This window comes from Rattus rattus, chromosome 1, assembly GCF_011064425.1.
Source record: "Rattus rattus isolate New Zealand chromosome 1, Rrattus_CSIRO_v1, whole genome shotgun sequence".
In the NCBI taxonomy this organism is placed as follows: Eukaryota; Metazoa; Chordata; class Mammalia; order Rodentia; family Muridae; genus Rattus; species Rattus rattus.
Genome location: NC_046154.1, coordinates 264,189,746 through 264,333,924, shown reverse-complemented (window position 1 = coordinate 264,333,924; position 144,179 = coordinate 264,189,746). Strand labels below are relative to the sequence as shown.

The 144,179-nt window shown below is 42.8% G+C and overlaps 2 protein-coding genes across 2 annotated transcripts in view; one reads left to right on the top strand and one right to left on the bottom strand.

The window, feature by feature from the left end:
- LOC116884172 (proton myo-inositol cotransporter) overlaps positions 1–66,502 on the top strand; it is a 143,198-nt gene extending 76,696 nt beyond the window's left edge. Inside the window, exons 4-7 of the mRNA XM_032885323.1 lie at positions 10,937–11,062; positions 61,188–61,309; positions 61,423–61,575; positions 64,801–66,502. Coding sequence (XP_032741214.1) covers positions 10,937–11,062; positions 61,188–61,309; positions 61,423–61,575; positions 64,801–65,027 — 628 coding nt within the window. The 3' untranslated portion in view covers positions 65,028–66,502. The remainder of the gene's footprint in view (positions 1–10,936; positions 11,063–61,187; positions 61,310–61,422; positions 61,576–64,800) is intronic.
- A 16,921-nt stretch (positions 66,503–83,423) lies between these two features.
- C1H12orf40 (chromosome 1 C12orf40 homolog) lies at positions 83,424–141,702 on the bottom strand. The gene is made up of 10 exons (XM_032891003.1): positions 141,550–141,702; positions 120,901–120,971; positions 115,648–115,681; positions 112,934–113,072; positions 109,838–109,970; positions 109,453–109,501; positions 107,889–108,062; positions 98,600–99,092; positions 87,101–87,183; positions 83,424–83,903 (listed from the first exon to the last, which is right to left on the bottom strand). The coding sequence occupies exons 1-10, from the start codon at positions 141,700–141,702 to the stop codon at positions 83,424–83,426; spliced, it is 1,809 nt and encodes a 602-aa protein (XP_032746894.1).
- Positions 141,703–144,179: the final 2,477 nt, after the last annotated feature.

Here is a 144,179-nt window from a genome sequence, read left to right as displayed (position 1 = left end):
CATTCATTGGACTATTTTTCTTCATATTATATTAATATGTTTGCCTTCCTATGTTTTATTATAATCAATCAGGAATCTAAGCATTATGAATTAGTATTCCTCTCCATTATATTTGAAATTCTAGCGGGAACCAAAATGGGCTTTCTTTCATGTAAACATACAGTGTCATGGCTCAGTTCAATGTCAGATGGAGGCCAAGAGGACTTTGCATTGTACTTTTCAAAAGTCAATTTTACTAAATTTATTTTGCTGAATAGCTAGATTACTGGATAAAATAAAGCAATGCAGTATAAATCCCTATTTTTAAAAGCCTGCTCTAATTAAATACTGAAATAGCAACTCTTTTGTTATTCTATTAATTATTTACTGAGTTATCTGTTGAGTCTTAGGACATTCTTAGGACACTTATATATATAAGTGTCTTCTTCTTCCTCCTTCAGTTTGCACTGCCTTTGAAATGTAGTCTTTCTCACTGAGGAAGATTTGTAAGTCTGTTTTGGAAGAACGAGAGCCAGGCAGGTCTTGGATGATATATCTTCCTTAATATAGGTTTGCAGTGATGAATCATGGTTCAACAGACAAGAACAGTTTTAGCAAAGCAACAGATGATACAAGCCCAAAGGCAGCAGTGAGGTTAATGGCTGGAGATCGCTGGTTGTTGTTGTTATTGTTGTTATTGTTGTTGTTGTTGTTGCTGCTGCTGCTGCTGCTGCTGCTGCTGCTGCTGCTGCTGTTACTGTTGTTGTTGAGACAGAGACTCACTCTATAGCCCAGGCTCCCCTAGGATGGTCATCCCCTGTCTCAGGCTTCAGGGCACAGAAGCTAAAAGCATGTGTTACAGCTCTTGCTTTGCATCGTTATGCAAGGAAAATGTGGAAAGATGCAGGAACTCAGAGTTCTTATGGCAGAATTGGAGTAATGTATGCAAATAGCCATCACTAATAAAGCAATACACACCGGTAACAGAAATAGGCCTGGTGGGGGCACTTCCAAAGCATTTGTTAGGTCTTGGGGGTGAGGGGGAATCCAATGGTAAAAAAAAAGCACAAGACAAAGCTTCCAACATGTTAGAAAACATTTTGAGAGGCTGTTACAAAAACAAAAGCTTCAGTGCTTTGAAGTCCCTCAGAGAGGAAGTCAGGGTAGATTTCTGACAGTACCCTACGACCCACAGCTTAGGGAAGGATAGTGTGTTGAGAGCCCAGACTAGAACAGATTCCAGAAAAGGCTAAGACATTGACAGGGGAATGGAAATGAAGTGAACATAAACCCCGAGTTTCTGAGAGGTGCCTCCTGCCTGAGGTGGGCTGGAGTCAGAGGAATGAAGGAAGAGGGACAGATTAGCTGCCCATCTGCCCCGTAAGGAAGTCTCTGAGAAACCGTTTACTCACGAGGCACAGGCACTGAGCAGAGGTGGGTGCAGCCAGGAGCACTGGGAAGGCAGAGTTCAAAGCCAGGATGAGGCACCACCAGTGAGCTTCCTCTGCAGTTAAGAGCAGCGTCTGGTGCTGAGGCTCCATTAGTCTGCGGTGGGGAGCAGACAGATCCTTGGGCAGCTTTGCCACAACAGTGGGACTCAGGAACCCCTGATTTTTATAGGACATTTATGATTGGTTGTGCTTAAAACAAGAATGGCAAGTAAGATATCCCAACAGAGCTTAATATGCATTCACAGTTTAGTTTATTTAATAGTCATTAGTGTTCAAAAGAAATGGGGGTAACCAGAAACGGATCTCTGAAATACTTAACCTTCTGCTTTGCAAAAGTCATGAAGATCTCTTCAGTTGTCACCGCCTCTGCCTTTACAACTGGCCAAACAGCTGCCTCATCCTTTGACTTCAAGACAGGAGGTGAGAAATAAACAGTTGGTTCGTGCATGTGTTCAGAAACGTCTGGGTCCCGTTCATAATATAGTTAGCATTGAGCTAGCTACTCCTCCAGGAGGTTTCATGGAGTCTCCTTTTACCAAGGCATTTATTTTTACTTCTCCTTTTTTATAACCAAGGGCTTCAACCAAGACCCAAAGAGGTTTGGTGGGTTTAGAAGGCCCCTTACCTTACCCCTGCATAGAGCTAAGTCCTAAGTGACAAGGCTGTACGTGTCTCTGCCCAGACGCAGCCCTATCAGTCATTGCCCATTGCAGAAATTCAGTCTGATGTGCCTCTGCCAGCACAGGTGCCAGACAGCCTTTGAGAAAGAGAAAATAATTTAGTCAGATACGTTAAAAGCCTAGTAGCGTACGTCTTCACCTGTCCAGCGAACCCGAGCTTCTCTTTCTGAAACGCATTGTCTGAAGCAGTAGTCTGTTTAGGACTTAAGTTTGTTTGCGAGTTGGTTGGTTTTGTTTGTTTACATTTGGTTGAGAGAATCATTTTCCCTGTGTATGAATGGGCATTTTTAACCTACTTAGTAAAAGAGGGTGGGTGAAATTAACCTGATGAGAGAGAGGCCCCCATTTAGTGATGTCGAGTGTGAAGGAACGGGTGTTTGCTAAATGTCTCATCTGCTGGAATTGGGGAGAATTAGCAATACCCACTCACCCACGGTCAGTGTACTCAGAGACTTGATTAAGAAGTCTCCCCATACACGATACTGACAGAAACTGTGTACAAGTGTTATGCCAGCTGTGGGGGAAAAAACAAGACACAATGAGAGTCACTTGTCAACAGGTTTATTTTTAAATTTTTACTTGCATATTGATTGAATTCATAGGAAATTCTCGTAGTTTTCAAAAGAGTCTGGTAGTCGCTAGTGTTTTGGAATGTAATTAGAAGTGGGCAAAACTATTTTTTAAGCATTAGTAAAATTACTAGTATCAGTTCTGAATGGGAGCCTTTCCGGTCCCGTTCACGATATCATGAACACTGTAGCAGTCACTCTGCCCAGAGCTCTTGTACAGAGTAGGTCCTAATGCTCACCAATACAGTGGGGAAATGATTGATTTATATTTTATATGTAAGCAGAGGAGTCGTATCTCTTATAAAACAGATATTCCTAGTTGCGTCAGAACTCTTTATGTAACTTTGCTTGTAGATTTGTAAATGTAGAAAAGGAAAGGGTAAGTCTGTGTCTACAGTGTTGGCGGGTGCCTGTGCAGTTCCCGAGGGGGAATGACCGTTGTAATCTTGCATCTACAAATTAAATGTTCGATGGTGATAGTGTGTGCAGTAGATGAGGGCAGAGACGGACATGGAAAAATCAGTTCAGAGACCAGGCCCAGCTCAAGGATAACGTTTCAACCTACAGCATTAACTACTAATATGGAAATTATAGCCATTTCTTTTTTTAATTTTTTGGGGGGTGGTAATTATTGGGTTTTCTTTTTACAATTTTCTAAATGTATTTATTGTGCAAAGGGGTAGGGGGCCCGCTGTGTTTCAACATGGCTTCCAGACACAGACAGCCTGAGATGCTCGGCTGTCTCCTTGCTCCTGGCATGAACTGAAGCTGTACACGCTAATTCACAGTGACTGCCACTCTGACTGACACCCAGGCTCAGTAAATACCTGATGGGGAAGAACAGATTTCCTTCCCTGAGAGCAGGCGTACAGTGTGTATCCCTCTACTACAGCCCGCAGACAGACGCTGTCAGGCTCCTGCTATGGCTGGGCAGTGGCCCTAGGGATGAGAGTGGGGCTTGCGTTTTTAACATATAGCATTAGTGCTTAGGCCCAGTTTCTAGGAACTGATTTCTAATGTTTCTTTCTAGTACGTTTTTATTTTACAACAATGCAGTGCCCCACCCTAACAGGGAAGGAAGAAGAAAGGTCTCTCTAAAAACAGAACGAGTGAGTGACTGACATAAATAAACATAAAACCTCAGGTGGCATTGTGAGGAGGCAGTTAGAGCTCATGTGTGCCTGCAGGTAAATGAATATGTAGATATTTATAAGAATTACAGTCATGATAAATTTAGAAGTAGTGTCATATTTGGACATCATGTAGTAATCATCATCTGTAGATACAATTTAATCAATGTACAGTATTGTTATCTTCAATGCAAAAATCAGGACCTGGTCTTTGCTGCTGATGGTACAGTTCATCCTTTATGGAAAGGGCAGAGGAAAAAAATGCAGAAAGATTACTTAAGGGACTAAAGTATCAGACAAAACCAAGCAAGTCAGTTACTCTTTGTGGAATGGGAAAGAATGTGGAGGGTGAGTTTTACCGTGAGTTTTACTGTGAGTCTGTTTGTGGATACTCCACAGAGAGCTTATTACATAAAGAGACTTCCCTAAGAACATCCCCTCACTCAGCCCTCCCACTGGCTTTGTGAGAGAGGCTGTGCAGAGGAGAACTCCAGAATGCCGAGGCGATACTCAGCAAACCCAGACAGCTCAAACACAGCAAGACTAGGATTCGAATGTTTATGAGATGTCTGGGTAAGGCTAAGCAAGGTGAAGGAAACGAACTAAAGGTAAACCTGGACCAAAAACAAGAAATATGTTCTCCCAACGCCTGTAAGACCAGACTCACTTTAAGATGCCATTTGTGGCCTCCCCTGTCCAGCAGAACTGCATTAGCTTCTTCTTACTGGTAGGAAGCTTTTCTAAGTCTGACTTTATTTTTTTCTAGTGAATTTCTTTTTACACAGTTGGGATAGAAGAAGTCTCCTGGCAGCCATACTATAGGAGGGAAATAAGACTGGTGTTCTAGAATTTAAACTTGGCCCTGCAGAGGGCCTGCAGAAGATAAGGGCCCTGTCTGGTTCTTCTAAATTATTTTCTAAGTTATCTGCAGCAGGCCATTGGGATTTAAGGAAAGAGGCCATAAGGTAGGGAAAAGCTGGAAGAATGTCGAAGGGAGAGTAACTACTGTACCATGCAGAACCTAAGGTCCTGGTCAGGGTTGAGCAACATATTTTAGCCACTCATCCAAGGGATCTGAATGCCTGCATCCCCCCAGCCAGTTTTCTGGGCTGAGATCTTGTTCGGGAGGCAAATTTAAGACTGGGAGCTACTGATGCTGCCTCGCAATGGTTTAATGAGACACGATTAAGAAACTGGACCATTTTCTACAGAGTCAAGTTCATTGACTTCTGAGTAGAAATTGAGAACGTTCTAAATTAGCTTGTATCGATGTTTGAAAGATTTTTTTTCTGGGGGGTGCATTGAGCTACACTCTGCCATCACTGGGTTACAGAATGACAACAGGCCACCTTTTCTTTCCCCTGGACTCTTGACATGAAACCGGGGCCTTCATTTCTCTCCTCTATAGCTGGAAACATTTGGGTTTTTTAGAACCAGATCTGTTCTAAATATATGAGTCCCTGCTTGCCCCCCATCTCTAAAAAGCAACCTTAGAGATTTTTAAGGTAAATCTCCTCCCTCCAGCTCACAAGAGGAGTGTGTCTGCTTCTCAGAATTAGCACATGGCTGCCTGGTTTTTAATCTTACTTCTTTCCCTGAGTTCTGACCCCAGCTCCCCAGCACTTCCCACAGTTGTGCACGGTCTCTGTCTGCATGCATTAACCAGAGGTTAGCATGGTCTCATGGGTTAAACAATCTCCCCTAGAGCAAGACTGCCAGCCTCCATCACACTTACACCCACCTGCACGGCTAATAGGACCGTTGCCCTTTCCTAGGATATTTTAAAGATATAATTTAAAGCAAGGCTCTCTCTGTCTCTTCTGTGTGTGTGTGTGTGTGTGTGTGTGTGTGTGTGTGTGTGTGTGTGTGTGTTCTGCTGTGTAGACTTGAAGGAAATCAGCTGTGTAGTTTTTCTTTCTGAAAGTGAATTATAAAGATTATTAACCCACTCCTCCGTGTCTCAATGTTAATCATTTATTTATAACAGCTTTTGCCTCTGACAAACTAAAAAGAAGCTGCAACTTGGTTTTTTTTTATTTTTTTTTATTTTCTTTAATTGCATGACCCAGCCATTCACCTTCAGCCACCCACATCCCAAGATTATTTTCCAGGGTAGGCTAAAAGTCTGCCACAGTGCCTGAGTTATTGAGCTGCCGTGCGCACTGACTGCCTGCACTGAGCTAGGTGCTATTGTAGGAGCCACAGAAGCCATGAGCAGGGCCTTACCCCTTGAGGCTTCACAGTTGTAAACAGACTGGTGAAAGTAACATACACAGAGGCATGTGAGAGCAAAGCAAAGGACTGGTTTCCAAAGATCTCATGCCAGCAGGATGGAACTGTTATTCCTTTCATTCAGCAGCTCCTTTACAGAGCACAGCCCTTTTATAAATTCCCGGTTAATTAATTTTCTCTTAAACATGTACAATTTCTCGGGCTGGTGAGATGGCACAGTGCGTTAAAAGTGCTCGTTACGCAAGCTTGACAGCCTGTGTTCAATCTGCAGATCCCGTGCAGAAGGTGAAAACTAATTCCCAAGAGTTGTAATTTAATCCCCTTTATAAGTGCACATGCACATATTAAATAAAGAAAAGGGGAACTAAAAGCTTAAGTCCAAGTGGATCAAGGCCCTCCCACATCAAACCAGATACACTCAAACTAATAGAAGAAAAACTGGGGAAGAGCCTCGAACACATGGGCACTGGGGAAGATTTACTGAAATGGCTTATACTCTAAGATCAAGAATCGACAAATGGGACCTCATAAAGTTGCAGAGCTTCTGTAAGGCAAAGGACACTGTCATTAGGACAAAACAGAAGCCAACAGATTGGGAAAAGATCTTTACCAACCTACATCCTATAGAGGACTAATATCCAATATACACAAAGAACTCAAGAAGTTAGATTCCACAGAATCAAATAACCCTATTAAAAGAAATGGGGACAGAGCTAAACAAAGAATTCTCAACTGAGGAATACTAATGGCTGAGAAGTACCTAAAGAAATGTTCAACATCCTTGGTCATCAGGGAAATGCAAACCAAAACAACCCTGAGATTTCACCTCACACCAGTGAGAATGGCTAAGATCAAAAACTCAGGTGACAGCAGATGCTGGTGAGGATGTGGAGAAAGAGAAACACTCTTCCATTGTTGGTGGGATTGCAAGCTGGTACAACCACTCTGGAAATCAGTCTGGAGGTTCCTCAGAAAACTGAACATAGTACTACCTGAGGACCCAGCTATACCACTCCTGGGCATATACCCAAAAGATGCCCCAACATACAACAAGGACACATGCTCCACTATGTTCATAGCAACCTTATTTATAGTAGCCAGAAGCTGGAAAGAACCCAGATGCCCTTCAACAGAGGAAAGGATACAGAAAAAGTGGTACATCTACACAATGGAATATTACTCAACTATTAAAAACAGTGACTTCATGAAATTTATAAGCAAATGGGTGGAACCAGAAAATATCATCTTGAGTGAGGTAACCCAATCACAAACACACGAACATTGTATGCACTCACTGATAAGTGCATATTAGCCCAAAAGTTCAAATTACCCAAGATACAATCCAAGACCACACGAAGCTCAAGAAGAAGCACAACTAAAGCATGGATGCTTCACTCCTTCTTAAAAGGAGGAACTAAAACAGTCATAGGAGGAGATATGGAGACAAAGTTTGGAATGGCCATTCAAAGCCTGCCCCACCTGGGGATCTAGCTCATATACATACAGCCACCAAACCCAGACAATATATTTCTGATGCCAAGAAGTGCATGCTGACAGGAACCTGATATAGCTGTCTCCAGAGGCTCTGCCAGAGCATGACAAATACAGAGGTAAATGCTCGCAGCCAACCATTGAACTGAGAATGGGGTTCCCTTTGGAGGAGTTAGAGAAAGGATTGAAGGAGCTAAAGGGGCTTACAACCCCATAAGAACAACAATACCAACCAACCAGAGCTCCCTGGGACTTAAACCACTACCCAAAGACTACACATGGACAGACCCATGGCTCCAGCTGCATATGTAGCAGAGAATGGCCTTGTTGGGCACAAGTGGGAGGAGAAGCCCTTGGTCCTACCAAAACTGGACCCCCCCCAGTGTGGGGGAATGTCTGGGCAGGGAGGCAGAAAGGGGTAGGGGAGTAGGGGGAAAAGCCTTCATAGAAGAAGGGGAAGAGGGATGGGATAGGAGGTTTATGGATGGGAAACGAGGGAAGGGGATAACACTTGAAATGTAAATGAAAAATATCTAATAATTTTTTTAATGTTAGGCCACAACTATAGATTTTGCCCTTGAGATCAACACTGGAGCAGATACTTATGTGACACGGTAAGAACCAGTGAGGACACAGTGAAAGCACCAAACTGACCTCTCCTTGGGTAGAAAGGTTAACTTGGGAAATTCAGACTGCCAAGGCAGTCTTGGGGTATGTGATGGCCTGAGGGAGCCTATGAGCTGGAACAGTTGGAGTCGTGGGAGGAGTTTGCTGTCCAGAGCAGCCTGGGAACTAGCCCGGAGACTGTGATCTGTTCTTACAGGTTTGTTTGCATTCATAGGGAACTAGATGCCTTTTGCCTGAGGTGTCTGACCATAGAAAGGGACAGGCAAGGGAAGTAATGACTATTCCTGACAAACGGAAACCCACTTCTCGGGGTTTCTTGGGAACACAAAGTATAAGCTCTTGCCTATCTGTTAGCACTCCTCCTGCCTGTGCAGTCCAGCCTGAACTAAGCACAGATCGTCATCTATGACGTTGTCCTCAGCACTGCCATCTTGGGGACTGTTTTGGGCCTGACAGTTCCCTGTTCCCACATTGCAAGGAGTAGGGAATTTAGAGTTAAACTGTGCACTTGTATTAGGTAGATAATGCAAGGGTCCTTTGAGGCCATGTGCTGTTGGTATACAACATGTAACGTTTAGAAACTAGAGCTTCCTCCTGCTCGCAATTTCTGAGGGGCGAGCAGGTTCAATATCTGCCTTTCACACACGACAAGCAACCGGTGCTCGGCCAGTTCCTACAAGTGTCGACCGGATGTTTCGATGATAGGTTTTATGTGAAGGCTACCTTCAGTGAAGAAGGGGTCTCTCTAGCTGTGCTTCCCGTTAATGACACTTGTTAAAGCCACAGTTGTGAGATATGTTCTCTGTAAAGGTTCATTTAAGCTGAGCTCCAAGGCGAGGTGAGGACTGGCCATATCAGTTCTACACAGCAGCCTGCTCTTGAGGAGAGAGGAAAGCATGCTTTGGCTTTGGTCTCTGCCTTCCTTTCATTGAGAAACCCCTGGGGATCCACAGAAGTGTCAGGAAGGAAGCTTCCACATATTTTCCTTTTAAATACAGGAAACAAGTGAGCCTGTATGTCGACTGTAGGCTGTGTTCTGAGAGAAGAGTACAGCCGCTGAGACAGTTTAAGTCTAGGTGATGGCCAGCAGGGAGCAAATGCAAAGCTCTCCTCCTCAGACACAGGGAGGGAGCTTCTTGTTTTCAGAGCCTGGGGGGACAAGAAGTAAGGACAGGCCTGGCTTTGCTCCTGTCAGAGCTTAAAACCCATGAAGTTCACACGTAATGATACCCTCAGTGTTCCCTGTGAAGTGAGAAAAGGCAGTATCCTCCCTTTACCAGTCTCAAAGGTAAACAACTCTAGCAAAATCCAGACCTTGAGTGAGTTCTTGCGGATCTCCCCTGTGCCCTGTGTCTCTAGGACATTCAAAGTCTCATTCAGAAAGAGGGAAAACCTGACGTCAGGGCGCTAACATGAAAATGAATCTAAGTTTTAAACCTCACGGGTGTGTTGACGTTTAGTTGAATGAGCCACGGGGCCATTTCAGCCTGGAGGGTTGGGAAATGCCATTGTTCACGTCCTTAGAGTCTGCGCGACTCCCAGACATCCTTCTCTGATGGCCTGTTTCTCCTCTGATCCTCCATAGGACAATTAGTGGGACAGGGTGAGAATTACTGATTTTGTGCTGATTGGTCTTTTAACAACCAAATAACCTATTCTCGTAAGGTCCTTTTTCTGTGTCTGGTAAGTTTCTATGCTGACTTAGCTTAAACATCACCTCTGAACTTATTTCCAGCTCTCGAATCCCCTCTGCCTTTTAGGTGGGAAGTCAGTCCCTTCCTATGTTATGACTATTGTCACGCACATCTGTTCTCATCCTCACCTCCTACCTGCCACGAATCAAGAATGTTTACTTTCCAATCTGAATTAGGACCAGTGCTGCATGTACCAGAAGTATACACAAAGGGCTGCAGAACTGCGTATTACGTGACGGCGTGACCGCCGGAAACTCGTTCCACACCAACGCAGTTGGGCTTAGGTGGGGAGACTCTATCCATTTCAAATGTGTCCGCTGTTTAATAATACCGTTAAATGAGTAGTAGTGATTAATCGAATGTTTCTCTGTGAACCGGCCATAGGCGTAATTAGCACAGATCAGCATTTCTCCCTACACCGTTAGTTTGCAGGTAAGACTAGTGCACAGTTGGAACTTAATATGTTAATGTTAAAGGTCCACCAAGAATTTAGCAGTGGCTGGATTTGAGGTATTTATATTTTTGTCAACGTTTTACTTCAAACATTCTCTTTCATTGTTTGATATAGATAGATAGATAGATAGATAGATAGATAGATAGATAGATAGATAGATAGATAGAGATAGATAGATATTACATAATATAATATACAATACATATGCATGTATGTAGGAGAGGACATTTCCAGTTTTTAGCATAGATGAAGGAGAAGAGGAGAAGGACACATAAAAAATTAAATGTTTTATTATAACCCAAAAGTAGTCCAGGCTGGATCCAGATAGGCCAGTCTATAATAAATATCTGTGATTTAGGAAGGCAATTTTTTTTATTGCATGTCTATTGGGCACGCGCACACACACACACACACACACACGCACACACACACACGCACCACAGTAGCTTGCAAAGTTGCTATCATCTACGTGGAGAGATGAACGTGAACACCCAGCTACCACCTGGATCTGCTCCTGTCACTCAAAAGCTAATAAAACAGCATGAGCTGTGGGGGCAGCTGCTGAGGCCGGTAGGTAGCAAGCACCAGGCACCCAGGCCGACCTGACTTTAACTCTTTCCCTGTTTCAGTTACTGTAATGAGTGTATGCTGGATCCAGACTGCGGTTTCTGCTACAAGATCAACAGTTCGGCTGTCATTGATTCCTCCTGTGTTCCGGTGAACAAAGCGTCCACCAACGAAGCAGCCTGGGGCAGGTATGTCACTCACGGCTCTCGCAAGGGGAACTGTCATCCAGTTTCAAAACAAGGCCGTTTTATTAGCCTAATACTCATTGTATAAGACACGGAGTTTGTGACGTTTCCTTGAATATGTATGACACCGTTAGATTGTATTAACTCTTACTTCTTTCTCTTACCCTCCTTTCCCTTCCTGCTGGTTACCACCCCACCCCCTTCCCTAATGGTCTCTTCTACTTTCATGTCTTGATTTTTAAAATCATAATCAGAATTTCAGTCCTGAAAGATACTAAGCTTCCCATCCTGCCCGAGGCAAACCCTTAGGACTCCCAAGATAGAAGATAACCATGTAAGGGATCCCGTGACGTCCATACAGAAGTGAATACACACACACATAAGCAGAGAGAGACAGACAGACAGACACAGACACACAGACACACGTGCACTCACACACGCGCACACAAACTGTTAAATAATTTAAAATCTGTAGTCTGTGTGAGAGAACACATGTTAATGGGGTTGTTTTCCATGTGCTTCTGGGAAGGGGCCTTGTGGCATGTACTAGGGATACAAAAACACTGCATGTTTCAAAGCACAGAAGAACGCTCTCAGGTCCTGTGTGCATGGCAAATCCTCAGCTACTCTGGACCCAGCCACTGGGCTTTGGATCTTTGGTTGAAGCAGGTATTTTCCGGTATTACCTGGGCAGTTCCTCCCACTCCATATTGTAATTTCCAAAACCATAATTTTCGGAGCCCAAGTAAAAGACAGTTGTAAGGTCAAAATAAGTTAGCATCGCTTTAAATTATGTCATAGAACTATTTTACCCTGGAGTCTTTGTGGCTCAGAGAAATGATCCACAAGCTGAGAAAAGGTTGCCAACCGTCGGTGGGTGGCCTGTCTGAAAGCTATCAGTGTTCAGACAAAACACATTGCTTTATCATGAACATATAAATAAGATACTTATATACAATAATTATTTCTCACACTTAGGAACTAATATTTCCAAAGTACAACAGTGTCACAAAAACATTGGGGAGCTGTTTATCGCCCTTTCTAATCTAGTGGAGAAACTAAAAGCAAAGTTCAAATTAAGAATGGACCATAGAAGCTGGAGAGAAAGCTCAGTGATTAAAAGCGCTTGCTGCATTTGTAGGAGTTCAACATAGTGTCCAAACCTGGAAGCTCACAAATGCCTTTATCTCCAGCCCCAGGGAAACTCAGAGGCTGACTACAGGAGAGTGTAGGCTCCCATTTCACCTTGCTTCTGTGAACCTACTTGAGAGACGAGAATATTAAAATAAACGATGCCCGGAATCCGACTCTGAAGGCCAAGGCAAAAGGTTTGCAAGTTTAGGGCCACCCTGGGCTGCAAAGCAATTTCCTATCTCAAAAGTTAAAAACCAAACAAATACAGCCATGGATACAGGCATAATGGAATGTGTGCAAGCCCCGGCTACTTTGGAGGCTGGAGAAGGAAGATCTCCTGGGTCTAGAAGTTCAAGATCAACCTGGGCCACTCTGCAGTACCCCCCATGTGTCTCCAAAGATCATGACAGTGGTGACAATGATGGGTCCTAAGTTGGAGACATCTGCAGAACCACGTAGAAAGTAAACTAAGAGGCCCAGTAAAGGCGCTGGCCTCACAAGCTCAATGTCGACTTTGAGTCATGGTGCCCATGTAAGGGAAGATGGAGAAGCAGACTCCACAGGCTTGAGCTCTGACTTCTGGAGGCACGCATCTTCACCCTACCCTGCAACGCAGACACAATATTAATGATAGTGATAACAGAGATATGACTCGAAAATTGAGTTCGGACTGGAGAGACAGTTCAGCTGTTAAGGACATGTGCGGTCCAGGCAGAGGACCGGAACTCAGTTCCCAGCACCTGTGTCCAGGCACTCGCTGCCTCTAACTCCAGCTCCAGGGAACCTCGGAACCTTCTTCTGGCCTCCATGTGCACTACATTCATATGCACAACCCCGCACTCTAATACACTCACATATAAATAAATAATAAAATCCTACCTAAAGAGTAAAAAAACCAGGGGCTGGAGAGATGGCTCAGTGGTTAAGAGCACCCGACTACTCTTCCAGAGGTCCTGAGTTCAAATCCCAGCAACCACATGGTGGCTCACAACCATCTGTAATGGGATCTGATGCCCTCTTCTGGAATGTCTGAAGAGAACTATGGTGTACTTATATATAATAAATAATAAATAAATGTATGGGTTTTTTTATAAAAGAGAGTAAAAAACCAAATTGTCAGAACCCAGAATCCATGACATCTCCAAGGGGAGCTCCTCTCTGGTTTGTGGCAGTGTCAATCTGAGTACTTTTGCTGGCTGATCTCCAGACTTGGAGGTGTTGGGGTCGTAAGGATGAGTCACTCCATTCAGAGGATAGCAACTCCTGATAGATCTGGGAGCATAGGCCACACAGATGAACTATGACAACTGATAAAATGCCAACCCAAGCAGGTATGAATGATGGGTAAATAAAACCTAAATAACCAGTGTAGCAAAACCAAAGAGACTTGAACACAATAAGCTTACGAAAAATGAAGGATATATTTTATACTATACTCAGAGTTGTACACTGAAGGTATGTATGTCATGTATGTGAATGTCTGTATGTTGCCTTGTCACAATTCAGCAAATTTTGCATAAACAAATGAACTTAAAATCCTAGGTAAGTAAATGTATAAAACATAGTATAGAACTTGGGTGTGCAATCCCTTTGAAAGATAAGCTACCTACAGTAACGATGAAATCAAGATCAGAAAGACAGGGGAAGGGAAACTTACAAAACTGTGGTTTTCAGAAATCACAGAAATCTGAGGAAAATTAAACGTTTATTGAAATCGATTCATAATGAATCAATTAGATAGTGTCTAAAGACAAATGTATTTAGATTGAAAAATTTTAAAAAACCATATTGTCCGCATCATTTGCAAACAACAACCACAAACATGTTGGAAACTTGAGTGGAAAAATGTAAGTGCTAAGTCAAGATGATAAAGCTAACAGAAATCAGAGAACGTGGGCAGCTTGCCGAGTTTAATGCAAGAGTTAGTTAGCTCAGCCGAGAAGTCCATTCATTTTGAGCCAACACAGAACACCTGCAAAAGATGTGTTATGTTTAATAAAAAGATAAATTAAACAAGTATATTAACATATACTCAAATAAGCTCTAAGTAAATCAGGATACTAGCAGGAAGACGTGCCTTCTGACCAAAAAGTACAACAAATTCACAAAACACCAGGGAGCTATTTATCACTGTTTCTAAATTTAGTTGTGAAACTAAAAATGAAAGTTCAAATGAAGAACAGATCATAGACGCTGGAGACATGGCTCAGTGGTTAAGAGCACTTGCTGCTTCTGCAGGGAGTCAAAGTTCAGGTCCAATCTCAGCAGCTCACAGATGCCTCTAACTCCAATCCCAGAGATCTGACAACCTCTTCTGGCCTCTCTAGATACCTGTATACATGATACACATGCACACACACACACACACACACACACACACACACACACACACACACACACACACACACACACACCCAGGAGTACAATCATGTCCAAGACAAGAGAAAAGGCATAAGCGATATCTAGAATGGGTAGACAAGCGATAGACAACAAACGTTTTGATGCTCAAAGGATTTCAGTGAATAATGCACTTGAAGTTCCATAAATATGTTTTCTAGGAGAAGGAGTCTAGGACCGGCCCAGAACATCTGTGAGGGGCCATTTCTATTAGGCAGGCAGGATCTCGGATTCAAAAGTAAGTCCACTTCTTTCAAAACAGCTGCTGCTAAGCACTGGGCAGACACCTAGTTAGGAACTGATGGACGACTTTAAGTGGTTGTAGGACATCTGCTCCTCTGTGAGTCCCACTGCTATCTGTAAACTGAGAGTAGCCACTGTATTGAGCAATGTGGTTCTGCAGAGGGTATCTGAGGAATGCAAGGGTCATAGTTGAAGACAGGTATAACAATGAAGAAGTGTCCTGTACAGGTGTGTATGTGTGCCTGTGTCTCTGGTGCGTGGGGGGAGGGGAGCGGTGTGGTGTGTGTGTGTGTGTGTGTCTGGTGTGTGTAGTATACATCTGTATCTTTGGTGTATGTGTGTCAGTGTGTATGTGTGTGTCTATGTCTGGTGTGTGTGTGTATGTATATGTCTGTGTCTTTGGTGTGTGTGTGTCAGTGTGTATGTATGTGTATATGTCTGGTGTGTGTGTATGTATATGTCTGTGTCTTTGGTGTGTGTGTGTCAGTATGTGTGTATGTCTGGTGTGTGTGTATGTATATGTCTGTGTCTTTGGTGTGTGTGTGTCAGTATGTGTGTTTATGTCTGGTGTGTGTGTATGTATATGTCTGTGTCTTTGGGGTGTGTGTGCCAGTGTGTGTGTGTGTGTATATGTGTATGTGTATGTGTGTCTATTGTGTGTGTGTGTGTATGTGTATGTGTCTCTGGTGTGTGTGTGTCTGGTGTGTGTGTGTGTATGTGTCTCTGTCTGGTGTGTGTGTGTGTGTGTGTCTCTGGTGTGTGTGTCTGGTGGGTATGTGGGTGTGTGTGGGTGTCTGAGTATGTGTGTATGTGTGTGTGTGTGTCTGTCTGTCTCTGGTGTGTGTGTGTGTGTGGTGTGGTGTGTTTGTGTGTTTATGTCTGTGTCTCTGGTGTGTGTATGTGTGTGTCTGTGTCTGTGTCTCTGGTGTGTGTCTGTCTGTCTGTCTGTCTCTGGTGTGTGTGTGTGTCTGTCTGTCTGTCTGTCTCTGGTGTGTGTGTCTGTCTGTCTGCCTGTCTCTGGTGTGTGTGTGTGTGTCTATGTGTGTGTGTCTGTTTCTGTGTCTGTGTGTGTCTGTGTGTGTGTCTGTGTGTGTGCGTGTCTGTGTGTCTGTATGTATCTGTGTGTGTGTCTCTGTGTGTGCGCGTGTCTGTCTGTCTCTGGTGTGTGTGTGTGTCTGTCTGCCTATCTCTGGTGTGTGTGTGTGTGTGTCTGTGTGTGTGTGTCTGTTTCTGTGTCTGTTTCTGTGTGTGTCTGTGTGTGTGTGTCTATCTGTCTGTGTGTGTATCTGTGTGTGTGTCTGTGTGTGTGTGTGTGTGTCTGTGTCTGTGTCTATGTCTCTGGTGTGTGTGTGTGTGTGTCTGTGTGTGTGTGTCTGTTTCTGTGTCTGTGTCTATGTCTCTGGTGTGTATTGTGTCTGTGTGTCTCTGTGTGTGTGTGTGTGTGTGTGTGTGTGTGCGCGTGCGTGCACACAGGAGCACATGTGCGATTTGTCAGGAACACTGTGTAGCTTAGAAGCATCATTATCTAACTGATAAATGCATTAGCACAGGTCTCATTTATTCCTCTGTGTCTCTACATCCTCCTCCATACCTCCCAGTTCTCTATCTACACAAAACCATAAATAATCCATTCTGGAATTTCAATGCTAACTAAAAATACTATTAATGAGGGACCCTTTCCTAGCATGCTGGGTCAGTGTTTGTTTCCTATAACACAGCACTTCAGCTCTGTAATTAGCAACACCAGAATAGCTGGGTAGAGTCCCCCCTCTTTGGCAGTCCATTGTTTTGCAGCGTTCGTTCAGCTGAGATACTTTTCTCGAAGCCAAGCTTTGATACAGCACACAGCCTGTTGGCTCTGCGTTCCAACACTCGCCTGAACAAAATGTACTCAGCCTGCACCTCAGATCAGTGCACTGATGTCCTTAGTGACTTTCTCCTTCCTTGGCCTACTGCCTGGGGTTGATGATTTCTTGTTTCATCGCTGCCTAACTTTTAGTAATCATTCTTGTCCAAGTAAGAGGTCCATCAGGTTTTGCTTGCATTCTGTCAGAATAGCCTATTAAACAAAGCACAAAGCTACCACTAACCTTGTGGTAGCAATAACTACATGAGAACTCTTATGGCCACAACCATTCAATGACAGTTATAAGGCATGACTTGACATGACTTAATACTTGACAATCTGATGCATCCTGGTCAGGGGCTTCCTGGACAAAGCAACAACAATGAAAGAAGAAGAAGAAGAAGAAGAAGAAGAAGAAGAAGAAGAAGAAGAAGAAGAAGAAGAAGAAGAAGAAGAAGAAGAAGAAGAAGAAGAAGAAGAAGAAGAAGAAGAAGAAGAAGAAGAAGAAAAGAAGACTATTTCCATAGATGCAGCCGTCATAGCCTTTAGAGCAAAGTTCACCTCACAATAATATTGCAGTGTGTCTATAAATAAAAGCATAGCCTCTCTCTGACAGTTGATTCAAAGTAAATGCAAGCCTAGTTAGAAGAGAGCATCCTCCAAATTCAGACGTCAATGTCCAGATAAAAATGCCCCGGCAGGTATCACATGAACTCTGGGATAACATGGCTGATGACTGCATGGTCACATGGGTGTTGTCTGTGTTTGGATTCCACATTCCATGGCTGTGACCTATCCTATTCAAAATGCTCAATGCATTGGACAATTGTGAAAAACCTCAGAGGATTTGCAATGAATCAGGGCCTCAAAGGAGAGGATGCAGGGTTCTAATGACTTCATTCTAGTTACCTTACTGTAAATATTTCCTAAAGAGGAAAAATGTAAAAGAAAACACGACAGTCATACAGTCTTGATTAACACATGATGTTTACCTAGGAATTTAAAGCGCAAAAGGATGTTCTAATTAAATTTAATCATGTAGTCTGAATTGCATAAAACTAAACTACAAGAAAAACACTTAGGAAGCTGATAAAAGACAGTCAGCATTTCCTCAGAACATCCCCTGGTATGCCAAAGAGTCCATGAGTCTGCCACTGTGATGTAAAACCACACACAGTACAGAACCTGCTACACAGAAAAGCATGTTTCCTACCACGACCCTTTTACAGAATATTTGCAAAAGATCATCTGTTATGAATTTAGAAAAAGAAACATCATTAATGAAACATAGTGTCTAAAGATATGTCAATTAAATTAATACACTTTATTATTCATATACAGGATAAAAGTCCTCCAGCTAATAACAGCATAATATATAATTAAATATTGCTAGCTAATCCTTTACAGAAAAGTAAAGTGTCTGATATAGAATATCTTGATCCACCTAACATTATACTGCTTGGACACGCGTCATATGCCAGATTACATTTTTAGATCATTAGTATTTAGTTGTCATCTATGTATAATTTCAGAAATCACATATCTTGGCTTATTATTTTTCCAGACCAAGAGCATAAGAGCCTTTGGTTGTAACGATGGTGTATATTACATCCTCTACTCCTTGTATTGCAAAGTTCTAAAAAATAGAAAAACAAAACATCTCAGAACAACGTCTATGTTCATTTACCTAATTTCCTAGTTCATATTGTTGTTCTACTGAGCACATTATAGTTTTTATTCAAGCAGCAATGTTCATACTTCAAAAAAAAAAAAAACCTACATGACTTTTGCCAAAAATTCACATTTTCAGACAGCCCATCTGCTTTTTTTTTTCTTTACTTTTTCAAGTGTCTTCTTCAGTTTGCACAGCCTTTGAAATGTAGTCTATGAGTTCTTTCTCACTGAGGAAGATTTGGAGTCTGTAGATCTGTTTTGGGAGAACGAGAGCCAGGCGGGGCTTGGATGCTATATCTTCCTTAGCACAGTGACGAATCGTGGTTCAGCAAGAACTGGTTCAGCGAAGCGACCGATGATACAAGCCCAAAGGCAGCCATGACGTTAATGGCTGAAGGTGCCAGTGGGGTCGGGCTTGGAGCACATTGCCCATGCCCTTCTGGAAAATTGGATTTATATTGGTTCATTTTCATATGTGTGGGCTCCAAGCTAGCAGTGGCTGTAGGTGAGTGCCCACGTGGTGCCCAGCCAGGAAGTGCTGGGAGAACACACAGTGAGGCACAGTAGAATCACACTCTGTAGGAAGAAAGTCGCCAGCGCCACCGTGGTATTAACACCTGGGCCGGAAGAGTCAGCTAGAAATGAACCACATGGTTGTTTTCATTCCGTCTATTACAGCTCTCTCCAGTTCCTGGCAAGTATGATGATTTTATTATTGCTAAAAACAGCTGCTGCTGCTCCCTGGGAACCATTTTTTTTTAATTCAGCCTTATCCACATGATTTACTCTGGCCAAGTAAAGGAAAGTGGAAGCAATCTGTGTCGTTTCTGAGCCAAAGTTTTAAGACCAGGTTTTTCGCCAGAATTTTCCATACCCTTCCCTATGCTGCTGCAAAGTTGGCCGTGTCCCCACAGAGCAGGTGCTGTGGTGTTGTAGAGTGGAGGGAGGAGGGGGGTCTTCGCTAACCTCAGACAGACCTGTGCCATGAGCTGGTTTGTGCAAACCGCAGTGGAATCTGAGATGTTGTTACTTGGGCACAACCTGCCCTTGCTTGGCTGATAAAGACGCACTGAATTCCACTGCTGTTTAAAGCAAGGTATATTAGATTCTGCGGTGGAGACAGCAATCCTGGGTTACAAAAGCAAGCTAATTTAAAAGAAAACCAAGGACAGGAAAGAAAGTATTAACGGCGATAGAGAGACAGGCTGAATTATTTTGAAGATGTCCCCAAAGGTCTTAAATATGGGGGTGCATGCTACAGCTGGCAGGAAATGGGAACAATTTGTAGGTAGAGAGTAACAGGGATGGCTTGGGATTAGAAGGCAAGTTCTGATGGACAGAGAGTTCTCTGGAGAGCGTGTACCATCCAAGACAAGGCATCTGGAAGTTCATTAATACAAGAGCTATGGCTGGGTAGTGCCTACATTTTACTTGGTAGATTGTCTATTACAACCCAATTTAAACTGATCACAATTACATAGTATTGATACTTTGTAATATAGTGCTTCCTAAAACCATTTTTGACATGATATACATGCCATCAGAGTATGCTACTGGTTTGAACACACTAATAACAGCCACCCACTAGTAACAGCAGTGTGTCAATGCCAAGTTCAAGAAGAAACAAAAGCACTCGCCCTTGGTGCCCTTTAACCCACAAACACTGAGCCCAGACGTGAGTTCTCTCCTTTTCTCTCTGATATCTTCCATGACCCTCTCTGTCTGTTGTATGAGTCCGAATTTGTGCCTGCCTCAAGGCTATCTTGTGAATCTGCCTGTGTTTATGTGTGTTCTTCTGTGTCTGTCTGTCTGTCTCTAGCAAAGGGCTTTACTCGTCGTTGCACAGCACAGGAAGTGTCACTGGGGAAAGAAATGAAGGATGGGTTACAGAAATGTCAATAGAGTTTTAGAAGGGATTGAGTCAATGTCTCCAACTGATCCCAGCTGACCAAGGCAACAGCAAAACAGCACTACAGGCGCCATTGTTTTCTCAGGTGACAATCAAATGTCACATTCAATACTCATGGTGGTAGGACTTACTTCAACCTGTTTGCTTTTTGCAGCGAGTGATAAGCATGTAAACACCCATGTATTGTTCTACATCAAGGTTATGGTGATACATTAACTTAGGTCGTATACATTGATTACATTGGAAATCCAAGACAAGTAAGGTTCTCTATTACACTGTGCTCTGAAGGGTTAAACAAAACAGGCTGCATACACAGAAGGATACTAGTCTTAAATAAACTCAATATGTATTAACTCTGCCTGTGAGTCCAGGAAAAGTCTCAGTCTCTTAGAACGGGCTATTTTTATCATGGTGCATTGCTAGAAAAGTGTATTTAAAAGGTGATCATTTTAGAGAGGGACCACAGCATTACAGCGCATGGTTAAAGATATTGACCTACGGTAAATGCCTCAAGATATTATTTCCCATGCATGCTACATGGAGACAAAAACAGCTGGAAAAGAAAATTCATGAAAGTGTGTGAGTTTTAGAAATCAGCACTGTCTTTTATGAGGTATAAATGTTAGATGGCTTGAGATATAAACGTTTATGGTTAGCTGTAGGGCAGAATGTTTCATATACTGGACACTGACTAAATTTTATGAAATTATATATTTCTACCTTTAGAAACATTTTTAATATTGTTGAATTCCTTCATCACATTGATATAAGTGAGTAAAGTCTGTCAAAAACTTTAAAAATCATATGAAAACCTTTTAAGGTTCATGGGGACAATAACAGATACTAATCTTGATTGAAATTCTACTGAAAGCCTAAAAGTGAGCCATTGTATATGAGGCATGAGGGCATAAGGTGCTATATTAATACATCCATTTCTCAAAGCTTGTAGATCATTTCGGACGAGACCCTGCTTTTATAAGGTTCTACTTGTTTTCCTTTGTGTACAACTGAAAACTGTGGCTGACGTCAGAGAATTACCTTATTGCCTTCATGTGAACTTTTGAGAAGAACTTGGCTGTGCTGGCCTCTGCTAATTCCTGATCATCTGGCTAAGACAATATATAAGTTATGCTCTGTAGAATCAAAGACTGAAGTCAGCCTATTATTACACAGTTAAGCCTGGCCAAGTTTTCTACAGCTGTCCTAGATGTCATTAAGGTGAAATCTACCGAAATTTGATTATTCAAAGGGTGCTTAAGAACTTTGCTATATGCTGAGCTGAGACAGAAGAGCTTCATATTAAGACTTGGAGGAAGTCAGTCTAGACATACCTATGTGCTAAAGAATGAAAACCAGTTGGCAATGCTGGAAGAACAGAGTCAGTGCATCACAGCGGGTCTTAGTAACGCTGAGCAATGTACGTGTTCCCAGGCCAGAGTTACACTGTGTTATTATCATTCATTAACTACCCATAATAATGGCTCTCACTATGACATTTTCATTTACATGTGTGATGCATTTATGTATATTCATATCCCGCCTTCTTTGTCCCCTCCACTCCAACTAACCGCTTCCCTCTTCCCAATTTGCTCCATTTCTACTCCAATCTTTTGTTGTTGTTTCGTTGTATTAACTTTTGTGATGCAGTGGGCCTCAGTAGGGTCTGTCCAGGAGCGTAAGTGAGGCCTCATTGCAGGAGGAAGCCCCTTTACTGGTGGTTTATGCCACTGAAGAAAGAGTCTTTTCCTCTGCAGCTGCATTAGTTACTTTACTGTTGCTATGATAATAGCACGACCCAAAACACATCAATAAAGAGTTTATTTTGGCTTAGCATTTCAGAGGAGTAGAGTCCATGGGAGAAAAGGCATAGAATGAGGGCAGGAACAAGAACCTGGCTGACCACATTTCCATCCCCACACAGCAAACACAACAAGGAGACAGGAAGAGGGGTTGAGGCCACATCCAATGTTCACCTCCTTCCTCTCTCACTGTTGCTCTTGTTGTTTGCTTTTCTTCTGAGGACCTGACTGAGGCCTCTAAAGTTAGACACGCTAGACTAAGAGTGCAGCAACAAATGCATGAAGAGGTTTTACAGATCAAGTGTGCAGTACAGAAAAACATAGTAGTAGGCAGTTAGGTTGTAACTGGAAAAGCCGGACTCTGATACCTGTCACTCCTGGGACCCATGGACAGGGCCAAGCATCTAATTTATTCAGCAAGTTCTGTGTGTGCTTGGTGGGTGTAGGTTGTGTGACCATGTAGACTACCTCTCAGTTTCACATTTACCTCAGAGCAAATGTAACACACACATGCTGGGCACCTCCCTTGCTACAATCTGAAATACTACTTTCTAACACAGAATAAAGTCATCCCTGTCTTTTATTCTCATCGCAGACAAGGTGACTTAGGAACTCGCTGCATATTTAAGCTCTTTTCTCAAACACAAACCAGAAACCATTTAGTTTGCTGCTCAATTAAGTCTGAGGAATTCTCCTACTTTGTTTTGCCTGGAGCTAAGAGAAAGGCAACCTGGTTCACCACATGGTGTTGGGATGAGGAGTTTATTATTAAGTCGTCCACCTTGAGAGGACAAAGCAGCAGAGGAGGAACTGACGAAATCAAGATTCGACACGCTTTCCCCCACTCCCACAGAAGCATGGATTCCTCCCGTGGGTTCACATAGAACAGAACCGAACAGAACAGAGCGATCATTCAAACAGGACAAACTGACCAAAAGATGAGAGCATTTATGTACAATGGAGAGGCTATCCCCGGAAACAGACCACCTCATAAGAACCAGATACATCTTTGAGCAAAAACAGTGACCATAACATGTAACAACTTAAGAGACAGCCTTGCTAGAGCTTGAGCCAAAGCTATGATGGGCAGAATGACATCTTGACCGGTACTTATAATTATGCCCCTCCTTGTCTCCAATTCTTTCTACTCAAAAGTATCTATGAGTACATCAAAAACAAACCAGACATCACTAGTTGCCTTTATCTGTTCATCTTCTCCATGTGTGTTGAGTTAGGGACACATCTCTACTTCCCACCAAGCCTTGGTTTTCTTCATTGGAGTATTGGGCCAAGGGTTAAGACTAGGGCTCTGAGAACAGAGTCTTTGCCATACAACTCAGACAGGAAAAAACATAAGGCCATTCCTACACAGGTTCCAGATTTGTTTGTCTTAGAGGTTTAGGAAATAGTGCAGCTCTCAGAGACAGGCTTTTCTGTAGTGTAGAGGGTTTTTAAGAGTCCTTTGTCATAGACAGCGATGGAAACTGTAACCTGTGAGATAAGTAAAACCTTTGCTCTCCTATTTGTTTGTGGTCCATGTTTTATCATAGCAATATAAAACATAACTATAACAGTCCTCTATCAGCTATATGGCTGGCAAGATTCTCTCCCAGTCTTGGAGCTCCCTCTTTGCCCTTGATTATTTCCTTTGATGTATTGACTTTTTTTTAGCTTTAGAGAGTCCCATTTGTCAGACTGGGAGACTGATTCCTGAGCAAATGGATTACTAGTCAGAAAGTCTTTTCAAGCATCCTTTCTATAGACACCTCAATCAGCAAATGGGAACTAGAAGGTAGCTCATGCTGCAGACTGACTCTAGCTTGGAGTGGTGAGGTAATCTTTACTTCTGTTCAGCCTTCCATCCCACAGATGTGCAGATGTGCTAGCCCAAAGATTGCCAGGCAATCGAGACTCATAAACGTTCTGCCTCAGATTCGCTAATTCAGGAATTAGTAAAGTAAGATAGATGTATTTGGTTTGGGTAAATCAGGGGAAGAAATATCACTCATTTCTCTCTGCTTTGTCTATAACAAAAGCCAAGGGATATGCGTATTTAACTCACCTGAGAGCTCGGGAGTTTGTGGAATCTCCACCCATAAGTCCCTCCATTGACACAGGTTTCTATGACCTCTTCCTCTGCCAGAATGGGATTCCTGGGAGGCTTTACTTCTTTGTGGTCTGTTGTTTTAGATTTCCTGTTTGAATCTCCAGACTTGTTCATTCTTCAGTCTTAATTGCATTTGGATATTGTGCTCTCTAGCATTGACAGAAGCTAAAATCTCCTGTAATACACTTTTGGCTAAAAGAAATATCATAAATGCAACACGTAGTAGGAGCCAGACTGAAAAGATATCCTTTTGGCACGAACTAACCACACCGAAGAACTAGCCCTTTAAGAAAATTGCATTATTTTATGTCATGTGTACGGTGCTTTGCCTGCATGTATGTCTATAAACCAGTGTATGGGAGCAGAGGGAGTAGGATTCCATGGAGCTGAAGTTATGGAGGGCTGTGAGCCACCATATTGTTGCCAGGACTATGAACTCGGGACCTCTGGAAAAGTAGCCAGTGCTCTTAACCGCTGAGCCATCTCTCCAGCCCAAGGAACTTTGCTCTGTATAAGGCCCATGTCAGCTCACAGTGAATCCATTTTAGCAATGACAGCTCCTTCTTCTTGCCTCTCAGCAGTGTTCTCTGCAGACATCACCAACACCACTTCATCTCTGTGGTTGGCTTGATTTTCTCGTCCTTTGTAGCCAAGATGAGACTTTTCCTGGTTAGTTCAATTCCATATCAGGGGATGGGGTACCAGGCCAGGGAAACACTGTCAATGAGCACTTTTCTTGACCAAACCCAGAAGGGGTTATGACTGATTTTACTTGAATTTTGTACAGAAGAGTTTAAGAATATTGAGTTCGGTTTTGAAACATCCCTCATTCTTTGTGCTCTTGGAAAATACTTTATCTACAGGGCATTCACACCCTTTCTTTGACAGGCCATGAGGTGGACACTTGCTCTTCCCTTCTCTTTAGAGGTCAGCTTTAAGGTTAGTCTCATCGGATACCTGTTAAATATATTAACTTCCCAAGTCAAGGAGGAAGCCTTTTATTTATTTTAGTAGAATGTCAATGGACTACAGGTATAACTCAAAACTTCCTAAGAGACATACAGAAGAAAGAAGATAGAAATTTATGAGTTGTCTGGGTATTGTTTCTGTTTGTAAACCGTAGACTCTGGGAGACTGGAGTTCAGTCCTCTTAGTTGTCACAGTGAGGTCGCTTGAAATGAGGCATGGAATGATTGATCCACGTAAGCTCAACATTGGGGAGGACTGGGCCAGAAGGTCGGAATTTCTGGGTCCTCCTTGGCTACACGCCCAGTTCTTGTAGCATGGGCTACACGAAATCCTGTTTCACAAAGCAAACAACAAAACAAAAATGGAGTTGCTTGGAATGTCAAGTGGTTGGGTGCCTCTAATCACTCTCCCTAGTGTAATCACAGATGTGTGCATAAGAGACGGTAAGAAACATTCCTCATCATGAACAAATTGGGGTTGTGACACCAGCCTCAGCAGGCGGATCTAGCATTCACATTCTACAAGGATCGGTAGACACATCTCTTTATTTTTAATCCAGCTCCATAGTTAAATGCACCAGCACCGCACTTCAGAGCTTTCACTCTTGAAGGGGAGTTCAGGATCTTTAATGTTTTTAAACCACTTACAATATTTTTGAAAAAAAACTTATAAGGGCCATAAATAGACCTCGGGCACGAGCACACCTCATAACTATGGTAGTTCTGGTTTATTAGAGCTAGAGGGATCTCATCAGAAAGGGTTTCTCCACAAACAGAAAATTTTAACAGAACCCTGATTCTGTTGAGAGCCTGACAAAATGAACAGCAGACATAAACCATTCATTGTTTTCTAGTCTTTTGAGACAAGGTCTAGCTATATCCCTGTCTGGCCTTGAACTTGGAGAGACGTCCCTGCCTCTACCTCCTGGGTGCTGGGACCCAGCTTAAATGTTTATCTTGTTCTTACCCATTTTGCAGACTTCTTTAAAAGTAGGTCAACCTTTAATTTGGTTTCTAGCTATTCTCGTCAAGCACTAATTTCTTATAATGCTTATTCCTTATACACCTCTGGCAAGGTATCAGACTCACTGTGACTCATCTAGATGGTTTACATAACCTTCCATTGCTGTAAGGTGATGCTGTCCCTGAAATGAGATATCATATATGTGATTAAAGGGTAATTTTAAAGACATCAGAAAATCTTTTCAAGACTTTTTTAAGTCGCCTGTTTTCCCCCTTTATGTTTGACTCGTGATAAGGAAAAGGGAAATGGAGTAAAATTACACTGTAACTGCAAATTCTGATATAATGATTTAGTAACATTTTGCTGTAGCCCTTTAGAATTTTACTTTATAGCTAATTTATCTGTACTACACACAAAATAGCAGCTGTAGTGTACAGATGCCTGCCTTGTGTGCTCCTTTAAGCTATAACATGTTTGGAGTGGAAAAGCTAAGAGTTGACATTGCTTTTTCCACATCCTTTTACAGAATGCTGTCTGCCGCCATGGATATTTTTCACAGACCATCGGTGATGTGTATGGGTGTGTACATGTATCAGAAAAGCATGTGACACGAATCTCAGGGCTCTTTTCATATGGCGTGTTTCTGAGACTTACTGATCCAGCCTCATACACAGTGACATACGGCATTACTTTGCAGCCATGAGAATATTTTCTCTTGCAAATACTATGTGAAGATTATAGTTCCCACAATTATCTGAAGAGTTAAGGCACATAACAATGCTCGTTTCATAGTTTTATGATGTACACACACATAAATAGACATACATACACACACATATATACATATCACACATATACATACATACACAACACATATGTATACATACTCACACATATACATAACACATACACACATTATATAAACATATATATATATATGTATATATCAAACTTGATGTTAAAATATGAAGACGGATGCTATTGTCTTTCTTCTTTGACCTTGACATAGATGCTGTAGCACATGCATGTATGTAGACACACACAAACACATAAACAATAATAATTTTAATCTAATTTTATAATTTTATTTATAGCACAAAATTTTATCCATTAACAATAAAGGAATGTTGAATAACAGCTCTATTGCCCTAAGTGGAAAAAATAGCCCATCACATTGCCAAAAAAGTATACATATTTAATGTGGAGAAATAATACAAAAAGCATCTCTTCATGTAAGTCCTGTCCTTTAACAAAATGTACATTTTTATCTCTTAAATTTACATTTGAAGTTTAGCTAGTGTATGAATCAGAGTTCTCAAAAGAAACAAACTGATCAGGGTAAATACATGTGAAAAGAAGATCTACTATACTGGCTTACATTACACAGTCTAGGTGGTCCAACACTGGCTACCTTCACTGGAGGCTGAGGACCGGCAGTGTCTGGTCCCCTCAGCTGTGCTCCAAGCAGTGCTCAAAGCCAAGAGGATTCCAAGGAAATCACTGGTCTTCAGTCCATGTTGAAAGGCCAAAAAAAAAAAATCTGGACTCTTACATTAATAAACAATGTCAATGGCCCCACCGATGGCAACCACAGCTAATGGACTCACGGGGTAGATCAGTGGTTATCAACCTTCCTAATGCTGCGACCCTTTAATACAGTTCCTCATGGGGTGGTGAGTCCCAACCATAAAATTACATTCAGTGCTACTTCATACTGCCATTCTGCTGCTGTTAGGAATCGATGAGAACCGCTGGGGTAGATGAAATCACAAAAATCCTTTCCCCTCAGACCTCCTTGGATCTCTGTTGCCGCCAGAAATCACCACCATGGTCACGAGCAGTCTTTCCACTTCACTTTATGTAATCAAGAGAATTCCTCACAGGTGTGCCCAGGGTCTGCCTCCAGCTCAGTTCCGTTCCCAGTCAAGTTGTCCACAAGATCTTCAAGCATCAGAGCCAGCAAAAGTCAATTCAGAGCCGTTCTGTGCATCTAGCAAAATACTTCGACAATTTTAACAGCATTCAAACGTAAGACAGTTGTCACCTCTTATCTTGGCAAGGCCTAGTGACATAGTTCTTTGTCCTGTCACCTACAGAGGAATGCAAATGCTTACCTAGATCCTGGGTGCTCATCTTTGACAAAAATATACATCTGAGGCTTTGCATAGATTGAACATGTAAGACTGTCCCTGGAGATGTAACAGTAGCAACGATCTAATAAGAAACATTTTAGCATGCATTATTTAGAAGTATTAGTCAGTAGATCTCAGTTCAATCAAATCTGTCCCCAAATAACACTGTAATCCCTTCGAAATAGCTCATGGTTTGGGAAGAAATTTCAAAATTCTCTATGCATCTCTCAGTACCGTCAGAGAAACCACCTAGATCTTGTCTGGTGTGCCTAAGTTGCTGTATAGAGAACGGTTGCTAGGCTCTACTGTGTCCAAATCCCCAGGTTCTAGAAGGAGATACACCCAAGGAGGCAGCCACATCATTACTGAGGTGCCAGACTTTTTCCCAGCAAGTGGCACTGTTGTCAAAGACTTTTTTTCTGTAAGAAGGGACCATTTTCTGGTTGAAGATACCCCACCCATGAAGAAAGCTGTTAATCCTGGGTCCCATTTACATGGCTTGCATGAATCTGAGTCTTCTCTTAGAGCATAGAGAATTGCACATAAGGCAGACCAAGCATTTGTCTTGTCGTCTGCAAAGGCATCTACTTATACAATGCTACTATAATTGCTATTTCCAGTTTGGGGCCACGCCTTCCCTCTACTTCTGCACTGAGCATGTGGTTTTGCAAGAAAAACACATCCTGTTTCTTTTTAGAGTTTGGGGGTCCAGTTTCCACAAGTTCTGAAGGATACATACAAGAAGTCAGTCCTTGGGAATTGAAGAGGAGTTACCATACCAGGAAAGAAAGAACATAAAGAGACCCTGGAGAAGGTTTCCTGCGCCTTTCAAATCCTTCTAAATGGTGAATTACACATCACCTTGGCCCCAGACATCAGGGAGAGTGCACCTTGGCCAATTCCAGAGTTGCCTCCATTTGCAAGGTCAACCTTTGTCATGTATTCGTTCCAAGTTTTCTCTGCTCGAGGGGTGACTGTCCCTCTCAGAATGAATTTTCTTCCTGCAAGGGACTCAAGAGACTGAATGGAACTCAGGAGGAACCCCAAAAGAAAGAGCTGTGGCCCTGGGTATAGCATAACACAGGCGAATGATGGCCCTGGGGGAATCTCTCACTTGCGATTTCTACATCACACAAAATATGTCTCTCCCCAAATAGGTGTGACAGCCTCAATCTGACACAGAACATGAAGTGACCTCATTTCTCGGATGCTTTTGTCTTTTTGTTCCTGTGATTCTTCAGGTGGAGGAAGATGAATAAAGCTATTTTGTCTTAGACTGTCGAAGAAAGCCCTTAGAAAAACCTGTGTAGCCATACAAAAGCTTGTAGATTAACAGAACTTTTTACAAACCCAATGAATGTTGTTTTGAATGAACCAAAAGACCTTTAGTAAAGAGTTTCATGCTTATCATCCCTCGAAAGCATTTGCCTGATGAGATAATGGTGTATTTACAGCATCTTAATGTTTCATGATCTGGCTCCTAGAGATGAATATATCATTTCAGCGAGTATTAAGAAGTTAAGAGTATCTAAGTTTATAACATCAGGCAGTACAGATTTAGCAAATCAAATCTATGAAGGGAGAGTTAAAATGAAATTGTATTTATGACCCAGCAAACCAAATGAAGCCCATCTGGCTGTACTTAAACCTTTGTAATAGATTCTTTAATGAACTCACTGTTTCCACATTAACATGTGAATCCTAACCAACCGGCATGCTCAGATCGAGCATCTCACTGTATGGATTTCCCTCAGGATGGACAGCGATAAAGTCCTTGACGAGAATTGAAGATGCCAGACCACAGCGACCTTTGAGTCCAAAATCTGAGTAAAAATGCCTACACACGGTGGGCATCCTGATCCTACGATCAGAACTCACCCAAACTGGGTCAGAGGAGGTGTTTCCTCTGTACTTTGTGTTCGATATGGATCGATGGAGGTACACTGGAAATAGAAGAAAGCAGTCAGGCATCTCCAGAAGCAGAATTATTCTTTAATCAGAGCAACGGAGGGGGTGCCATGCTTCCACGGAAGTGAGACTGTGCGCATGCCCAGGGAAAGTGTGAGACTGTGAGCATGCGGCGTGAAGGCTTTGGAGTCTTACAGGATGGGAAAGGGAAACATTGGGGACGGAAGAGTCCATCTGCAGGTCCCTTCCTCTGTGTCTGGGAGTGGTGGGTCCCTGCAGTTTTGCCATATGGATCTCACCAGAAGCTTCCACAGGCGTTATCAGTCAAGTACACCCAAAGCTTGTAAGTCGTTAACTTTCAGACAGGGTCAAACCTCAGTCCACCCTTGAGCCTTGTGGGTCATTAACCCTTTACCCTGCAGTCTGTCAAATCCTTATAGAGATCAGCCTTTAATGGGTCTGCTGCTGCTATCACTTAGTTTTCGGCTTCCATTAAGTTAATTATCAAATTCTTCAAGTAAAAAGCAAAATAGCACCTAAGTATAAGTACATTAGGAACAGAGGGTTTGCTCAGCAGGTAAAAATCGAGACCTGCGTTAACTCTGGAGCCAGTTACAGTGAAGACATTTGTAATTCTAGCTCTCCTAAAACAAGATGGGAGACAGAGACAGGAGAGAGACTGGATGCCTGAGCTGGCACAGAGTATGTTGCACAGCACAAACAAGAGAGGTCTTGCCCCAATAGCTTGAAAGGGAGAACTCACTCACTTGGTCCTCTCTGACTTCCACGCATGCGCCATCTTACCCACACTCCCACACACGTACTCCCGATAACCATAAATAAAATAGAAATAACATTAATAAAATTATAGGCTGAGGATGTAAGAGGACGTGGTCAGCAAGGCTTCTCCCAAGTACTAAGATTGAATTATGACTAGATTTAATTTAATTAGGACGCACGTCGTCCAAGTGTGAGAAGTCTCTCCTGCAGAACCCGTGTCTCCTCCAGGGCCAGGGCTTTATTTCTTTACAGAATTTCCTGGAAACATTCTAATTCTTTGCGGTCCGTTATTTTCAATATCTAATTCTTCTAGGGTCCCTATGTCACAACTGAGTGTGGGGGGTAATTTGGTTCTTGGAAAGGAGAATTTCTAACAGATAGTCAAAGAACTTAATACACTTTCCTTTCTCTTAAGATCCAGCTCATAAGAGTGTACAGCATATTCTGTTTGTACCACAGTTCTAAAAAGAGAAGGATGGAGTCATTTATATTTGACAGATTTCTTTTTTTAATATTCCCCCTCAATGCATTCATAGCTATTAGGATTGTGAGATTTGGAATTACCCAACCCACACTGGATTATCTTCCTAAAGCGAAACGAAAATTCGTGTCTAATGTTTTAGATATTTAAAAATAAGTTTGGAGGCTGGAGAGATTGCTCAGCTGTTAAGAGCAACGGCTGTTATTTTTTTTTAAAGAGGACCCAAATTCATTCCCACACTGCTGCGCATAACTTTAACTCCGGTTTCAGGGGCTCTAGTGCCATCTTCTGGCCTGCAGGGACATTGCATTATGTGCTGCACAGCTGTTCATACTGGCAAAACACCCGTACATCGAAAGTAAAGCCATTTCTTCACCTCCCTGTATCTATTCAGTTCTTACTCCCAAATACCCAGCTCTTTTTTTTCATACACCTAAGTCAGTCTCACGTCGTCTATACCCAAATTATTTTTTCTTACATTGCATAGTGGTTATCTGTGCATTTCTTTGCCCTCTATGCTCCAAACTGGAATGTCTCAAGACAAATGGAGGATAACGCTATGGCCTCTGCCAGGGGTTATGCATAACACATGGAAATCCCTCTGTCATAAGAGCTGTAATAGGTGTACAGAATGCCCCAGCTCACCAGTCCTATGTTTTGTTTCGTTTTCAACAAAGAACCTGTCAGATTTTTCTTCCGTATGAACTTGTCTCACGTGGTGAAGGTCAAACGTGTTTGAAGAACGGGAAATGTAAATAGCATGAGTTGACAACGTACAGCAGGCCATAGCTGCATCTGGCAAGGCTCTCCACAGAGCTCTTCTGTTGGTTTCTTTCCCGTATTAAATATGTAAGAATCATTCCGTTTCTCTCAAAAAAAAAAAAAAAAAAAAAAGCCTAGCACCAATGAGAGCCGAAGGCGCTGCCTGGATCTTACGATTGCTTTGTGTGTGAACTCCTCCGCTAACCAGACTTTGCCTCTGGGCATTCATTCATTTCTCTTCCTTGTGGTGATTCCGGATGTTGTTTGTGTACTGAGGAACCTCTAAGGGCTCTTGTGTGTCTTTGTTGTTAGTTTGATTGTCCTCCTTCTTTTCTTTTCTTTCTTTCTCTCTTTCCTTGGCCTTGTTTTTTATTTAGAACATTATTATTATTATTATTATTATTATTATTATTATTATTATTATTATTATTATTATTTTAGACAGAGTGTCCAACTGCCTTGCATTTGCAATAATCCTGTGCTGGCCTCTTGAGTGCTGGGGTTACTTTATGAGCCACCACACCCATAATTTCTCAAGGAAATTAGGTTTCCCTGAAGGGGAGAGCACTGATGGAAGCGGAGGATACAGTCCGCCACCTCACATGGGTTCCTGTTATGAAGTCTTGACTAGAGATATTGCATTATTAGTTAACTCTTCTTGTTAGGACTTAAGTTTTGATCCCATGGCTGTGTGTGTGCATACGAACATTAGTACAGTTCCCGAGATGTCCTCAGCCATTGCATCCCCTGGGACTGGGGTTAAGAGGTGGTTGAGGGCCATTCGTTGTATTCACTGACAGCCAGACTCGGGCCGTCGAGGAGAGCAGCAAGCATCCTTAAAAGATGAGCATCCACCTAATTTAATTATCACAGAAACCAGTACAGAAGAAGGCTCTTGAACAATTTCCATTTTCTAAAATGTGACTGTGGATGCATAAGATTTGGTGTTGTGATCTAGATTCAGAAAGCTCAATCGTCCATCTATGTTGAATCTAAATACAAGAAGCAACCTGGGCAGAGGGTACCGGGAGGTGTGGTGTGGTTTCCAGGCATGCTCTTCAGTATGAAATGGAAAATGGAAATATAGAAGAATAGAAAATTGTAATCAGTGCTGCAAATTACACCTTTCAAGTCACTGTTTTAAAATGCAAGTCAAAGGGAAGTCTTATTGGGATCTGTAGAGCATAGAGGTAGAATTTAAAAACCTCCCTGATGTGCCTTCAATTTCTCCCGCCACAATAAAAACAGACAGTTGTGAAGAAATGGAACTTAATTGAATCCTGATGAAAACAAAATGAAAACTCTTTAAAAGCAACCAGAAAATATCTGAGCGCTGAGCACAGACGTTATCTGATGTTCTTCCAAAGCCGTGCCCTGCTTTGACTGCTAGATGCAAGGGCCATGTTCTTACTCCTACAATTCCTGGCAAAGGCAGATCCTCAAATTGTCACAGAAAAAGGGCTGCCTTGACTTTCCCAAGGAATCTTGCAGGAGAGAGAAGTGAGTGGGGCTGGAGAGGAAGCAAAATGGGTCGTTTATCACGGTCATTACATGTTTTGTGACCGCATTTAAGATTACCGACTTCTCTCTGCTTTTAAATATATCGGAAGATACTTGCAATAGAATGTTGACAGTATGTCAGAATATCCGCAGACCTGTGTCAGTGACAGAAAAAAAAATGTTTAAGAAGCCGTCTAGGGGCTGGAGAGATGGCTCAGCGGTTAAGAGCACTGACTGCTCTTCCAGAGGTCCTGAGTTCAATTCCCAGCAACCACGTGGTGGCTCACAACCATCTGTAATGGAATCTGATGCCCTCTTCTGGTGTGTCTGAAGACAGCCACAGTGCACTCACATAAATAAAATAAATCTAAAAAAAAAAAAAAAAGAAGAAGCCATCTGACATGTCAAAGAAATGGAACGAGTACAAAGAAATGCAATTAATCTCGAAGAAATGTTTTTAAGGCAAGCAAGGGAGGGCAGTTTTGTGATTGAAGGTTTGAGCTGTCTCCCGAGATCCTACATGGAAGCTGGCCCTCAGTGTGGGGTATTTGAGGAAGGACTATTTATGATCAGCTAGGGAAAATGCTGGGAAGTAGGGAAGTGTGGAGAGACAAGGGTTCTCCAGGAGTGTGTGGAAGGAGACGGACTTGGTGCATTCAAAGGAAGAGGCTGCGTGAGAGCTGAGAGCAGGCAGAGGCCAGAAGAAGCCTTATTCAGGAATTTCCTGTGTCAATTGAGGTCCTGGGCCTTTCAGAGAAAGTGGAAAGGGACTGGAACAGGAAGAGAAGAATGAAAGTCACAATGGCTAGAAGTGACACCACTGGGTGATTTTTCTCCCTTTTTTAATTTTTATTTTTTTATGTATTGACATTGCAGCCGTTGTCCCTCCTTCACTGTCCCCCACTCCCACAGTTCCTTATCCCATTCCTCCTCCTGCTTACCTCCCAGAGGGTGCCCCACCCACCAGTCCTCCCCTTTCCCTGGGGCCTCGGATCTCTTGAGGATTAAGCCATCTTCTCCCACTGAGGCCAGCCCTCTGTTATAATACGTGTCCGGGGGGTAGGGAGGTGGCAGGCTGACTGTCGAGGACCAGCCCGTGTATGCGTTTGGTTGGTGGCTCAGCCTCTGGGAGCTCCCTGGGGTGTGTAAGGTTAGTGAAAACTGCTGGCCTTCCTGTGAGGTTGCCCTCCCCTTCAACTTCTTCAATCCTTCTCCTAATTCAGCCACAGATACCTACATCCAATCACTGGACGGAAGTCGGAGACCCTCTGGGCGACTTTTCTTTAGGGAGACAGATAAGGAGTGTGATCGTGTGGTTGTGACAATGGAAGAGAAGCCTAGCACAGGATCCCAGCCATGCTGGGGGAAAGACGAATAGAGAGGGCACACTAGAGTAAGTGGCCAGCTCAGTCTGGGCATTGCCGAGCCTTGGAGGAAGAGTTGCACAATGGAGTCCCTAGAATGGATCAGGTCTTGTAGCCTCCTGAGGGAGGAAGAGATGAGAGTTTGTGGAGTTGTAGGAGGAGCCGGGGGCTGAAGCTCCTTCTGGTTTGGCCTCACAGGGTGTGTGTGAGAAATGGTAGATCTAGAGTTTAGAAGAGCAGGGTCTGATACTCTGCTGTCATGAGACCCCCATGGCCAGCCCTTCAGACCCCAGGACTTTGTGGATGGTGCCTCTGGCAGAAAAGTGGAGGGCTGCCAACCAAGAGTGTCACAGTTATAGTGCCCCAGAGGCACGGGGGCAGTTCTGTGCCACCAAGCCTAATGACCTATATAGGCAGCTGGGCCCTTAGGAGTGCCCCCCCCCCAGAATGCCTTCATTCTTGGACATAGAGAGAACAAGGTCCCTGTAAGGTCAGGGAGAGCTGATGGTACCCAGGAAAGTGCCTGTGTTAGGAGGCCCGATACAGTTTTGTCAAAGGTCAAATGCCACAACTGGTCCTCCTCAAGGACTCAGAGAAGGGTTTGGCTATGACCAACTGTTAAGTTCCGATTCTGAGAAGCCCAGCCGTGCTCAAGAAGACCCTCTGGGCCAGGTTCTCCACAGTTAAAGTGAGGTCCCTGCAGTGATGAGCACAGCCCCGGGAAATTGCAGTTAGCGTTGAGTCCCAGGAACTGATCCTGTTATAGGGAAATTTCAACTTTGAGAAACTTGAAATGCATGTGGTGCCAGATTTTGAAATATTAAAACCCACATGATCTGAAGTGGGTTTCTCTGAGCTACTGATAAATAAATTATCTGTATACTAAAGGAGGGTACTCTGGTATGTGGGGGTGAGGAGAGCAAGTCTTTGTCTAGGCCCTATTTAGAAAGATGAGTCTTATAATGGCCTACTGTTCTCTGGACTTACTGTTTAATCCCTCACTGTCTGTGCTGCCTTCTAGGGACCTTTGCTCCTCTTGGACATACTGTATTTTTAATATTTCCCCTGCTTGGAAGTTCTTGTTCAGTGTTCACTGAAGCATCACACTAATGTATTTCCCTGAGGTAGAAATCCTGAGGATGACGTTGGAGCTAGGAGGAAATAAAATATCACATCTAGACATAGAATCATGTCTATGCCTGCCGTGTCTTATCCTAACTCCCTACCACAGCAAGCACTTTCTCTTGTGCCCCTCTGACAGGGAGTGGGCATTTCTTATTGCAAACCCTTTCCATTGAGAACATGCAGCCTATCATAAGGCCGTCCAAAAGCTTGCCTCTGTTGGCCTCAATAGCCCAATCTGCAACCATCTTGTTTCCCTCGTCTGTCAGGCGACCACAAGAGGAGTGAGGCTGTCTGTGTGACCTGTGAGAAACTGACTGAAGTGCTTAGCTACCTCAGAAGAGACTGGCTATCAGTTCTCTCCTCCTGTTGTCAAGTCACCACCTCCACAGTATTTCCTTATTACTGGGATGTGTGAGGGAAAAAAAACTCCATTCTTCAGGAGAATTAATACAATTTAAATAAAAATAATATTGAGCTAAAACTGAAAAATAACACTATGGTTATGACTGTAGCTCAGGAAATGCAAACCAGGAATCTAAAATGGATTCGGCGTGTGCTGGAAGTGTTAGTATTTTACAATGTGTTCAAAGATAACTGCACCATCGTTGCTCATCGGTTAAAGATGGAGGGGAATCTGGATGCTGGCTTCGCTTGGCTTGATGAGACGTGATATGTTCATTGTAGCAGCAGTGTTTATGCAAATAGGAAAGTGAATTATTTCTACTATCCGGCGTTTACTATTTTACCCTAGGCAAGGTCATCTGTTTCCAGTTCTTAAACATGATCACGAAGCATTCCTTTTTACATTCAAAATATTTACTAGTCATTCGTATTTCTGAATTCTCTACTCACTTACAAAACACATTTTAAGGAGTGAGTTGTTTGTTTTATAATTGAAAAGAGTGTGTATATATGTAGTTGTGTGTGTGTGTGCAAGCACATATGTGTATGTGTACATATATGTTCTGATCGTGCCTTTACCTTTCCCTGATTATTTCCAGATCTACCTCCTTACTCACCTGATTCAAGGTATTTTCTTTTGCTCTGTCTTTAGAAAACAAACAGAACCGAAAAACACACACATATGCAAAAACTAGAACCAAAATAAACAAGCAAAAGATCAGGGAGACACAAAATACCCAAACAAAGCAATATGAGACCAAAAAAATCCACAAAAAATACCATTGCATTCTTGTGGTGTCGGCCATCTACTCCTGGGCACGGGGCTTGCCCCGAGGTGTTGTTGAAGGACCCAGTGAGACTCCATTGGAGGAAACTTAGTTTTGCTTTGCAAGCAGGTATTAATTGCAGGTAGCATCTTGATTAGGGGAGAATCTAGGTCCACTTCTCCCTGCCAGTTCTGGAACCCTCTCAGTGGTCAGGAACCTGAGTCAGCTAAGAGAAAACCAAATACTATCATTCTGCTAAGGGAACCGAGCAAGAAAATGACTCCAATGAGTCTTGCTTGAATGCATTTGTCTTAGGGTTTTACTGCTGTGAACAGACACCATGACCAAGGCAACTCTTATAAGGACAACACTTAATTAGGGCTGGCTTACAGGTTCAGAGATTCAGTCCAGTATCATCAAATCAGGAGCATGGCAGCATCCACGAAGGCATGGTACAGGTGAACCTGATGGTTCTACATCTTCCTCTGAAGGCTGCTAGGAGGAGACTGACTTCCAGGGAGCTACTAGTAGTGTCTTTTTTTTTTTTTTTAACTTGAGTATTTTTTTTATACATTTTGAGTGTTATTCCCTTTCCCTGTTTCCGGACAATCATGCCCCTCCCCCCTCCCCTTCCTTATGGGTGTTCCCCTCCCAACCCTCCCCACCTTGCTGCCCTCTCCCCAACAAGTCACGTTCACTGGGGGTTCAGTCTTAGCAGGACCCAGGGCTTCCCCTTCCACTGGTGCTCTTACTAGGATATTCATTGCTACCTATGAGGTCGGAGTCCAGGGTCAGTCCATGTATAGTCTTTAGGTAGTGGCTTAGTCCTGGAGCTCTGGTTTTGGCATTGTTGTACATATGGGGTCTCAAGCCCTTCAAGCTCTTCAGTTCATTCTCTGATTCCTTCAGCAGGGGTCCCGTTCTCAGTTCAGTGGTTTTGCTGCTGGCATTAGCCTCTGTATTTGCTGTATTCTGGCTGTGTCTCTCAGGATCGATCTACATCCGGCTCCTGTCGGTCTGCACTTCTTTGCTTCATCCATCTTGCCTAATTGGGTGGCTCTATATGTATGGGCCACATGTGGGGCAGGCTCTGAATGGGTGTTCCTTCAGTCTCTGTTTTAATCTTTGCCTCTCTCTTCCCTGCCAAGGGTATTCTTGTTCCCCTTTTAAAGAAGGAGTGAAGCCTTCACATTTTGATCATCCGTCTTGAGTTTCATTTGTTCTAGGCAACTAGGGTAATTCAAGCATTTGGGCTAATAGCCACTTATCAGTGAGTGCATACCATGTATGTCTTTCTGTGATTGGGTTAGCTCACTCAGGATGATATTTTCCAGTTCCAACCATTTGCCTCTAATTTCATAAAGTCATTGTTTTTGATAGCTGAGTAATATTCCATTGTGTAGATGTACCACATTTTCTGTATCCATTCCTCTGTTGAAGGGCATCTGGGTTCTTTCCAGCTTCTGGCTATTATAAATAAGGCTGCGATGAACATAGTGGAGCACGTGTCTTTTTTTATATGTTGGGGCATCTTTTGGGTATATGCCCAAGAGGTATAGCTGGATCCTCAGGCAGTTCAATGTCCAATTTTCTGAGAAACCTCCAGACTGATTTCCAGAATGGTTGTACCAGTCTGCAACCCCACCAACAATGGAGGTGTTCCTCTTTCTCCGCATCCTCGCCAGCATTTGCTGTCACCTGAGTTTTTGATCTTAGCCATTCTCACTGGTGTGAGGTGAAATCTCAGGGTTGTTTTGATTTGCATTTCCCTGATGACTAAAGATGTTGAACATTTCTTTAGGTGTTTCTCAGCCATTCGGCATTCCTCAGCTGTGAATTCTTTGTTTAGCTCTGAACCCCATTTTTTAATAGGGTTATTTGTCTCCCTCTTGGTCTAACTTTTTGAGTTCTTTGTATATTTTGGATATAAGGCCTCTATCTGTTGTAGGATTGGTAAAGATCTTTTCCCAATCTGTTGGTTGCCGTTTGTCCTGACCACAGTGTCCTTTGCCTTACAGAAGCTTTGTAGTTTATGAGATCCCATTTGTCGATTCTTGATCTTAGAGCATAAGCCATTGGTGTTTTGTTCAGGAAATTTTTCCAGTGCCCATGTGTTCCAGATGCTTCCTAGTTTTTCTTCTATTAGTTTGAGTGTGTCTGGTTTGATGTGGAGGTCCTTGATCCACTTGGACTTAAGCTTTGTACAGGGTGATAAGCATGGATCGATCTGCATTCTTCTACATGTTGACCTCCAGTTGAACCAGCACCATTTGCTGAAAATGCTATCTTTTTTCCATTGGATGGTTTGGGCTCCTTTGTCAAAAATCAAGTGACCATAGGTGTGTGGGTTCATTTCTGGGTCTTCAATTCTATTCCATTGGTCTATCTGTCTGTCTCTGTACCAATACCATGCAGTTTTTATCACTATTGCTCTGTAATACTGCTTGAGTTCAGGGATAGTGATTCCCCCTGAAGTCCTTTTATTGTTGAGGATAGTTTTAGCTATCCTGGGTTTTTTGTTATTCCAGATGAATTTGCAAATTGTTCTGTCTAACTCTTTGAAGAATTGGATTGGTATTTTGATGGGGATTGCATTGAATCTGTAGATCGCTTTTGGTAAAATGGCCATTTTTACTATATTAATCCTGCCAATCCATGAGCATGGGAGATCTTTCCATCTTCTGAGGTCTTCTTCAATTTCTTTCTTCAGAGTCTTGAAGTTCTTGTTGTACAAATCTTTTACTTGCTTGGTTAAAGTCACACCGAGGTACTTTATATTATTTGGGTCTATTATGAAGGGTGTCGTTTCCCTAATTTCTTTCTCGGCTTGTTTCTCTTTTGTGTAGAGGAAGGCTACTGATTTATTTGAGTTAATTTTATACCCAGCCACTTTGCTGAAGTTGTTTATCAGCTTTAGTAGTTCTCTGGTGGAACTTTTGGGATCACTTAAATATACTATCATATCATCTGCAAATAGTGATATTTTGACTTCTTCTTTTCCGATCTGTATCCCTTGACCTCCTTTTGTTGTCTGATTGCTCTGGCTAGAACTTCAAGAACTATATTGAATAAGTAGGGAGAGAGTGGGCAGCCTTGTCTAGTCCCTGATTTTAGTGGGATTGCTTCAAGTTTCTCTCCATTTAGTTTAATGTTAGCCACTGGTTTTGCTGTATATGGCTTTTACTATGTTTAGGTATGGGCCTTGGATTCCTATTCTTTCCAGGACTTTTATCATGAAGGGGTGTTGAATTTTGTCAAATGCTTTCTCAGCATCTAATGAAATGATCATGTGGTTTTGTTCTTTCAGTTTGTTTATATAATGGATCACGTTGATGGTTTTCCGTATATTAAACCATCCCTGCATGCCTGGGATGAAGCCTACTTGATCATGGTGGATGATTGTTTTGATGTGCTCTTGGATTCGGTTTGCCAGAATTTTGTTGAGTATTTTTGCGTCGATGTTCATAAGGGAAATTGGTCTGAAGTTCTCTTTCTTTGTTGGGTCTTTGTGTGGTTTAGGTATAAAAATTGTGGCTTCATAGAAGGAGTTGGTAGTGCTCCATCTGTTTCAATTTTATTGGAATAGTTTGGATAATATTGGTATGAGGTCTTCTATGAAGGTCTGATAAATTCTGCACTAAACCCGTCTGGACCTGGGCTCTTTTTGGTTGGGAGACCTTTAATGACTGCTTCTATTTCCTTAGGAGTTATGGGGTTGTTTAACTGGTTTATCTGTTCCTGATTTAACTTCGGTACCTGGTATCTGTCTAGGAAATTGTCCATTTCCTGCAGATTTTCAAGTTTTGTTGAGTATAGGCTTTTATAGTAAGATCTGATGATTTTTTGAATTTCCTCTGAATCTGTAGTTATGTCTCCTTTTCATTTCTGATTTTGTTAATTTGGACACACTCTCTGTGTCCTCTCGTTAATCTGGCTAAGGGTTTATCTATCTTGTTGATTTTCTCAAAGAACCAACTTTTGGTTCTGTTGATTCTTTCTATGGTCCTTTTTTGTTTCTACTTGGTTGATTTCAGCTCTGAGTTTGATTATTTCCTGCCTTCTACTCCTCCTGGGTGTATTTGCTTCTTTTTGTTCTAGAACTTTTAGGTGTGCTGTCAAGCTGCTGACATATGCTCTTTCCTGTTTCTTTCTGCAGGCACTCAGCGCTATGAGTTTTCCTCTTAGCACAGCTTTCATCGTGTCCCATAAGTTTGGGTATGTTGTACCTTCATTTTCATTAAATTCTAAAAAGTTTTTTAATTTCTTTCTTTATTTCTTCCTTGACCAGGTTATCATTGAGTAGAGCATTGTTCAATTTCCACGTATATGTGGGCATTCTTCCCTTATTGTTATTGAAGACCAGCTTTGAGCGTGGTGGTCCGATACTTACGCATGGGATTATTTCTATCTTTCTGTACCTGTTGAGGCCCGTTTTTTGACCAATTATATGGTCAATTTTGGAGAAAGTACCATGAGGAGCTGAGAAGAAGGTATATCCTTTTGCATTAGGGTAGAACGTTCTATAAATATCCGTTAAGTCCATTTGGCTCATGACTTCTCTTAGTCTGTCTACGTCTCTGTTTAATTTCTGTTTCCATGATCTGTCCATTGATGAGAGTGGGGTGTTGAAGTCTCCTACTATTATTGTGTGAGGTGCAATATGTGTTTTGAGCTTTAGTAAGGTTTCTTTTACGTATGTAGGTGCCCTTGTATTTGGGGCATAGATATTTAGGATTGAGAGTTCATCTTGGTGGATTTTTCCTTTGATAAATATAAAGTGTCCTTCCTTATCTTTTTTGATGACTTTTAGTTGAAAATTGACTTTATTTGATATTAGAATGGCTACTCCATCTTGCTTCTTCCGACCATTTGCCTGGAAAGTTGTTTTCCAGCCTTTCACTCTGAGGTAGTGTCTGTCTTTGTCTCTGAGGTGTGTTTCCTGTAGGCAGCAGAATGCAGGGTCCTCGTTGCGTATCCAGTTTGTTAATCTATGTCTTTTTATTGGGGAGTTGAGGCCATTGATGTTGAGAGATATTAAGGAATAGTGATTATTGCTTCCTGTTATATTCATACTTGGATGTGTTATGTTTGTGTGCTTTTCTTCTCTTTGTTTTGTTGCCAAGACGATTAGTTTCTTGCCTCTTCTTGGGTATAGCTTGCCTCCTTATGTTGGGCTTTACCATTTATTATCCTTTGTAGCGCTGGATTTGTAGAAAGATATTGTGTAAATTTGGTTTTGTCATGGAATATCTTGGTTTCTCCATCTATGTTAATTGAGAGTTTTGCAGGATACAGTAGCCTGGGCTGGCATTTGTGTTCTCTTAGGGTCTGAATGACATCAGTCCAGGATCTTCTGGCCTTCATAGTTTCTGGCGAAAAGTCTGGTGTGATTCTGATAGGTCTGCCTTTATATGTTACTTGACCTTTTTCCTTACTGCTTTTAATATTCTTTCTTTATTTTGTCGTTTGGTGTTTTGACTATTATGTGACGGGAGGTGTTTCTTTTCTGGTCAATCTATTTGGAGTTCTGTGGGCTTCTTGTATGCCTATGGGTATCTCTTTTTTTTAAGGTTAGGAAAGTTTTTTTCTTCTATGATTTTGTTGAAGATATGTACTGGTCCTTTGGCTGGGAGTCTTCACTCTCTTCTATACCTATTATCCTTAGGTTTGATCTTCTCATTGAGTCCTGGATTTCCTGTATGTTTTGGACCAGTAGCTTTTTCCGCTTTACATTATCTTTGACAGTTGAGTCAATGATTTCTATGGAATCTTCTGCTCCTGATATTCTCTCTTCCATCTCTTGTATTCTGTTGGTAAATCTTGTATCTACAGCTCCTTGTCTCTTCTTTTGGTTTTCTATATCCAGGGTTGTTTCCTGTGTTCTTTCTTGATTGCTTCTATTTCCATTTTTAATTCCTTCCACTGTTTGATTGTGTTTTCCTGGAATTCTTTCAGGGATTTTTTGTCTCCTCTCTATGGGCTTCTACTTGTTTATTTATGTTTTCCTGGAATTCTTTCAGGCATTTTTTGTTTCTCTCTGTAGGCTTCTACTTGTTCTCTAAGGTAGTTCATCATGTCTTTCTTGAAGTTCTCCAGCATCATGGTCAAATATGATTTTGAATCTAGATCTTGCTTTTCTGGTGTGTTTGGATATTCCATGTTTGTTTTTGATGGGAGAATGGGCTCCGATGGTGCCATGTAGTCTTGGTTTCTGTTGCTTGGGTTCCTAAACTTGCCTCTTGCCATCAAATTATCTCTAGTGTTACTTTGTTCTGCTATTTCTGACAGTGGCTAAACTGTCCTATAGGCCTGTGTGTCAGGAGTGCTGTAGACCTGTTTTTCTCTCTTTTCAGTCAGTTATGGGGACAGAGTGTTCTGCTTTCGGGCCTGTTTTTTCCTTTCTACAGGTTTTTCAGCTGTTCTTGTGGACCTGTGCCTTGGGTTCACCAGGCAGGTCACTTGCAGCAGATACGTTAGTCTTACCTGTGGTCCCGAGGCTCAAGTTCGCTCGCGGGGTTCTGCCCACGGGCTCTCCGTGGTGGCAGCAACCAGGAAGATCTGCGCCGCCTCTTCCGGGGGCCTCCGTGCACCAGGGTTCCAGATGGCCTCCGGTGTTTTCCTCTGGAATCAGTAATGTGTGCAGAGAGCAGTCTCTTCTGGTTTCGCAGGCGTGTCTGCCTCTCTGAAGGTTTAGCTCTCCCTCCCACGGCATTTGGGTGCAGAGAACTGTTTATCTGGTCTGTTTCCTTCAGGTTCCGGCGGTGTCTCCTAGTAGTGTCTTAAAACCCACAGTGACACACCCACTCCAACAAGGCCACACCTTCAAATAGTACCACTCCCTGGGCCAAGCATATACAGTTCTGTGTTTGTTCAACACAGCGTTCAACCCTGTGTGTGGCATCACAGTCTCTGTGAGTTTAGATGCACATCAATCCTTTTGGGTGTGTAAGACACTTGTTCCTACAGTCATCCATCATTTCTTGCTCTTATAATCCTCCTACACCTTCTACATAGCCCCTTTAGCCCTGAGGGGAGGGGTTTGTTGGAGATCTCACACTTCAGATTGAACATTTATCACTCTGTGTACATTCTATAGTCATGTGATAATTCCCATCTACTACAAGAAACCTCTCTGATGATGGCTGAGTGAGGCACCTACCTCAGGCACTGATCTGTGATTATAGCATAATGTCATTTGAGCCATTTCACTGCTATGTTTCTTTATCAGAACAATAGTATTTGATTTTCTCCTAGGCCCAGAGACTTCCAGACCCAGGTTCTTGACCAACTTAGCAGCGTCATGTATGGCTTCCGTCATGCAATGGACCTTAAATCCAATCAGAGAGTCGTTCGTTACTCCCACAACATTCATGCCACTATTGGCCCAGCATATCATGCAGGCAGGTCACCCTTGTAGGTCTCAGGATTTGAGGCTCAATTCATGCTTACATTTCTCCAGTGGTAGCATGCAAAGTTCCTTCCTGTAACATGAACACTAGTCATTGGGGTTAAAGGTTCTAGTTAGGCATTAGCACTGCTTTGCCTTATTCAGTGAGATATTCAAATGCTGTCTTCAGCAGTAGGGCCTCACCATCTGGTTGGGGAGAGTAACTGATTGTGTTGGGAATATTCTGTGATATTTGGGGGTTTCCATGGAGTTCCTTTGGCCAAAAGTTCAACTAAATGTAACCTGTTTCTAGCACTGGTAACCTGTTTTTACCCATAGTGGTAAAAGATGCCTAGTTGAGGCCTTGTCTTCCCCATCACTTGGTAATACCATTTGGATTCCTTTCCTATCTGTGTATATTTTAGGAAGCTTCTCCAGTACCAGGTTTCTATACGGTGTTCCGAAGGCCTTTAGTGTTAGTTGTCCCTTTCGATTTTCCCTCCTCAACTAACTTCTCTCCACTTCCCTACCCCCATTGAATCCTCCAATTCTAGCTTCTCCTTTGTCTCTCCATAACACTATATTTTATTTGTCTTTCCTCGGAAGAGCCTCCCCTTCCTTTCCAGTCCTTCACCAGACACCTAACCTCAGTGGTTATTCAGATTATAGCATACACATCAAAGGCTTAAAAGCTAACACCTATGTATAAGAGAAAAGCTACAAGATATGGGTTTTGAAGCCTGGATGATCTCATTCAGGATTATTTTCTAGCTCCATTTACTGGTGATCTTCATAATTTCATTTTTAAAAAATGGAGAATATGTCTTTGTGTAAATGTATCACATTTTCATTGTCCCTTTATTAGTTGACATATTTTTAGGCGGTCTCCACTCTCTGGCTATTGCGAATAGAGGAGCAATGAACATGGGTGAGCAAGTGTCTCTGTGGTCCTTTGAATACTTTCACCAGAGTGGAATAGCTGCATCTTCAGGTAGATGGAGTCACAGCCTCTTCAGTAGCCCACCCTGGTTTCCATAGCAACTGTACACGTTTGTGTTCCCACTACTAATGAATTACTGTCCCCTGTCCCTGCATTCCAGCCAGCATGAGCTGTCATTTCTATCATTGATCTTGGCCATTCTGACTGAGGTAAGATGAAGCTTCAAAGTGGTTGTTTCCTTCAAATTTTTGTTTCCTGGTGACTGAGGATTTTGAACATTTATGTGTTTCTCAATCATTTGTATTTCTTGTCTTGAGAACTCTGCTTAGTCCTACGCCCTTGGTGACTGGATTATTTACTTTCTCGATGCTCAGTGTTTTTAAGCTCTTTGTATATTTTATATCCTGACTCTTTATCGGATCATGTGATGGGTGAAGATCTTTCCCCACTCTCCAGGCTGCCACTTTGCCCGAGTGATTTTTGCTCCATAAAAGCTTTTCAGTTTCATGAGGTCCCGTGTACTCATTATTCTTAGTGTCCGTGCGACTGGTTTGCTGTTCAGAAAGACTTTTTCCTGTACCAATGGTTTCAAGCCCATCACCCACCTTGGTGTGTGTGTCAGATTCATGGTCCCCTATAGTATGTCGATGCAATTCGAGTTAAGTTTTGTGTGGGTCTCTTTGTCGTCTCCTGCATGCGACCATTAGGCTGTTTGTAGACCAGGCTTGATCAGCACCATTTGTCTTTTCTCCGGTGTGTAGTTTTGACTTCTTTGTCAAAAACTCAGGTGTCTATGGGTGCGTGAACTTATGTCTGGGTCTACAATTCAATTCTGCTGATTAATGTGTCTGTTTTATGCCAGTTTCATGATGTTTTTTATTCCTGTAGCTCCCTAGTACAACTGGAAGTCTGGGACAGTGAGTTCTTCAGTAGTTGTTTGATTTTTTTTTTCAATTCAGGTTTCTTTTAGCTATCTTAGAGTGTGTGTGTCTGTGTGTGTGTGTGTGTGTGTGTGTGTGTGTCCATATAAAGCTGGAAATTGTGGTATTTCTCAACTTCTGTGGATAATTGTGTGGAATTTTTATAAAGATTACATTGTACCCGTAGACAGCTTTTGCAAGGAAGGCCGTTTTCCCAATATTCATTCTACTGATCTGTAGCTGGACTTTTTACTATTTTGTGTATTCTTCTTTCTTCCACCTTCTCCACCCTTTTTCTTTCACCCTTTCAACCTCCTAATACTAGGTAGGAGAGTAAAAAAGGATAGAGGGGAAAGGGGGTGACATCGTCTTCAGACGACTTCCTGATAATTAGGGGCATCAAGTTCCTTGGGCAAGTTTGGTCTTCACCATTAGGATATCTAATTTCTTTTTCTTCTCATTTCATTGTACATGACTCCTTAACAAACCATGACCAACGGCAAACACGCAACAATCCTCCCCAGCAGCAACCACCTCCTCTCAGGGGCCCAGCATTTACACACACACTCTGAAACACGCCCAGAATTCCAAACATCACACAATTGCAGAAGCTATCTGCAGGAGGCCAAACCACACCTCGGCTGCATACAGCCCAAGGCAAATCATAGTTAGCAGTGGTGAGGCAAACCCATATCCCCACACCTGAGATTAAAACAAAAACGTATTCTTTTAATGTTTCCAAAATCCCAAATTGTCACTGCGCTGGTTCATGAGCATGGATGATCCCTTAGCGTGTGGATTTCTTTCTCTTGCTCAGTTAGAGAAAGTACTCTTCGTGCAGAAGTGTAAAGAGTAACATATGTCATCTTCCTATTGGATACGTTGTGATGATATTTCAGAAGGGTTAAGAATAACCATATGATATAGAAATAACCGAAAAGGAAATCAAACGCATGCTCATGGCCACATTGTTCTTAACAATGTTGAGGAAACGGTGTTTACGGGTCAAAGGAAACTGCTAACACTGTGTTCTGGCTATCTTGGCTAGCATCCATACTAAACTCCTCTGTAACTAATTTTTCCGTGGTTCTCAAACATTTTAACCAGAAGTAGTGTGAAAGAAAGGATACAGAGCAGGGGTGGGGGGAGTGGACCTGTTTAGAAAGGGTTCTTAGGAGTAACTCCAGTCCGTGTTGTCTGGAAATCCACAGTTCAGCTCACAGGTCAGCAGCAGCAGCAGCAGCAGCAGCAGCTCAATCCATTCACAAACACAGGTTAGCAACAGCTGTGACACAACCTAGCAAAGACAGCCAGGCCTTGGCTCAAGACAGCAGGAGGGACCAGGAGGAATGCCAGACGTTCTCTGCTGTGCCTCTCCCAGTGAACCGAAGATCGGTGAAGAAGTGAGACTCACAAGCATTGCACAGCTGGCTCTCTAAGCAAGCCAAGCCCAGCCTCCGTCACTGTCCACTGAGTACTGTTTGTACTTACAAATCATCACATGCATCTGTCTCGACTGGCATCACTATGCCAGTCAGCCCAAGTCTATGGAAGCAGCAAGAAACCGCAGCACACCACCAGAAGTTTTTTGTTGCAATTCTCCCTATGGAGTCCTGACCAATTCAGCTCAACTATGCAATGTAAGGCAGACCAATACATGTGTGTTGTTAGCAAAGAATCGTTCATCACGTGTCCTTTCACGTGCTTGCTTTAGCGGAACATCCTCTGTCCTGTGTCTGCTTCAGCTAAATGAGTCTACCTTAGCCTTTCCTCTGTGTCCACATCAGGAAAACATTCCTTCACACGTTCGCCCCAACAAAACATCATCCACTTGACTTTCCAAGATCTCTTAAGTTTCTACTTCAGTACTCTAACTGAAAGACTGGCTTCTGCATCTCTTTCCATTGGCTGCTGGGTGGAACCTTTCAGAGAACAGTTATGATAGATTCCCGTCTGCAAACATAACAGAGTATCATTCATAGTTTCAGGTGCTGGTTCGCCCCTGGGATGGGTCTCAATTTGGTGCAGTCATTGGTTGGCAATTCCCTCCATCTCTGTTCTATCTTTTCACTGCACATCTTTTTTTTATAGTTATTGGCCATCTTTATTGGTTATTTATTTATTTACATTTCAAATGTTATCCCTCTTCCCAGTTCCCCCTCTGAAAACCCCCTATCCCATTCCCCCTCCCTCTGCTTCTATGACGGTGCTCCCCCACCCACTCACCCACTCACACCTCACTGTCCTAGCATTGCCCTATGCTGGGGCATCAAGCCTCCATAGGACCATAGGACCCTTCCATTGATGGGATGGCAGACAAGCCCATCCTTTGCTACATATGCAGCTGGAGCTATGGGTCCCTCCATGTGTAGTCATGTTGTTGTTCTTAGGCAGGGTACATTTTGGGTTGAAAGTTTTGTGGGTGGGCCAAGGTCCTTATTCCTGCACTGGGAGTCCTACCTGGCTATAGGAAGTGACCACTTAAGGGTCCGTATCTCCCACTGCTGGGACTCTCAGCTAGAGTCACCCCCATAGACTCTATAGGACTCCTCCCCATTCCACGTCCTAGAGATTGCCCCCACACACGAATGTCCCTTCTCTCTCCCCTGTTCTCCTTACATATGATGATGTTCCCACCCCCTGCCCAGCTCCTCTCACCATTCTCTCTTCCACCCAGTTCCCTCCTTCTATCAACATTCAAGATCTATTTTGTATCCCCTTCTGAGAAAGATTCAACCACCCTCCCTTGGGCCATCTTTGTTATTTGGCTTCTATGGTACTGTTGATTATAGCATGGTTATCCTGTAATTTATGGCTCATATCCACCTATAAGTGAGTACATACCACTCATGTCCTTTTGGGTCTATGTTACCTCACTCAGGGTGATATTTTCTAGCTCCATCCATTTGTCCAAAAAATTCATAATGTTCTTCTTTTTAATGGCTGAGTAGTATTCCACTGTATAGATATACCATATTTTCTGAATCCACTCTTCTGTTGATGGTGGGATGGTGGAACATCTTTTGGGTGTATGGCCAGGAGTGGTATAGCTGGGTCTTGAGGTAGATCTATTCCCAATCTTCTGAGAAACCACCAAATTGATTTCCAGAGTGGCTGTACAAGTTTGCACTCCCACCAACAGTGGAGAAGTGTTCTCCTTGTGCCACATCCTCACCATCATGTGCTGTCCTTTTGAGTTTTTGATCTTAGCCATTCTGCTGCATGTAAGGCAGAATCTCAGAGTTGTTGTGACATTTCCCTAACGAATAACGAACTCCTCCCACCCCCCATTTTTAATTGGGTTATTTGGGTCGTTGGTGCCTAACTTTTTGAGTTCATATATTTTGGATGTTATCCCTCTGTTGGATATAGAGTTAGTAAAGATATTTTACCAATCTATAGGCTGTCGTTTTCTCCTAATGATGGTGTCCTCTGGAGGTGGGCTGTACGAATTCCCTCTCCCCACTGTACAGCATTTCATCTAAGGTCCCTCCTTTTGAATCCTGAGTGTCTCTCACCTCCCAGGTCTCTGGTACATTCTGGAGTGTCCCCCTACCTTCTACCTTTCAAAGTTGCCTGTTTCCATTCTTTCTGCTGGCCCTCATGCTCTAAGACCAAGAATTGATAAATGGAACCTCATGAAACTAGAAATCTTCTATAAGGCAAAGGACATTGTCAATAAGACAAACCAGCAACCTACAGATTAGGAAAATATCCAGTGTCCGTTGTTATGTCTCCCTTTTCATTTCTGATTTTCTTAATTTGGTTACTGTCTCTCTGCCCTTAACTTAGTTTGCCTACGGGTTTGTCTATCTTGTTGATTTTCTCAAAGAATCAGCTCTTGGTTTTGTTGATTTTTTATATAGTTCTCGTTCTTTTTTAATTGATTGATTTCAACTCTGAGTTTGATTATTTCCTGCCATCTACTCCTTCTGGGTATTTGCTGCCTCTGTTGCTGTCTCCCCTCCTCCTCCTCCTCCTCCTCCTCCTCCTCCTCCTCCTCCTCCTCCTCCTCTTCCTCCTCTTCTTTCTCTTCCTCCTCTTCTTTTCTAGAGCCTGGAGATATACCTTGAATTTGTTAGTATGAGACCTCCCTAATTTCTTTACAAGGGCACTAAATGCACCTTGCACTTAGCACTGCTTTCAGAAAGGATTCTGATCCATCTGGGCTCCATGGAAACCTTGCTAGTAGATGTGACACGATTTGTTTCAGACTAGCAAGGGGTGGAAAGGAAGACTGGACAGTGAATTTGTTACTTTTCTCATTGTCTGACCAAAGCAACATAAGGAAGGAAAGGTTTCTTCAAGCTTACAGTTTGAGAGTTCAACCCATCATGGCAGGACCATGAAGCAGCGGCTACATTGCACCCACAGCCGGGAAGCAAAGAGATGAATGCTACTCTGCAGATCCAGCCTGGGGGATGGCGCCACACACAACCAGAGTAGGCCTTCTTCTTCAGTTAAGTTATTCTTAGATCACAACCAGAAGTAAGTTTCCATGGTAACTGTAAGTCCCAATCAGGTTGACAATGAGATTAACAGTTATGGGTAGATTTGGATACAGCTGTTGTACAGTTTAGAAAAATCGAGATAAGTCTCAGTTTCGCTGTTGACAGTCAATGAGTGTTTCAGGAGTTTCTGTGAATCGGGCAGAAAATGGATCACAGTTAAGATGCTTGACTATGCAGCTACTGTGTTTAGCCTTTAGTAAAGTGAGATGGAAATGTGAGCACGTCGCACCGCTGATGGCTTCACCCTACTGGCTTCCACCTTCTCATCGCTTAGGCAATTCCTGGATTGGTAGCTAATGATGCGCTTTACATTTGAAATAACTCCCGAGACTTTCTAGACATTCTCAAGCACTTAAGCAACTTTTAGGGAAAATTTTTAATTCCTTGCCGACGCGACCACATCAAGAAAAACCATGATGGGTCCTCATGTTTTAATCCATTATTAGAAACCGCCAGGCAGCACCCTGTAATTACATTTCAATGAGTGTTCTCCTTGTAGGACATCAGCCACCGCAAATGAATTTCCTAGTTAGTGAAGTCATTATGTGATATTTCCAGCTCACATAAGCATCCTTTCGGTTCTAATTATGGGCTGGAGTTTAGGATCAGAAGTGATCCTGAGTCAGAAAAGTGCGTGAAGGCCAGAGGTCCGAGAAATATTTTGCTCCACTTACTTTAGCTAATGACGTCAATTCATCATTTCCTGTCCATGTAGAAAGAATAACAACTTGGGAGGTGGAAGGCGGTGTTCATCCCATCCCTGTTTCCATTAGAATTCTCCAAAAAGAAAAGCACTCTAGAAAGAGGTCTCTATACAAACCCGAACTAGAGGGGTAATTATATTGAGGGACAAAAAGGGAGTAAAATGAAGTTCAAATGCCCCTGCCACATAATATGGGAAAGTGTGCATGTGTGTCTATATGTATATGTATGTATATGTTGTATTTATATGTGTTTCTATACATGATGTGTATGTGTGATGTATATGTGGTGTATATGTATATGTGATGTATATATATATGCATGTGTGATGTATATATATGTGTGTGTGATGTATATGTATATGACATATTTGTATGTGTATGTATATATGATGTGCATATGTGATGTAATGTGTATGTGTATGTGTGATATATATGTATGTGAGGTATATGTATGTATATGATGTGGATGTGATGTGTATATATGTATATGTCATGTCTCATATACATAAGCAGAGCCATGATGCTATAGCTATTATAGGTAAATGATTTCATATATATTAAGGTTTTTAACACATAGCTCATCTGTACAAATATTAGTCAGTTCCATCAACTGAAGATTCAGTTCAATCATGGCCAGTTCTGTTGGGAACACAGGTTTACTGAGGAAGCACTTGATAGAAAACAGCTGTAGAATGGAATTAAAAACAGAATTTTAAAACTCTCAAGTATCCTGTTGTTTGCATCAATCAGCCTACAGTGATAAATTAGCTTGCACTCCTCCCACACATCTGCAGAGAGAGATGAGCGAGGGGTCCTGTGCAGGCCCTGTGTGGAAGGAAACAGAATCCTGTGCTGGTGTGGCTTGACACCCTTTAGGCTCACAATAGAGTGGATGAACTATGTAATATTTACAGCGTATAAGGATGCCACTCCTTATACAATCACAGTTAAACAAGGATGCATAGCTGTCTCCTCAAATGCTCAGGGCACAATGGAGAAAAATGTCCCCGGATTGGCTCGGTGAGAACTAAGAAAAGTATCTTAATTTCTCTGATAAACATCTAAGTGTTTGCACATCACTGGTGTGCGATGTGGCCTGTGATCGTAGGGAAGGAAGAGGGAAGGTAATAAACATTGCATCCTTCCTGGGATTAACTATTATAATATATTGAGCGTCATAAAATTCCCAAACAGCCCAGGGCTATAAGAGTCCAGTTAAGAGCATTAATCTTTGGGGAAAACCCTCAGATCTCCGATTGGACCTGGAGGGCAATGGTACCCATTGCCACCCTGAGTCCCATCATGGCACACCAAACTCTGCACCAGAGAAATAATATCGGCCCTGACCAAGTGTGTTGTTGGTTTCATTTACTCTTGTGTTGTCTTGGCTTTAAATGATTTGAATTGTTCAACTGTTATTGACTTACTGTCAATGAATGATAACGATATATTTGACTCTAAATTCATTGTCTTTATTCATTCATTTATTCATTCATGTTTTTGCCAAAAAAAAAAAAAAAAGTATAGCTTTGCCAAGCACTACATTATTGTTCACAATATCAGAGCGACCATGAGTGTCTGTAGCATGGCTGGTTGCAGCAAAGCCACATTAAACGGTATCTACAGGGGCTCAGGCAATCTCAAGTTACCAAGGCTTCCAGAAATGTGTGTGTGTGTGTGTGTTTGTATCTGTTTAGGGGTTTAGTTTTGAGCTTCAGTACTTCCTAATGAAGACTGAATGTTTGAAATATCACTGGATCAGGAAAGTAGACTAGCCCGGAAGCCATATCCAGGGCATAAACAATAAGCAAATAGCTGGCTCCCTCAGGCCTCAAGAGCCAGCAAAAATGGTGCCTTAGAGCCCCCTAGACCCTGTGCTGCATGCCAGCAGAGGGCAGTGCTGTAGAAGATTGGTTCAGAGTAAACCTGTGTTCTGAGCTCCCCAGCAAGCCAGTCAAACCCAGGGGACGTCATTTTCATTATTTCGAAGTGATTGTGCCACAGTGTTCGAATTTATGTCTCTGCTGTAGGTTTTATTTGATGACCTCTATCTAATTAAACCCACTGTATGTCACATGACTCATAGATCGCATAACGATCTTGAGGTTGTTATTTGGGGGAAGACCCAGGGGATGAAACCCAGGCTTCTATGCACGCATTGCTCCACAGAGATAAATTCTCAGCCCCGCGGTTCTTTTAATTAAATTTGTACCCGCCTCAGTTGAAATTGGCCATGGCTCCTTTGCACTTCCCTGTCTTTTCGTGGTTGGCTGGTCATGACAAGAAGCGGAAGGAGAGGGGGAATTAAGGAAAGATACTCAGAAGCTGACAAAAAGAAGCAGGCTGAAGAGCAGTGGCAGGGAAATGGATTTCTGAATGATTCTCAAAGGAATTCCAGAACAGTGAGGTACAGCAAGGCTGGGCCAAGTGGGGTGCCTCCAAGGAGTAGGCCTAGGAAAGGCGTCCGAGAGCCTTGATACTACCGCAGGGGTGGGAGTCTCTGCCAATTGTCATACACTCCCAGGAGCTGTTATGGATTCAGTTACGATGACTACTTCACAATGAACCTAGGCACTGTTTTACTAATAATTTTGAGACTCTCGACTTGGTCTGTGGATGTGTCCAGGAGCTATGAACCAATGTATATTCATGCCTATTTGAGAACCCACAACCAACCAAAGAAACAATTCCACCAAATCTAGCTTCGGGATCCAGACAGTTTATTGAACCGATTTACAGGATTGTGGGGTGAGGAGTTGCTTACAAGAACATGAGGGGCTCCAAGGTACCTGGAGGACCAAAATCCCAGCCCAGTATGGGTGACTCAGCCAGAGCCTCAACTGAGAGCTGTAGTCCCAGGAATGATTGGGAGGGAGCTGTTGGATAGTGATCATGTCTGTAACTTTACACATAAGGATGAGGGAATATTACCTTTTCTGTTCTACTGCTTGGAGGGGAGCCTCTGGGTCCTTGCTTGAAATCGCTCTATCAAAAAGGGGAGCTTAAGCCCAAAGCCACCACATCCTAAAAGAGGCAAACTCGATGTTAAAAATATAGGTTCTAAACAGAAGTAACACAGTGGTGCTAACCCGCGGCCCCAGAAAGGTGACGCCGCGGATATCTGTTGAGCTTGTGGAGAACTACAGACACCACCTGTGGCTTTTTTGGCATGAGTTGGAGCACTTTGGGGTAGGGCAGGGTCAGTGGGACAAAGACCCGAGAATAACCTTAACCTCCAACCACATCCCACAGTTGCAGCGGAAGGAGAAATGGGTTGGGTCCAGTGAGCTGGGCTACTGTCTGAGTCTCAGCCGCACCACCCCCAGCTGCTTGGTGAGGTCTCTGAGCTTCACAGGTGAAAATGAAGAATCTTCTTTCAGAGCTGAAAGTTAAACCAGGGACACGGAGAGAGAGGTCCAGAGCAGACGTTTTAAAGGACAGAGACTCAATGATTTTTTTTCCCAGAAAATTAAAACCTTCACAGGTCACAGGTCCATCATAGGCTTTTTCGTGTGCCCATTCTGTTTGTTACACAGCAGCCTTGTAAGTGGAGTTTTCAGGCTCTCTCTCCCGCTGGTTTCTTTTATAGCATGATGTGACATCACTCTGCCTCACCGATTGGAATCAGAATTGCTGTACCAATAATCACCGAGTCCTCCTTGGCATGAGACATGTTCCCGTTGGTCTGCTTATATTCTGTGAATCTATTTCTCATATTAAGAGTATATGAATGACTGGTGAAAATCTCTGGTGCTGCAATTTAATATAGAGATAAATTTGAAAATAAAAATAAGAACAAACTTTTAGCTCTGTCTCTAATGCTTTGAATTTGCCCACATCGTTAATATAATTGCTTAGGAATTCTAAAGGTCTTCTTTTTGCTAGAAAGGAAAGTAACTAAAGAAAGACTGCCATCTTCCCCCAAATTGCTTTTATGTAACAATCCTATGCAGAAAAAAAAAGTACAAAACCAAGTACAATGTGGGCAGATAAGGCACTGGGGAACTTTGTGTGCTTTTCTTAGCATGGTATGCATGTCACAAGTGACAGGCTCATACCGTGGTCACCTGTAGACCTATAATTAGAGTTTAAAGGCTGTACAGCTGCTGTTAACACAAAGGGCTCTAATTTTTGGTTTTAGGCTCTCATTTTTTGTTTTTTGTTTTCATATTGGGTTACTAAATAGTGACTGGAGTTAGTGTGAAGTAATGAGTCACTTTTTTAAACAGTAACTTCTCCTAGCTCCTTTGATGAGATACTCAAAAGTTAGCATTGCTTCTGAAAACTATAAAAGTCTGGGGGCATGCTTCTGTGGTTACCAACTACTGTCCTAGTTACTTTTCTCCTGCTGTCCAGCCTGCACCATCACCAAGACAACTTAGAAAAAAGTCTATTGGTATCGAGTACCAATTACAGTACAAGAGGGTGAATCCATGACCATAATGTCAGCAGGCAGACAGGCAGGGTGCTGGACACTATCTGAGATTGAGACATTTGACCTACAAGAACAAAGCAGAGAAAGGGAGAGGGGGGAGAAGAAGAGGGAGAGAGAGAAGAGAGACTGGGAAATGGTATGGGCTTTTGAAGTTTCAAACCCTGCCCACAGTAACACACCTCTTCCAACAAGGCCACACTTCCTAATCCTTACCAAGCAGTCCGGCCAACTGAGGACTGAGTAGTCAAACACAAGAGCCTCATGGGAGCCTTCATCCAAACTCCCACAAGACTTCCTGCTGCTCTTGCAGAAGACCCACATTAGGTTCCCATTACCTATATTGGAATGGTCACGTCTGCCTGTAATTCCAGATCCAAGGGCTACAACACCATTCTATGGACTCAACAGGCACCTGCACTCATGGGCACATAACTCCGGACACCCCATATATATAAATACACATATAATTAAAAACAAAAATGAATCTCAAGGAAATATGTTTTATTATTGTCCTTTGATTGCTTGGTATTTTTTTCTCAGATGAGAATAAAAGTTGTCCTTTCCTGGGGGGGGCACTCTGTGCTCCCCTAAGCACACCCCCATGCCCACTTTCAAATTTGGTGTCATCTCATCACATATTCCCACAGCTAAAAGAACCATCAGAGCTAACCTCTGGCTTTGTGGCCGTAGCTGGTGGTCTTGTCCCAGACATCACAGTCCCCGGGCAAGAACAGACAAAGCATGCTTTGTTCTCGGTCTACAACAGTCACTTAGCAAAGAAAGCCTATGCAGGCAACCCATCAGAACAGCAAAGGTATCACCCAGGCTCTATAGCAAGTCAAGGATGGCCGAATTACAGTGACGAATAGCTTGCCTTCGACGTCTACATGAAGTCCTATGCACCAGAAATAAAGCTAGAAAAATCATCCCATCTCATGAATATACTCCGTTTCCTTACCCAAAGTCAGATTTGGGAACGTTTCCTCTTTGGGGAAGAAAGAAAAGTCCTAAGGTTTTCAGTAAGTAAAAATGAGAGGTTATGCATTTTAAATCCATACTGTGTTTCTCTTCTGCCCTCTTCTGTACAGTGCATGATTAAACTAAATGCATTTGTTGTGAATAGAAGAACGGTACGGGAGGCTTGTCCTGTGTAGGAGGGCAGGGGTGTGTTCTCGGGGGTAACTGCTGCCAGAGCAGTTGTTATTGGCACTGCTTAGTCCCTCTACTGGCTTCTTCCATTTACAACTGTCAAATCTGATGGGGGAGACAACAATCCCACCTTCAGACTGTGATTAATTTGTTAACGCACTGTTGAAGGGGCGCGGGCTCAGACGAGGGCCGGGAAACCTCACTGGTTTATTTGGGGCGCCCAGCTTCAGCCTGCTCACTCTGCAGGTGGATATTCATTGCCACACAGCCACAAAATACCAGGCTTCTTTATGACATTTTCCTATGTGAATATTACGGTACAGGGCTCACCATCACCTTTATGTCCTGTGCCTGACGGGCCTGTGCTCTCTGTCCTCTTCCACGGTCTCCTCGTTCATTGGATCACCTTTTCTGATTTTGCCCCACACAGCATGGCTTCTACTAAGCCCATGTCTGCCTGCCTCTTCTTTGCAGGAGCATCCAGTGGCGCTAGCCGTGGCCAGGACTGCCCTGCAGAGTGGAGGCCCGCAGCCCTGTGGTGTTCAGAGTCCATATCTTGGTTCTACAGTTGAAAGGTCTCGTGTCTGTGCTGTGAAGGCCGAGAGTGGTCTCACAACCTCAGTCATTAGCGGTCTGCATGCTTCTGAATGTGTGTCTCTACCGGGTCAGGGCCTCAGAGCGTTCCTGACATCCACTCAGGGATGACAGGGAGTGACAGGCTCTCTACCCTGTTCAGCGCGGAGGTAAAAGCTGTGCTGACCAGCACACCGTTCCCCTTGAAATACACAGACTTCAGTAAGCACTGTGGTGAGAAAAATAGCAAGTAGAGGTTTTCAGGAAACGTTCATTGTTTGTGAGCGTCCTCCACCCCCAACCCCACCCCTCCAGGAGCTTGTCTACCTGAAGCCTTTCTTTGTTTCTGTCTTTCCCTTCTCTCTTGGCTTCATTTCCTTCTTTATTATTTTCTTACAGGTAGAATAACTCAAAGCATGTTGTCTCTGGTGGGAAGTTAAGGTGGAGGATATTGAGTGGAAGATTTTATCAGATGTCAACTGTTGCTTTCTGCTCATAAACCCGTAAACACACAAGCCCCATTCATTGCTCGGTGACCTCTCAGCTCCACAGAGAGCTGTGCTGACAAGAGGTTAAGATTTTTTAATATACTTTATTCACTTTATATCTCAGGCTCTGTACCCCAGTACCCCCTCACACAGTCCTTCCACCATCCCCTATTCCCTTCTCCACTGAGAGGGTAGAGGCTCCCCTGGGTATCCCCCACTCTGGTACATCAAGTCTCTGCAGGTCTAGACGCATCCTCTCCCCACTGAGGCTGGACAAGGCAGCCCCACTCATGGGAATGTATTCTACAGACAAGCAACAGCTTTAGGGACAGCCCCCACTCTGGTTGTTGGGGGACCCACATGAAGAACAAGCTGCACATCTGCTGGGTCCAGCTCGCTGTTTCATTGGTGGGTCAGTCTCTGAGAGCCCCCAAGGGTCCAGGTTAGTTGACTCTATTGGTCTTCCTGGGGAGTTCCTATCTCCTTTGGGGCCCTCAATTCTTCACCCAGCTCTTCCATTAGAGTCCCCAAGTTCCATCCAATGTTGGTTGTGGGTCTCTGCGTCTGTTTCTGTCAGCTGCTAGGTGGAGCCTCTCAGAGGACAAGCATGCTAGGCTCCTTTCTGCAAACATAACAGAGGATCATTAACAGAGTCAGGGATTGTTGCTGGCTGTCCTGGCTGGTTCTGTGTGTCAACTTGGCACAAGCTGGAATTATCACAGAGAAAGGAGCCTCAGTTGAGGAAATGCCTCCACGAGACCCGGCTGTAAGGCATTTTCTCAACCAGTGATCAAGTGGGAAGGACCCAGCCCATTGTGGGTGGTGCCATCCCTGGGCTGGCGGTCTTGGGTTCTATAAGAGAGCAAGCTGAGTAAGCCAGGGGAAGCAAGCCAGTAAGTAACATCCCTCATGGCCTCTGCATCAGCTCCTGATTCCTGCTCTCTGTGAGTTCCAGTCCTGACTTCCTTTGGTGATGAACAGCAATGTGGAAGTGTGAGCTGAATAAACCCTTTCCTCCCCAACTTGCTTCTTGGTCCTGAGTTTGTGCAGGAATAGAGACCCTGACTGAGACACTTGCCCATGGGATGGGTCTCAAGTTGGGCCGGTTATTAGTTGACCATTCCCTCAGTCTCTGCTCCATCCCCTGTCCCTCTATTGCTTGTAGATAGGATAAATTTGGAATCAAAGCTTTTGTGGGTACATTGGTGCCCCTGTAGCTCCAATGGGGTCCTGCTTGGCTACAAGAGGTGGCCTCTTCAGGTTCCACATCCCCACTGCTGTGAGTCTCAGCTAAGGTTACCCCCATTGATGCCTGGGAGACTCCCTGCTCCCAGCACCCCCCAACCTATGGGGAATTTTTTGATATTGGACTGAATGCATTTTGCACTATGATATGGGTCTGAATGAGAATGGCCCCATTCACTTATATGCATGAATGCTAAGTTCCCAGTTGGTTTAACTGATGGGAAGGATTAGGAGGTGTGGCCTCATTTGTAGGGAGCTGCGACATGCCGCACCCCAAAGATCACGCTGGCTTCCGCCTTCCACCCTCCCGACGGTGAGCACTCCTTGTAATAAATAAGTCCTTACTTGGCTATGTCTGCCTTGCCTGCTAGCTTCCGCATAGTGACAGCTTGACTACATGACCCACGTGGCATGCTGAGGTTGGTCAGCGTCAGGTATTTAAGCTGATACAGGGCGTTCCCCAGGGAGAGAGAATAAGCTTACATCCAGGATCCTGAATAAACTGCCTGAAGAAGATCTCTGCTAGTCGTGTCTTCCTTGCTGGTCGAGGTTGGGCGCAACATTCATTGACCGAGGTGTGGTCTTATTGGAGGAGATGTGTCCCTGGCAGTCGGCTTTGAGGTGTTCAAGCCCTTGCCAGGCCCAGTTTCTGTCTGTATCTGTGTCTTTATATTTCTGTCTGTCTGTCTGTCTGTGTCTCTGTCTCTCATTCTTTCCATCTGTCTCTCTGTCTCTGTCTCTCTCTTTCTCTCCTCTCTCTCTCTCTCTCTCTCTCTCTCTCTCTCTCTCTCTCTCTCTCTCTCTCCTGCTGTGTATCTGTATATGGATCAGAATGTATAGCTCTCAGCTGCTGCTTCAAGCCATGCCTGTCTGATTCCGACCATGGTGACCATGGACTAACCTTCCAAAACTGTCCTGAGGCCCCAGATGAAACACATTCCTCTATAAGCATTGCTTTGGCCTTGGTGTCTCTTCACGGCAACAGGACAACAATGAGGACATTATTCTTTTGCTTTTTTATTTTGTATTTTTATAGTTTCTCTTTTGTTTCTTGCATTGTTTTTATTTCTTCTTATTAAAAATTTCCATATACTATGTTTTGATCGTGGCTTTCCCTTCCTCATTCCTCTTGATGGATGATGACGGCATAGACTACAACCTTTCCACCTCGGCGAACTGACCCAGGGAACCCTGGAGTGTTGCTCAGCCTAATTTAGCTTCGTGTTGGAAATAAGGTCTCATTTGTGGCAGCTGGGTAAGAAGTGACGCATGACTCACCCACCCTGGAATTGTAGGAAACTCTGTGTAGACTTACATGTCTACTCTGCATTTCACTCTCAATCTAATATGACTATTTGCATATGTGCATTCAGGACCCAGGATTTTAATTTTCTAAGAAAAATATGTTTGCCTTTTTCCCTTAGGACGTTGAAGAATTTCCAAGTACACCCAACATAATCACACTAGCTTCTACAGCTGTATCCTAGAACACTGAACTAAGACATGTTTTTCAGGTGTGAAAACGAAACCAAGTTCAAAGCAGAAGATGTTCACTGGGCTTACAGTTTCTGCCCTACCCCGTACTCCTGGACAGCACTTGTGGGCCTGGTGTTATATCTTGTTTTCTTTGCACCCGGTAAGCACGGCTTTGTTACCTTTGCGTTGCCTTGTCCCCTCTTGGAAGAGTCAGGCTACTGTGTTTCATTCCCTAGGTGACTTTTACTGCAGCTTTCATTGTTTACTTCTCAGGAATGGGACCAATGCCCTGGACCGTGAACTCTGAAATCTATCCTCTCTGGGCAAGAAGTACAGGAAATGCGTGCTCAGCTGGGATAAACTGGATTTTCAACGTGCTGGTTTCACTGACCTTTTTACACACAGCGGAGTATCTTACATACTATGGTAAGAGCATGTTTTTCAGTGTCCTTTCATTGTTATTTCTGATGCTCTATCCTTAGAAACCCTGGATTTCCGAGAGAGGGGTTACTTCTTTGTTTTGGTTTTCATAAGTATCTCTGTACAGGTTTTATCACTATAGGGGGTCTGGACCATGTACCTGGGAGAGTTCTCTTTCCCTAAACTTCTTGTCTCCAAGCGCTTGAGTATCTCCCCATCACCACCACCACCACCATCACTATCATCATCACCATCATCATCACCAATCATCACCACCACCACCATCACCATCATCACCACCATCATCACCATCATCATCACCACCACCACCACCATCACCACCACCATCACCATCACCACCCCACCACCACCACCACCACCACCCCCACCACCACCACCACCACCACCACCACCACCACCACCACCACCACCACCACCATTCTTCCATTCCTGAGCATCTCCATGCCCACCAGGATGGAAATCCTTACAGCACAGCTTTCCGTCTAACAAGGAAGCAAACAGGAAATGGTAAAGCACCGATAACAGGGCTGATGGGATGTCCCGTGCAAAGGATGGAGAGCCACACCTAGGCAGACTCAGTGCACGCCTGAGAGTAGCTCACCCATTTGGGACACCGTACCATCCCCCGAGTCATCTGCTCCAGCCAGGACATGCATTCTTGCACCATGGAGCCCAGCACTTACCACTTACAGACCTAGGGACAAAAGTCTCTACAAACACAAGCAGAGACTGCAGCTTTAGGGAAACACTGGTGGGTAAGGACGCATTACAGAAGTTCTTTGCGAAGCGATTCCAAACCTACGTTTACTAAAGCAAAAAAGTTCTTGCTCTGTCCCTTCCCAACCTTCCACCCGCCACACACATAGGTGACCTGCCTGCAATATTTTATAAGGTACGATGACATTAATTGGGATAAATTTTTAATGATGGAATGTGAAGTCTCAGTATTCACATCCCCGTAAGCCCACATGACACATGGGAAACACAGAGGGGTATCTGGCCCCCTCTGAGGCCTCCCCAGCAGACCTTCCTACTGCATGCTCTGGACATGTCCCTACTTTTGCCATGTACCAGAGGCCCAGGAAGCTTCACCCAACACTGCGCTCCTGACCCTTGCCAGGGGACTCGGAGGGCAAGCATCACGTTCAGCTGTGTAAGAATGACAACTTTGAGGAAGCATATAAATCTCTTTCTTCTGTCTTCAGGCCCCTCTGCTACCATCACTGTGATTGGTACTGGGAAGCCAGTCGTTTGCTATCTTCCCTCCCATTGGCCGATTAGAATACCTAGAACAGCAGTCCTCAACCTGTGGTTCACGACCACCAGAAAACACACATCCTCGGTGGTCTTAAGGAACCCCTAACCATAAGTTCACTTTTGCTGCTGCTTCATGACTTTAATTTTGTCACGAAACAATGTCGAAGTTACTTAGACCATCAGGAATGTGTGTTTTCCAATGGCCATAACACACAGGTTGAGGACCACGAATCTAGAAACATTTGTTTGCTTGAGAAGGAAATATCATAAGCCGGTGGTGTGTCTAGAATAGTCAGCTTTATGCCTCTTAACAGCTAAAAAATGTTTCTAGAAGTTCACAGATTCGTTTTCATGACATGATGACAGGTACTACTTGTCAACGATTGATTCTTGAGAACGATTAAACACACGAAGCGCTCTCTGCATAGACTAACAGCCCAAGGAGTATCTTTTATAGAGACCCGCATAACAAAACTCCACGCAGTAAAACTCTTGCTAGCCACGTGCTCTTTGGGGATGAGGTGGGGCAGGAGGCATCAGAGGGGACCAGGCTGCTCTCCTCCATTGTTTTGCTGGCGTGCATTTACATGCGCCACGTGGGCTTATAGCGATGGGAGAGCAAATCTGTCCTGTTAGAAAAAGCACGGGGAGCTGACGGAATGGTGTAGATAGGGCTGAGTTGGCTTTTGTCAGGAGTACGCAGGAAGAAGCCGTCCTTCCCTCCGGTCAACACGCTGGCCCCTCACTTCTACTAACAGTGGGGACATGTGGCCGGCCTGGTTAGACTTTTGGGCTCAAGTTCTAATCTGTAGGTTAACGATTTACGAAAGTGTTTTTATGTTCCTGATTAATAGGGATGCGTCCCGATGGTATATTTCCACGGAAATACTGATTCCTTCCTAAGCATCAGTGCTTAGACTTGCATTGCAAGGTTGTTCCCTGCTAACAGTAGCCTGGGTAAGACAAGCACAGACCGGTACACAGCATGTGGAGCTAAATGAACCCCGTGGTGGGCAGTAGATTAAGGTTGTCCCTTACTGGAGTACTGAAACTGAAATGTGCCCATTGACTCTTCTTGTATGCTTCCCAAATATTGGTTTTAATCTTGAATTTAAGAGAGGATTCTCGGAAGATTTCTCTCAGAAAAATGATGAGGAATTATATTTTCCATTATCATCCCCGTCTGACTATAATGTGCAGTGGCGCGCTCTACAGCTTAACCGTAGGGCTCACCTGGAACCCCCCCCCCCCCCCCTCCCTCCACCCCCCTGTAAATACACACACACACACACACACACACACACACACACACACACACACACACACACACACACACACCATCAACAGCCAACCTGCCTGCTTTGGAATCCTCAATTTCAGTTAGAGCTTTCCCTTCAGTGGGATTTCCTGGATCCCACTGGGAGTCTGCATTTCAAGGCACGGAATGACCTCCAGGTGTGACCGTAAGAAACAGGAAGAAGGGGAAGGGCCGTGAACACCATGGAACCATTAACTCAACAGCGCCTTCACTATACCACGTCCCGGAAATCTAGATTTCTCCTGACCTTCCATGCTTCTGAGGAGATTAGACAGACGCATGCATGCCCCATGGTAACAGGGCTTTTTGGTTATTACAATACTAGTGAGAGTATTGACAAACCAGTCAGGGGAGAGCTGCTCTCCACAGCTTGGGCTCTGAGGGCAACTTCTGAGATGAGCGTCTCTCTGAGCCTGGTCTGTTAATTTCTTCAGTCTGCTATGGTATGGTTTGAGGGTTTGTTGTTGTTGTTGTTGTTGTTGTTGTTGTTGTTGTTGTTGTCATCGTCGTCACAGGATGAGAAACAACCAGGTAAGGGAGGTTGGTGGGCACCATTTGGTTGCATTTCAAACTACAGCTATGCACGAGTCGAAAACCCACCCAGGGCCGTTCACCGTGTTCTTCTCCCACCACAGGAGCGTTCTTCCTCTACGCCGGATTCGCCGCTGTGGGACTGCTTTTCGTCTATGGCTGTCTTCCTGAAACCAAAGGGAAAAAACTAGAGGAAATCGAATCACTCTTCGACCACCGGCTGTGCACCTGCGGCACCGCGGACTCGGACGAGGGCAGGTACATCGAGTACATCCGCGTGAAGGGAAGCAACTACCATCTCTCCGACAACGACGCCTCGGACGTGGAGTGACTTCCACACGATGACTTCCCGGTTACTGAAGCGAACGTGTCGGGAAGGCCAGCGGTTGGTCACTGCCCTGCTCACAAGCCGAGTCTCCCCACAGTCCTTGCCAATGACTCCATATTCCAGAAGACTCGATGAGCAGAAAAATACAACTGTGGTGATGTTTATTTTCATACACAGAAATGCTAAAAAAAATAAATAAATAACCACAGATTTTTCTTAGGCAAATGTGTACAAGCCCTTCCCGAGACAATCTAAACACTACTGTTGTACCCAGCGACTTCAGTTGGGGTCCCTTTCTCCTTAAACCACACATAATTAGTGGCAATACAGTCAGTGCTTACATAGGCAGATTATTTACGTATATTTATAAAGGATTATTTAAAACGATCTAAGAATATTTAATGTCAAAACACGGCCTATTGACCCTAAATTTTCATATCAGGTAGTGGCTTTTCTCTGATCAGTACAGAGTGAATCCCATCTAAACTTCCCTCCACAAATTCCGAAGTCCTACGAGGACACAGCTGTCCCTTTCGCCTTTGGATTCCAGATGTTGGCTTCTCCAACACAGATGTGGAAATTCCCTCAGAGGCTGAATACACAGGAGCTTTTGAACACTATCCAAAGCGGGCCTTTTAAGGGTTATTTTCGTACTCTTTTTGCATCAGTGATGAGTATATTTGCAGAGACACGTTAGCATGTTTTGATAAGTATATTTTATTGTCCGAGTAAGAAAGAACAGATTTTTATATGCCCCGATTCGTGAGTCACTTCGGAATGCAGTCGTAGACGTGAAGCAGCGCCAGGCGGTCAACTGCGTTCCAGGGTGGGTTCCACCCCAGATTCTGCATTGTCACGCCTGGCCCCTGCTGTTCTGTGCCTTCCTGGGTGTCGAATGACAGCTGCTGGCACAAGAGGAAAGAAGTCAGTGGCCGAGACGTTATCGACATTTAATTTAAATCCTAGGACTTCTTTCTCCAGGTGTTTTATTGGTCCGTACTGAGGACAGGAGCGCACCCCACTTCTAATTACTTGCGATCTCCCGCTGAGGACGTGAGCTACTTTCTAATTTCGTGTTCTCTGCTCATTCTCAGTAATTTGCTGCACAAGCAAAATTCGAAGCTGTGTCTGCTTCTCATCTCAGACTTGGTTTGGTTTCTGTCTGGAGAAATCTCGGTTTCTCCATTGGAAAAGAAGACCTAGCCAGGTTCTTAATGCCACAGTCAGTATTGTGTCTCTCAAAGTATTTGATGGTTTCTATGTTCGCTCAACCCTGAGTTCCTAATTCTTACCACCCTATGGAGAGCTATGTGATACAAACAAAATTACTTGCTCACAAACGTCATTTATCTGTGTGTTCTTCCAAAGCTAAGGCTGAATCTAAGGGCCAGTTAGGGACAAACCAGTTTGATGCTGCACGCGATCTAAGCATCTGATTGAGTTACGTACCCAGGTGAATGATGACTAGTGACACACGAAGGAAACCGATCTCCAAAACGGTTATTCTTGCTTCTTCTCACCGTAATTACCAAGCACAGACTGTAGCAAAGGAAGTTACCCTCCGGTCACCAGAGTTACCTACACTGTCAACTTTGTGCCCTACAAATCCTTCAGCCAAAAGAGGACGTTCTCTCTGTTTGATTATTTAACGTTATTTAAAAAAAAACTAACATAATATTTTGGAAAGGTTTCCCTCAAATTAGGTGCTTTGAAATTTATTTATAGAGAATATTAGTACTGATTTTTCTCTAGAGCAGAAGATATTATGTAATAGGATGTGTTATTGGATATTTCTGATCTCTTAAGGCGTTTCTTAACAGCATTTTATGAGATCAAATGTGGTATCGTTAGCATATTATGGGAAGAAAAAGATAAGCAAGTGCTCCTTTTAAAATATATTTTTCCAATTTGTCCAACCCGTTGCCTCAATTCTTCCCTTTGAGGTCTACGTGGCCTTAAGCACACACAGGTATCTCAGCAGAGCTGGCCAGGAAACCTTTCTAAGGGACAACTAGAGTCCTTAGTGCTGAAAGCTGGGTGTGTGTGACCCATTCTTGCTAACAAAAACAAGTATGTTCTCAGCTTCATGTCCATAAATTAACATGATATTAGGAAATTGTTCACGTACTTCTTGCCCTGTCCCCTTCATTTCTAAAAATCTTTTGTTATCGATACAGTAACAGGAGTCCAAACCTTTAACATACAGGACAGCACTGTGCATGTAAGACTTATTTATAACTTGTAAAAAAGCAACTCAATACTTGAAAAGGAACCCTCTAAAATCCAGATATGATTTTCAGATTTGCCGAACATTTAGAATACATTAAATTCTCAGACTTTTATTCTCTCAGACATCTTCTATGCTCTTACTGTCTTTGACCCCAGCTGTCAACTGGAAAACCACCCACGTGAAATCATCAAACGTCTATATTTTGTAGGACAATTTCGATATGACATGACCTGACCTGACATGTTAAAATAGACGTATTAAGCAAATGTACTTGCTACAGCAATGTTAGCTTTCTTTCCAAACGCGTTCCAAATCCGATACAGGTGTATTTCAGTCGGGAACATTGGGTGAAGAAGGTCATGACCATGCCTGAAATCTGGCTGGGCGGCTAACGTGCAGGAGAATGAAGAATGCATCATTCTGTATCCATGTAAGCACAATCTGTTGAAAATGATGTCAAAAGGACTCGCCGTCACGGTCAGTGGATATGGTTCAGTGGTAGAGCACCGGCCTGGAAAAGATCCCATCTTAATATTTTTCTCCCGTGTAAACATCTGTAATAATTTCGATGGTCACACCTACACTCAGTCATCCTCTAAAACATGGCTTTGAATGTACATGTAGAAGGTCTAAATGAAAGGTATTTCCAGGAGAAAACCCACCAGAATCTTTTCAACCGTTTACCAATGAAACACACTCCAGGATCCAGTCCTAACACGCGTCACTCACTCTAACGTGGTTGACCAGTGAAAGCACAGAATTGATGGGTCTTGGCTGTCCAATAGACAGAGAGAAAGAGTGGGGGGAAAACTGACGCTTGGCCCATTTGGTTTTTAAGAGCAATGTATGGTTAATAACAGTTCAAAAGTAGCTACTGCCTATAAGAGACTCAGAATTGTTCTCTGGGTTAATTTTTTAACACCCTTCGGCCTATTAATTTCTACCAGTCCCAGCCTCGAGCACAGCAAGGTTCATTCAGTTCTCCAAGGCGCCCCGTAGCGCTGCCCCCTTGGGAAACAGCAATCAGTTACAAATGCCACACAGCCAACCAACTGCTCATCTCTTCCTTGTGTGCTGTTTGGGGAAGAAAATACACACGTGCCGATAATCTTCAGAGAGATGCTTCACGAATATTCACGTCCAGAAGTACCAGGAAGTATTTTATCATTACCATAATGTGCTTGTGAGGTCAGAAGAGTATACTTCTCTAAATCTTCACACGTGTACAGTACAGTCTCTCACACTTCAGTCATTCGGTCAACGGGCCTTCGTTGACTCTGTTTACAAGTAATATTCACATTCTAGACAGTTAGGCTCACAGGATTGAGTTTTGTCCTATCCATATAAATAAGGAACGGACTACTGTGCAGATAATCAGTACTCAAAGTTACGAGCCAACACTTTATAAAGTTTTAAGATTTTGCTAAATTCAACATTCCATTTCACTTAAAGTCTAGACAATATACTATTGACTCTAGCCAAAGTAGAAACCCATGACCTACACCCATGTCCAGGTTCTCTGGTGGCTCCTGCCCTATGCCTCACTCGATGTTACGATTCTGTTTGTGCTAAGTGTTCCGATTTCTATTTAGGAACCCTAAATACACATCTCTATCCCATCAGGAGTTTCTCGCTGTTAGAGGTGTACGTGTTTTGAACTGTATTTAATTTTCTAGTGCATGTTTCCTACTGTTTAATACTTGACGAACCTTGGCAAATTTAGTCTTTCCATTCCTACCTGTGACATACAGAATCTCTCTTAAAAACTGCCACTGTCCCATTTACCAAATCATGCTAGCCTACGCTGTATCAAAAGTACGGTACATTTTATGGAGACTTAGTGATACACACGTCAATGTTTTTTAAGTTATTTTATCGGACTTCAGTATTTACATGAAGTTATAATCCTTTTTTTAAAGTGTCAGTGCCAGACCTGTATAAGAAAACAATCAAATAAAAGTAAAGATAACTCATGTCTTGTCTTCTTCACTTCGGTTCCCATTTCCGGTTTAGCATCGTGGTTACACAGTGAGAGCACCGTGGGGACTGGAAACAGGGCCTATTGTTTTTTAATTTGATGTGTATGGGTGTTTCGCTCGCACGTATGTATGTCCACCATGCGCATGCCTGGTGCCGGTGGAGGGAATCCGATCCCCTGGAACTGAAGTTACAGATGGTTGTGAGCCACTGTGCACTCGAATTGCTCTGAAGAACAGCCATTGCGCTTAACCCCTGAGCCATCTCTTCAGCCCCTCTACCTATTTTTCTAGCAAATGTTGCAGTCAATATTATTTGGGGGTTTCTACCCCCACCTTAGAACATTTAGTTCTCAAATAAATAACACAGAACCTTTATATTTATAGTAAGCCTTAGAGCATCAGAGCTGGGCAGATGTCAACTCTATGCTGCTTTGTCTACGTCCCTGTCAATAACCCCGAGATATCCCTTCCATGTTCCACCTGGGCTGAAATGATGCCTGTGACATGTTTACACCAAGGGCTGTGTGGATATCTGGGGTCTGTGCTAAAGCCTGTGGCCATGCCAAGGTCCATGACCTGAGCTGCCACCTGAGGCCAGGTTGATGTCCCAGGGACAGGCAGCCTCCAAGCACATGTACACGACTGACCCATCCAGCAGGTCCAGTTATTCAGGGTCCCAAAGAGGGGGGGAGAAAAGAAGGCGACCAAGCAAGGTTCTGTTGTCAAGGTCTCGTTTATTGAGAGGAATGTACAGCATTTAAAGCTCTGAGGCAGGAATTGAAGCTTAGGGTGGGGGAGTACTGAGAAGTGCCCAAGGATATAAGGTGAATCACTAAACTGCAAGATATCCTCCTTAAACAAAGAGGCAACAGTCTTCCAGGGACATGTTCTTTGAAAAGGTCAAACCCTTCTCAGGAATCTGCTCAGGGACATCCGGTGTTTGCTCAGGCTGAAACATCCTGTGATTGCTCCGGGAATCTTCCTGGAAGAGGCTTTTGTCCAACAATCTCATAATCTTACAGCAGCCACCTTAGGGGTGAGCATCTGTGGCCATACAGCCCAGAGTCAGTAGCCACCTTGAGCTATACAGTCACAAAGCGGCCAGGCCCAAATCCAATACGGCTCCCTACACACGACAGACTTTTATTCAACCATGCAGAAGAATAACTCCAAGGGGAGTTGTTGGTGGGAGTGCAAACTGATGTAACACTATAGAAATCAATGTTGAGCCCTCTCCAAATGCTAGAAACAGAACTACTGTTTGGCCCTGTTACATTGCTCTTGGGAATGTACCTAAGACCTAGATCTTACCACAGAAACGCTCGCACATTAGTGATTATTGCTGTTCATTCATAACAGTAAGGATGTGGGATGGCCTAGATGTCTATGAACAGGTGAGTGAACCAAGAAAGAATGGCACATAAATATGATCGACTTTCCATTCAACCACGATGAAGAATGAAGGTATGAAACTTGCAAGGGAATGAATAGAACTGAAAAATATTGTATGAAGTCTGGAAAACCAGGCCCAGAAAGACAATTACGTTCTCTCTCCTATGTGGATCTTAACTTTTAATGTTAGGTATGTATAGTTACGTGGGAGTCCATGAAGCAAAATTGGAGGAAAATTAAAAGGACCCCATGACATAGGGAAAAGAGGCTTTAAGGGAGTAAGTTGGAAAGGGAAATAGAATACATGTGATATGAAGTTTATTATTATTATTATTATTATTATTATTGAATGTGAATTTATTTTATTGAATGTAAATTAGTTTGTCTTGCATGTGTGCATGGTGTCTGCAGAGACAAGGGTATGTGAGGACTCCCTAGATGGTACTGAACCTCTTTCTGGGTGCTGATAATCAAATCTGGGTCCTCTCAAGAATAACCAGCATTATTAACCAATGAGCCATCTCTCCGGTTCAGGTTTCATTATTTAAATAAATTCATTTGTGAGACAAGCCCAGAGAAGCAAAATGAAAAAAATATGTATATCTTTACCCCACTCACCCCATACATGGCTTTAACTTTCTTTTTGTAGTTCTAAGTTCCTATCTACATAATTTTCCTTTTATGTAAGCCTTTTTGCTAACAGTGTTGGGGCAGCAGGGAGACGGGCATCAGAGTTCCTGATGTTTCTGTCTGAGAAAATATATTTTTCCTCCAGTTTCAAAGGGAAGCAAGTCAGCGGTATAATTATATGCTGGTACTTTTTCTAACCAATTAAAATTCTGCTCCCCTTCCCCTTAGGCCTTTATGGTTTCTGAGAAGTCTTTGTTCCAATTTGAAGAGATGGCTTTTCCTTTGGCTCCTTCTGTGATTTTGCCAGTTAGAATGTGATCTGCCTGGAATGTGGGGAGGGTGTTTTGTTTTGTTTTGTGTTTATCCTGCTGATTGTTCTCTGTGTTGTGTGGATTGGTGGCTTGCTTTGTGTGACATTAAGACGTTCCAAGCCATTAGTCCTTCAAATCTTCGGTCCGGTCTTTCCCGTTCCTTCCCATTGCTGATGTAGTAAACCTCTCGTCCTTGTCCCTCAACTCCCAAATATTTTGTCGTTTTCCTCAGTTCTTTCTCCTTTTCTGTTTTGCTTGGAAGATCCAAGCTCAGAGGTTCTTATATGATCTGTGTCCACCAGACATTCTTCCTTTCCAGGATGGTGGGTTTAGACTCTGTCATTGAAGGCCCTCTCAGAATTTCCCATCTCTTTATGCCCTGACCACTATCACAGTTTGTTATTCTTTCTTTCCGCCATAAGTCTCTGCATATTAGTGATAAGTATTTTAAATTCTAAATCTTATCATTCCAACGTGCCTGCCTTATTGGAGTCTGGTTCCGATACATAGTCAGACTCTGATTTTCCAAACTAGTTTATTGCTGGTGGTGCTTGCCTTTTAGTGTGTCATATGTGCATACTAACATATATAATTTAAATGAAATATATTTTAGTGAGAAGGAGTCCTGTGGATTGCAACTAAGATCTAATACATGTCAGACAAGCATTCATGAAGAGATTATGCATATTACTTGTAAAAATTAAATTGTAGTTTATACATAAGAAGTCAAATTTCCTCATGTAGATGGATCTTTAAGCAAACAGAAAAAAGAAACTGACCTAAAAATTAGAAAACAAATTGCATTTCCTGAATAGATAAAACCTTACCGTATCGTTTACAAATGTCCCTCCAAGATCAAAACATAGACCAAAAAAAAAAATTCAAAATTTGTAATACAGTTAAAATGGATAGCTTTTCCCTGTTATTGAGGTAAATTTTAGGGGATGGGATATGTCCATTGCATCTCAGACTCTAAGCGAGAGAGACAGAACGAGCTTGTCATGGTATGAGACTGGTGAAACGAGCCTATGAAGGGCTTACTCAATCCGAACCAGCACAACCCTGACCAACAACTTGAAGATTTTCGTGCTGGGTGATGGGTTTTTGTCAGATAGTCGGTGGCTTCTGTGGGGGATATTGGCTCTAATCTTTCAGATTGCTTGCCCAAGCTTAGGCATGACAGCTGGAGGAATTCAGAGGGAAAGAAAAGAGCCCGTAAGTGCTCTGGAATCCCACGCTCAAACTGTCACAATGCCTCGTTCACATTTCAGACTCAAAAATCACAAAAACGGTGTCCACTCAAACCCGACTGGAAGGGAAATCTCCTATCTCTTTGCAGAAGGAAATACACCATGATATTGTCCTATAGTGCACACAGAGGAAACTCGGAAAGCTTAATCACTCCTGAAGTCCACAAGACGAGATCTGCTTTCTGCTCCTCGACGAGAATTCTATTAAAAGTGATGCCTGGTCATCCATATCTGGGACCTTAACCAAGCAGCAGCAGGGGTCTGTGTTGATGGCCATGATCAAAATTACTACCAAAGGCTATGTGGACATCCCTGGTCTAGAATGGCACCTGGGACAAAGCAGGCCCTGCACCTCCCCTGGGCATCACAGTAAAGCTGTCTGAGAGCTGGCCCCACCCGTTGCCAGCTGCAGCTCTGGGCGAGCTGTCTGGCCCCTGCTCAAGAGCTCACCCTGGTGGTGGGAGTGTGGGAGAGCTGGCAGGCTGACCCGCTCCGCACTCCCCAGGTGCAGAGGCAGGGCCTTGAGTTGACCCACCCCCAACATCTACTACATCTGTGATCTGCTGGAGCTCCTGAACCGGCCAGCCCTACCGATCCGAAGCGGAAGGATCTGCACGATACAAGGCAACAACAAGATACCCGGAAGGAGTCCTGGTGAGGATCCGGTATCGATGGTGTAGCCACAAACCAGCTCTAATTACAATGAACATTTGCATGTAAAGATGTGTGGACCAAAAGATGTAGTGATACACTACAGCTTCCATGATGAGATGGGTTTTTTGTTTGGGGTTTGGGTGTTTTTTATTTTAATTTTTTAAAATTGTTTTGGCAGGAGCCGAGGGCAGGGAGGAGCAGGGAGATGAGTGGGATTGGGATGTGTGATGTGAAATTCACAAAAAAATCAATTAAAAGGTTTTGTTTTGTTTTATTTTTTAATGCTGAGAGTCCTCCTCAGGGGGAAAGAAACTGAGCTGAACAGGAGCCTCTGACTCAGCTGACTTTTTTTTTTTCCATTTTCTTTTTTTCGGAGCTGGGGACCGAACCCAGGGCCCTGCGCTTGCTAGGCAAGCGCTCTACCACTGAGCTAACTCCCCAGCCCTCAGCTGACTTCTTGAGGTGAGCAGAGCAGTGGGAGCCTCTCTCACACTATGCTCGCTGTTCCATTCAGTCCCGACTGGCGGCGACTCTGACTACAGGTCTCTCAAAATGGTGTTTCCTCCAAATTGCAGGGGCCAGAAGGTCATCCTGGCTAGTTAATGTCTAGTCAACACGATGCTAGTATGACTACCCAACATGGGCCAACATGGCTAATGCTAGACCGGGAGGGAGCTGAGTCAGCACAATATGGGCGACACAGCTGTCCAAGGAAGCCAAAGTAAACAGTAATGCAATGTTACATAACTATTCGTGTCAGGATGCTAATTGCGTGTGATTCTATATGAATGGTGGCCTTGAGGTTAGAGGCCCTCAGAGGTCAACAGATTTGACCTTGTTTGAGGCATTGAAAAACATCTCAACCTACTGCTACTGGACCAAAGGATAACTATATGACGTCATATGCTCCTATTACCTTGGGTCGGAATGACGGAAGAAGTAATCCATGGAGTACATAAGGGATCAAAACCATTAACCTGGGATTGGGGATTTAGCTCAGTGGTAGAGCGCTTGCCAGCAAGTGCAAGGCCCCATGCTCGTCCCCAGCTCCAAAAAAAAAAAAAAAAAAAAAAACAGATAAGAAAAGAAAAAAGAAAACCATCTGGGCAGGATGGTGAAATATACAAGTCGATTAAAGATCTCGCAGACATAGAGGTCCCCAATCAGCAGTGGAGACTAAGGAGAATCACTCAATCCCTAGTCTCCAGCCCCCCATGCCCAGCCCCTTACAGCTCAGACCTACGTGCCTGGTTCAGATGGCTCTGCCTTGATGACAAATAGTGTGGTTGTCGGAAGTTGGCCACTCTCAGACATTGTAATAGTAAAACCATCGCAGAGGCTGACACGTTCAAGTCTGCACAACGTGCAGAAGTCCAAGCAGTGAGGTTGGCTATACAGTCTTCATAATAGTCACAAATAGACACCCGCTTGCCACCACACCACACAGTACAGATGGAGGATGTCACCCAGGAGTCCGCCAGCTATGTAGCCAGCCTGGAGGGAGAGCCACCAGAGTATGCAAGTATGTTGTGGGCAGATAGGAGGGAAAGAAGTGAAGCAGCTTGAGCATTGTGAAGAGAGAGAACTGGAGACTGAGGACGGAGAGGAGTAGTCTACTGTGAATGGCCAACCCTGCCCTGGGGCCATGGTGAGGTCCCAGCCAGAGCTGCTGCTGAGGGCCATGTCTGAGTTCCTGGCTACACAGAGGCTCATATTCTCACTAGGGAACATAGGAATGTCCTGCTCTGGGCAGCCACCAGGGACCACATGGATGTCCAGGGGTCGTGCAGAACTGGCTCTGCCCCTCACTGGCTGCAGTGTTTGGGAGAGCCGGGTCCATCTGTCACCAGCTCCTTAGGAGCACTCAGGAGAGCAGGCTCTGTACCTCATCCAGGCAGCACAGTGGAGCTGGCCCTGGTGGCGAGGTGTGGGTGAGAGAGTGTGAGTGTGGGAGAGCTGATCCTGCCACTCATCACCATGGCACAGCCCTGGTGTAAAGGTGATGCTTCCCTCTCCACTTCTTGCCACCTCTTGCAGTCTGGAGAGCTGCCCACAGGGTCATGAGTGCAAGAGAGCTAGTCCTGCCCCTCCCCAGCCTCAGCTCTCAGTGGAGCAGGCCAGGTACCTTGTCTAAGCAACACAATAGAGCTGGCCTTGGTAGAGGGGACACAGGCAAGCGGGCCCTGAGGGAAAGAACAAGGGAGAGCTGGCCCCCCCACTCATCTAGCTGCATAGATGGTATGATCTGGGGGTGATGCCTTTCCCCATATTGTCCCTCACCACTGGGACAAGTGCCCAATTGAGATCTGCCCCCAGGGTCATGAGCAGGGGGAAGCGGTCCCTAGCCCTCATCCACTACAGCACTTGGGAAAGCGGGCCCTGCGCCTTGCCTGGGCAGCATGGGTGGAACTGGTTCTGAAGGTGTGGGTGTGGGTGAACTGGACAGAGGGCAGGAGAGCAGGAGACCTGACCCTGCCTCCTGCATGGTGGCCGTGCGGGGCCTAGTGGGAGCAGTGATGGGGAGCTCACACTGGTGGTTCGAATAAGAGAGCCTGGGGTCTGCCCAGCTCAGCTATCGCCCAGGCCCGGATCCAGGGTTCTGAATTGGCCCACACCACAATCTACATCAGCTCTGAATGACTGAAGCACGAAAAGGCCAGACATGCTGCTCTGAAACCGCAGAGTCTCCACAACACAGGGCAACAACAGGATAGCCTGGAGTCCTAATGATGGTCCAATGTTGCTGGTGTCACAGAGGCCAGAGATCTGAACCAGAACAATGACTCATTGCAATCAACATTTGCAAGTGAAGATGTGTGGACAGAGGGGTACACTGTGGGACATGTTGTGACACCGTACAGCTTCCAGGATGAGCTGGATAATTTTTTATTTTGGTTTTTGTTGTTGTTGGTGGTGGTGGTGGTAGTGGTGATGGTGGTTTTGTGTGTGTGTGTGTGTGTGTGTGTGTGTGTGTGTGTGTGTGTGTGTTTTATTTTGGGGATAGGCTTCAAGGGTAGAGCATGGATATGAGGGGACAGGAGTTGAGTGGGACTGAGGTACATGATGTAAAACTCACAAAAAAAATGATATAAAGTTTAAAAAAGCCACGAGGTTATCTACATATTTGTTGACTTTTGAGACCCAGCCAATGATATGCAATGATATTGTAACCTGATCTAAAAGGATGGAAAAAGACAAATTTTACAATCAATAGAAAACACCTCTTGTCTATAGAGGACTGGATTTTTATAGCAAACCCTGACATCAGAATATGCGCGAGGGATGTAGATGCACGCACTAGCGATGGTGCTCAGGGAGTCAGACATAACAGCCAACCACCCAGGAGCAAAGCAACCAGGTAGATGAAGTAGGACTGAGTACCGAGAGCTGGAGGCAAACGGAAAATAACACACGGAGACAAACAGCACCTACCTCTGAGCCTGAAGTGGTCGCTAGTGAGTAGCGATTGCCACTGCGTCGGAAGTTAGGACATCCATGAAAATAGCCACTGAAAACACTGGTTAGGTAAATACAATATTCTAGCACCTTTGGTGTGTTATTATGACTATTATTAATGGTTTTGAGGAATGTTCAGAAAAGCCAACTAGATACAACCACATCGGCAAGGCCGTACATTGAATACAAGAAGATATTACAGGACCACTGGTCAAATTCGGGGTAAGTACCTACGTACAATAGTGACGCCTTTCCAGGAGGAGGCATAGCACACACTAGCCCTACACAACGAATCACCACGAACAATAAATACTCGTGGGTTCTGGTGCTCGCCTCTGGTCGTCCTAAGTCTGTGAGGATAGACTCTGGCCGAGGCACACAGTTTACGGGGATAACGGCACAAGAACTAACTAAACAGATCCAATGGAATTTCCACACACCTTGTAACCCCAGAGCATGGAGAAATGATGAAAGATGTCACAGCAGGACCAAAAGATCATTGTCTGACGAACTTAACCTACAATTGGTTCTTAACCGAGCAGTTTGCTCCCGAAACTCAAGGCCCCAACCACATCTGGACTCGGCCCATGACACTTGGCTCCTTTCCGACACCAAAGCCCTAATAGGTGGGTCACCCAAACCTGAGCACCCCATGACTAACTTTAAAATAAATGTAAAATTCCACAAGTCAGAGATTTTTGGCAAACACAGACAGAAATTCCTTCTGGGCAACAAGTGTCGAGGGTAAGCACCTAAATACCCAGAGACAAACACCATGTCTTAGCCTCTCTGTTCCGACATCCACTGACAAGGGGACCCACAGACGGGCCTGTGTGTGCTTCTGGCTTCCGTTCCACTGCTGCATTCAGACATGTCTGCCTATGGACACCGGCTCTTAAAAACCCCCCGGACCTCCTCCACCAGTACAGACTTCACGGCAGATGCGGGTCGCACCTACAGAGATCCGCATCCTAACCAGGTCAGATCGCCCTACGGACGCCTGCAGCATTTCCGGCTTAAGTTTTCCCACTTGGTGAGAAGTCTGGTTACCATAATCTTTGTAATAGCATGGATTGTTAGGAATGTTTGTGCGAATAAACCAAGCTTATTAGAAAGACAAATGTTGTGTGGACAGCCTTGTGGCCAAGGGCTTCGCAACCCCACAGACGCTCTTCTTGAGCGCTCTCTGGAATTCCAATAATGATATGCATCGTCAGGCCATTCGGCTACTACAAACTGTTTCTTCACGGACCTCTGACGTTAACCACTTGTTCAAGATCCTGTAGCTTCACCCTAAGCTATGGGCCTTGAGTTTTTATTATATCGGCACCTCCAGGAGCCAAAATGTGTTGCAAAATGGCTCGAAACTTTAATGGCTTAAAATAACGTTAACACTCAGTCATGTGATTCCACAGACTCACATCTGCTGATGCAGCCCACATCAGATGGAATGCATTTAAGAGGAGGGGTTGGGTTTGCTCATCAGCATATTCATTTGCTGGGATACGATGAATATATTAACCAAATGACCTACAAAGGTCCCAGTCCACTGGAAGCACGCAGTGGCCTCTGACATTTATTCCAGCTCTTGCTCACTTCCTCTTTGGAAGTATTGCCTTTCTTAATAAACACTTTCTGTTTCTATCGCTTATGTTGTTCCTCATTCCAGGGGCTCCATTACCCCAGTATCCACCTGTAACAGCATCAGTATTAGTCAGGGCTTTCTAGAGGAGCAGAACCAATGGGATGGCTACTACACGCATGAGTATTTACATCAGTTTTAAAACAGTAATACCAACTAAACCACACCTGATAAACTAAGGACTCAGGTAGCCAATGGCTCCTTGGGGCTAGATGCTGAGTGGTCCCAAAATTGCTGTCTCCTGAGTCTGTGGGTACGCACACAAGCACGTGTCTATGTGCACGTAGATGACAACCGAAACTCAGAAGCCCCAGCCTGGCACTGGAGAGCATTTCCTGGAGAGTAGCTGGTCCCTAGTTCACAATGGTAAATTGGAAACACTTGGCTAACTTGGTTCTGTTATCAGCAAAGGAATCAGCACCAGCAACCAGGACAAATCAACTCCAAGGCAGAAGAAAGTGAAGGCCAAGGAACCAGAGGTGAGATAATTTTCCTTCTTACATGGCCTTTCGATCTGAGAGGTGCCATCCACAATCAGCTGGGTCTTCCCACATGGATCAGGCCCATCAGGACGGTTCTTCAGTAAGACGCTTTACTCAGATGACTCCAATTTGTAATTGGCCAACATCAAAACCGATTATAATGCTGTGAAAGGCTTTGGCCTTCTATTGTTAACATTAGAGTTGTTTGAGCCTATAACTGTTGTTCATTAGCTAGTAGTCTTATTATCTTCATTTGGTTTTAAGGCTAATCTATCAATTTACTGTGAGTAACCTAGGATGTCTTTCATAGTTTTACCCCTTTACCAAAGGTAGGCTGCCTTTGGTGGGTGCTAATATCAAGAAAACTATCAGTTTCTTTTAGATTTTCCAGGTTTTTAAAGTATGTCCTTATGATTCTCTGGCTTCCCTGGATGTCTGTTTTTATGTCCTCCTTTGTCTCTAATTCTATTAATTTGTATATTCTCTGTCTTTTAGTTAATTTGGCTAGAGGTTTGTCAATTTTTTTCAAAGAACCAACTTTTTGTTTGACTTTTCATTTTTTGTTTCTATTTTATTGAGTCCTAAGTTTAATCATTGCCATCTATTTAGTGTATGTGATTTCTTTTTGTTCTAGAGCTTTATGGAGTTACTAGTATGAGATCTCTCCAATATTTTTACTAGACATTGCCTCTTAGAACCACCTTCATTGTGTCCCACAAGTTTAGGTATGCTGTGTTTTCATTTTTATTCAATTCTAGAAAGTTTTTAATTTCTTTCTTAATCTCTGTCTTGACCCATTTTTCATTCAATAGTGACGTGTTCAACTTCCGTGAGTTCTAAGCTTACTGTTTCTGTGGATACTCAGCTTTAACCCATGGTGGTCTGGTAGGATATGGGTTGTTACTCATACATGTTCTTGTATCTGTTGAGGCTGCTTTGTATTCAGTTATGTGTTCAATTTTAGAGACAGCTCCGTGAGCTGTTACAGTTTTCCTTGCAGTGCTTTCTGTGGGGCTGTCTTTGTAGATGCATACTGCTTCAAGCTGGTTTTATCATGGAATCTCTCTAGCTTTTTTTCTCTCCATCTATTGTGATGGCAAGTTTTTCTGGGTATTGTAGTCTGGACAAGCATTTGTGGTCTCTTAAGAGTTGTAGAGCATCACAATCATGGGAGGCATAAGGAGTCGAGAGACCTGGGCGGGAGAGGGGAGGGGAAGGGAAAAGGAAAACATGATCGGGTTGGGGGGAGGAACAGGAGAGAAGCCCCCAGGAGCCAGCAGAATGAATGGAAATATGCAACCTGGGCGGGGCAGGGGAGGGCTCTAGAATGTACCAAAGACCTAGGAAGTGAGAGACTCGGGACTCAAAGGGAGAGACCTCAGTTGAAACGGCCAACAGTGGGGAGAGGGAACTTGTAGAGCCCACCTCCAACAGAAAGAAAGGGCATCAAGTGAGTGATGGGGTTGCCATTCCGGTCAAAAACTCTGACCCAGAATTGTTCCTGTCTAAAAGACCTGCAGGGACAAAAATGGAGAAGAGACTGAGGGAAAGGAGGTCCAGCGACCAGCCCAGCTTGAGATTCATCTCTTGGAGAGGCTCCAAGGCCTGACACTATTACAAATGCTATGGTATACTTACAGACAGAAGCCTAGCGTGGCTGTCCTCTGAGAGGCCCAACAAGCAGCTGACTGAGACAGAAGCAGATACTTACACCCAACCAATTGACTAAGTCAAGGACCCTGTGGTTGAATTAGGGAAAAGCTGGAAGAAGCTGAGGAGAAGGGCAATCCCATAGGAAGACCAGCAGTCTCAGCTGACCCAGACTTCTGAGAGCTCTCAGACACTGAGCCATCAACCAGGCAGCATACACGAACTGGTCTGAGGCCTGGACAGACAGACAGACAGACAGACAGACAGACAGACACACACACACACACACACACACACACACACACAGCAGAGGACTGCCTGGTCTGGCGTCAATGTGAGAAGACACACCTAACTCTGGAAGACATGAGGCTCCAGGGAATGGGGAGGTCCGGTGGGGTTGGAGGGTAGAACATCCTCTTGGAGATGGGGGGATGGGATGAGGAATTGCAGGAGGGGGGTAACAACAACTGTAAAAGAATAAAATAATAATTTTAAAAAATGTTGTAGAATATTCTACCAAGCCTCTCTGGAGTCTACATTGAGAAGTCAGGTGTTTTACTAGTAGGTCTGCATTTACATGTTATTTGGACTTTTCCCCTTAAAGCTTTTTAATTTTTGCTTTATACACTTGCTTTGATTATGATGTGTCATGGGGAATTTCTTTTCTGGACCAGTCTATTCGTATTCTAGATGCTTCTTGTAGCTTGAAAGGCATCTCCTTCTTTAGGTTGGGGAATTTTTCTTTTATGATTTTGCTGAAGAGATTTTTCTGTCCCTTTGACCTGGGTTTCTTCTCCTTTCTATTGCTATCATTTGTAGATTTGGTCTTTTCATGGCATCCCAGGTTTCCTGGATGTTTTTTTCTTCTTTAAATACAACCTTTTCCTTGACCAAGGTATCTATTTCTTCCACCTTGTCTTCAATGTCTAAGACACTGTTCTCCATCTTTTGTATTCTTCTGAAGTTTGCTACTCTGATTCCTATTTGAGATCTTAAAATTTCATTTCCAGGTTTTCCTCACTTTGGGTTTTCTCTTTTGATTCTATTTCTACTTGTGAGTCTTGAACTGTTTTCTTCATTTTGTTCCACTGCCTGTTTGTATTTTCATAGGTTCCATTAGCAGATTTGTTCATTTTCTCTTTAAGGACCTCTAACATATTTGAAAAGGCTATTTTGAAGTCCTTTTCTGTGTTTCAGCCATATTGCCTTCCTCAGGGCCTACTGTATGTAGTAAGCTTGCTGGGCTCTAGAGGAGACATATTGTCCCGGATGTTATTGGTTGTTTTTATGCTGGTGTCTAGGCATCTGGGTTTGGGGGTGATTGTAACTCTAGGTGCTACTGTCTGGTCTTGTCTTTGTTGGGTGGATATTTTGTTCCTTAGTTCCTGTTAACCTTTCTGGTTCTTAGGGCAGTGTGGTGGTTGTAGGTTGTCTGGTATGGGATGTTTCTGAGGTCCTGATGGGTATGGCCACTGGGAGTGTCCCAGTCAGACTGTGTTTCTTAGTATTAGAAACTGGGCTTACTATTAGAGATGGGCTTGGGGGGAGGAGCAGAGGCCCATAGGGATAAGGAAATCAGATTGTGCCTCTGTGACCTGCTTAGTCTCCTGGAAATGGGGGCCAGGAGAGAGGAGCACCCACAGCTAATAGTTTGCTGGGGATGAGTCTGGGGCACTAGATTTGGAGTAAAGGAGGGAGAGTGAAGAGTGAAGACCACCTACTTGCTCTCCTGCCTGTTTGCTCCCCTGGCCTATGTGCTTCTCTGGCTTGTGTGGCCCATAGTTTATCAGGGAGTGCTTGAGGCAGGTAAAGGCTGAGACACAAGGATGGTGTTGTGAGAAAGGCTGTGGGAGATCTGTAGATGAGGGCCAGAGAGGAAGGGGAGGCTGCAGCAGGAGGTCTGTACAGAGCTCTGGATCAGAAAGGGGACTGGATTTGGGGGAGGGGAGAGAGCATAAAGGTCTAAAGATCACATTTGTTGGACGATAAAACTACATCAAGGTTTAAAATAATTATCAAGAGAAATAAAGTAGTTGTGGACTTTTAATTCAAATAAAGACAAGTAAACATGAGAATGATGACATATATTTCAAGAATGGCAAATTACATATATGTATGTGTGTGTGCAAATTTTCTACGAGTAAGGCTTGTACTGGCTGGTCGTGTGTGTCAACTTGACACAAGCTGGAGTTATCACAGAGAAAGGAGCCTCCCTTGAGGAAATGCCTCCATGAGACCCAGCTGTAAGGCATTTTCTCAACTAATGATCAAGGGGGAGGACCCAGCCCATTGTGGGTGGGGCCATCCCTGGGCTGGTGGTCCTGGGTTCTATAAGAGAGCAAGCTGAGCAAGCCAGGGGAAGCAAGCCAGTAACTAACATCCCTCCATGGCCTCTGCATCAGCTCCTGCTTCCTGACCTGCTTGAGTTCCAGTCCTGACTTCCTTTGGTGATGAACAGCAATGTGGAAGTGTAAGCTGAATAGACCCTTTACTCCCCAGCTTCTTGGTCCTGATGTTTGTACAGGAATAGGAACCCTGACTAAGACAAGGCTATTAGAGGACTATTAAATTCACGAATGTTAAAACTGTACATTAACAACAGTACTTAGACGCCCTATGTTCAGCTCATTTTCTCACTACGTATTATGTTAACGGAGGTCTGAACATTTCCTATTGCCTTCCTAGGTTACATGAAACACTACTTCCTAGTTCAGATTTTGGAGTTAGTTATCTGTGGGTGTTTCCTGCCCTCCGGTGGTGTCTGACATCGTATCTTCAGTACAGCTGCCTGCTCCGGAAAGGGAGGACTCCTCCTCTGTGTCAACGCTGGGACTACTCTTACATGAGCACGGTGCAATGATGGTGCACTGTACAGCGACATCTGCTGTGCTCCCCACCAGGGGCGCTTCCTCTGTCTGTACCCCTACATCGCATCTCCCAGCCTGGAGCACGCAGTTAGCGGTGCTTTTGTTTTGCGATGTGTGCTCTGAATTGCACTGAGACTCTGGAAATGTATCGCTATTATCTTTCTCTGAGGACTGGTGAGATTTATGATTCTCTCTAAGAACTTTGGCATTGTCTTTCACAGTTATGTCACCTAAATGACCTTCCACCTTTTCTAGCCCACCATGATCAGTCGTTTCTGTGGCTTTCTTGTTTGAATGTTCAATTTGCTGCTGATTCTGATCTTCATCTTCAGATAGCTAAAAGAATTTTTAAAAAATCTATGGTAAGTTAAAACTTTTAAAGTTTATAGCCATTTCAAATCAGTCTTTGAATTCAGTCTAGGAAACTTTTGAAAACTGAAGAGAGCTTGACAGGTTACAAATCAAAGCAGGCACAACATCAAAGATTAGTCGAAGGCTCTCCCACAGCTCCCAGGATGCTGTGGGGTTTTAAACAGCAATAATAAGGAGTAAATGCAAAAGAGAAGAGCTGTCGTGTCCTCTTCTCAGACTGTATCCCAGGCCTCGTTACCCACGACACTCTTCAGCTACCTAAAGGGGGCAGAGAAGGCGCGTGCTGCCGGGGAGCTGTGAGTAAGGGTAACCTTGTTCACTCACTGTCTCCGTAAGGGGAATATTTCAGTTATACAACTGTTATTGTATCCATCCCATAGAAGACACAATCCCTTAAGGAGAAAATGAGGGCATCAATTAACTGGAAAATAGGCTGTCACGATAGGTACTGCAACTGTTACGCAAAGGGACAAACTTTGGTGACTTTCATTTCTCAACTTTATAAGTAATTTATAAAAATACTACATGGATATTGCAGTTAAAATGGTGTTTGCTGTGGTTGGACTTCAGCAGAAGAGTGCTTGCCAAGAATGTATGAAGTTAGTATTTCAATCACTCCTATGATGAAGAGAAATAAAATACGCATTGACTATTCAAGCTAGAAAGTGGAGAGACAAAGTTTGAATGGCGAAAACTAAAACAAGATCTAGACGTTAGCTGACTGACAGTGGGCAGCAAAAGTAGCCTGAGAAATGCACCAGGTTAGCTGAGTACAAACTGGAGAGAGCGCGTCCTGGGCATCTCATTCATTCTATCTGAGTGACGTCTGCGCATCTCATTCATTCTATATAAGTGACGTCTGTGCATCTCATTCATTCTATCTGAGTGATGTCTGTGCATCTCATTCATTCTATATAAGTGATGTCTGTGCATCTCATTCATTCTATCTGAGTGATGTCTGTGCATCTCATTCATTCTATATAAGTGATGTCTGTGCATCTCATTCATTCTATCTGAGTGATGTCTGTGCATCTCATTCATTCTATCTGAGTGATGTCTGTGCATCTCATTCATTCTATATAAGTGATGTCTGTGCATCTCATTCATTCTATCTGAGTGATGTCTTTGCTCAAAGGGAAGAACGCCACTGCTGCATGCACTCTTGGACATGACCACTAGATAAAAATGAAATTCATCAAATAATCGCACACCCGAATAAATGAAAAAGGCATCATTAAGAATAAGCCTGGGGCACTTGGCAAACATATGAGGCGTCACTTAGACTGGAGCCACTGAGAAACTCACTGCAAAGATAAGCACAGCGAGGGAGGCTCCAGGAGCTGAGTGGAGAGAAGCATGGACGGAAGCCCTCGTGTGAAATGGCAGACAGGCAGCGCACTGCCGCCTGCAGATGGAGGAAAGGAGTGTACCACAGGACTCCATTAGCTCAGGCATCAGGGTCAACATTGTGAAGTGGGACCTCATAAAACCAAAGCAGAGGAGAAACTGGAGAAGTAGTGAGAGTCTGGTGCGTGTAGGTCAGGACAAGGAAGGGAGAGTGTTACGTGCCATCCAAAGGCAGTTTTCACAGAGCTGTGAAACATGTAGATGGTTAGTAACGCAGGGACCCACTAAACGAGAGTAACGTGATTGAACTGGTGTTCTCAAAAGGTCATGATCTTTGCTGCTCAGAGAGGAAGTTGGGGCAAAAACAAAATGCTAAGATCTTTTGAAAAGCAAGCTTAACCACTGAAGAACTGGTGGAACACAGAGCGGGAGACGCTCTAAATGGGGGAGGCTGGGAAGTAGGAAATTTGCAATTGATCAGGTGAAGTGAATCTAGGCTTCTAAAGTAAACACTTGGGTAAACTGAAACGGTGTCTACAGACATGGGAAATATCAAAAAAGCTTAAAAGAGAAATCAGTTTGAAATGTGAAAGGGTAGAGATTCTGTTAACTATAAAAGAAATGTCCAATTGAACACTTCAATAAAGATCAGAGCTAAAGCCATAATGCTTCACAACTGCCATTTCTAAGATGTGTAACATCACTGCAGCATTAGATGGATAGGAGAGGAGTCCCACACAAAACCCTAGTCATTACATTGTCATGTAGGAGTCCTTCTAACTAGGGCTGAAAAGTTTGCATGTTGGTTAGTTAGTTAACTTGACACAAACTAGAGTCATCAGGGAAGAGGAGATAGTAAGAGAATGTCTACATCAGATTGCTTGTAGGAAATTCTATATAGTTTTTCTTGATGAATGATGGATGTGGCTGGCAGAGTGGGTGGAGCCGCACACTGTGGGCGGGGCCACCCCTGGGCAGAGGTCCTAGGTTGTACATGGAAGCAGGCTGAGCAGGCCACACAGAGCAAACATCAGTATTCCTCCATGGTTATGTCTCAGTTTCAGCTTGAGTGCCTACCCTCACTCAACATCAACTAGGATCAGGACATTTAAGCCAAACTACCCATCTTCTAAGCCGCTTTTGTAATGCTGCTAAACAAAGCAAGAGAACAGACTCTAGGTCAGTCTGGCAATGCAGAAGTCACTGGTGTTCTTATCAAACAGCCTGGACGGCACACCAGGGGCCAGAGGCAAGAGAATGAGGAGATGGAGTGAAGGGAGGGGATTTTCATTCAGGCGTGGTTTATCAGATGTGTGGCGTTTTCTACTCAGAATGTAACATGCCGCTCTACTAAAATTTCAGTCTTTGATAATACTGAGTAGTTTACCTCATTTTATAATCCTCAAGATTATATTTTTAATGTTTATTTGGTTCTTCTATATTCAAATTATTGTAAATTCTTAAAAACATTTAAAATAATGATATATTGTATTTACCTGTATACACTTTGTATGATACATTATGGATATATATATATACATATAAGTATGGGTATATTTATATATCTTAATAAACTTTTGAAAAATGTATTTACTTTGTATATGGAAATCACTAATACTTGGCCAACGATTATTTTACATTTTTGTTTATATTTTTCTAACATTATATTTTCTCATTTTTTTAACTTTGAAAACAATTTTGTTGGTGTAATTTTTATTTTTACTGTTGGTTCAACTCTTTTTAAAGCAGAAAGAGACAAAAATGATGTGAAATTAATACTGCATACATTAATAAGCCAAGAAGGAGTGACTTACCAGTTCAGAACTGGAGCTGAACGTGCTGTCGGTTGGCCGTGGAGAGTAGCTGGCGGACTGGCTGCTCTGGGAAGACTCCAGGTCTGAAACAAAGGTTAAAGTCATGAGGGCTGGCACCACTCATACTCTAGCAGAGCAAAAGGCATCTAAGTGTCACCAACTTTACAACCAGCCCTGTAAAATGTGCCAAGCTCATTTAAATGTTTGATATTTAACACCTCATTTTTCTAGCAGGATAAATAGGTGCTTTATCTTGAAAAGATTTGTGTCTACAAGTTAAATAAATTACAGTTACATAAGAATAGTGAAAACACGATTGACTTTTCAATGTATAAAACCATTTTTAAGAACAAATGTCTCAAAGTGTGACGTAGGAAGAACCAAGCTTTGAAGCCTGAGGATGGACATCTGCCTGTCCAGTGAACAGACATCTCGGTGCAGTCAGAACCATGTCCAACGCCTCCTACCATGTCATTATCTGCTTAGTCGATTAGTTTCCAACTCCAAGCAAAGTCTGGAATGGGTCTGAGACGTATGTCGGGTCTTTCTACCACACATAAACATTACAGAACAACAGCAGCTTCCATTACCTTATGCCTTTGTTTATGGAAATGGGTTTTTAACAAGAAAAGCAAGAAGGAATGAAAAATAAGCAGACATGCATAAACAGTAGCCCTTGGTCATCTTATTCATTGCAATTAACCATGAGTACTCGCAACTCGTGTCCTGTGTCGGGACTGATGCTCTCTGTAACAGAAACTGATCTTCGTTAGCTGTGAGGACAGACCATAGTTGTACTCTAATATCTGCATACACATGAACAAAACAAGTTAAAAATTAATTTTAAAGTTATACTCCATAGGGCAGTGGAGAAAAGTGATGGTTCAATATGATTAGTAACAGTTTATTCTAAGGCTGCTTTCTCTTCATGAGGTTCAGCAAGTCCACGGGTGCTATAATCCCAGATATTGACAAAGAAGAAGGGCGCTGGCTGCAGGGATCTCACCACGTGAAAGGGTGTAAGAGGCTTTAACTCAACAATTCTTGAGCAACTACAGAAGTCACTAAGGGACACTACATGGACACGGTCTCAACGTGTTCATAATCTTGTGGTGGAGAAAGAGTGTGGTGGTTTGAATAAGAATGGCCTTTGTATACGTGACTACTTAATTCCGAGTCGAGAGTCTGTTCAGGGAGGATTGGGTGTGATCTTGTTGGAGAAGGTGTGTTACTTTGAGACCTCAGAGCCCATTCTCTCTATTTGTCTTCTGCTTGTGTGAATCAGATGTAAAGCTCTCAGCTACTGCTCCAACACCATGCCTGCCTGCCTGCTCCTACACCATGCCTGCCTGCCTGCTCCTACACCATGCCTGCCTGCCTGCTCCTACACCATGCCTGCCTGCCTGCTCCTACACCATGCCTGCCTGCCTGCTCCTACACCATGCCTGCCTGCCTGCTCCTACACCATGCCTGCCTGCCTGCTCCTACACCATGCCTGCCTGCCTGCTCCTACACCATGCCTGCCTGCCTGCTCCTACACCATGCCTGCCTGCCTGCTCCTACACCATGCCTGCCTGCCTGCTCCTACACCATGCCTGACTGCCTGCTCCTACACCATGCCTGACTGCCTGCTGCCATGCTTCCTGCCTCAATGACCACTGACTCAGCCTCTGAAACTGTAAGCCAGCCCCAAAGTAAATGCTTTCTTTTATAAGCATTTTCTTTTTTTCTTTTTTCCATGATATCTTTTCATAGCTACAGAATAGAAACTAAGGTAGGAGGTGTGACTTTGCAGGAGGAAGTGTGCCACTGGGGTAGGTCCTAAGGAATCAGAAGCCAACTTATCCCCAGTTAGTGCTCTCTCTTTCTCTCTCTGCCACTTATCCCCAGTTAGTGCTCTCTCTCTTTCTCTCTGCCACATGTTTGTAGATCAGGATGTAAGCTCTCAGCTCCTGCACCAGTGCCGTAATTGCCTGCCTTCTGCACTCTCTCCATGATGGTCATGGACTCAATCCAAGCCAGATTCGGCCATACCTGTGCTCTCACCAGCACTGAAGGAATTACAGATGACTCAGATTATGGGAAGATGAGAGGAGGGCGCACCATACACATGCGAGAACAGACAGACAGGTGACAGAGTGTAAGTGTGGCACTGGAGCCGGAAGCTAAGAAACGCTCACTGTCGGCAGAGACGCTAACCAGCAGAGTTCACACTGAGCCATCCAGGCTGCCCAGCCAAACTAAACAGAATCATAGGAAGAAGGATAAGGAGCTCGACCATTATTCCAACGGCTTCGCACAGGCAAACAGGCTGGCAGGCCTTCCACAGCTGCTCAGAGCCTGAGTCACACAGAGGCACGTTTGTGAAAAGGTGCTTAAAATACCAGAGACGAGGTCATACGTGCAGGCAGGGGAAACAGCCCAGGGACTCCTGAGAGAAAGTGGACCTCAGTCACAGAAATCCTCAAAGGACACACTTCCTTGACTTCTGTGAATCACTAGGGCAAGCAGACTTCCCTCCCCTTGATGGAGAAGACGAGAGAAGCCAAGTTATAGCACCTGAGAAGAAGCACTGCCTGGGTTCACAATAGTTTCTACTTAATTATTTTTCCTGAGATATCAAAACAAAAAGTACCTGAGTGAATGTGTAAGGAATGGATGAAGTCCTGAGTAAGTGGGTGTGGATGGCATGAGCACGGCCATGCCAAGGACTCCAGGGCTCCAGTGCGAATGGCAAGCCTGCCCCGGTCTGTGTGCAGTACTGACCGTGTGTAAGGAAGGCAGTGACTGCAGATTCTCCCTCTGGGTGTTTAGGGTCTGAGGCCGCTCCCCACAGAGACCTCACACTGAGCCGGGATCAACCTGCCTCCTTGTTCAGCTGCATACGAAAGCCTGCCTCCCTGATTCAGTGTAGGAACCAGGCTGATTGCCCATGTGACTGCCGCCGTGCACTTCATCAGAGCTCAGTGCGACCCCAGCCTTCCTGGACGTGCGCTGTCATCTCCTCACTCTCATTCAATCCCTGAAGTTGTGCAGGTCACGGGACTACTTAAACTTCGCCTTCTAGTACTTACGTTCTGTGCTTTCACTTGTCTCTCCCTATCTCCCAGGAAAGGCAGCTCCAGCTGTTTTCCCTCCGGGGGAACATAGTTTACCCTTACACCAGACTTCTCATTCTTACTTTACTCCCTTGTTTTTCCTTTTCCCACTAGTTCCTCTTTAAAAAAAAAAAAAAAAACAAAAAAACAAAAAAAAAAAAACTCTTACTTCTAAAAAACTATAAACTAAATTTTCCACACATACTATTCTATAGTGTCCATCTTTGAATTTCAGGGACAAGGGAAATGCACGGTTTTAGTACAGGCTGACACTGAAACGTCAGATCCCGCATCCGTTACTGCAGCCAACTCCCCCTGAAGCCGAGTGACGACAACTCACTAGAACTCACAGGACAAATGAAGTTCACAGACAGACTCAGCAGATTAGGAAAAACGAAAAATCAAAGCAGATGAACCAGTCAATAATTTCAGACAAAACTTTAACCACAGACGAAAAATTCAGCCAGGAACTGGAAATACAAAAGAGAAGGAAGAGAAGGAGGGGGAGGAAGGGAAGGAGGAGGAAGAGAAGGAGGAGGAGGAAGAGAAGGAGGAGGAAGAGAAGGAGGAGGAGGAAGAGGAGGAAAGGAGGAAAGGAGGAGGAAGAGAAGGAGAAGGAGGAAGAGGAGGAGGCTAACAGAAGATTAGGAAGGAAAAGAGTTAACAAATCAAATAGGTCAGCAGGACTCATCAGCAGCTAAGACCACACAGTGACAATGTCAGGGACGGAAGACAAACCAAGACACAGGCACTGCAGGACATGTAAAGAGAAAGCACACTGAGCAGACAGAATGTTCAAGAACCCTGGGGCATGTCTGAGAGGATAACCCAAGAATCCAAGGTGAAAATTAACTAGAGACTCTAAAGGCACCAACAACTGTTCAAAAATGTATAGCAGAATGAGTGCTAAGCCCAGAAAATGAAATGGCTATCCCCGGGGTAGGGATGTAAATCCCCAAATAGACGGGAACAGAGACGAACCTCTCCCTGGTGTAGCAGTTAGGATGATAAAAAACACACAAGAAAAGCAACATTAAAAGCTGTAAGAGAAAAATGCCACTGCACACAAAGGCAGAAATATCAGACTAACATCGCATCTGTCAACTTGGAAAGTAGATAACTGTCCATCAGAATTGCTATACCGAGAAAGATTATCTTTAGAGCTTGATGGAGAAATAACATTTCAAGATAAGCACAAACTAAGTCATGAAAACCAAGCCAGTAAGTAATGCATATTGTGTGTGTGTGTGTGTGTGTGTGTGTGTAGATAGACAGAGACAGAGAGAGAGAGAGAGAGAGAGAGAGAGAGAGAGAGAGAGAGAGGGAGGGAGGGAAGATGCCATTCATAAGCATAAAGGACAGAACATATTTCTTGAAAGAATACAAAGCCAAACCGAGCCAGAAAGGAGTCCATTATGTCCAACCCAGTAAACTCCTCCCTTTGGTGCTTAGAGAACTGAAAGATGAGGAAGAAGGGATGTAAAAGCCAGAGGGGACAGGGGACACTAAGAACCACAAGCCTTTTAAATCAACACGATCTACACAATGTGAACTCACAGAGACTGAGGCAAAGGCACCAGATGGGGCCCTAGAGCCGAAAGGCAAAGCACACACAAGCCCCATCCCTTGTCCAGACGCTGTCTCCAGTGGAGAGCCCTGGTTTACTCCAGGGTCTCACAGACTCTTCAGGGGACAAGGGACCTTCGGAGCAGCCTGGGTGCCAGCAGACTATGGTCAACAGAGAATGAGCTCGGGGCATCCCTGGAGATCCTTGCCTCATAAGGCCATCTCAGGGAGCTTCCTTCTAATTAACATGCATCTCACTCTTAATGTTATTTCCTTCCACATTCTTACCCTACAGGTCCTTTGCAGACATGCTATGGCTTCCAGTTTACTGTTTCTATTCAAACCCAGAGTCCTAACGATTGGTCTGTGTTTCTCCTGCCTTCCCTTGTGTCTGTTCCTCCTGCTTGTTAGTTAGTCCTTTTCTGACGTGTCAGTTTTTATTTTATGTTTATATTTTATTTCACTAGATTATGTTGTATTAATCTTTAGAAGTCTGCTTTCTAGTGAGAGATAGAAAAGGAAGGATCTGGACAGGAGGAGGATGTAGGGAGGATCTGGGTCAAATAGAGAACAGAGAAACCGGGATTAGGATGTGTAAAAAAAATATCTATTTCTAAAAAGGGGGAAAACTAAGTTCTTTGAAAAACAAACAAAAATGTCTGGTGATACCATAAGAAAACTCACAGATTTTATGATTATTTAAAGGTTTCTTTTGAGTTTTGGTTTTAGTTATTTTAGAGATGGGGTCTCACTGCATAGCTCTGGCTGTTCTGGAACTCACTACGTAAATCAGGGTGAACCAAACTCACAGAGATCCTCCTCCCTCTGCCTCCTGAGATTAAAGACAAGCACCACCCTGCCTGGTCCCAGTTTTATGATAATTTAAAAGTAAATAAATTCATAAAAAATTTAAAACTAAGATTTCTATGTATCCTAGCAGAACCAGATATCCAGAGAACTGTTCTAGGACCAAAGACCTAAAACACCTACTAGTTATAAAACTTTAATTCACAAAAAGTCACTCCAATATGAAGCATTGACACACATAAGCTAATACACAATTAGTATGCAAGATGTACAAAGACACACAGGACGTAACGGATGTAGCCAGAGACAGACAATAAACGACACGCGCCTTAATGAAAACCAACCATCTTAAAAGCAGCTCTGGGCAGCGTGGCATGATCTCCAACGACTGTTCTCCAGCTGCTGAGAGGCTGAGGCGGAGAGACAGTGGATGTGATGGCGGGCTACAGTGAGATCCTGTCTCCAAAAACACAGCAAAAGGTAAACTGGGCACAGCATGAAACCCTGCTGACCAATTAACCTAATTAGTAACTAGAGAAGCAAACTTAATACCAACACGGGTTAGGTTTAAATAGTGATAGCAGATTGATACAGTGACTCCTACTGTCCATGGAAGGCTGTTAGACACATAGGTTCTGGGGAATAATTTTGCATTGCCAGAAGAAGGTAATAAATGTTCACCCAGTGAAAGGGTGGTTCTATCCCTAGAAATATACCCAAGAAGAGCGTTTTAATATGTGTTCCAGAAATATCAATGGTCAGAATAGCCGAAGACAAAATATTGACAAGGCAAGAATCCGGAGCCAGAAGATGCATGAGTCAAACAGAGCAAGGAAATGCGCAGAATGCTGGATGGCTGGGAAAACCTAACCCATGAAAGTCACAAACAACAACTGGGTGAGCCTCAAAATACAGCATCTGCTGAAAAAAGGAAAACCGAGGAAAAAACGGATAACAGTGACCTCTAGGGGCCACAGTAGGAAATGCAACAGGGCACATTTTCATCTTCAACTACAGTGGAGTAGAACACTGTGAAATTGTAAATTCACATTACACATGTTCACTGTTGACTAGTTGATGAAAGAAAAAAGCAATTTTAATGAATTGCTGTAGTCTATTTTAGAATATCTATGAAACGCATACCTACTGGTAAAATCTTTACAACATTTAAAATTTGATTTCTATGTCTTTTTTTCTTTTTTAAAATAATAAACGTAGCACATAGTTACACTCACAGATTTTCTCAGCAGGCATTGGCCTCCCTTTTAAAGGACCTGTTCTTCTTTCCATTGGTATCTAGAGGAAAGAATACAAAGTTTAAAACCCCAAGCCCTGGCAACAGTGTTCATTTATCTCTACCCCACCAGCTGGTTTATACCACTTTTGCTTTGCATCACATTCATTCTATTTAGACAATTTCACAAAGGAAAACCTTTCCAACTAAATTTAAATTCCAATTGTCTTGGAAACATAAAGGACAGAGTAAACATTTTCTGAGAAAAGAAATATTAACAAAAGGAAAGACTTCACTTCCTCATGATACATGTAGTTTTTAAAAATGTAAGATACAAAAGGACTTGAGAATTTAGTCTGCCATACTTTTTGTTGGTTGGTTTGATTTATTTTTTAGGATAGATATCAGTTACTACTTCTCCTTTTAAAAATAGAGTCAAAGCTTAGAACTGTAAGTCACGTGCAGAACACACAATTGGTTGCAATTTCACTTTTTTCTATGTAATTAATGATTTTTGCTTCCTTTCTCATTTTTTTAAAACCAGGGTGTTTCTGAATTTCTAGGAAGTTAGCGAGGTTAAACAAATGGGTTTCTTTTGTTGTTCTGCTCTGGAGTTTTGTAAAATCTGATGAGAGAATATGACTATAGATGTCTCTGCTGGGTGTCTGTGGTGCCCTTCATAGCTGAAAGACTATATGGCAGTTTGTGTGGACTGAAAGGAGCACTTCCTGTGTCTTTGGTGGGACACAGTAAAGGAGATATTATCTGGCTGTCTCCCTTTTCTCGTGGACATAAAGCTAGTTTACATTTAAGATTTATTTATTTATTTATTTATGTGAGCACACTGTCACTGTCACTGACACACTGAAGAGGGCATCGGATCCCATTACAGATGGTTGTGAGCCACCATGTGGTTGCTGGGAATTGAACTCAGGACCTCTAGAAGAGCAGCCAGTGCTCTTAACCGCTGAGCCATCGCTCCAGCCCAATTTATATTTCTAAGCACACTCCCCGGTTCCAATTCCTGTCTGAGTTACTTTTCTGTTGCTGTAACAAAGCATCATGACCGTGGAAACTTATTTGTATGGCTTTGGAGGGTTAGCGTTCAGGACGGCTGAGCACACACATGGCGGCACTGACAGCTAACGCTTACATTTGGATTCAGAAGATGGGGAAGAAGGGGAGACTGATAATGATGTAAGTCCTTCTGAAATCTCAAAGGCCACTTCCAGTTATACAGTCCCTGTTCACTACCCAGGAAACAAAAGCCGATTTCCCTGGGCTACCCAGGCCCTTTGGCTGAGCTCAGTGGTGGCCATTTATCTGCATTGCTTTTACTGTCTGCATAGCCACAGAAGAACCTTAAAGGCTGACTCCATATCCTTTCACGTGTGTGCCTTGCAGAATAAAGTGCCCAACAGAACGCGGTCTTCAAGAGATGAGGAAAAGACTCCCTGTACCACTTTATGTCTGGTGCTTACTTGGAGAACTTAGGACACTGTGTGGTGCTAAGTGAATCTGTAACTCAGTGCACACGCATTGTCTTAGGTAGGGTTTCTAGTGCTGGGAAGATACATCACGACTAAAGCAAGCTGAGGAGGAAGAGGCTCATTTCACTCATGATTCCGTATCAGTGTTCATCATCAAATGAAGTCAGGACAGGAACTCAAACAGGGCAGAAACCTGGGGGCTGATGCAGAGGCCAAGGACAGGCGCTGCTGATGGTTTGCTCCTCATGGCTTGCTCGGCCTGCTCTCTTATAGAACCCTGGACCACCAGCCCAGGGACGGCCCCACCCACAATGGGCTGGGACTTGCCCTATCAATCACTGATTAAGAAACTGTCCCACAGCTGGATCTTATAGGGGTATTTTTCTCATTTTGTTTCCCTCCTTTTCAGGTAACTCTATCCTTGTCAATGATATAAAACTAGCCAGCACACTTATTAAGGCCAAATTGTAACAGCTAAGAATATCATGTTAAGTAAGACAGTGCTTCGGCTCCTGACTCCATTGTAGTCATCAAGAGAGTTTGAAACCAAAAGCATTTTTTTCTTCAACAAAATCTTACAGTGCACTAGAAACTATTTTTAAATGTGTCTAGATTAATTTGTCTCAAATATTTTCTAAGCCATAACTTTTTTAGTTAAACAGGATATGAGTATACATAAAAATAAACTTATGAAGAAAAGCTATCTTAAATCGAGGTAATCTAAATGCTAAAATATGGCATCACAAACTCAATTAGTTGAAAAGACAATGTGACAGTGATTTTACCTCATTCTGGCCAAAATCACATGACTGTTTACGATGTAATTCTTCCAAAGGAATTTCAGCCCTAGGGATTATTAAAAACAGGTATTAAAGCATAGTTCCTCTGACAGTAATTATTCTAAATTATTGTTTCAAAACTGAATCTCAAGTCATAATTATATGAGACACTTCTTAAAAATATGGATTTAAATGTATTATGCCAAACTGACCATTTATTTTAATGTGTGGGCTAAACATCTATATTTTCTATACGTGTGCATATGTGTGCGCGCGCGCGTGTGTGTGTGTGAGAGAGAGAGAGAGAGAGAGAGAGAGAGAGAGAGTGTGTGTGTGTGTGTGTGTGTGTGTGTGTGTGTGTGTGTGTGTGTGTATGTGGTTGCCAGAGTTCAACCTCAGGTGCTGCTCCTCAGGAGACATCAACTGTGTTTCTTAAGACGTGGTCTCTCAGGGTTCTGAGGTTTGTTTGATCAGCAGGAAAGGCCAACTGGCAACAGGCCCCAGGGATACTCGTGTCCTCCCGCATTCCAGTGTTGGGATTACCAGAGTGAACCAATGAACCTAATTCTTTCATATAATGCTGGGATCAAACGCATGTCACGCTGAGTCAAATCCACAGCCCTAAAACATCTATACCGTGACACAATCACTCCAGATAATTTAGAGCCACACTCAAGATTGAGAATCAGGTTGTTTCTTGTTTTCTTTTTCTTTCCTTTCTTTCTTCTTTTGTTTTCTTGAAACAGTGCCATGCATCCTAAGTCACTTTGTTAAAGCTGAATTTAAAACTCAAGGCCAAAGAGAATTTTTTAGTCATAAACTTCCATATAACTGAAGGACAAATAATTTCGTTTCTCAATAAACGCCAACTCCATAAAATGCTAAATGATATGCATGCATTCTTTTATCAATAGATACTTAAAGATTTCCACAAGACATCACTCCCACAATAAGAATTTCAATCAATATCAAATCACAAAGAGCTGGCTAAATTATGATTAAGAAAAACAGAACTATTCAGTAACTAATAGCTAAAGTAACACTTCCTTTCATTATCTAAAATTGTAGATAGTTTTTAGAAAGGCCAGCATGGCAACCTCAGAACTCAAAGAAATAAACCATGTCTTAAGAAATAATGGATTCAATTCAAAACCTAAGATACAAAATCCTTTTGCTACCAGCAGCAGGAAGAAGCTAGACCTGCTGATGTGTGGTTGTTCTCATGTAACAAGGCCATAACAGAGAAGAGACTAGGGATGCGGCCCTCACCACACTGCTCTGTCACACAGGGAGGCTGGGGGCTGAGTGCCAGCACGTGGAGGATGTGGGACACACACTGCCACCGACGGGGAAATTCTTGCTTATGCCACCTCATGGGATTCTCATTCTCCCTGATTTCTAGCAATGCCCTGTGGGGACTGCAGAGCGAGACAATCTGCTGTGTGTGCCAATAAGCATTCAACACATATGATACTTCTGTTTCTGTTCATTGCTAAATTGATAGTTGGACTAAATGTGGTGGATATTCAACACTAAATGATCAAATAGGAAGGTATTTGGGGAAATGTGAATCTGTGTGTTTAATGAGCTGCTAGTACTCGCTGTAAAAGAAAATAGTAAGGCTTCTTTGAGACCACTTTGCTCACCTTCCTACAAAAATATTACCATGTTCTATTTGTAAATCGAACACATGCATTACACTGGATCTTAATGTACACTTCCTACATTTAAGTATAAACTTACATAGTGTACACTGGGGATTCCTGGGAATTTCTCTGCAACGCTTTCAACTGGTTATTAGTTTCAATTTTTCCTTCAAAAATATAAGCATATACTGAATTAAATTAGTATCATTTATTTTCATGTTTAACTCAAAGCATATTCAACAGATACATTGAGGGAAACTGGTGGTCCATGATGTAATGCAGTGAAACACACTAATTGAGGCTTTAGGTACCTCTAAGCACATTATATAAATTAATGTACTCTATTCATCCCTTGGTATCTGATAGGAATTTTTCCAACACCTTCCCAGTACAGACACCGAAATCCACCAATACACCACCAATGCAGTGCCTTGCATAAAATGGCTCATCTGTTCATATAATGTATATAATCTCATATTCTCTATATTACCTCCAAATGACTTAGAATATATGGTATGGTATGGGTGCTCCTTTAAAAGTATTTATTTGTGTACATGTATGTTCACATGTGCTGCATGTAGGGGAAGGTCAGAGGAAAACATCCAGGAGCTGGTTCTCTCCTTCCACCACGGGTTCCAGGATTAAACTCAGGTCACAGAAAGCCGCCTGGCCAACTCCAAAAGGTCTTACAAATAGCTACACTTCTACTGCTTAGGGAATAGAGGCAAGAAAAACTCTCCATGTGTTCAGTTTACTCTACATAGCTAGCTGAATCTGATATAGAATATGTGGGTACAGAGAGCCAACTATGTGTGTGTTTAAATCCACGAAACAGTAACGTATATTTATATGGAGAAAAACTGAGTGTACAACACCAACCTCTTCTTCCACAGCTGACTGGGTAACAGTCTTTCTCCAAAGATCTTCTAAGTTCATTTCTTTCATTGTTAGTGTGCTGCTTCTGGCACGGCCTGTTTGGCTGACATGTTTCTATGTAACTTGCACTAAAAGGACGGTTAGGAGAAGCTGCCCGTGGAACTGTAAAATTCCCAGGAATGAACCCACTAGTGGACTGGCTTTCATCAGAAGACATGACATGGGCGTCACTCAGGCAATCATAACCGCACTGATTAAAGGTTGCCCTTCTCCCAGGCTGATCTCTGCTTAATAAATTGATCATGTTGTGATTAACGAAAGAGTCGTGATGGTCTAGCAGATGTCTCTGAGTTGGGTGGATCCCATCTTCAAGAAAATGAGAGAATTCTTCTCCACTATTTGCACCAATCTGTGGCACTGATGTTTTCTCCACAGCAAAGTCTGGCTGTCTTCGTTCATAAAGGCTTCCACACTCGTCACCCATCATCACAGAGATCTGTGATTCAGTCAGAAAATCACCAGTTTCTGGACTTTGGAACATGTTGAAATGAAAACACATTTAGCAGGAAATGTTTGATCATTTCCACTTACGAACACTAACTTAAACGTAAAACTGTGGAGAACATTTGAACAATGACGAGCATTTTCCTAAGATGCATTTTGAACTAAACAGTTCAGCAAACAATATTGCTCTAGATGGAAATGTATAATGTATTATTATTTCTAATAATAGGCATGAAAATAACTTATGCATGGTTCTATATTTCAATGTGAAATGTAATGCATAGTTTTAGTTATTGATATATGAACAGAGCACAATACCCAGTAGTCTGTCTTCTACACGCAGTCTACAAATGACCTAGTGTGCCACTGCATGCCACTGCTGTTTAGCCAAACAGAGAAAGAGTTTTGAAGACTGTGGGAGAAGTAAAAACAGTTTTAAGGAGTTATAAAAACATTATCAATGATATTTTCCAGTTTAATTACTGAAATAGTTACAAAGTTCTCTGTGACGAAAAACAAGGGTACAAATGTTTATTTGAAAGAGGAGGTAACCCAGATGAGAACTCATTAGGTGAACGGAGTAGCCCGCACGCTCATTCCCTGAGCAAAAATGGAGACTCTGCGTTAAGTCTAACTTGTGTGTAAGAACCAAGGCTGACGGAAATTATTAACAACGAAAGTCCCTTTTGTTTCTTGCTAGTGACTATACTTACTTGAGATGGGACTATTTCATGGACTGGAATTATAAAGAATCTTTTGGAAAAAAAAACACAAGAAATGTTCAACAGTAATCTGACTTTTAATTATGTCTATTTATGTGTGTGTATGGGAGCGGTATGTGCAGCTGAGTGCAGTGTCCTCAGAGCCAGCGGTGTCAAGTCCCTTGGCTGGAGTACAGGTGGTTTAGATGTGGGTGCTGGGAACCCAACCAGGCTCTCCTGTAAAAGCAGGATATGTTCTTAGCTGCTGAGCCCTTTCTCCAGCCTTAAAAATTTGATTTCTAATGTGATGTTCAACTTACTTAATATTTAAATAGAAATACTATGTTTTAGGAACTAGGTCATGGGATATCGAGAGAAACTAGGTTGGGATAGAGAAAGAATTGTTTATAATTAAACAGAAAATCTATGCTTTTGTCCATAAATGTTCATAGATTCCCTGTGATTTCTCAATAAACATCTAATTAGTGTTTATACTAAAAGATACAGTCCAGTGTAATAATACACACCACTAACGCCAGAAAAAATTCCCATCAGTATAAATGGGAGAATAACCATAGAACATGTCATAACGTATCAAGCACACTATATAAGGAAATTGTATTTTACACCTGGTTTTCAGCATTGTTACAGAGGAATCAGTAAGAAATGTATAAAACAGAGTCACCACAAAAATCTCAGAAGTGTAATCCTACAGTCAAAGTCTAATCTAATGAACAGAGTGTTCTACTGTAAGAAAACCAGGCCATGGCCTCACTGAACGGCAGGCGTCTCTCTTCAGCAAGCATCTCCGGGAACATGAACGCCCACATCAGAAGACAAAAGCTTTGCCACCATTCCTCACTTCCTACAAAACTCAGCTCACGATGCAGCAAAGGTCACAGAGGTGGAATACTCCAAGATATTCCAACGGCTTTTCTGAACATTGCCACAAAGGCACAGAAAACAAAGTAAACATCGCCAAATGGTTTATAGAGACTAAACAATACAGAGAGTGGGGAGACAACCTACATTTTCCCATTACTAATCTATCATAACCCCTCCTCCAGGCCAAATTTTCTCCAAAGGAAATGAAATCAGCACAGCAGCCATGAAACCGCAGAGCCAAACACATGATAGCCCCATTCGCACCAGCTAAGACGCAGAACCAGTCTGTGTGCCCATCAACAGACAAATGGCTTAAAAACGCAGTTGTAGTCAGAGTAGTATTTGGCATACACACACACACACACACACATATACATAAACACATACACACATACACACACACACACACACACATACACATACACATACACACACACACACATACACATACACACACATCACACACACACACACACATATACACACACACACACACACACACATACACACACACACACACATACACACACACACACACACACACACACACACACACACACATACACACACACATATATACACACACACACACACACACACACACATACACACACACACACATACACATACACACACACACACATACACATACACACACACACACACACACACATACACACACACACATACACACACACACACACACACACACACACACACACACACACACACACACACACACACACACACAGAATGGAATCCAGTTGGTTATAATAAAATGGTTAAAACTAGAGAACAATATATTAAATGACAGGACAGGGACAAACACCCTTTCTCGGATGCAGATGCTGTGAGATTATGCTTTGGAAAATTGATGACTAAACGCTGGGGAAGGGGTGTGAGCGTGCTGAGTGGCAGTGGAGAGGCTGAGCCTGACGAGCCCACCCAGTCTTCATGTACTGAACTAGCACCCTGAAGTCCTAGTGTGCATGGTAGTTAGTGTTTGAAGGGCAAGTCTGACCTAACTAGAGGATATGTCTCATTATGATGGCCTTTCTCTAGATTACTTGCATCCTCAGCTAAAGGTGCCCCTTCAAAGTCACACTGGTGGCTGGGGGTTCAGCGCTCTGAATCTTTCTATTTTACCTACCTGTTTGTTCTCTCATATGACACTCCAAACTCCGCTGTTTCCCGAGATGAACTGAAAAGACTTGGATGTTTATTTAATTTGGAAAATAAGGACTCAGAAAATTGTCCATTACTGAGCTGTAAGAAAGGGGAGAAGACGACAAAGCAATATGAACATTTATAATTTAAATTGTTTACTAAGACTGGCACCTAGGTCAGCGATCTCTATACTAAAAACATTTTGCTCTGTCTAACAGAAAGTAATTTTAATCCTTATTGAAAACCAGATAAATATTCTCCTAACAATATGATCAATGCCAATATTTAAGTAATTGCTAAATTACTAAAATAACAAAGTTTATACTATACTAACATTGCCACTTTTCAAAGCTAAAAACTATAAAACAAAACAAAACCACTCAGCATGCAGGAATCGTGAATGACTAAGTTATATTTCCAGTAGGAAATAAGCCATGTCCCGCAGAACTGTGTGCATCTCCCACTTACATCTCATAAGCAAACGATCCTTCTACTTTAATTTCTTGATATCAGTATCACTCAGTAAATGTGGGCTCATATGTGAAAACGGTTATGAAAACTAGGTACGGCTGGTGGGGAAGAGGAGTTAACGGAAGTCAGAGAGAGAGAGTACATGGTCAAACCATATTGTGTACACATATGAAATGTCATAACAAAGCCCATTGTTATGTACTATTAGTGCAGGATAATGCAATGATAATACGTCACACAGAAAGAAAGCCAAGTGAGAGTCAATTTGTCAATATGGACGAACACACAAACGTAACTTCCTCTACCAGCTGGAACTATCCAGGAACAACGGTGAGTACCTGGAGCAGGTTTCAATTGTAATCTCTGAAACAGAGAGAGCAAGGCCATAAAATACAGAAACGCAAAGAAGCAAGGACAGCTGACACTAAGGTCTTAATATTGAAACGCCTTCTGAAAAGCAGGGCCAGTGCCAGATGCGAACACAAAGTCATCTTCCAAGTGGGAAATGAGCACAGAAACAAATCAGAGAGAAGGAGGTGGGGCAGCCACTCAAATCCTTCTCCAAATTCCCAAAGGACACGTAAGTATGTCCTACTGCTTCCCGGTGAAGGGCACCAGCCTTTCCTTGCAGTCTGTTGGTATAGCACCATTTACCTACCTGCAGACAATTACTACCGAATGTGTGGTTAGAGTGTGCAAAGGCAAGATGAATGTTTATGCACACATCATATAATGTTTTATTTTCTACCCTACAAAGTAATTAATGGAATACAGAGTTTTAAGGTCATGTACAAACCAAGTTTGATCTCCAAGAAATAAACAGGTAGACCCTCTCAGTCCTCTTTCCTCAGCCTTTTGTCAACTAATGCCTGAAACACTCTCCACCTGGGGCCTCCAGTGGCCACACCTGCTGGGGACAGGAGAAGTTGATTTTGACTCTCCTTCCGGTACCCATTGCACTCTCTCCAGCCTCAGTGCCAGCCTTGAAGCACACTACCTTCAGGTGCTTCTCCCACCTCCATTCCCTATCGTTTCTGACAAGCCTTGTGGGGGACTGAGCCTCCCCACCCCCTTGTAAACCTTCGGTCCTCCCTTCTAGCCCAGCCCCACTCCTCTGTGTCAGCCCCAATACCAAGGAACACTTTCCTACCTCAAACCTCAGCGGCCACACTTGGCAAATGATTCCGGACGGTGATTCGCACCCTCTGCCTTGTCTTCCCTTCTGGCCTCTCCCTTCCCACCCTCAGTCTTCTAACCAACTACGTGCAAGTGCCCCTCCTCACCCAGCTTCACTCACTGGAGACTACAACTCTTAGTTCAGATAGGGTCACCCTAGCTCTTTCACCCTTGTCTCTCAAGATTACTGTGACCTACGTTCAGCACCCCTTTACCACCACACCTTCAACTCCTTGGGTTCCCCACCTCTGACAGAATCCTCTCCGTTCCTCCCAAAGCCCCACTTAGCCTCTTCTGCTAGCCCACGTCTATTCCTCTCTGCCACCCACTGACCTACATAAGCACTCTCTACCAGGCAACCCACAGCTAAGACAAATGCCTAAGATCCACATAGGGCAACGGAAACCAAGGAAGAGAACATCCACACATCCCACTAAAAAACAAAAGCAGAAAACAACACTTAGGGTAAACCCCATCATCCTAACTCTAGATACCTAGACATCAGGACAAAACAAAACAAACAAACAAAAAAAACAAAAAACAAAAAACAAACAAAAAAATCCAACAAAATTACAGCCAAGACAGTAACAGGTCTCTTCCAGAACCCAGGAAGCTTCCATGGTAGCCCTGAGAAAGGCAATGGAGCTGAAGCACAAAGTAAGGACAATCATGAGTATGCTCAAGGGCCCTAAAGAGGATCTGAATGAATTCCTTAGTGAAGTCTGTGAAGACTCAAACAGTGGACTGGAATAATAAAACAGTTCAAACATGACAATAAAAACAGAATCACTAAAGAAAACCCAAGCTGACATAAAACAGAAAGTGCATATTTTCATTTTTTTGAAAATGCAAAGATGTCAGAGATAAGCTTTATCAACAGAGTACAAGACATGGAAGAGAGAAGAATCTCAGGCAAGGTAGAGGAAATATATATATAATTTAAGAAAATGTTAAACCTGAAAAAAATACAGGTACGAAACATCCAGGAAATATGGGAAGTATAAAAAGACCCAATCTGTGGACAGCAAGAATGGAGGAAGAAGATCCCCAATCAAAGGCAGAGAAAATATTTTCAACAGAATCACAGAAGAAAACTTCCCTAACCTCGAGAAGGAAGGGCTCATCAAGGTACAAGAAGTAGAAAGAACACAAAGTAGGGCCACAGACGGGATTCTTCTCCTTCGGGAGGATTAGGTGTCTCTGTTGGATGAGGTGTGTCATCCGGGATGGGCTTTGAGGCCTAGCACATCTCTTTCTGTTTGTGGTCTGTAGATCAGAATGTAAATTCCTCAGCTCCTGCTCCAGAGCCACGCCTTTCTGCTTCTTATCATGATGATCATGGACTAACTTTCTAAAACTGCAAGCAAGCCTCCAATTAAATGCTCTCTCTTGTAAAAGTTTCCTTGATCGTGATGGTTCTTCACAGCAATAGAACAGTGACTAAGTAACCACACTAAGGACCACTGGACAGGTCATACGGAACTATGAACTACTGAAGAAGCTCCTTAGAATTTAGACACATATGAAAGAAATCTAAATGCAGTCACCAAATAATAGGAGAGATGGCCCAACTTTTGCAACCTAGTGAAACTTGCAGTACCAGGAATAGGTTCTCAGTGAGTTCATGGCCAAAGGGGCTCCATGCAAATTCACAAATAACTTGGTACATCTCCCATGGCTATTGATTGCTCTCCCCAAACTCACGGCTAGGCCCTATTGCTGAACACACTTACATATTTCATTGAAAATGGGTGATTTGAGGTGATGCCTAACTACAGCCTTTACTCCTACTGACTGGTGTTCACGGTACTGGAAGGTACCCTGCATATGTCCAAAGGAGAAAGGAAACCGCCAACCCAGCTACCTGTGATCCACAATGTTGACCTGCCTTCACAATATCGTGGTATAACAGTGCCACTAAATTTGTGGAAGAAACCAACCAGTATCTGATTAGATTCAAGGCCCACTCCATGAGATGGAACCCAATACCTGAAACTGCTTGGATGACCAAGATCCTGAGACCAGATAGGCCATGAGCTAAGGGGAAAATCAAGTACTACTATTCTGCTAAAGAAACATAGCAACAAAATGATTCCTAATGATAGGACCTAAGGTCTAATCCTTACAGCATTAAAAAGTACTAGGTTCTAAAAATAGCAAGGTTTTCATTTACCACTGTAATAAAATACTTAATTTTCTCTTCTCCAAGAAACAGTAAAATATACTTTAATATATAGTAAAATTGAATTAAGTAATAACTCCCTAATTCTAGAATATATAACAGAGATTTATGGGCTTATAAATTATACGTTCACTATATATTGATTTATAAATAATACATATAGGTAAATATGGCATAAATCTTATATGCCAAGAAGTAGGTTTGAATAGTAAATAGTTTTGCTAATGAGACATATTTATATCACCATTCCCTCCTCATCATCACCATTTAAAATAACACTTAATGATCTTAAGACTATCAACATATCTGCTAGAAAATTATTCTCCTATATGTGCTATGACAGATATATTTCAGGATTTTAAACTTATATCTCTATATTAACTCCAGGGCACAGTGGTTGAGCATTTAAAGAATAACTCTATCCATCTACCTATCATGCATATAAATATATATAAACAGATATCTTCTTTAAAATCATAAAAATGATGAAGATTTGCAACTTATGTTTAAGAGCCTACTACATATCAAGGAGACAGTATGATGCTGTTGACATGTAGCTTCCCATATCATGGATGCTGTTGACATGTAGCTTCCCATATCATGGATGCTGTTGACATGTAGCTTCCCATATCATGGATGCTGTTGACATGTTGCTTCACATATCACAGATGCTATTGACATGTAGCTTCCCATATCATGGATGCTGTTGACATGTTGCTTCACATATCACAGATGCTACTGACATGTAGCTTCCCATATCATGGATGCTGTTGACCTGTTGCTTCCCATATCATGGATGCTGTTGACATGTAGCTTCCCATATCACAGATGCTGAGTCCTCATGGCAGCCCAGCTCCTCATTTCAATGATTATCATCAACTACTGTAAATGCACTAAAAAGCTCAAAATTTACTTCCAGTACTTTTTAAGAGAATTACTTCTAAAATTTTAAAAGAATACTTCAATTATTGGATTCATAATCATTTGAAGTTCAGAGAATTTGTGGTGTAAGGTGAAATATTATCCTTCAATTTATCACTATATTTGGCTAGCATCTTGAAACCTATCTTTGTCAGATTTATGAGGAGCAGAACCCATCATGAAGTCTGGAGGTTCCTCCGAAAACTGGACATAGCACTACCTGAGGATCCAGCTATATAACTCCAGGGCATATACCCAAAAAATGCTCCAACATACAACAAAGACATACATGCTCCACTATGTTCATAGCAACCTTATTTGTAATAGCCAGAAGCTGGAAAGAACCCAGATGCCCTTCAACAGAGGAATGGATACAGAAAATGTGGTACATCTACACAATGAATTATTACTCAGCTATCAAAAACAATGACTTTATGAAATTCATAGGCAAATGGATGGAACCAGAAAATATCATCCTGAGGTAACCCAATCACAGAAAAACACACATGGTATGCACTCTCTGATAAGTGGATATTAGCCTAAAAGCTTGAATTACCCAAGATAACAATCCACAGACCACATGAAGCTCAAGAAGAAGGAGGACCAAAGTGTGGATGCCTCAGTCTTTCTCAGAAAAGGGAACAAAAATATTCATAGGAGGAAATATAGAGACAAAGTTTGGAGCAGAGACTGAAGGAAAGGCCATTCAGAGCCTGCCCCACCTGGGGATCCAGCCCATATACATACAGCCACCAAACCCAAACAACATTGCTGATGCCAAGAAGTGCATGCTGACAGGAGTCTGATAATAGCTGTCTCCTGAGAGGCTCTGCCAGAGTGTGACAAATACAGAGGCGAATGCTAGCAGCCAACCACTGAACTGAGAACGGGGTCCCCCATTGAAGGAGTTAGAGAAAGGATTGAAAGAGCTGAAAAGGCTTGCAACCCCATAAGAACAACAATGCCAACCAACCAGAGCTCCCAGGGACTAAACCACTACCCAAAGACTATAGATGGACTGACCCAGGGCTCCAACTGCACATGTAGCAGAGAATGGCCTTGTTGAGCACCAAGTATAGGGGAATGTCAGGGTGAGGAGGCGGGAAGGGGTGGGTGGTTGGTTGGGGGAACACCCTCATAGAAGAAGGGGAGGGGGATGCACTAGGGCGTATATGGAGGGGAAACTGGGAAAGGGGATAACATTTGAAATGTAAATAAAAAAATACCCGAACAAAGAAAAAGAAAAAGAAAACATGACCTGAGAGATACAATGGCCCCAGGGTACCTGCCCAGTGTGGGGGTTTTCATATGCAAATTGCCGAGGACTTGGAGCTATTGGGGTGGAACGTTGGCTCAGAATATGTCTGTTGGTGGGTAATTCTTCTGGAAAAGATGATGGAATATAACTGCAGTTTTCTGTCTCATTGAGCATTCTGTATGAGTTCATGTCATGTGATGACTATAGGAAAAGAAAAATTAAGATCACTAAAAGTACAGAAACTAGAAGTCAACATAATACAACTAAAATGAGTAGGAAAGAGTGTGGTTATTACTAAAGAGGACGTCCTGAGGAAAGGCAAACCATTAGCAATTCATGGAGGCCCTTAAGATCCTAAGCTTAGCCACTGAGATCCTGAGCTTAGTCACTGGGATTCTGCTTAAGAACTCTGCTTTTCCATACAGCCTTCCTCCCTCAAGTTCCTTTTCTGAATGTCACCTTCTAATGACATAAAATCTTAGAAAGCAGATGACAGGATTGCCATGGCATTTTATTATTTCCTTCAGCTTCCACAGCCTTTCTGATTTAACTAACATAAGCCTGATGACTCAAGCATATGTAAGAATAATTAATATGGCATTGGACATTAATGAGAATTTCAAGCTTTAATAAACCTGTGCATTTTCTAATTCATTATGATTTTATGTGCAAAAATAATTGCTGTACTTTGGAAATCATCTTGTCATAGATATGAGTTCCTAACATTTAATATAAATAATCTTTTCATTACATTTGACAAGATGAAGTGATCAGTGATCCTGTGAACCTAATAAAAGGCTCCCTTAGCAGGCGCTGTGAGGATGATCTATTAATAAGCTTCTTGTTATGCAAGCATAAAGACCAAGTCTGACTCCCGACACCACATGAGGGAGCCAGGTGTGGCAGTGCACACTTGGAATCCCAGAGGTGGGGAGGCAGAAGACAGGGTGATTCTGGAACTCACTGGTTTCAGTCAGTGTGACCAAATCAGCCAGCTCTAGGTGCAGAGACAGACCCTGTCTCAAAATTCAAGTTGGAGAGTGAATGACCTCTGGCCTCTCGGTGCAAACACACATATGCTTCTACTTACTCAATTCCACGGACACTCACACACACAGATAGATAGATAGATAGATAGATAGATAGATAGATAGATAGATAGATAGATAGATGGATGGATGGATGGATGGATGGATGGATGGATGGATGGATGGATGGATGGATGGATGGATGGATGGATGGACGGACGGACAGATGATAGATAGATGAATAGATGATGGATGGATGGATAGACAGATGGACAGATGATGGATGGATGGATGGATGGATGGATGGATGGATGGATGGATGGATACCCCTTCTATAACAAGAAGAATCAAATGTTAAACATGCATGGCCACATTACATCACCAAGGTGGCTACATAATCAGAGTATTTCTTAGGAGTAAATTTCCTACATTGGAAAACTGAAAGGACCCATTTAGAAACTATAAAATTAAAGGATACTTAATTTTACCTAGTATTTTAAAAGTTAGATCATCTAAAAATGGAACAGTTGTTAAAGCAATTTACAGTTATCTTTAAAACTCACTTGAACTGGGCCAGTTTCTTCCTTGCTATAGAATCTTTGATAGGGTACACTAAAGAAAACAAAAATTTAAAGTGAAAATACAAACAGCAATAAAATGTATCTGATGCATATTAAAAGTCCATAATCTCTACATAAGCACTCAATATAGAAAACTCTGGAAACTTATTCCAGGGCCATAATAGTACTAAGTTTTGAAAAAACATATTAACCTAGGACAGGCATTTTCCGAGCACATGCACAGAGCAATGGTGAGCATCCTAATAGTTCTGTGACGCCACTGGACACACAAGAACTAGAGCTGGAAGGTGATGTCACTCTCATTTCCCAGCAAATGAGAAAGTTGACCATGTTCTGTCAGCTAACCACTGTTCCAGCTAATACTTACCTGTTCTCCACATCATCAATGCACAGTTTAGAAGGCACACAGTGAGGTGACATTGGAAGTTCTAAATTATGCTTTCTTAGGGGGATTTTCAAATCTCTATTCATATTCACATGAGTTGGTCTTTTCATGGTTTCTATAAAGAAAAATGTTAAATAATAATTTTAAAATAGAGGTTTTTAAATCATTGTTTGCTATATCATTCTTCAATCAATGATACATTAATGTTCTTCCAAGACATGTTCTATGTTCTATGTATGCTATTACAGGAGCAGATTGCTAACAACTATTAATGAAATTAAATTTTTTTTCCTGCTTCAATTAAGGGGCTCTACTAATACATGCTAATCTTTTCTTTCCCAGTTACTAAACTATATCAGATACTGTGTTATATACCCTCATACTTTTTCTATTTTAGCACTTTGCACACTTTATTACATTTGATTAGCATTATCTCCCTCAACAGACTTTAAACTTTAGGGCAGTAATTCTCAATCCCTTTGGAGGTCAAATGACCCTTTCACAGGGGTCACTTAAGACCACTGGAAAACACAGATATTTACATTACAACTCATAACAGTATAAAAATAAAGTTATGAAGTAGCAGTGAAAATAGTATTATGGTTGGGGGGCACTAAAACATGACAAAATGCTGTACTAAATTGCAGCCTTAGGGGTCACAGCATTAAGAAGGCTAAGAACCAGTGCTTTAAAGGAAGGAGCCTTATATATTTTGATGCAAGTGAGATCTAGGAGGAATATTCCCTTTCTGCACAACCGCCTCTCTTTGGACCAACATCTGGTGCAGAGGTAGCCATCTGAGCAGATAAGTGAATCACAGACTTGTCCCTGGCTCAGTGCAGCTGTCTAACTGCTGCAGTCCAGCAGTGCCAGGGGCGACTTCTGGTGGAACTGAAACATTTGGAAGGAGAGAAAGGATCCGTATGGGTCAACTGAGCATGAAAACTACTGGTTCTTAGGACCAGGTTTTAATCGTTCCTGATGAAGAAAAATTGAAAGATGAGGTTTCCCACTTGCCAGAGAAATAATATCACTGGGTCCAAGTTCCTAGCCAAGGTCTCTGAGACACGGTGTACCACTGCCCTGCCTTTGGAATGTCTGCCATGAGCAGCCACCACGTCATAATGACGTCTTGCTTTCTCTTTGATACCCGTGTGCGTAGTATGTATAACTGTTCTCAGGAAGCACAGGTTGAATGGGTGTCAGCCCAGGAAGGAGGCGACACAGCCTGTAACACATTCCAAATGTGCTACCTTGGCATTTGAGGAAGCTGAAGAAAGAGGAAGAACAAGCTTGCCTGTCCTTCTTCTCACAGGAGGTCATTTCTGTGACCTGTCCCTAAGAGGCAATAGATGCTTCCTATGAGAGGTGCCCCTCGTAGACCTGAAGGACAAAGTCTTTGTTTGTCCGGGATGCAGTGCTGGGACTGAGCCTAAGACTGTGTACAATGCACCGTGGTCAGTATCCACTCTGAACACTCAGGACCTCAGAGGAGACCTCGACAGACTCGGATGAGCTCAGCTTTGAGTCCAATTGAGTCACCCTCTTTGATTCATTCATGATTCTCGACAGATATTCATGGTTTTTTCACACTTAGCACTAAAAAGACACGGGTTTAACCATTTCTTTGGACATTCATTTCCTAATGAAGGTTTTGATGTTACAGAAAAGTTATTAAATAAATGTCTTTATATTGAGGCCTCAACCATGACTCTAGCGATAGACAAGGAATATGAAAATAAGTTTATCAGTAAAGTAAAATGTTTTATACTAAAAAGATGGATAATATATTTACTCCTTCTGAAACATCATTAAGTACTTATCCATGGAGAGAAGAAATGTGTGAAAGTAAATGGGGAGATACTAATATACTGATCAACTTTGACCTTTCCTGAAAAATTGTCCTCTTTAAAGATTAGTTTTAATTTTGTGTATGAATGTCTTCCTGCCTGGAGTCTACGGAGTCCAGAAGAGGGTGTTAGACCTCCTGAACCTAGAGTCAGACACTTGTGAGCTATCGAGTGGGTGCTGGGGACCAGCATGAGTCTGCTGCAGGAGCAGACAGTGCTTTAGCCCTGAGCAACTCCTCTGCCCCAAACTGTTTCGGTTTTTATACTCTTATTTTTACAGTTTTTATAACATGGAAAATAATCCAAGATTCCTTTAAAGAGAAAAATGATTTGTTTCAGTGGAAAAGTCAAACTGTCTGACAAAAAAAGTTTTATTTTGAAGTACAAGACTCTTACAGCTAATATCCCGGAAGTGCATAAGACATTCAGGTTGCAAAGACAGGAGAAGTCACTAAGAGAAAAACCTTTTAATTATTTCTTCTGTACAAATTTCCCAAGTAGTACGAGATAATGACACATTTATTATTTTCTTCTTTCAAGCTAAACTTTGGTGACCATTTGCCTAGAAATAATATCATAATTAAAATAACTCCCTGATAAATTAACAATATCAAACAAGTTAATTTTATACAATAAACATGCACGCCAGCACACGCACACACATGCACATGCACACACACACACACACACACACACACACACACACACACACACACACACACACACACACACACACACACACACACACACACACACACACACACACACACACCACACACACACACACCACACACACACACACACACACACACACACACACACACACACACACACACACACACACACACACACACACACACACACACACACACACACACACACACACACACACACACACACACACACACACACACACACACACATACACCACACACACACACACACACACACACACACACACACACACACACACACACACACACACACACACACACACACACACACACACACACACACACACACACACACAGAGCCTAAAAATAAAATGGATAAAACAAGAAAAGATCTTAATTCAAATACTGGTTGAGTGTATAATTTTAAAAGGCAACAAAGGTTTAAAATAGATTTTCCATATGTTTGAGTTCTGAAATGTCTACCCAATTAGACAGGTAGACATTTTTATAAATTACCACATCGAGATTAAAACAAATGCTTTTGAAAGACTTACCCGATATTTCCTTCTTGGAAGATATCTGATTTACCATATACAGATTCAGGATGTCTAAACTGACAGAAGGATTCTTGACAGGTGAGAAAACGCCTAGTAATTTCATTTTTGATTTTAACTTATTTCTTTCAAAGTATTCCTAGAATAATTAAGAATTTAAAGTATTAATTTCACAACCATACAATTCGAGGCAAAGCACAAACAGGAAAATGCCCTGAGGCTACTGTGTCACCAACTGCATGTTAGCACACTTCAGACAGCACATCCCCGTTTACATGGGAAGCAAAATCAGTTATGATAGCTTGTAGCTTGCCTAAAGACTTGAAACCTGGCAGGCAAAACATTTTTCTATAATAAATAACATACTGCCCTTTATTTGAAAAAAAAAAAAAACCCTCAAAGACAAAGCAAAGTGCCACTGAAAATTCAGAGGGGCAGCCACCAAACCCAGTCACTAGTGCTGATGCCAACAAGAGCTTGCTGACAGGAGCCAAACATGGGTGTCCCCTGAGAGGCTCTGCCAGAGCCCTACTAAGACAGATGAGGATGCTTGCAGCTAACCATTGGACTAAACAAGGGGACCCCAATGGAGGAGTTAGAGAAAAGACTGAAGGAGCTGAAGGGGTTTGCAACCCCATAGGAAGAACAACAATATCAGCCAACCAGACCCCACCAGAGCTCCCAGGGACTAAACCACCAACCACTGAGTACACGTGGAGGGACCCATGGCTCCAGTCACATATGTAGCAGAGGATGTCATTGTCCAGCATCAATAGCAGGAAAAGCCCTTGGTCCTGTGAAGGCTTGAATCCCAATGTAGGGCAATGTCAGGGCAATGAGGTGGGAAGGGGAGTATCCTCATAGAAGCAGGGGGAGGGGGGAAGGGAGAGAGAGGAAAAGGGGTACCATTTGAAATGTAAATACATAAAATATCCAAGAAAAATAATACTTACAAAAGATCAAGAGGGGACAGTGACACCTTCCCAAACTTAAAAAAATTAGATGAACACCGTAAAACCAGTAAGACATGTGAAAAATATCAAGCAAAAATGTAAATATCCCATTAAACATGATGAACCAAACATAAAAAACAAACACACTTCATTTGAATGATCTATAATTCTACATTTGATTAAAGTATCTTCAAAAATGTCACCCCATGAGCAGTTCAATAATAAACTAACAGACTCTGTAGGATGAAAACATTTTTCCTTCTTGAAAGGAAAAGTCTCTTAGGTCTCATAATTGGTGCTGCTTAGAACTGAGATGTTATCTCTGAAGGCGGACAGCACAAGCTGGTGTGGCAGGAGAGGGTACATACACTAGGGGTGGAGGGCGGGCAAGGGGAGAGCAGGAGTACAGAGATGTGGAGAGAAGGAGTACAGAGATGGGGAGAGCAGGAGTACAGAGATGGGGAGAGAAAGAGTACAGAGATGGGGAGAGCAGGAGTACAGAGACTGCTTCTAAAACACATGGATGAGTCTGTGTCAGCCTCAGCATAACGATGTCCGTGTGCAGGAGAAAAGGAGGGTGGAGAACGGAACAGACGGAAAAGGAAGCGAGCCCCTCTACTTCCAGGAACACTGACTAACAGGTTTGCTTCTTCCTTTAGCTGCCACGCTGCTTCCTAATTTCCGGCCACTAAAAAGTCAAAGTGTGTGACTACAAAGATCAGGCTCAGTTTTTCTGAGAAAGTCTGCCTTGATAGAATCCACTAGAAAACAACCTAAAGAGAGGCAGAAATCTTCCAGGAAACAAATTTCAACTTGCAAATGAGCATTAAAATGAAGAGAGAGATCGCTTCTCGGCCTTTTGGCTAAGATCAGAAGAGAGAGATAGAAGCCTACAGAGCAGGCCAGGAAGCCATGGAGGAGTTCCGAGCTGAGGAGACTGGCTAGCTCTGTAGAAGATGAGGACAAGTTAAAGCTGAGTCTGACTGAGAATGCTAGGCGGAACAAGACTGCACAGGACAGCAAACTGGGAAAAGAACAGAAGGTGAGGTGTCCTTGAGACTGAAGAGCTCTCAGAGGAAAAGGAAGATCCACACAGGGCAACTCTCCATGCTTTCACGGTGACCACCCCTTTCCTCGCACTCTGTCTTTCTGAGCATATTCTGGGTCCCCTCCTTCTGGCCCTCTCTGTATTTCAGAATCTGCAGCATTCGGATCTCGGTGCTTACACTCTTCTGTAAGATGCTTGTTTTGCTCAGGGTCACAGACCTAAGAGTGACCCACGCCAACTGCATGCAGTCGACGCACTCTCTCTGCTGAGGCACTTGTGTCTTTCTCACTTGAGCCACAATTTAAGGCTCATGCTACCAATGTACTAGTGGAAATTTTAGGGTTCCTCTTGCATATGCTCCCTCTCATTCATTCTCTCTCATTTTATTCATAACAATGACCTAATTATTTAAGTATATTCTCCAAGTATAAATGTTCAAAAGAATAAGGAAAAATGAAATTATCTTCAGTCGTATTTAAGTTAGTGCTTTTTTGAGACAGAGTTTTGCTGCGGAGGTCTGAACGGCTGGAACTCACTGTGTATCCCAGGCTGAGCTTGAACACACATCAACCTCCCTGTGCTTGCTACAAATACAGAAGATGCCCCTATACTTGGGTGTGCAGTGGATTTACTAATACTAAAGAGTGACTCAGAAGTTTAATGCTGTGTTTGCTATTAGAGGGCTAACATCACTCAGATTATAATACCCTTACCTTCTGCTTTCTTCTTTCTTGTTTTATCAGAACCCTGGTCCTAAAAACATAAGCAGGATAAAACATACAGTAATTGCCATTTCGATTGAAAACCTAAAAGTAAATTCTAAATTTACTTATCAATGTAATATTTTCTACAAATATGAAAATATTTTTAAAAATCTCTGGAGTGTAATATTTCACATAAATGTCTTAGGAAGTCCAAACTGCAATAAAAACTATTACAATAATTAATAAAAGGCAAAATAAATCTGAGATTTAAAATAAGGAATGCATTAGAAATGCCATATTACTGAACCCTTCCCATCTGATAACAATCTTGGTCAACAGCTCCATTTACTCTGAATTTCTTTAACGTTTCAACATTCTGCTGATATCCCTTGGGACATCACCGAGACAAAGGACATGGTTATTTCAGGCTTGAAGGAACTCTGGAGTGTACTGACAGAGCAACTCCACCTGTATTAATGCACCAGTTATCCCAGTACTGGGTATTACGACACACACTGTAAGCCCAGTAGTTGGGATCCTGAGGCAGGAAGACCAGGAGTCTGGGGTCACCTTGTCCTGCAGAGTTGTTCTGTATGGTGAGCACCATGGTGGGAACATGGCTCTGACCACAGCTTTAGCTCACCAGTAGCCCACCCGCCTACACCCACACAGCCCTGCCTGTGACGCTCAGCTCTTAGAAAGGTGGAAGGAAGGAAGGAAATGCCTACTCTAAGTTAGTGTGGGTCGCTATAAAAACGTACCACAACTGTGTAGCTGATACTGAGACGCACAAACCTACACCCCACGGTGTGCTGCTTTGAAATGATAAGACTGAAGAAATCAATCCTCAAAAGCAAAGCCTTCCCTCAGACCTTCTCCTCATTGCCTTCCTATTTCTGCCATTTCTCCACACAGCACATCACAGAGACTGCGATTATTCTCCTCATCACAGACCTCAGAAACTAGAACCTGCTTCTATATGGTCAGCCATATGTCTAGAAATATAATAGATTTTTATATAAGAGCTGGCTATCAGAGAAATGTTCTGATCTCTGTTGTTTGATATAGATTGTGGAGTACACGTTCAATTTAGAGGCAGTCTTTTCTCATACCAGACAGGAAAGAATGCTACAAGGAGAGTCCATAGAAGACTCTCAAATAACAGGTCTTATGGATTCTTTTTTTTTTTTTTTATTAACTTGAGTATTTCTTATATACATTTCGAGTGTTATTCCCTTTCCCAGTTTCCAGGCAAACATCCCCCTCCCCCCTCCCCTTCCTTATGGGTGTTCCCCTCCCCATCCTCCCCCACTTGCCGTCCTCCCACCAACAATCACGTTCACTGGGGGTTCAGTCTTAGCAGGACCCAGGGCTTCCCCTTCCACTGGTGCTCTTACTAGGATATTCATTGCTACCTATGAGGTCAGAGTCCAGGGTCAGTCCATGTATAGTCTTTAGGTAGTGGCTTAGTCCCTGGAAGCTCTGGTTGCTTGGCATTGTTGTACATATAGGGTCTCGAGCCCCTTCAAGCTCTTCCAGTTCTTTCTCTGATTCCTTCAACGGGGGTCCTATTCTCAGTTCAGAGGTTTGCTGCTGACATTCGCCTCTGTATTTGCTGTATTCTGGCTGTGTCTCTCAGGAGCGATCTACACTTCTGCGCTTCTTTGCTTCACCCATTTTGTCTATTTGGGTGGCTGTATATATATGGGCCACATGTGGGGCAGGCTCGGAATGGGTGTCCCTTCAGTCTCTGTTTTAATCTTTGCCTCTCTTTCCCTGCCAAGGGTATTCTTATTCCCCTTTTAAAGAAGGAGTGAAGCATTCACATTTTGATCATCCACCTTGAGTTTCATTTGTTCTAGGCATCTAGGGTAATTCAAGCATTTGGGCTAATAGCCACTTATCAATGAGTGCATACCATGTATGTCTTTCTGTGATTGGGTTAGCTCACTCAGGATGATATTTTCCAGTTCCAACAATTTGCCTATGAATTTCATAAAGGTCTTATGGTTTCTACCCTCTGTTGTTATTAAGCCACACTTTCTGTGTCTAATCATTCTTCTTCACGGGTGCCAATGAATGGTTTTCTCTGGGTTTGGGGTCTTCAGTACTGAAGTTTATTGAGTCACATGAAACTGGGTAAAGTGAACATGTTACACTTCTGTCCGCAATCTGGCGTTAGTTACAGGGCTGTCAGCCCCGATCTTTAGGATGAACAGGAAAGATAATGTACTTTTCTGCCTAAACTCAAACAACAGAAATCCTCAGTTCTGGCAGCTGTGCAGACACACACCTAGCAGATGCCCACTTTCTGCTTCACAGATGAGTGCTCTAAACTCTGTTCACACAGCAAAGGGATGGGCTGGCTTTTTGTAAAGACAAGAATCCTAACAATGAAGGTTCTGCTCTTATGATTTTTACCTCATCCCTCATGTCCAAACCCTCCCACAGCACCACTGTGGGGGTTAGAAAATTCAAGTCCTAGCCTTGGAGGGTGTCAGATATTGATTGGTAAAGATATTGATTGGTAAAGAATGGGGTCCTGTAACCTGGGATGGAGGTGTGTGGGAGGACTCTGAAGCTGAGAGCTTTGAACCCAGGGATTCTCAAGAGTTTATTAGAGAATTGGTGTCTCCATCCTTAGCAGAAAGGTGCACTCCCAAGCCCACTCCTTGAAATGTTGCCTTTTCTGTCTTTGACTAGGGAAAATAACCCTTCATCGTCTGAAGTGACTTTCCCTGAAGGAAATGCCAGGCAAGACAATACTGGAGTCCATCCGAGCCCACCACTTGCTTCCTTTACACTGTAACCAATACAGGCTCAGCAGCTCAGCAGGGGGGGTAGAAAGCGCAGTCCATGAGGTGCACCACAGTAGTAAAGATCCTAAGGAGTTTGCTAGTTCATTCAAGCAGAGGTCTGAGAAGTGTGTCTGGGAGTGGGTTTTAAGGGTGTGGAATAACGGGGAGGGAACATAAAACTGGACCAGCTCAGTTTGTTTATATCGGCCCACTGAGTGGGTAGTTTTAATATGGAAGCTCACACATTTTAAAAGGTGTCAACGTTTGTTTAATGGTTGGCTGAAGGATGTGTCAAAAGATGGCATATTGAAAAGGAGTTGGAGATGCCAGATATCCCTGGCTTAGTGTTGCTGATGGGATTTTAAAGCTCGGGAAACTGCAATGTTAGCGTGGGTGGGTACACGCTCTGAGGTCTAATGCTCCACAAGGGGGAGGCTCAGAAGACATGCCCTTCACTAACCCTGTAAATCCAAAATGGCGACCATGGTGCAAGACCACTTGAAGGGCTTTACTTCACACCCTCCTGCTTGCAGAGCTTAGTGAGACCCTGCTGCTCTAAGATGAACTCAGTGCAGTTGGTTTAATACGGCTCTGAGGTAGCAGAGGCCAGGTGACGGCACTGAATCACAAAGGGAAGGTGATTACAGCTATAACAGGCAACATAGGAAGGGCAATGTCGGCACCGGCCTGACCGGTAATGGAAGCATAGGCAAAGTGAATTCTGTGGTGGCAGGACCTTTGGTAATGGCTCGTCCATCATGGTGTTTCCAGATGTGGAATATATAAAGATCCCACTGCATTCCTGTTTGATCTATAAAACCAGAGAATTTTTCAAACAAAATAGAGACCCCACTAGGTTGTGGCAAAAGGAAAGTTTGCTCTGTGAACCAATTTCCAGACTTGAACCAACTTAAAGATCCAGAACCCCTTGGATGAAGGGATGGACGGGTTCCACTGAGACAGGAGCTTGATAAAATATTTACGATTTTTGTTAGTCTTTCTCTGTCTTCCCTAGAAAGACCCAAGGCGTTTTACAAAGATAGGGTAGAAAGGGATAAAAATCAGACTTTCAGGGTCTATTGGTTCAGAACTGACAACGATTCTGGTAGACCCCAAGAAGCACTTCCCTCTCCCACAAAGTAGGGGCTTATCAAGGTCAGGCAATGGCGTTTTGTATGACCAACTCACAGTGGGTCCAGGGGTTCCCAAATTAATCCGTTAGTTATTTCCCCAGTTGCAGAATGTGTAATTGGGATAGATAGACTTAGAAGTTGGCAGGATTCTCACATTGGTTCCCTGACCTACGGAATGAGGGCTATTACGGTTGGAAAAAGTCAAATGGAAGCCACGGGTGCTTCCTCTGTCAAGGAAAACGGCGAGTCAAAGGCACTGCCACAGCCCAGGAGGGACTGCAGGAGTCACTGCAGCCGTCGCGGTGTAGCTCCACACCACTCTCCCATCTGGCCAGTGCAGAGGACGGGTGGATGGGTCCTGGAGAATGACAGTCACCTCGCAAAAACGTATCAAGTACTGACCCCCACAGCAGGCTGCATCAGTCGCAGTGCCCTCACTCGAGCAGATCAACACATCTCCTACGTGGGATGCAGCCATTGAGCTAACAAATGCTGTCCATAAAGACCACCAGAGGCAACTGCTCAGTGGCAAGGCCGCTGTCTATCCTCACAGCCTTACTTCAAGGATCTAGTAACCCTACAGTGCTCCCTGCCCATGGCACGAGTGAGTTTGAAGATATCTTGATAGTCTGTCTCTTCCCCAAAATTTCCCATTGGTCCACTAGACTGACAGGATTACTAGACTGCTAAGATTGTGCTGATTAGACCAAGCAAACAGAAGGCAGTAATCACTTTGGACTTGTCAGTAACACATATGTACATCAGAGATGAAAATAAACCCAACCAAACTTTAAGGACCCTCTACCTCAGTAAAACCCTTAGGCATCCAGTAGTGTGGGACATGCAGAGATATTCCTTCTAAAATAAATAATAAGTCATTGTATCTGGCCCCTCCCGCCACCAAGAAAGAAGCACGTTTAGTGGGCCTATGTGGATTCTGGAGACAGCACACTCCTCCCTTGGGTGTGTTACTCTGGTCAGTACACCACGTGACTCGGAAACTGCTAGCTTTGAATGGGCCTGGAACAGAAGGTCTTCAGTAGTCCCAGGCTCCTGTGCGGGCTGCTCTACCAGGCTACTCACATGACCCCGAGATCTAAGAGCACTTGAAGCAGTAGAAGCAGACTGGAATGCTATCTGAAGCCACTGGCAACCCCTAGAGGAGAAGCACAGAAGAAAATTTGGAGGTTTTGGATCAAAGCTCTACAATCATACGCAGACAAATATTGTCCCTTTAAAGAGCCCTTCATCAGCCTTTGGGCCTTAGTTGAAACTGACCATTTGACAATGGGCCACCAAGTTAACACGCAACCTGAGCTGTCATCTTGAGCTGGGTATTCGACCCACCAAGCCACAAACAGGATGTGCACCGAAGCAGCCCATTATCAAACAGAAGCAGTGTCTACGTGAGCCTGCCTTAGCAGGTCCTGAAGACACAAGCAAGCAACATGGAGCTCCTCAAATGCCTATGGTTTCTACTCATGATCTACTGTCTTCCATTCCCAAGTTTGATCTCAGGGGCAGGTTTCATGACTGGGGAAGGGAAGCCTAGGGCCCGATTTATTGATGGTTCTGCACATTACGCAGGCGTCACCCAGAAATGGACAGCTACAGCCCTGCTCTGGGATAATCCTGAAAGAGACTGGGGAAGTGAATCGTCACATCTTCAGAGTGGGCGGACCTCTAGTCAGTGTACTTGGTCTTACATTTTATTAGAAAAATGGTCAGATGTTTGCTGATTCATGAGCTGTAGCAAATAGATTAGCTTGATTGTCAGCATAACTGGACAATTGCTAAGAAAGACATCTGGGGAAGAATCCTGTGGACAGATCCCTGCAGATGGGTGAAGGGTACGAAGATACTGTGACTCATATAAGTGCTCGTCAGCAGTGGAGAAGTTCAATAACTAAGTAGATAGGATGACCCAGTCAATAAAAAGCCTCTTTCCTCAGCCATGCCTTGTCATTGCCCAAGGGACCCATGAACAAAGAGGCCACGGTGGCAAAGATGGAGGATATCCATGGGCTTGACAACATGAACTGCCACCCCCTAAGGCAGAGCAGGTGACAGCTGCTGCTAAGTGACAGATGACGCAACAGCAGAGATCAAAACTGAGCCAGACATAGAACACCACACCGAGGTGACCAGCCAGTGACCTGGTGGCAGCTTCACTCCATTGGACCATTACATCCACGGGAAGCACAGTACCATGTCTTTACTGAGTGGATACTTATTTTGGTCACTGAATCTAATGCTTCTATCAAAACTACCATCTGTGAACTTACAAAATGACTCACCCAGTGTCATGGTGTTCCAAACAGTACTGCTTCTGTAGTAGTGTGAAAGAAAATGGCCCTCATGGGCCCATGGGAAATGGCACTATTAGAGGTGTGGCCTTGTTGGAGTAGGTGTGGCCTTGTTGAAGGAAGTGATTACAGGAAGTGGACTTGAGGTCTCAGATGCTCAAGCCATGTCCGGTGCAGCAGTCACTTCCTGCTATGTGCAGACCCAGATGTAGAACTCTCAGCTACATTGCCAGTACCATGCCTGTCTGCGTGTCACCATGCTTCCTGCCATGACAATAACAGACTAAACCTCACAAACTGTAAACCAGTCCCAATTAAATGCTTTCCTTTGTAAGAGGTGCTGTGGTCATAATGGTTCTTCACAGCAATAGAAACTCTAAGACAGCTTCTACCTAATAAACTTACTTCACAGAGAAGTGAGACAGTGTGCCCCCAATCATGGAATCCACTGCTATTACCATATTTCCCACCATATTGAAGCAGATGGACTGACAGAAGGATGTAACGGCCTTTTGACGGCACAGTTCAGTGCCAATCAGGCAGCAACAGGATGGATAGCTCACGGCAGGTATCTCCAGACCGTGCATATGCTTTGAATCAGTGTCCAATATATGGTACAGCTTTTCCAATAGCCTGGATCCATGGGTTCAGGAATCAACAGGTAGAAAAGGGAATATTTCCATTTCATTATTACACCTTGTGATCTACCAGGAAAATTCTCCCTTCCTGTTTCTGTGACCTTAAATTCTGCCGGACTAGAAATTTTGGTTCCAGAAGGAGGTGTGCTCCTGCCAAGAAACACAACAAGTATTCCATTGAACTGGAAGCTCAGACTTCCCCTGGCCACATTGAGCTTCTGGTGTCCTTACGCCAAAGGCTAAGACAGGGATAACAGCATGAGGAGGAGTGATTGATCCAGATTACCATGAGGAAGTAGATTGCTTCTTCACAATGGAGATGAGAAAGGCTGTGTCTGGAGTACAGGACATCCTTCTGAGCACTTCTTGGTGCTATTATGTCCTGTAATTAATGAAAAACTACAGAAGCCTAATCCAGGCAAGATGAGAAATGGCGTAAACCCATCAGGAATGAAGTATTGCCAAGGATGGTAGAAATACAGAATGGGTAGTTGAGGAATGCAGCTAGAAATAACAGTAAAGCCATGTGACTCGTTATAGAAATGAGTTATAACTGACAAGAATGTTTCTGTCATATAAGAATGCATTGTACAGATATCTGTGTTTTCTTTCCTCAATTTCTTTATTATGAGATGTGACATCAATTGAGAGAATATAAGTGGTTATATTTGTTTGATATACTAAAAGAATGCCTCTCAAGAGACATTGCCACACATTCTAAATGTATAGTATGTTTGCAGCTGTAGATGTTAGACATAATTATGACCTGGTTAGATACATAATGCATTTGCAATTGTGCATGGGATCATTACATCATGTTTTACATTATTGTGACCCAGTTATTATTTTCATTTGGAAATCAATCACAAAATAAGGAGATGTGGTTTGTGTCAAGTTGATAAGAGGTGACCTGTGGTGGCTACTCTTGGTTGTCAACTTCACTACATCTGAAATTAAGTAAAACGCAAGAGGCTGGGCACACCTGTGAGGGGATTGTTTTTTCTTAATTAAATCATTCAAAGTGGGAAGACCGACTCTTAACAACAAACTTTTGAGGTGAGAAGATAAACCTTAATCCAGATCTTTTGAAGTGAGATGATCCAGCTTTGATCTTGGTCACACTTTCTGGTGGCAGCCTAGATAAAGGACACGGAAAAGGGATGTTCTCTCCTCTCTTTACCTCTCTCTCCTTTCTCTCCCTCTCCCTCACATCTCTCTCTCTCTCTCTCTCTCTCTCTCTCTCTCTCTCTCTCTCTCTCTCTTCCCCTCTCTCTTCCTCTCCCTCCCTCTCCCTCCCTCCTTCCCTCCTTCTCCCTCTCCATCTCCATCTTCCTCTCCCTCTCTCTCTCCCTGCTGCTCTTGTTGGCAAGCCCATTTCTTCACTGTAATTAGAGCCTGTCTTCAGGATCCCAGCACATAGTGAAGACCAGCTGAGATGTCCAGGTTCATGGACTGAACAAATACTGGATTGTTCACTGGTAGCCATTGTGGAACTATCTGTACCAGAGCCCATAACCCACTCAAAAGAAGAAAAAAAGAGAAATATATAAAAATATTTATCTTTGCTATCAACTAGGAAAATATAAACCAGAACTTTGAAAGTTTATTTTCTCATCAGAATGGTAAAATCAATAAAATATTCAACAACAAATACTGATGGAATTGGGAGAAGGGAACCCTCAAATCATTACTGGTGGGACTGCAACCTGTGCAGTCCCTGTGGAAATTCCTATAGAATTCTCTCAGAAAGTTAAACATAAATCTACCTGTGATCCAGGTATACCACTCTGGGGCATATGACAAAGGGACTCCACGTCCTACTCCCTAGACACTTGCTCTGCCATGTCCACTGCTGTTCTGTCCTCAATATCAAGGAAATGGAAAGAACCTAAAAGTTCTTCAAGCAACAAATGTGTAATTAAAATGTGGTACATTTGAAAGCATGAACAGGTAAAGGGACAGAAATAAAAGAGATCGTATTAAATGATAAGACCCCCCCCCAAAAAAGTCCCAAGTTCTCTCTATTGGAGGCTCCTAGCTCAAACTTTTCTGACCTGAGTATATAGTCTGGAGTAACTACAGATGGGTGAAACAGGACCATTGCCAGGATAGGGGACCTGGGGGAGCTGGGAGAGCTGGAGAACAAGAGAGGAAAATAGCAGGGTGTAAGCAGTCTGAGTTAGAAAATGAGGAATATAGGGTCTTTTGGGTCATATGGCAGGTAACCACAGAAAGGGAATAGAGGGGTACAAACGATTTGATAGGAGAAATGAGAAGAGGGGTTCTCTAGGGAGTGGACAGGGAAGTAAATACAGAAGGAGAAAGGAAGATAAAACAACAACAAGAAGTCTGGAAACGGAATACAGAATCATACTGTAAACTACTTTGCTTTTTAAAAAGAAGGAAAACCATGTAACACGTGTAATTCTTTGAATAAATATGCAAAGAAACTTTTAATGAATTTTTCTTATCTGGGCTGACAAAACTACCCACCAAGAGCCAAAGAACCACCTAACAAAGTCCCCAGTACCAAGTGAGAGACCTCCTTCTCAGTTGTGGGCCAGTACTGTTCAAGAGCCTCCCTAACACACAGCCTATTGCTGTCAGCTATCCTTGGTTGCCCCTCAGAGGTGGAAAGTAACTCCATTTAACCCCATTTGCTGAAGACACTCCATGCTTCTGAAACAGAGCTCAGAGACCCATGACCTGGAACTAACCTAAATGCCTTCTCCCTAGCTCTCATGGTAACAGCAGACAACACTCAAGAAATGAAGCCAGGAAAATCCTACCCAACTATGATGTCAATGGCCAGCATGGCACTATAGGAGCACCAGTGCCACACACACCTTGGCAGTAACAAATGGTCCCCTAATTAGACTTAAGACACTCTCAACGAAAGAGGTACCTTGCCCGGTACAAGAAACGTAGCTCACTTGCTACCAGAAGAGAATCTACAACCCCTACTTTACTAAGTGAGCATAATTCCTAACAACAATCTTAGTATCTGTCCCTGTACCCACAAAAAGTGTAATCCTCCCCCCTTATCAAACAAGTCTTTCAACAGATGAAGATCACCAGAGAAAACTACAAGCAGTCAAAGTGCAGAGTAGTGGAGCCCAGCCACAGTGGATATACCTACAAAATACTCCTGCACTTAAGGCTCAGGAAACATTGCTAAAGAGGCGGCAGAAATATGGTAAAAGCCAGGAGATAAGAGAGTTTGCTGTAAAATGCCTCTCCCTGTAATGTCGTGATGTCGGAGGCTACCGTATAGTCTTTCTAAAACAACCGCCCATACATTAGCTGAAGAAGACAACACCAACGGACCTGCCAAAGTGGGCTGAGGAAATCCCTTGATGCCTCAGCCACATACAAAGAACTCCAGGCAATTAAGGGTACCAGCAGGGGTAGAAAGGGTCTTACTGCGGGAAGAGCACAACTGGTCGGCCAGTGCCAAGTGATCAGCACTGAAAACTTACACGTAAGTACCATTATACAGAATGAGCAGGTAATGTTTAGGAATGTATATGTATACACATATACAAATATGAACGCAATAATGATTAATTATAAAAGATCCATGAAATTGACAGAGAGGAAGTGGAACTTATGGGAGGGCTTGGAGGGAGGAAAGGGAAGAAGAGAAACGTGATGATTATAGTCTCAAAATAAAATGACTTAAGTGAGAGAAGGAATAGAAGAGGGGAGAGAACAGGTTGGAGGAAAAGCGTGATGATTGCAGACACACATATGAATTTCTGCCTCTTTTACTCTAGTAAGAAAAAGTAAAAAGTGATTCTCAAGAAACAATTCTCAAAATTAAAGATACAAAACAGTATGGCTGTTAAAGAGATGTTTTTAAAAAGCTACAGAGGTGTAAAATCTACAGAGCAGCATGCAGATACCAAAACTATACCAGGAACTAAATACTGTGACATCCGCACAAGTGCCTTCTACAGAGCAGCGTGCAGATATCAAAACTATACCAGGACTAAATACTGTGACATCCACACAAGTGCCTTACTTCATCAGTATAACGCTGTTGCTTTCGTTTGGCTTTGCTTTTGAATTTTGTTCAGCTTACTCTCTGAAGGGCGCGGTGGCAAAACGAACAGACTCAGAATGCCAAGACCTTTTACCTTTTACAAGTGTGATTATGTTGGAAAACACAAGGCAAGTAGCCCTAACTGTTAACTGAGAATAACATCTTAAAGCCTGTGCTGCCCTGAAATGCGTATTCGCCTAAAGCATGGTAAGGCAGCAGCACTCCTAGCTGGTGGACTTGTTAAGATTCAAGGCAGTATCTAGCCTAGAAAAAGGACTTCCGTTGCCTCTCTACACAACTAAAGCAGGTCATCCTGCTGTGTCAGGAATAGTAATGCTAAGTGTCAGAATCTTGTCTTTAAGGACATCTCATAAGAAGGGAAGAGGCTTTGGGAATGCATAACTACAGGAGAAGGCACTAAGGAAAAACTATGAAGCCAATAAAATAGAAATATGGGATAGGAAGGCAGAACCTATTTAAAATAACTTCTCATAGGCTGAATTTCAGTACTTTAACACTAAAACACTATTTCACAACTACAAGCTATGCTGGTTAACATACGTCACCCAATCGGTACTGGAGAGGATTTTAGGATGTGAGTTCCAATTTAATATGGAAGCTTATTTCAGGATATTCATATCATCATTAAATCATAAGAAAATGAGTTTATTCCTAGATCAAACTAAACAGTAAATAAAACTAATGAAATGTCAAAAATGCACCTTTAAGTAACTCTATTAATGATATTAATTACCAGTTCAAAAGATAGAAACAAGCAAATTGTACTAAAAAAAAAAACAAATAACCAATCTACTTGCTACCTCTAATAAATATGCCTGTCATAGTGTAAAAAACGGAGAAGGAGGTATTCTAAGTGATTGCAATTAGCAAATGAATAAAAGTGACTGTGCTAGCAGCTGGCAAAATAGACTTCCATCGAAAACTAGTCACATCACACTATCAAAGAATAACTGATCAAGATGATGTTATAATTCTGAATATATGTACCAAAATGAGTACACCCAATTTATATAACAAATAGTATTAGAAATAAAGTCACAGATGAACCCTAACACAATTTAATAGTGGGTGACTTCAATACCCAAGTCTTACCAACAGACAGGCCAGGCCAAAAAAAAAAAAACAATAAAGAAAAAAACCAGAACTATGAGTTAAATGACATTACGTATCAAATGGTCCTAACAGACATCTAGAGATCATCTTTCTCAGAAGCCCATGCAACTTTCTTAAAACAGATTCAGTCCGAAAGTGGCCGGTTACCCCATGACGCCCCATCTTCATAGTTCGTTTCATCAGTTGCTTTTGGGTTTGAATTGCTCTTGCTTTTCTGAAACCCTAAGGCCTAATATTCGTGATATTTATTTCTTTTAACCCAGGCGTGTATAGGTACGAACTTTCTCTCAGAACTGCTTTTACTTTCGTCTTATACATTTTATAAATTATGTTTTCATTTGGTCCTAGGAATTTTTAATAATTCTTATTTGCCAATCTCCTTCATCACTGAATGGTGTATTATTTCATCTCTATGCCTATATTCTATAATTCTGTTTGTCTATTTCTAGCTCTAATCCATTATGGTCAGAGGGAACACAGAAGCTATCTTCAATCTCCTGTTTGTGTCCTTGTTTGTGTCTTATGAGTCTAACAGGGGACTTTACACTGGGCTCTGCAGGTCTGGCCATGAGTCCAGAGTTGGAGAAGTTTATCCATGCAGACAGAACACCATCAGTAGGGCAAACGACAGTCTCATGGAAGTCCTACTTGGACAGCAAGTGACTTTGCCCGGTTTCCTTACGGGGCACAGGTGAAGGTTACTTACAGGAGTGTGGCTGTCATCAAGACAGATGCATTAGTGCAGTGTTTCACCTCGCCGTGCAGGACCACCTCCCAGAAGATCATTATCGAGTCTCCCTCTCAGTAAACCTCTTATTCCATGTGTTCTATAATGAGCATCCCTACCCTATTCTCAACCCCCCCCACACACACACACTACAGTATCAACACTTCCATTACCACAGCCATAGACCTAGTCATCTCTGTATTAGTCTACTCGATTCTTACCTGGATGAGGTAGTGTCTACTCCAAGGTGGTAACCATGCTATGCCCAGAGGAAAAAGTTCTACTATAGCAGCTTGCTGTAGAGCAACAGCAACAACAAAACTCAAGAGAGATTAATAAACAGTTCTCAAGAGATGAGATAAAATGGCCAATGAACAATGAGAGATGTTCAGCCTCATTAGCCATCAGAAAATGAAAATCAAAACTAATTCAGATTCTGTTTTGCCCCAGTCAGAATGGCAGCCATTAAGAAAACAAATGAATACCATCAAGGATGCGTGCAAAAGAGGCCCTTCTATATTACTGATGGGATGTACACTGCTCTAACCACCACGGAGAGCAATGCCTTCTATAGCACTGATGGAGTGTACACTACCCTAACCACCACAGAGAGCAATGCCTTCTATAGCACTGATGGGATGTATGCTACTCTAATCACCATGGATTAGCAATACAAAAGTTTGTCAATGAAAGTCTGAAAAGAGGACCAGTGAGATGGCTCAGCCAGTAAAAGTGCTTGCTGCCAAAGCCTAACGATCTGAGTTCAATCCCCAGGACTCACATGGCAAAAGGAGGTAACCAATTCCCATAGGTTGTCCTCTGACGTCCACACGTGTGCTCTAACACATTTGTGCATACTCATATAAAAACAGACACATGATACATTTATAAAAAACAAAGCAAAGAAAAAACTAAATCTACCATATGGCCCATTGGTACCACTACCTGGTGTTCACTCAAAGGCCACCAAGTCAATGTGACCCAGAAATGCTTTGTGTCAGTTCTTATTAAACACTGTTCACAATAGCCGGCACAGAATCAACATGGGTGGCCAACGATAGAAGTGAGAGTTCAAAGTGTGCCATTTTCATCCATAAAAAGAAAAAATAGTCATCTGTAGAAAAGTGGGTGCAAATTGAAACAATACACTAAGTGAATCAGCCAGACTCACGCAGACAAATACTACACAGGTCCTCATGTTTGTCTGTCGTAGGTTTTGTATGACACACAAACCACTTAAGGACAAAAGGAGGTGAAGGGGGAAGGACGGGACTGTCGGAGCACACGGAAAAAAGGAAAAACCCAACCCATGCAAAATACAACAGACACTGTAAGATCATAGGAAGTTGTCTTGTTTCTTTCCCTATATATTGCCCCAGATGAAGGTTGTTTTCATGTTCATGTTCTGAAAGACATGAAGAACGCTCTGAGCTGACTATTCAATTGGTGCTTTGGTTGCATGGAGAGATAACCAGCTATTACAGGATATGATCTTGATGACATTTATTCTCAGGTCTACAAAATGAGTCTTATTTTTTACCAAAAAAAAAAAAAAAACCTCTCTTCTATTGTCAAATTTCCATATGGCTCCGGGCCTACATACCATTAACAGGGAACAAACAATAATGACTTTAAGAGAATTAGGAATAAGAATTTTCCCCCATTGTCAGGACTCATTAAAAGGCCACACTGCTTGGGGAGTGCTGAAGAGAGAAAGGAGTTGCATCCCTCTAGGGAGGGTTTCTCCTGTTTCTAGTACCCTCCCTGTTGTCATTTGACATTGACTAGCTGTTACTAGCTGTCCTATGACTAGACCTAAGCCACCAGGCCCAGCATTCTCTAGCACTAGTTCTACATCATCTGAAAGGTGGGACCAGCCTTTCAGAAGGAACTCCCTGGGACTAAAGCTTAGCTTGGAATTAGCTGGTGCATGTCTTGGAGGATAGCTCAAGCATGAGGAGGAGGGAAGCAAAGGGAAGCAAAGGGAACGCAAAGCAAAGAAACCGGTTGCTACTGGAACACAAAACTCCTTGGATATCTCATGGGGCCCTAACAGCCTCTTGGGGGAGCATACAACTGTGCCCTAAAGGGGACCAAACATGGAGGAGCCTACCCTAGGAGCCTACCCTAGGACTGCCAACACCACTCACTCCTTCTCCCTTCCCTTGCACATGGGTGACTGGGCTATTGCACCAAACACCCATTCTGAAGAACTAGAATAAATGTGGCCCAGAAATCTTTAAAAAGTGACCTTTTCTTTCACATTACAGCTTGGCCCCAGTATAAGCTGGGGTAGAAAAAGGTGGCCTCTAAAAAGTAGCTTAAGTTCTAACACCATTCAGTAACCGAATTCATTTTGCCAGATGAATTAAAACTGTTTCATTTATGTCCTGAGGAACCAATGTGATCCATGTCTCAAATGTTAAATGGACCCCCTGTGCAGCCACTCTTGCCTCGGCACTAGAAGCAGAGTACGCATGCACTAAGGAACACTGTATGAATGGGCTAGGGAGCGTGCCAGTTTATCATGAGAATTCATCTGTCTACAGTAGGAGGGCTTGGCTTGACTCAAATACTTATCTCGTTCTCCATGTGAGATTTAAACCAGATAAAAAGACCTGGGCAAATTTTCAAACATCCCTGAAAAGTACAGAGGTTCTCCGGCACCTAAGGCAGACGTTGGACTTGAAGGACAGGCCTTAAAAAGTTCGTAGAAATAAAGAGTCTTTGAAGATAAGTCGTGGATTCCAGTCCCTCTTGGGGCTTTAGCATTCCTTACAAGTACCGAGTGGGGCTTAGGAGACCTTGGAGAATGAGCCATCCCTCCTCGTCTGCCTGGTGGATATAAAAATGGCTGGAAGCTCCTCACTCACAGTAAACTGGTTACCATGCATCAGGGGTACAGGAGAATCCTCCTGCCTTCTTGGGGAGAGTAAAAGAATATCCTACTAAGTTATGATAGCATAGAAGGATGGACAGTTCTTAACGATAAACTCATTGCCCAGTCAGCTCTGGACAGTTGCCAGAAGTAATCACTTCCATTGATTACAATCAATATCAGAAAAAAAGGGGTTAGAGGAAGGAAGAGGGAATAAAAGCCTGAAGAAAAAGCACAAGAATAGGAGAGATAAATCCATCTCCTGGATACCCTGCCAACAGAAACAGGCAACTGTCAGATCTGCCAGAGATTAGGCTGTTGGAAACAAGCATACCAGAAGAAGAGGCAGCCCTGGAGGTTTGCCCATGACGTAGCCAAGTGTAACAGGACTATCCTGAGAAATGAAGCGGACCCAGGACCAATGGGATAGCTGAACCCTCCAATCAGATGACTTTCAGCCTCTGTTGGCACCACAACACACACACACACACACACACACACACACACACACACACACACACACACACTCACACTCACACACCGCCCCTGACATAATGGAACAGAGTTGTAATTCCTGACACAGCACTTGGGGTAATTGCATTCCCATTGTGTGCTTGTGTCTCTTACTCAGTTCTACATTTGCCACTCGGAAACTGACCAGAAGCCTTGTGTCATGGAATGAGAGTTGAAGGAAATCTGTAGACCAAATACTTTAGTGTCCCCTCTTTTGTCACTAGGAAACTTCAAGTTTTGCTCACTCCTTTCTAGTGTCTACCTAGTGCCCTCTTCACCTCCTTGGATGAAACAACCTTATTAAGAGATGGTAAAACTTCTATTAGTTTGAGTGTATCTGGAGCACATGGGCACTGGAAAAAATTTCCTGAACAAAACACCAATGGCTTATGCTCTAAGATCAAGAATCGACAAATGGGATCTCATAAAACTGCAAAGCTTCTGTAAGGCAAAGGACACTGTGGTTAGGACAAAACGGCAACCAACAGATTGGGGAAGATCTTTACCAATCCTACAACAGATAGAGGCCTTATATCCAAAATATACAAAGAACTCAAGAAGTTAGACCACAGGAGACAAATAACCCTATTAAAAAAATGGTGTTCAGAGCTAAACAAAGAATTCACAGCTGAGGAATGCCGAATGGCTGAGAAACACCTAAAAATGTTCAACATCTTTAGTCATAAGGAAATGCAAATCAAAACAACCCTGAGATTTCACCTCACACCAGTGAGAATGGCTAAGATCAAAACTCAGGTGACAGCAGATGCTGGCGAGGATGGTAGAAAGAGGAACACTCCTCCATTGTTGGTGGGATTGCAGACTGCTACAACCATTCTGGAAATCAGTCTGGAGGTTCCTCAGAAAATTGGACATTGAACTGCCTGAGGATCCAGCTATACCTCTCTTGGGCATATACCCAAAAGATGCCCCAACATATAAAAAAGACACGTGCTCCACTATGTTCATCGCAGCCTTATTTATAATAGCCAGAAGCTGGAAAGAACCCAGATGCCCTTCAACAGAGGAATGGATACAGAAAATGTGGTACATCTACACAATGGAATATTACTCAGCTATCAAAAACAAATTCGACTTTTATGAAATTAGTAGGCAAATGGTTGGAACTGGAAAGTATCATCCTGAGTGAGTTAACCCAATCACAGAAAGACATACATGGTATGCACTCAATGATAAGTGGCTATTAGCCCAAATGCTTGAATTACCCTAGATGCCTAGAACAAATGAAACTCAAGACGGATGATCAAAATGTGAATGCTTCACTCCTTCTTTAAAAGGGGAACAAGAATACCCTTGGCAGAGAAGAGAGAGGCAAAGATTAAAATAGAGACTGAAGGAACACCCATTCAGAGCCTGCCCCACATGTGGCCCATACATATACAGCCACCCAATTAGACAAGACGGATGAAGCAAAGAAGTACAGACCGACAGGAGCCGGATGTAGATCGCTCCTGAGAGACACAACCAGAATACAGCAAATACAGAGGCGAATGCCAGCAGCAAACCACTGAACTGAGAATAGGACCCCCGTTGAAGGAATCAGAGAAAGAACTGGAAGAGCTTGAAGGGCCTCGAGACCCCATATGAACAACAATGCCAAGCAACCAGAGCTTCCAGGGACTAAGCCACTACCTAATAAAGACTACACATGGACTGACCCTGGACTCTGACCTCATAGGTAGCAATGAATATCCTAGTAAGACCACCAGTGGAAGGGGAAGCCCTGGGTCCGGCCAAGCCTGAACCCCCAGTGAAAAAGTTTTTGTTGGGGGGAGGGGGGAAATGGGGGGGGGGTTGGGAGGGGAACACCCATAAGGAAGGGGGAGGGGGGAAGGGATGTTTGCCCAGAAACCGGAAAGGGAATAACACCTAAATGTATATAAGAAATACTCAAGTTAATAATAATAAAAAAAAAAAAAGTTCTGGGTAGGTCACACAAGGTAAAAGATGAGGCTTTGATATGGTGTGCAGGATGATCAAAAGGTTATTAAAATCTCTAAGGCCACAGTGCCATCCTTTTTAAAAATCAATGGTGTTCTCTTAAGTTATTGTTCTGCTCATCATAGAATCTAGAACTGGCTTTTAAAAACAGTGCGTGTGTTCAGCATAATGAGGACAGCTGAGTCTTAACAACATCCTGATTTGTTTTAAAGATTGATTTTTGCCCAAGCTTCATCTAAATACTGTACAAAAGTTCAGTGCTGCGTCTCTCCTTTGGAAGTTCACATAGGACCTTCTGGTATCATAAAAGCTAGTCCTTGAGGAAAAGGCTTTCAGTTCACATCCTGCTTCGGTGCTTCCGGTCCAGTGTCCAAAGTGCATAGTGCCTTCAGAAATGGGCTTACCTTCCACCTCTGAGAGCAACCAAAAGCAACAGCAATACCACATAACGTTTGGGGAGTCTCTTGGGCTTCCCTGACCAACAACTCAAAAGGGATCTTCTCAGGCCTGGTTTTGGGGTTCTTTGTCAGCTCTTGGAGGGAGTATTGTCAGCCCAGATGGAAAATTTTCATTTATACTCTATATGTATAAGTATACACTGACTCATATGCATTTTATATAACTTAGGTATATAATGATTCCTTTCAGACAGACTTACTGCTATTTTTACCTCCCTTCTTCTTTATCTCTTCCCCTCCCTAATTAAATCCACTGTCTTTCCCATTCTCCCCTTCGAACCACCGACACCCTGCTATTTCCCTCTCCATTGCTTCCCCCACGTCATTGTCCCCCCTGCTTTCCTGGTTTCTACAGTTACTCCAGGTTACACTCACATCTGAAGTCGGGAGCTATGTACCAGAGATGAAAGAGAACAGTGGCATGTCTCTTTTGGGTCTGGTTTACTTCACATTATAGTATCCTTCCTAGCGCTATCCATTAACCGGAGATTTCATGCAAGAAAATTGCTTACATTTTTATTATCCCTTTGTGTGTCTGTGTATATATATTTTTTTTCCACAGAAATAGAGGCCATGAATTTGAAGGGCATGGGAATGGTTAGAGAGAGTAAAGAAAGAAATGATGCAATTATCAATACTTTCAAGTATAAAAATCATTTTTTGAAAGGGTAAATATGCCAGACCAAAGGTAATTAACCTTCTAGGTATTTATTAACCATACTTGAAAGCATATGTCTACGTGGACAAGAGGACAAAATGACAGCCAATAGTTCAGGCCTTACCTTCCAAGGTCAACTAGGCTCCAGGGGACAACAGGACTTCTTTCTAAGAACTCCGCTCTTCTAGTACATGCATCGGTGAGGTGTTAGAGACACAGAGGCTGAACTCTAATCAGCGTACATTCTACAGGGGGAGTCAGGACACGGTCCTCATTTATTCAAAGAAGGCAGAATGGTCAGAAAGACCCTGATCCATCTTAGCATATAACACAATTTTCTAAGGCTCAAGAAGCCAAGAGTTTTCCATATTATTAACTGATCCTTGTAGACCAGACCCTCAACTGACCTCGACAGTAAAAAAATAACTGATTAATTTTTACCATCTTTATGATCTTAAAGAACTAAATGGAAAGTATAGCCAAACTCTAAAGTAGCTGGCCCATTCATTCACCACACCAAGAAACCCTATTAGAGCTAAGACCTTATGACATATTACTGGGTGATAGTTTCTCAATAAGGATTTTCTTCTTCATACAGAAATGCTTCCCAGATGCAGAACATTAGAACTTTGGCTCAATTTCAACCCTGAAGCTCCAATGATACCCACACCTAAGACAGAGAGAGGCCCTCTACTATTCTAACCCAGAAATCAAATGGTGGCTAAATCTTTTTCTTCCTTGCTCCCTCTCTAGAACCTAGCTGGGCGGGGTCTCTCATTGTGATTCTTGTCACTCCATCAGTCATTCACCTTCCTCAGAGATTACAGTGGAGATTCTCAGAGGAGTTCATGACATTTGTCACATCAGCAGGACGAGCTATACTTCCTTTACAAAGGGACATTCTCAGAGCAGAGACTTTATAAGTTAGTCGATCTCTCAGGTCTGTGAATTTTGTCCATGAATGGTCCTCAGGATGGGCAGCTACTTCCAGTGAGGTCTCCTGTGGGGAAATGGGGACAAAACTAGGGGTGGGTTGGGGGTGGGATTGGATTTCACCAAATACCTCTTGTGATGGACAGACAGAACTCTTAGTGACAGCTGAATCTCTCCTTCATGATTGATGCCTTTCCCTCATTTCCAAGACTCTGCATCTAAGTTCATATGGACAACATTCCTTCCTCACAGAATATCCTCTACAACCTGGCTCTATCCATGAGGAGGAAAGTTCCATACCCTGTCTCCAATCATACAGCCTGTGATTTCCACAAAGTATATCAAGACTTCTAACTAAACTTGAAGAGTGGATATACTCATACTGGAACTGTGGAAATGCGGCATACACTGTTCCAGCATAATCCTAGCTCTTGCACTTTTTGAATCTACCCAACGACATGCCAACCTACCTACTACTGATTCTGTAATCTGATACGAAGCGTTGCTGCTGCTGGGCTGCTTGTGAACTTGGCTCTTCACTAATGGAAAACTTCTAGTTTTCTGTCTCTCAAACTCACTATCAAAAAAACCCTACATACATCCACCTAAAGTATTTAAATACATAGCTTTATCCCCAAATACTTATATAATGTTTTTGTTTTGTCATCTCCATCTACCTGTCTCCTGATTGGTCAAGCCTGCTGCTAATCTAGCTTATGTCCCATTCTTACTCATTCCACTTGCTTATAGCATGAATTTGAGTCCCTAGTCTCAGACATTCTCAATAGTAATACTTCTTTCTCCCTCAATAAAGAGTAAAGTCCTGGAGAGTGACCAGATTTCAGTTGGCCTGTGCCTGAGTGTGTGATGCAGGTTGCACACCCACGGTGCAGCAGTGACTAGCCCTGTGTCCTCGTCTGATCCTCAGTAGTACTCTGGGGTCCAACAACTGTTTCCATCTTTGTATGGTCCTTTTCTGCCTCCATGCCTAACTGTGAAATTAGTCACTGATTAACAAAGAAAAAAAGTATTCTTTTCCAAGTTAAACAATGTTTCTACCTATCCCCAAATTTGAAAGTCAGTCTAACTATGAAAATTCAGGGTCGTTGGGGTGTTTTTAACCATGGGGGTAAACACTAAGAGTTTCAGGTCAATATTTAATTTTGTCAGGAAAAGACTAAGAAGGGTAGTGTGCATTTTAATACCCCCAGATTAAGAAAAACATTATTCCAGAAGGTTAAAAATACCTTGGGGTTGGGATTTATAGTTTGAAAAAGGTTCCCCCAGCTCCGAAAAAAAAAAAAAAAAAAAAAAAAAAAAACCAATAGTTTGAAAAATTGGCAAAAAAAAAAAAAAAAAAAAAAAAAAAACCTGGTGTGGACTATCAAGTTTCAAGTATAGGGCTTTGGAACTACTGTCATATACACATGAGCTTGGAGTGGCTTAATCAATTTACACTTAAGGATATTTCATTGGAATTGAAACATTTCAGCTTATAAACACTCTACATACAATAAGATGACAAATTTAAGGGGAGGGGCTTATTTCTATAGCTACCAGCTATTTTCCTCATAAAAGGCACTTCATGTGGGATTGATAGACTCCCTCATACAAAGACCGCTTGAAGGTCAAATTCGAAGTTTGTTTTTAATGAGAGACGTTATGGAGACCTTTCACCTACCAGACTGCAATGATGTCCCTTTAAGTAATTCTGCAATAAAACTTACTGTATCATTTCTATATGTGAGAACATTGTTTCCAATGAGGACATGCTATCAGACGACCTCTACCAAAAGAATAAACTTACTGTACCCTGTTTTGCTCAGGTAACAACAAAACGTATGCAGCCCCTGGTGAAAGCATCTTAATGCAGACCAAGCTACTGTTTCCCAAACAGTTTTTTTTTTTTAATATAGAAACACCCTCCCATCCATTTCTTTCTTAAAACCTTGCTAAGAACTAGGTCTTCAATCCCATCACATATTCATCTTCTTCTCACCTTTTATGGCTTCAGTGGCACCTGTTTTGTGCAACACTGGGGTCTTTATGGCACCATAACTTCCACTTTCTGGGCTTTGAATTTCCACCACTATTTGTGCAACCTGTCTCGTATTCATCTTTTTATGCAATGCTATCTGACTGAATTGGCACTTCCTAACTGATACTTCCTGGCTCCTTTCCTTGGGCAAATCACATAATGGTAACTATGCTTTAGTCCCCTATCTACCTGACTTAGTACAGGTTTCTATTCCTGCACAAACACCATGACCAAGAAGCAAGTTGGGGAGGAAAGGGTTTATTCAGCTGACACTTCCACATGGCTGTTCATCACCAAAGGAAGTCAGGACTGGAACTCAAGCAGGTCAGGGAGCAGGAGCTGATGCAGAGGCCATGGAGGGATGTTACTTACTGGCTTGCTTCCCCTGGCTTGCTCACCTTGCTCTCTTATAGAACCCAAGACTATCAGCCCAGGGATGGCACCACCCACAATGGGCTGGGTCCTCCCACCCTGATCACTAGTTGAGAAAATGCCTTACAGCTGGGTCTCGTGGAGGCATTTCCTCAAGGGAGGCTCCTTTTCTGTGATGACTCCAGCTTGTGTCAAGTTGACACACAAAACCAGCCAGTACAGTACCTCGCAAGGCATTTAAAACACTTGTTACACACTGCTGATTATTTACATTTCTATTAATATAAAGATGCACATAATTCCAAACCCAATATTCTATCTCAGGGTACTTTTTATTAAGTAAAACTTACACCCACATACATGTAGACAAACAGATAGATATAGATATAGATATAGATATAGATATAGATATACACACACATATGTATATAAACCCTGTCTAGGTCTCGCATGTAAAAGTGTTCTTGTTAAATTAATTTGGAGTGCTCTGGAGTTGCGAAGGAGAGCTCTAATTGTTCTCCAGTCACTTATCTAAATGGTAAGTTGCTAGGCAGCTCTCAACTTTCTCAACTAAAACAAGCCCCTAGTAACCAAGCACTCAAAGACAGTTTGAGGTGGGGATTAAGAAATTCTCCACCGCAGAGGCTTCAATTGGCTGCCCGTGCTCACTGAACGCACTCTCAGGCCGAGGCCCCTTAGAAGATCACGGTACCAAGAGCGGCTAACCCTGTCCTCTCTTACCTGCTCTCACAGTAGACACAGGAGATAATCAGATCTTCATTACCACCACAGGGCTTCACCTTAGGAAGCCCATCTTGCCAAGAAAAGTTTATTTAAAACTGCATATAATTTTTTTTAGTTTTACATTTATTTGTGTGTGTGTGTGTGTGTGTGTGTGTGTGTGTGTGCAACCATATATGCAATTGGAGATCAAAGGACAACTTCAGCAGTCAGTTCTCTCCTTCCTGTTTGGAGTGCAAGGATAAACTCTGGTCCTACGCCCTGACAGCATGCACCTATCCTCCCTGAGTCACCGTCCAGCCTGGTGCATCCTAGAGTTTGATCTGCCTTAGATTTGCTCTACAGAGTTCTGATGCTGGCTTACAAAGAAAGGAAGGCTCCCCTCTTTCTGATCTCTGATCAAAACTAAAGTCCTAAGAAACTGTAACCATGTTTCTTTATCCTGTGGTTTAGGCCCCTGGTCGTTGATATCAGAGGTGTGGCAGTACTTCCTGTGGAGAAAAGCAATCTTAGGCCCTGTTTCCTTAAGGACGCTGCTTTGGCACCCTTCCAGCAGCACTAAACCATTAATCTCAAAGTAACCAATATATTATTTTAAATTATGTATATGTGCACATGAGAGCAGTTGTCTGTAGAATCCAGAAGAGGGTGTTGTATCCCCTGGAGCTGGAGTTACAGTCCATTAATACTCACTTTTTAAAGAGCCATATTTGAATACATTGCATTATAGTCATGCATCAACTATAAGTCTGTAAGTGAATTTCTCGTTTACTCTAAAGGGTGCTAATAGAACACTAGCCAAAATAAACCATTTGCTTTGTTTTACATTTATGTGTTTATTTATTTGTGCATGTGTGTATGTGTGTGTGTGTGTGTATGTGTGTGAGCATGCCCGTGCCACAGTGTTATGTAGCAGTTTCCTCCAAGATTGAAACATATCATTCATCCAAGATTTACCATCCAGCAGGGAAGCTCTTAAGCCAGAAGGCAAACAACTGAAATAGCTCCAGGAAATTCCTGAAACTAACCATCCTCACTAGACCCCCTCCCTCCCACAGTAAACAAGACAAGTAAAACAGACCAGGCAAACTGACTGGAAGAAAATTAGACTAAATCACTTGGAAAGAACACTCCAAACTGTATAGCTGCCTACAGGGTGTGCAGCAGGTTTCCTGTTTTGTGAGCTGACACCTCTGCCAGGGTAGGCTTTGGTGATGCAGCTGTCCTTGCGTCATTTCTGCTCCCTCTATCTATTGGTTTATGAAGCTGGACTTTGGTACTATCTGTTCTTAGCTTTGTAATGGGCCCTCTCTCTGGGGTAAAAAGACATGGGTGTTGTGCTGTGTCTCCCCAGGAAAAGTTTTGTCACACAACACACATCCTGTGTGTGAAGAGAACACCTTTTCCTTACTCAGTTATCTCCTTTTAGCATTGTGGGTCCCAGGGATTAAACTGAAGGCATCAGGCTTGGATGACAGACATCTTGCATGCTGAGTCATCTCAAGGATCCATTTTGCTTTTGGGGATGGTATTTTTGGTCTGAATCTGGTGGAGATACTCTCACTACAGCCAACTGTAGGAAATTATAGGGATGAATCCCCACGCCCATTTAAAAATGTGTGCATTTCTGAAATACAATGCTAACATATTCAACAGAGGTGTTCTTGTTAAAATTACTAGCCATCTTTCTTCTATAAAATTCCTCAGTGTATTATATTAATATCCCGCTATCCTAGGATATATTTGTCATATATATGTGTGTTATCATATATCAAATATCAAATATATATCATATATACACATATATACCAAATTAACCCGCATCAACACATTTTATCAAGTTAAATCAGCCTTAAATTACTTCCACTAGAATACATGTAAGGCAAACTGAACAGTTATATAAAAATAGTGAATGTATAATGAATGTTTTATGTATTAATCCTGAATACTGAACAAATTATATAGCCTCTTTATTCAAGGTAAGTTTTTCATTGTATTTGTCTTTTTAAAAAAAAAAAAACAAGCCATGAGCTGGGGGGGGTCGTATATGCCTGCAAACCAAGTTCTTTAGAAGTTAAACATGAGGATTATTGAGTTCCAGGACACCCTGGGCTAAACCATGAGACCTTCTCAAAAAAAAAAAAAAAAAAACTAATAATAATGTATCTTTTTTAATTATAATTTGAAAATACGGTAAATATATATAATACAACTGGGAATAGGGCTGTTTTGAAATTCCTACATAGACTGTACCCCATGCCCAAGGGTCCTCACTAGAGGATACCTGGAATGGAGGGAAAGAAACAGCAACCCCGCCCCAATTGCTACCCCTCAGAGAACCCCTATGGAGAGTGGGAATCAGAGTTTGTTTAGGACCCTGGACAATGCTGAGGTTTCCATCCTGGCATTTACCAGGGAAGGCTGTGACCTTGCCTCCGGCCTGGGATGATGGCGGCACTCCAGGACCGCGAGGGCTGGATCTCAACCCCAGCGCGCACACCTTACCGGGATCCCCCGACCCAGTTCATCTCTCCAGAAGCTCCCGCGAGGGGCCCTCGCAGCTCACAGCTTGCACACTGACGGGGTCACGCAGAGGGACCGCAGCCTGCACCTCTCCCGACAGCCACTGCGTGAGAGTGCCTTCCGGTGTGACACCTCGTCTACCTCGGTGCACTTCCGGTTAGGACCCCATGGCTGCTGTGCTTTCCTTCTTGTTCTGTGTTGGGCCATCAGTTCGCAGGTTGGACTTAGAAAGGCAACCCGCTACAGATACCTGAATTCAAAAGTGGCATTGCCATTCCAACTTGTCATACCATACCTGAATTCTTGACTAGAACTTGCAGTGCAAATTTTAATAGTTAGAAGGCATTGTTGAGAAGACGCATCACACAGGACCAACACTTAGGTACATTTTATGAACCCCTTAAAGAGTCTTACAGAGCTTCGATTAGCTGTGAAAAGTCCCGACATTAAATTTCTTTCTGAACAAGAAAATCCTAAAGCAAAGCAAAGCCAAAAAATAAATAAATAAATAAATAAATAAATAAATAAATAAATAAATAAATAAATAAAATAGTTCTATGTTGTTTTTGTCTTCACAAAACATCTCTCTTACAAATTATCATGTTTAAAAACAAGTTTTAATGGAGCAATGGTAGCGCTTGCCTTTAATCTCAGCACTTGGGAGGCAGAGGTAGGCAGATTTCTGAGTTTGAGTCCAACCTATTCTACAGAACGGGTACCAAGACAGCCAGGGCTACATAGAGAAATCCTGTCTCAACAACAACAACAACAAACCAAACAAAAAACATGACGTTTCTTGTTCCAAATAAAGTAATTTTTCAAATTGCCATGATTTTTTTTTTCAGGAAAAAGTATCAAAATATAATGCTTATCTAAGTTGCTAAGAAATAGTAGCTAAAATAAATGCATCTTATTTAAAAATATTAATCCTAATTTTCCTACAACAACAAACCCCTACCAAATTTTATCTGTAATGGAATCAAAGCAGGTGAATTCAGCATCTCAGAAAAATCGCTGAGTGCTGGTTGGTTTTTTAATTAGCCATACAGACAACACAGGTACAATAGGTCTGAATCTCCAATTTATGTTCAAAATTTTGTTGGATAACTGAAAGGAAAAACTTAGCTAATGCATTATCTTTTTCTTTTTCTTTTATTTTTTTTCCTTTTGCCTGGAAATAAACAAAAAGTTTGCTTGTTTTCTGAGAAGAGTAAAGGACAGAGAGCCTAGATAAATTATCTCTTCTCTCTAACTAGAGTCCTTCTTTTGTTCCTAGCCACAGAGGTGCAGTGGGAGTATGGATCGGGTTACAGATTAACATTAAGACACACACTTCGACAAGCTATTGTTGAATTTTCCTCCCCAGCAAATGATATCTCTGTAGAAACATGGGCACAGTCGAAACACTGACCTAAAATGTTCAGTGTTGTGTATGCTTTCGAACAGTAAACCTCACAAGAGATACGTGTAGTTTAAACACCACTATTTAAGAGCCAGTTTATCAACTACACAATCTTTTGGGTTTGGAGGACTGTTCAAGAGAACAGTATTATACGAAGAAAATATTATTTATCATTTCTTAAGGAGAAGAAAAATGACCCACTCAAACTTCTTAAAACTTAAGTAATTTATCTTTTACTTCTAAAGATCGCAGATTTATAATAGAAACATAAACAAGCGGCATCCTATTTATATATTTGTTCAGTTCTCTTTATTTGAAAGATGTTTGTTTTATATATTATGAAACATATTTTGTATATAAATATATATGATTTCCAGCTCTGATCTTGATATTGGTGATCTATGAAATGATAACATCTTTTAGAGCAGAGTGATTTAATTATTGCATTTAAAAAAATTTTAAATTTTTATTTTTTACGTGCAGGGTGTTTTCCCTGTGTGTGTGTGTGTGTGTGTGTGCCATTTTCATGCCTAATATCCTTAGAGGCCATAAGAGGCCTGCGATTCCCTGAAACTGGAGTTCTAGACAGCTGTGAATCACCTTGAGGGTGATAGGAACCTGGGTCCTCTGCAAGAGCAGCAAATGCTCTTAACTGCTTAGCCATCTTCCCAGCCTCCTGCACTAGTAAATTTGAAACATTAATGTCAGACTACTTTTCTCAGATTATTAATCCCACTGAGAAAAAAGTTAATATTTCCCATATGAAATGGTGTTAAGTTCAGAGGCTTGAGCGGAAATTTTATAATGCTTACTACAACAGCAACTGATTTTTTTTCACTTCCTTTTTTTTCTCTCCTAGTTTGGAATTCAAACAAATATTAACTTTTCTTTTTGCTTTCAATTTGCTTTAGTTGCTTAGTGCCGATATAAAAAAATTAAAAGAGCCCCCATAACAATCCTAATAGCTTACTTCAAAAGGATACGTAGCCATGCATTGTTTAGCAAAACAAATACATTGTGAGATTCATTCTAGATGGTTTTCTCATTGGTCAAACATGAAGTGAACTACCACAAAGCTAGTTAGAATGTATACATTGTTTTTTGTGTTCTCTTGATGCATGCAACAAAGAGATACAATTAACATGAGAAGTCATATTCCTTAAAAGCCACTTAATATTCAAGTGTATCCTGCATAACAACAATTATAAGTATAGTACAGTATATTATAGAATATTTATTATAATCTAAAATTATTATTATAATCTAGAATATGGTCTTTGTT

What these genes read in the sequence shown, in the direction of transcription:
- C1H12orf40 (XM_032891003.1), bottom strand. Translation starts at nt 141,702, where the DNA reads ATGGCCCAACACAGAACAAGAAGGAAAGCACAGCAGCCATGGGGTCCT. An exon ending in TTCCAAGAAGGAAATATCGG is followed by an intron (nt 109,971 to 112,933) that starts GTAAGTCTTTCA and finishes TTTTCTTTATAG; the next exon opens with AAACCATGAAAAGACCAACT. An exon ending in AGTCAGCTGTGGAAGAAGAG is followed by an intron (nt 87,184 to 98,599) that starts GTTGGTGTTGTA and finishes CCTTTGTTTCAG; the next exon opens with ACCTGGAGTCTTCCCAGAGC.